We start from the raw sequence: 144,179 nt of genomic DNA on the forward strand, positions 1-144,179 counted from the left end.
CTCCTCTTTCACCCCTACTCTTCAGCCCCCCTCAACACAACTCCTCTTTCACCCCTACTCTCCAACCCCCTCACCCCAACTCCTCTTTCACCCTACTCTCCAACCCCCTCACCCCAACTCCTCGTTCACACCTACTCTCCAACCCCACTCAACCCAACTCCCCTTTCACCCCTACTCTCCAACCCCCTCACCCCTACTCTCCAACCCCCTCACCCCAACTCCTCTTTCACCCCTACTCTCCAAGCCCCTCACCCCAACGCCTGTTTCACCGCTACTTTCCAACCCCCCTCACCCCAACTCCTCTTTCACCCCTACTCTCCAAACCCCCTCACCCCATCTCCTCTTTCACCCCTACTCTCCAAACCCCCTCACCCCAACTCCTCTTTCACCCCTACTCTCCAATCCTCTGACCCCAACTCCTCTTTCACCCTACTCTCCAACCCCCCTCACCCCTACTCTCCAGCCCCCCTCAACACAACTCCTCTTTCACCCCTACTCTCCAACCCCCCTCACCCCAACTCCTCTTTCACCCTACTCTCCAACCCCCCTCACCTCAACTCCTCTTTCACCCTACTCTCCAACCCCCCTCACCTCAACTCCTCTTTCACCCTACTCTCCAACCCCCCTCACGCCAACTCCTCTTTCAACCCTACTCTCCAGCCCCCCTCAACACAACTCCTCTTTCACCCCTACTCTCCAACCCCCCTCACCCCAACTCCTCTTTCACCCCTACTCTCCAGCCCCCCTCAACACAACTCCTCTTTCACCCCTACTCTCCAACCCCCCTCACCCCAACTCCTCTTTCACCCCTACTCTCCAACCCCCTCACCCCAACTCCTCTTTCACCCCTACTCTCCAACCCTCACCCCAACTCCTCTTTCACCCCTACTCTCCAACCCCCCTTACCCCAACTCCTCTTTCACCCTTACTCTCCAACCCCCCTCACCCCAACTCCTCTTTCACCCCTACTCTCCAACCCCCCTCACCCCAACTCCTCTTTCACCCTTTCTCTCCAACCCCCCTCACCCCAACTCCTCTTTCACCCCTACTCTCCAACCCCCCTCACCCCAACTCCTCTTTCACCCCTTCTCTCCAACCCCCCCTCACCTCAACTCCTCTTTCACCCCTACTATCCAACCCCCTCACCCCAACTCCTCTTTCACCCCCACTCTCCAACCCCCCTCATCTCAACTCCTCTTTCACCCCTACTCTCTAAACCCCTCACCCCAACTCCTCTTTCACCCCTCCTCTCCAATCCCCCTCACCCCAGCTCCTCTTTCACGCCTGCTCTCCAACCCCCCTCACCCCAACTCCTCTTTCCCCCCTACTCTCCAATCCCCCTCACCCCAACTCCTCTTCCCCCCTACTCTCCAATCCCCCTCACCCCAACTCCTCTTTCACCCCTACACTCCAAACCCCCTCACCCCAACTCCTCTTTCACCCCTACTCTCCAACCCCCCTCACCCCAACTCCTCTTTCACCCCTACTCTCCAACCCCCCAACCCCCCTCACCCCAACTCCTCTTTCACCCCCTACTCTCCAACCCCCCTCACCCCAACTCCTCTTTCACCCCTACTCTCCAACCCCCCTCACCCCAACTCCTCTTTCACCCCTGCTCTCCAACCCCCTCACCCCAACTCCTCTTTCACCCTACTGTCCAACCCCCCTCACCCAAACTCCTCTTTCACCCCTACTCTCCAACTTCACCTCACACCAACTCCTTTTTCTCCCCTCACCCCAACTCCTCTTTCACCCCTACTATCAAACCCCCCTCATCCCAACTCCTCTTTCACCCCTACACTCCAACCCCCCTCACACCAACTCCTCTTTCACCCCTACTCTCCAACCCCCCTCCCTCCAACCCCCTCCCCCAACTCCTCTTTCACCCCTTTGCTCCAACCCCCTCACCCCAACTCCTGTTTCTCCCCTACTCTCCAACCCCTGATTGGAATGAAAATAAAACAAAAAAGGTGCCTCAACCGTGGCTAACAAGGGAAATTGGGGATAGCATAAGATCCAAGGAGAGGACATATAAACTGGCCAGAAAAAGCAGTAAACCTGAGGATTGGGAGCAGTTTAGGATTCAGCAAAGGAGGACAAAGGGATTAATTAAGAGGGGGAAAATAGAGTCTGAGAGTAAGCTTGCAGGGAACATAAAAACTGACTGTAAAAGCTTTTATAGATATGTGAAGAGAAAAAGATTGGTGAAGTCAAGCGTAGGTCCCTTACACTCAGAATCTGGGGAATTTATAATGGGAACAAAGAAATGTCAGGCCAATTGAATACATTCTTTTGGTTCTGTCTTCAGAAAGGAGGACACAAATAACCTCCCAGTGATGTCGGGGAACATAGGGTCTAATGAGAGGGAGGAACTGAATGATATCAGTATTTGGAGGGAAATGGTGTTAGGGAAATTGACGGGATTGAAGGCTGATAAATCCCTAGGGCCTGATAATCTACATCCCAGGGTACTTAAGGAAGTGGCCCTAGAAATAGTAGATGCATTGCTGGTCATCTTCCAAAATTCGATAGACTCTGGAACAGTTCCCATGGATTGGAGGGTAGCTAATGTTAGCCCACTGTTCAATAAAGGTGGTAGAGAGAAAACGGGGAATTATAGACCGGTAAGCCTGACATCGGTAGTGGGGAAAATGCGAGAGTCCATTCTAAAAGATGTAATAGCAGAGCACTTGGAAAACAGTGACAGGATTGGACAAAGTCAACATGGATTTACAAAAGGTAAATCATGCTTGACTAATCTACTGGAATTTTTTGAGGATGTAACTGGTAGAATAGATAAGGGAGAACCAGTAGATGTGGTGTATTTGGACTTTCAGAAGGCTTTCGATAAGGTCCCGCATAAGAGATTAGCATGTAAAGTTAAGGCACATGGGATTGGGGGCAAGGTACTGACTTGGATAGAGAACTGGTTGGCAGACAGGAAGCAAAGAGTAGGAATGAACGGGTCTTTTTCCGAGTGGCAGGCAGTGACTAGTGGGGTACCGCAGGGATCGGTCCAAGGACCCCAGCTATTCACAATATATATTAATGATCTAGACGAGGGAACTAGATGTAATATCTCCAAGTTTGCAGATGACACAAAGCTGGGTGGGCGTGTGTGCTGTGAGGAGGATGCTGAGAAACTCCAGTATGATTTGGACAGGTTGGGTGATTGGGCAGATGCATGGTAGATGCAGTATAATGTGGATAAATGCGAGGTTATCCACTTAGGTGGGAAAAACAGGAAGGCAGATTATTATCTGAACGGCAATAGATTGGGAGAAGGGGAAGTGCAACGAGACCTGGGTGACCTTGTGCACCAGTCACTGAAGGTAAGCATGCAGGTGCAGCAGGCGGTGAAGAAGGTAAATGGTATGTTGGCCTGTGTAGCGAGAGGGTTTGAGTACAGCAACAAGAATGGCTTGCTGCAGTTGTACAGGGCCTTGGTGAGACCACACCTTGAGTATTGTGTGCAGTTTTGGTCGCCTTATCTGAGGAAGGATGTTCTTGCCATAGAGGGAGTGCAGCGAAGATTCAACAGACTGATACCTGGGATGGGAGGAATGACGTATGAGGAGAGATTGGGTCGATTGGGCTTATACTCGCTGGAGTTTAGAAGAATGAGAGGGGATCCCATTGAAACTTATAAAATTCTAACAGGACTAGACAGGCTAAATGCAGGAAGGATGTTCCAGATGGCAGGGGAGTCCAGAACCAGGGGTCACAGTCTAAAGATAAGGGGTAAGCCATTTAGGACAGAGATGAGGAGGAATTTCTTCACCCAGAGAGTGGTGAACCTGTGGAATTCTCTACCACAGAAGGCAGTTGAGGCCAATTAATTAAATATATTCAAGAAGGAGTTAGATATATTCCTTAAGGCTGAAGGGATCAAGGGATATGGGGAGAAGGCAGGGACAGGGAATTGAGTTTGGATGATCAGCCATGATCTCATTGAATGGCGGAGCAGGCTTGAGGGGCCAAATGGCCTACTCCTGCTCCTATCTTCTATTTTTCACCCCAACTCCTCTTTCACCCCTACTCTCGAACCCCCCTCACCCAAACTCCTCTTTCACCCCTAATCTCCAACACTCCTCACCCCAACTCCTCTTTCACCCTACTCTCCAAGCCCCTCACCCCAACTCCTCTTTCACCCCTACTCTCCAACCCCCCTCACCCCAACTCCTCTTTCACCCCTACTCTCCAAGCCCCTCACCCCAACTCCTCTTTCACCCCTACTCTCCAACCCCCCTCACCCCAACTCCTCTTTCACTCCTACTCTCCAACCCCCCTCACTCCAACTCCTCTTTCACCCCTACTCTCCAACCCCTCTCACCTCAACTCCTCTTTCACCCCTACTCTCCAACCCCTCACTCCAACTCCTCTTTCACCCCTATCTCAAACTCCCCTCACCCCGACACCTCTTTCACCCCTACTCGCCAACCCCCCTCACCCCAACTCCTCTTTCAATTCAATTCAATTCGCTTTATTGGCATGACAAGGTACATCTTATGTTGCCAAAGCATCGAAAAACATTGATGGTTGAACAAACAAACGCAGGTCTATCCATACAGTGTATGAACAGTTATATCCCTGTGTGTATAAATATACATTCATATAATTTGTATATACTCTTTTCTTAGATTTAATGGTTGTCCCTCTGTTTATGGCAAGCTGTAACATAGTGTGCCGCTAAGGTTACACAATTTCTCTGATCCCCTAGTAGGTATGGGAGTTTTTGTCGTCATTCAAATTTCTGAATTCAGGGCATATTTGTGTGAATTTTGGGTAGAAATTCCCCCTTACGCCCTGATATTTTCCAGAAGTTGTGAGGAAGTGCATCTCTGTCTCCACCACTCCCTGACTGCAGTGAGAGCATATCCTGTCCTCTCTTGGTAGCCGGGTCTGCCTTTTTCGATGGCCAGGCTATGTTCACTAAGTCTGTACATTGTCAAGGTTTTTCTCAGTTTGCTATCCTTTACCATGATCAGGTAATCAGCCATGTTGTATTGTCTGTTTAGGGCCAAGTAGCAATTGAGTTTGTTTTGGGTTTTTGTTGTTTCTACCCAATATGACAGATATTTTTCCTTTTGCTTAGTGACAATTGTGTTGGGTCGAATTCTCTGCGTTACGATGTCACTGTCCTGGGGCTGGTTATTGTTAGTATTGTTAGTAGTTACTTCACTGAGTCCCAGGACTAGTTGACTGAGGGTATTCTTCTTTATGGTCCTCTCTTGGCATTTCAGGGCTTCGTAATGATAGCAGTGGGGGTTGCTCATTTTTCGGTGTTTCCCAAATTTGGTGGCTCTTTTTTGGATAGTAATTATTAATGGATATTGGCCTAGTTCCGCCCTGCATGCATTGTTTACGGTTTTCCTTTGAGTCCGGAGAATACTTTTACAGAATTCTGCATGTAGGATCTCAATTGGGTGTTTGTCCCATTTTGCAAATTCTTGTTGTGTTAGCGGTCCCCACACCTCACTGCAATAGAGTGCAATTGGTTCAATTACTGATTTAAAAATTTTGAGCCAAATGCTAATTGGGATTTCTATTTGGATTGATTTTTTAATGGCATAGAAACCCCTACTCTCCAACACCCCTCACCCCAACTCCTCTTTCACCCATACTCTCCAACACCCCTCACCCCAACTCCTCTTTCACCCCTACTCTCCAACCTCCCTCACCCCAACTCCTCTTTCACCCCTACTCTCCAACACCCCTCACCCCAACTCCTCTTTCACCCCTACTCTCCAACCTCCCTCACCCCAACTCCTCTTTCACCCCTGCTCCCCAACCCCACTCACCCCAACTCCTCTTTCACCCCTACTCTCGAACCCCCTCACCCCAACTCCTCTTTCACCCCTGCTCCCCAACCCCACTCACCCCAACTCCTCTTTCACCCCTACTCTCCAACCCCCCTCACCCTAACTCCTTTCACCCCTGCTCTCCAACCCCCCTCACCCCAACTCCTCTTTCACCCCTACTCTCCAAACCCCTCACCCCAACTCCTCTTTCACCCCTACTCCCCAACCCCCCTCACCCCAACTCCTCTTTCACCCCTACTCTCCAACCCCCCTCACCCCAACTCCTCTTTCACCCCTATTTCAAACTCCCCTCACCCCAACACTTCATTCACCCCTACACTCCAACCCCCCTCACCCCAACTCCTCTTTCACCCCTACTCTCCAACCCCCTCACCCCAACTCTCCAACCCCCTCACCCCAACTCCTCTCTCACCCCTTCTCTCCAACCCCCACCCCAACTCCTCTTTCACTCCTACTCTCCAACCCCCCCACCCCAACTCCTCTTTCACCCCTACTCTCCAACCCCCTCACCCCAACTCCTCTTTCACCCCTACTCTCCAACCCCCCTCACCCCAACTCCTCTTTCACCCCTATTTCAAACTCCCCTCACCCCAACACTTCATTCACCCCAACTCTCCAACCCCCTCACCCCAACTTCTCTTTCACCCCTACTCTCCAAACCCCTCACCCCAACTCCTCTTTCACCCCTACTCTCCAACCCCCTCACCCCAACTCCTCTTTCACCCCTACTCTCCAAACCCCTCACCCCAACTCCTCTTTCACCCATTATTCTGCCCTTGCAGCGCATTCCTATGCAGAGCTAGACAGGTAGCTAACAACTTGATATCTTCCCATAAAAATCACAAGGCTTGACTTTTCTTGTAAAACTTTACTGAACGATTCTTATTGTGAAACTGAAATACAATACAGAAATGGAAGCACACATTAGTATACAAGCACATAACTGATATGCATACACAAATTTAGGTACGCCTGAACAACACAGTACATTTGGCATGTAACTTACCAAACACGTGGAAACACAGCTTACTGTGAATATACATTTAGCAAACTGGAAGGCATTCTCTTTAAATTAGCCCTGTACATAGTGCATCAAAATACAGCTACAAGTTAACCAGCTAGACAGAGAGCGAGCACTTCACGGCTAGCTGTGTAAGTTTGCTTACAAAGAAAAGTTACAAACTAAACATTTTCTGCAAAATATAGTGTACACTAATCATCTATAACATTCTCAAGTACTTACAGACAAATAGTGGCCAAGGCCGAAGCGTGACAACAATATAACTTCCCAGACCATGTGTGGCTGTAGGTCTGTGATATACAGTAGTTTATTTTACTGCACTTACTGTGCTTTACTGCGCTTTGCTGCAGTTGCTAGGTACCAAATATCTACTAGGTGGCGGCACACAATGGGAATCAACCCAAATTACTCAAACCCCTGAATTAACTGGAAAACTAACATAAATTCCTAAAGAAAGGCAGCACACTCCCCGCTTGGTACAATTCCATTGTACCACTACAGATACAAAATAAACCTAAAGAAAACGTCCTTTGGCTGCAAACATACTCAGAATCCTTTCTCTAGGTTTCTTCAGAAAGGAGGACTACGATCTCTGAGACTGGCCTCAGAAACACTTTGACAGTACCCTCCTTGACAATCTTCACCTCCACCTTGCGGACCCTCTTGTCCCTGCTCGGCAGAGTTTTGACAACCAGCCCCACTGGCCATTCATTTGTGTGTGCTTGGCTGTCTTTCAGCAAGACAACATCTCTCGCTTGTCTTCTGTCCATTTCCTACGGCTGTGTCGGGTGGACAAATACTCTCCTCTCCATCTCTTCCAAAAAGTGTCTGCAAGACACTGGACTTGCTTCCACTGCTTCCTGTGCAGCTCAGCCATGTCGAAGTTTCCAGAGCGGGGCTGAAATAGCACTCATCTTTTGAGTCAGGAGCATCGCTCGGGTGAGGACTGCAGGCATGTCTGGGTCGGTGGACACCGGCACCAGGGGTCTTGCATTCATGATCGCCATGACTTCAGCCATGAGAGTGCTCAAGACGTCGTGTGTGAGATGAGTAGGTCCCGTCCGAAGCAGCATAGCATCCAGAATACGCCTGGCAACACCGATGAGCCTCTCCCATGAACCACCCATGTGGGATGAATGCGGGGGGTTAAACACCCACGTGCATCCTTTCTTTTGGAGGTAGCTTCCTACCGCTGCATCGTCCATGCGGATGTCCAACTCCTTACAGGCACCCACGAAGTTGGTCCCTCTGTCGGAGCGGAGAAGTTTGGCTGGACCACGGATCGAGAAAAACCTCCTCAGGGCATTGATAAAGTTGTCTGTTGACATGGATTCAATCAGCTCAATGTGCACAGCTCTGGTAGACATGCACGTAAAGAGCACCGCCCAGCGCTTGCTGCCTGCACTACCTCTTGTGCAACGCGTCATGATGGTCCATGGCCCAAAGACGTCAAGGCCCACACTGGTGAATGGAGGCTCTGGAGCGAGTCTGTCGGCGGGCAAGTCTGCCATCTTTTGGTCCTCTAACCTCCCTCGTAGCTTGCGGCAGGTAACACACTTGTGGATAACGGAAGAAACCAGACGCTTGCTCCCGATTATCCAGTATCCGGCTGCTCGGATAGCTCCTTCTGTTATGTGTCGTCCTTGGTGAGCCACTTGCTCATGATAGTATCTCACGAGTAGTGTGGCAATGTGATGGGTGCGCGGGATGATCAGAGGGTGCTTTTCTTCTCTTGACAAGTCTGCGGATGATATGCGCCCTCCGACCCGCAGCAAACCATCTTCATCTGTAACTGGGTTGAGCTTTTTAAGTGGGCTTTGCTTGGGGAATGTCTGTCCCTCTTCAAGACATTTGAATTCCTCCTTGAAGACATCATGCTGGACAGAGCGAATGATCACACCTTTGGCTTGTGAAAGCTCACTTGTGCTGGATACTTCTTTAGAACATTTCCATCCTTTGCATTCTACGTTGTCCGAATTCCCCTTGAAGGATGCTGCTACGTGAATGAGTCGGGCTGTGGTTCGACAGAGTGTTCTCCAGCTTGAGAATCGCTCGAAGCGTTGTGAGCCCAACTGAGATTCTGAGGCTTTGGTGACCAGGGTCGTAACTTCAGGCCGAATCTCAGTATCAGCTTCAGGCTCCACAAGGGTGAAGGGATTGGACTCAGGAGTCTCCTCTGTGTTGACATTAGACAGGAAAGAGGGGCCCGAGAACCAACTGCTTTGCTGCAGGTGTGCTGCTGGTATAGACCTGGTAGCATGGTCTGCAGGGTTCAGGTCTGTGGAGACATAGCACCACTGGTCAGGGTGAGTGGATCGTCTGATACGAGTCACCCGGTTGGAAACATACACATAAAACCTTCTTGTGGAGTTGTGGATGTAACCAAATACAATCTTGCTGTCTGTGAAGAACTTGACGGCGCCCACATCAATGTCAATCTCGTCTCTGATCAACTCGTACAGTTGAACAGCCAACACAGCTGCACAAAGCTCGAGACGTGGAATGGTGTGGGCAGGCCGAGGGGCCAACTTGGACTTCCCCATAACGAATCCCACATGGTATTTCCCGTCGGTGTCAGCTGCTCTCAAGTAGGCCACAGCTCCTATTGCTACTGTGGAAGCGTCTGAGAAGATGCACAGCTCTCTTCTCTGTGTTGAAGACAGCGAGACTGGAATGTAGCACCTCTCTATGTGCAGGTCTTCGAGAGCCTTCAAGGACTCCTTCCATAGGTTCCATTTTGCTTCTTTTTCTGGGAGGAGTGGAGCATCCCACTCACTCTGATCAGATGAGAGTTCCCGTACTAATGCTTTTCCTTGCATTGTTATGGGAGCTACGAACCCCAAAGGGTCGTACAAACTGTTGACTGTGGACAGGACACCTCTCTGTGTGAATGGCCTTTCTTCACGGGACACCAGGAATGTGAAGCTGTCTGTTTCCAGGTTCCAGGAGAGCCCCAGGCTCCGTTGAAGGGGGAGAGGATCCACTCCAAGGTGCAAATCCTTCAGATCCTTAGCACGGTCCTCTGCAGGGAAGGCTTCCATCATCTGTCCACTGTTCGATGCTACCTTGTGTAGTCTCAGGTTGGACTCTGCCAACATCGCTTTGGTTCTTGTCAGGAGATCTATTGCTTCTTCAGGTGTGGTAACCGAGGTAAGACCATCGTCAACATAGAACTGTCTCTCAACAAAATGCTTCGCATCGGAGCCATATTCTTGCTCACCTTTCTGAGCGGCTCGCCTCATGCAGTAGATGGCCACAGCAGATGAAGGGCTGTTTCCAAACACGTGGACCTTCATCCTGTACTCCACCACATTCTTGTTGATGTCGTTGTCCTCATGCCACAGGTAGCGGAGATAGTCCCTGTGGTCTTCTCGGATGACGAAGCAATAAAACATTTGCTGCACATCTGCTGTCAGGGCTACAGGTTCTTTCCTGAACAGCAGAAGAACTCCCAACAAGGTGTTGTTCAAGTCTGGGCCGCTGAGGAGTACATCGTTCAGAGACACTCCTTTACATTCAGCACTTGAATCGAACACAACTCGTAACTGGTCTGGCTTTTGTGGGTGATACACACCTAATGTTGGCAGGTACCAGTGTTCTTTACCTTCCTCCAGAGGTGGAGCAGGCTCGGCTTGGTCGTTGTCCAGCATCTTCTGCATGAACTCTATGTAATGGCCCTTCATTTCTAGCCTTTTCTCCAGTGTTCTCCTGAGTGAGCAGAGGCGCTTCATAGCTTGTTCCCTGTTACTCGGAAGATGGCATCTAGGAGTGTGAAATGGTAAGGGTGCCACCCAGCTGTGTCCATCGTCCTGGTAAACCTCCTCATCCATGATGGTTAGGAAAGCTTTGTCGTCCATGGATAGTGCTGGCTTGTCATCATCCTTGGACCTTTCAAACACGGAGCATCCTAGGCTGTCTGTGCTCACAGTGAGGCCTGCCTCTTCCTCACAGGCAGAGGAGGTTGACCTATGATGCTGCGTCATGCCATCGTAGTCTTCCTTTACCTGGATCCTGTTTGGGCATGGGCTGAGAAAGGATGTGCGCCCGTTGTGCAACACGTTTGCTTTATAGACGTTGACATCCACTGGTTTGTGGACTGTTCCCAGGCAAACTCCACCCACGAGGACCCATCCCAGGTCAAGCCGCTGCGCATAAGGAGCATTGTAGGGCCCGTTGATTTGCTCACGCACCTTGTGCACCCTTAAGATGTCTCTTCCCAAGAGCAGGAGGATTGGAGCGTCCGGGTCCACAGCTGGAATCTTGTTGGCAACTGGCTGTAGGTGAGGCTGATGGCGTGCGACCTCTGGGGAGGGAATTTCCGTCCTATCATCTGGCATCATGTCACACTCAATTAAGGTGGGGAGGGGAAGCTGTAGTTTCCCATCCATGGACTTGATCATGAAGTTGCCAACTCTCCGACCCGTAGTCTCTGTTGTCCCTGAACAGGTTTTTAGCGTGTATGGAGCTGCGCTGGCCTTGACTTCAAAAGAAATTGAAGAATTCTGTCTTCGCTAGAGACTTGTTACTTTGCTCATCAAGCACTGCGTACATCTTGATTGCCTTCTCCTTTCTCTCTGCAGGATATGCTTTAACCAAGCAGATTTTGGAGCATGAGTGTGGGCTGCTTGCATTTCTACAAACCTCTGTACACTTGGAGGTGACTGAAAAAGATGCGCTTTTGCTTTGCTCCCCGCTATCCTCTTTGTCAACCGCAGCACTCTCGGTGGTCGGAGGAGGAGGACCTGGATGCAGGGCTGCGATGTGTTTTTCACTGTTGCACTCGAAGCACTTGATTGTCGCCTTGCAGTCTTTTGCCATGTGCATAGTCGACCCACAACACCTGAAGCAGATGCGATTCTCTTTCAGGTATGATTTGCACTCATCAATAGGCTTGCCTCTAAAGCTTCAACACTTTTTGAGTGGGTGGGGCTTCTTGTGTATTGGACACTGACGATCTGGGTCATCCACTTTATTCCCAGCAGAACTGGATTGGTTGACTGAGGGTTCGGCTGGAACATCTGTTTTGTGCACGCTCACAGAGGCTTTGTTGCTGTACTTTGTGGGTTTCTCTGTTCTCGAAGGAGCGTAACTGCTGGAGGTGGAGAAAGTGAAACTTGGATCATTCCTCACCTTTGCCTGTTGTTGGACGAACCTGGAGAAGAGAGAGAAGGGGGGAAATGCCACTCCATTGTCCTCCTTGTACTTGGATCCCTTAGCTATCCATTTCTCTTGAAGGTTGTAGGGGAGCTTTTCCACGATTAGGTTTACCCCACGAGCTGTATCCAAATACGAGAGGCCGGTCAGGTAACCTTCTCCCTTAGCACACTCCAGTTCGAGGAGAATGTCACCCAGTTCTCGAAGCTCGACATTATCTTTGTTGGTTAGCTTCAGAAAGTCCTCAATGTTCTTGAGCAGTGCGTGTTCAATGACTTCTGGTGTCCCATAACAGTCTTCGAGACGTTGCCAAACCAGGTTGAGGCCTGCTGTAGGATTGCGGACGTGCGCTGAGCAAATTCTCTTTGCCTGTTCTGACGACTCAGCTCCGAGCCACTTTGTCATCAAATCTAGTTCTTCTCTGGCTGACAGATTCAAGTCCTTGGTGGTACTCAGGAAGGACGCTTTCCATGACCAATAATTTTCAGGACGGTCATCAAATTCTAGAAGACCTGAACTTAACAATTCTCGGCGGATGAGGTACCTAGCGAGGTCTTGTGCACCTTGTGGCTCGGGTGAGGACTGCTTGGCTGGATTGGCCGAGTGCTGTGGAGGTCTCTGCAGGTAAGTCTTACTTGTTTCTTCTCTTTTAAGCTCAGTGTCTCCGAAAACAGGCTGTTTGTTACTGTGGTGAGTAGCTGGTTCTGCGTCGAGATACCTGGATGTTTCCTTGAAGAACAATTTGGAGTGTTGTTGGACATACTCACTTGTACGTTGCACTGGACTGAGGGGCTGTTCTGGAACATATGGTTCATGGCTGTGCTCCCCGCCTTCATTCTCCTCACCTTCTTCATAAGCTGCAGCTTCAGCGGCAGCGGCAGCTCTCTGGCTTTGGAGAATGTGGAGACTGGCGTCGAGGTCAGCTCTCTGCTTCATCACACTAGTTTCTTTTTCAACGAAGGACAATTGAGCCTGGGCAGCTTTTGCCTTGGCATGTGCTTTGGCGGCTGTAGAAGCTGTCGATGACGACAGTCTGCTGGACCGCCGAGATGATCTAGCGGATGCTTTAGAGGACTGTGACTTGGCATCATTTGCTCGAAGAGGCTCATGCTTCTCGGTTGGCTGGTCGACGTCCTCTATGGTATATTGTCTTCCTGAGCGTAGACTCATGGTAGCTGAGTGGTATCTTCTTGTGCTTGAGCCCGCTGTGCTGTTGTCTTTTCACTATTCTGCCCTTGCAGCGCGTTCCTACGCAGAGCTAGACAGGTAGCTAACAACTTGATATCTTCCCATAAAAATCACAAGGCTTGACTTTTCTTGTAAAACTTTACTGAACGATTCTTATCGTGAAACTGAAATACAACACAGAAATGGAAGCACACATTAGTATACAAGCACATAACTGATATGCATACACAAATTTAGGTACGCCTGAGCAACACAGTACATTTGGCATGTAACTTACCAAACACATGGAAACACAGCTTACTGTGAATATACATTTAGCAAACTGGAAGGCATTCTCTTTAAATTAGCCCTGTACATAGTGCATCAAAATACAGCTACAAGTTAACCAGCTAGACAGAGAGCGAGCACTTCACGGCTAGCTGTGTAAGTTTGCTTACAAAGAAAAGTTACAAACTAAACATTTTCTGCAAAATATAGTGTACACTAATCATCTATAACATTCTCAAGTACTTACAGACAAATAGTGTCCAAGGCTGAAGCGTGACAACAATATAACTTCCCAGACCATGTGTGGCTGTAGGTCTGTGATATACAGTAGTTTACTTTACTGCACTTTCTGTGCTTTACTGCGCTTTGCTGCAGTTGCTAGGTACCAAATATCCACTAGGTGGCGGCACACAATGGGAATCGACCCAAATTACTCAAACCCCTGAATTAACTGGAAAACTAACATAAATTCCTAAAAGACAGCACACCCGTACTCCCCAACCCACCTCACCCCAACTCCTTTCACCCCTACTCTCCAACCCTCTCTCTTCAGCCATTGACTTCACTGGACGTACACTGAAAATTGATATCAGTCAAGATTTGAAAGGTATTTACAAATGATTCTAGAGGCTCTTTGAGTTGGGATCATTCTTTGTTCTGTCCACTCTAGGAATGTGATAACAGACTTTCTTCTGTGAATATAGAGCTGGTGTATTGGGCCGTGATGTGTTTACTTGTTCATCATGTTGACTCTAAAATTTGAGTCTTGTGGTTTCAGACACCGGATTATGAAAGTAAACTACTCCTGCTCCTACTTCTTATGTTCTTATAATCAAGCTCACAACAACAGATTGTCTTTTACTGACTTTATTAACAGCACTACAAAAATACAGACAGAGTATAGTTACCCCATCCGGAGAACAGAGATAATACAGCGGATTCAGAGCTCTCTTCTCCCCAGGTCTGTTCTAACAAGCTACGACTGCACTGGCGATATTTATATTTAACTTGTTTACCACATTATTGACCTGGCCCTGCCCAAACCATAACCACAAGGATATCTGTCATTGTTCTGACTGTGACCACAAGGCTGTGTCACTATCACACACACACACGGTTTCCTTCTTTCACATCTCCATACACAGACCATCTCTTTACACATCCCCTTTCTACACAATTGCAGCCGACATGAGCAAGGACATGAGGCTCATTAAAAGACACACTCATTTCATGACAGCAAAGGTTACACTGGGACAAATCTTCAGTTATTTTCCATACAGGCAAAATGCAGAGTGGTCCAGCAGCACATGGCACCTTAACAGTCTCATCGGCCTACAATATAGAGCTGGAGGATGGGCCGTGATCTGTTTACTTGTTCATCTCTTGTTCAATACATTTGCTGAGTGCATTTAAATTTAAAACCAGGTTCTGAGGCGTGATGTTCTATTCACACATCGAAGGTGAGAGAGGTGCTGTGGGTCACACACTAAGCCCAGTAGCTGAAAGTGATTAATAGACTGGGTTTTGTGTTTAGTGATCCCGGGCGTGTTACTGATACCTTCCCTGGATACCAAGGCTAGGAGAGGCACTCTGGAATGTATGGGGAGCTGGGACTTGTCCATGAGAGTAACTGGAGGTATGAGAACTGAAATAATCTAGAGTTAGAAAGGAGAAAAGGCCCAAAAATGGAGCAGTTGGTAACAGGACATCAATTAGTCTCCTCTTCTCTTGGAGAAATCAAATACTCAACACACTGTGTGTTTGAAACAAAGCTGATTTATTGGACAGGTATCAAAATATTAAAATCCAACCCAGTTATAGGGGTTATTGACATCAGCAGAAACAAACCCCAACTGTCAAAATGAATATGGTTCAGTCCTGGATGTGATTAACAGCAGCAATAACAGCAGAATCCAACCCCTGCAGTCACTTGTGAACTTGCTGGTGTGTCAGCAGGTTAGATGACTGAGTGAATCCCTTCCCACACACGGAGCAGGTGAACGGCCTCTCCCCAGTGTGAATATGTCGGTGTGTCAGAAGGTGGGATGAACGAGTGAATCCCTTCCCACATGTGGAGCAGGTGAACGGCCTCTCCCCAGTGTGAATATGTCGGTGTGTCAGAAGGTGGGATGAACGAGTGAATCCCTTCCCACACGTGGAGCAGGTGAACGGCCTCTCCCCAGTGTGAGTGCGTTGGTGTTGCATCAGATGCGTTCTGCTTTTAAAGCTCTTCTCACAGTCAGAACATTTAAACGATCTCTTATTAGAGTGAACAAGTTGGTGTGCAGTGAGGCTGGAGGAGTTAGTGAATCCCTTTCCACACATGGAGCAGGTGAACGGCCTCTCCCCAGTGTGACTGCGTCGATGAGTTTCCAGCTCAGACGGGTAATTGAATCCATTTCCACACACAGAGCAGGTGAACGGCCTCTCCCCAGTGTGACTGCTTCGATGAGTTTGCAGCTTCGATGGGTAATTGAATCCCTTCCCACAGTCCCCACATTTCCATAGTTTCTCCATGGTGTGGGTGTCCTTGTGTCTCTCCAGGTTGGACGATCAGTTGAAGCCTCGTCCACACACAGAACACGTGTACGGTTTCTCACCGCTGTGAATGGTGCGATGATTTTTCAGGCTGTGTAACTGGTTAAAGCTCTTTCCACAGTCAGTGCATGGAACACTCTCACTCAGGTGTCTCGGTGCTTTTCCAGTCACACTGATGTTTGAAATCTTTCCCCACAGACAGAACAGACAAACATTTCTCCTTCCACATTCAAAGGCCGATGATATTCAGGTCCTGATGAATTGAGTAACTCTGTCAAATCTTGACGGGGTTTGAGTTCCCCGTGTGCAAATCCTCCCCTTCTAATACCCTGTAAAAGGAGTTTACAAAAGTCATGACTAAGTACAGGATGGAAATAAAGAACAGACAATTCTAGTTTCTATGGAACATTCTTTCCTCTCTTGTTCCCCAAAAGCTATAAATCCCCATCCCACACACTCTCCCTCCTCCCTGTGCTGAAATCCACACCCATTGCATAATCTCCAACATTTTTTCCTCTGCACCCATTTTTCTTCCTCCCCTGAAGGTGCGGACTCTGGCTGGGTTCAGTTCGACACTCACTGGTTCCCCTCTCTCTCCTCCCCTGAAGGTGCTGACTCTGGCTGGGCTCAGTTCCACACTCACTGGTTCTCCTCCCTCTCCTCCCCTGAAGGTGCTGACTCTGGCTGGGTTCAGTTCTACACTCACTGGTTCCCCTCCCTCTCCTCCCCTGAAGGTGCTGACTCTGGCTGGGTTCAGTTCTACACTCACTGGTTCCCCTCCCTCTCCTCCCCTGAAGTTGCGGACTCTGGCTAGGTTCAGTTCTACACTCACTGGTCCCCCACATTATGAACTGCTTCGGGCACTTTGTTAAACACACACACAGCAGAAGCACATTAATCTAATGAGAGATCACTTACGCAGAAGCAGCCAGCTGTGTGGAGCCTCCTGAGAGTCCGCCTCCTTTCCAGCCAGTATTTACAGGAGCTGGGTCACGGAAAAGAGTCCAATTGAAATTAGTGATATATTTATTCACACAAACCAAGCCCCAAAATAACGAATAATTTCTCCTTTATTTACAGATGCTCCCTGACCAGTCACCATTTCTCCTTCATTTACAGACGCTCCCTGACCACTTTCCATTTCTCCTCCATTTACAGGTGCTGACCACTTTCCATTTTCCTTCATTTATAGACGCTCCCTGACCAGTCCACATTTCTCCTCCATTTACAGACGCTCCCTGACCACTCACCATTTCTCCTCCAATTACAGACGCTCCCTGACCAGTCCCCTTTTCTCCTCCATTTACAGATGCTCCCTGACCTGTCACCATTTCTCCTCCATTTACAGACGCTCCCTGACCAGTCCCCATTTCTCCTCCAGTTACAGATGCTCCCTGACCAGTCACCATTTCTCCTCCATTTACAGATGCTCCCTGACCTGTCACCATTTCTCCTCCATTTACAGACGCTCCCTGACCAGTCCCCATTTCTCCTCCAGTTACAGACGCTCCCTGACCAGTCACCATTTCTCCTCCATTTACAGACGTACCCTGACCAGTCACCATTTCTCCTCCATTTACAGACATTCCCTGACCAGTCACCATTTCTCCTCCATTTACAGACGTACCCTGACCAGTCACCATTTCTCCTCCATTTACAGACGTTCCCTGACCAGTCACCATTTCTCCTCCATTTACAGATGCTCCCTGACCAGTCACCATTTCTCCTCCATTTACAGATGCTCTCTGACCACTTTCCATTTTCCTTCATTTATAGACGCTCCCTGACCAGTCCCCATTTCTCCTCCATTTACAGACGCTCCCTGACCAGTCTCCATTTCTCCTCCATTTACAAATGCTCCCTGACCAGTTACCATTTCTCCTCCATTTACAGACGCTCCCTGGCCAGTCTCCATTTCTCCTCCATTTACAGACGCTCCCTGACTTCCTGTCTGTCCCGGAGTTTGGCGCGGGGCCCCTTTGCTGAGCAAATCGGGAGAAACCGGGAAGCGGCGGGCGGATAATGTTGAGTGTTTTAATAATGGGGCCTGGGGCCGCACTCGGGGTGTGAGCAGCCCGCATCCTCCCGGGGTTTATTTTATTTATTTTTTTTGCTTTATGTATTTATTTATGTTGTTCACATGTCTAGAGTCAACCATTACATTGTCATACAGGTGTAGAAGAATTACAAAAGGTAGAAGCACAAAACATTCTATACAAGTTTCACCTCTTGCACAAGTATTGCAAATCTAGCCCAATGCCAGTTAACCAAACTTCTGTGTTGCTTACGCACAAGGTGGACAGATGGTCAAGCAGAAATCTCATTGGATCAGAACAATGGATTTAGGTTTGCTCATCATTCCATTCCATACTCCACAGACCACGAGCAAAAGGCCAATAAGTCAACATCATACAAAGATAGTTTATATCTGCAGGCATTGACTATATTTTCAATAGCTCTCCATCACGCAATTCAATGACCCATATTGCAAGACTGCTGTCAATGAATCTTTCAAGGGTGGACAAGCATCCAGTGCAACAACCAATCATCTTCAGTAACGACACGAGGAGCCAGTTAGTTAACCCGCTCCCTGAGCTCGGGGTTTGGGCGGCCCGCGTCCCCCCGGGGTTCATGAACCCGCTCCCTGAGCTCGGGGTGTGAGCGGCCCGCGTCCCCCCGGGTTTCATGAACCCACTCCCTGAGCTCGGGGTGTGAGCGGCCCGCGTCCCCCCGGGTTTCATGAACCCACTCCCTGAGCGCGGGGTGTGAGCGGCCCGCGTCCCCCCGGGATTCATGAACCCGCTCCCTGAGCTCTCTCACCTGATGTGTCAGCGGCTGCTGCCAAGGCCCGCGCATGCTCAGCTCACACTGCCTGGGTGATTGACGGGAGCTCCGGACCAATAGGAAGAGCGGGGCGGGTCCTCCAAGCAATCGGAGTGCGCGAGGGGCGGGGCTTGACCTTTAAACCTGAACAACAGATGGTGAGCTGAGCATGCGCGGCTCTTGGCAGCAGCCGCTGACACATCAGGTGAGAGGTCAGGGAGCGGGTTCATGAACCCCGGGGGGACGCGGGCCGCTCGCACCCCGAGCTCAGGGAGCGGGTTCATGAACCCCGGGGGGACGCGGGCCGCTCGCACCCCGAGCTCAGGGAGCGGGTTCATGAACCCCGGGGGGACGCGGGCCGCTCGCACCCCGAGCTCAGGGAGCGGGTTCATGAACCCCGGGGGGACGCGGGCCGCTCGCACCCCGAGCTCAGGGAGCGGGTTCATGAACCCCGGGGGGACGCGGGCCGCTCGCACCCCGAGCTCAGGGAGCGGGTTCATGAACCCCGGGGGGACGCGGGACGCTCACACCCCGAGCTCAGGGAGCGGGTTCATGAACCCCGGGGGGACGCGGGCTGCTCACACCCTGAGTGCGGCCCCAGGCCCCATTATTAAAACACTCAACATTATCCGCTTCACAAACACCCAGGGTGGGCCTCGGGCCCCTAACAAGAGCCTCCGGGCCGAGTGTTTGCCCCGAGCGGGCGGCAGCTGCGGGGCTTTCTCCCGTTGACAGTCCCGGGGTAACGGCCGCCATCTTGAGAGGCTCGGGGCAGCAGGGCGCATGCACGGCCCCCTTGGCCAGGAACCAGGAGGAGAGAATCTTGTCCATTTCTATCCTGGACTCACAGTGATGGCTTTTGTAAACTCCTTTTACAGGCTGTGAGAAGGGCAGCATTTACACACCGCAAACTCACACCAAACATCACATCAAGATCTGACAGAGTCATTCCATTCATCAGGACCCGAATATCATTGGCCTTTGAATGTGGAAGGAGAAATGTTTGTCTCTTCTGTCTGTGGGAAAAGATTTCAAACGTCAGTGTGACTGGAAAAGCACCGAGACACACATAGTGTGTTCCAGTGCACTGACTGTGGAAAGAGCTTTAACCAGTTACACAGCCTGAAAAAGCATTGCATCGTTCACAGCGGGGAGAAACCGTACACGTGTCCTGTGTGTGGACGAGGCTTCAACTGATTGTCCAACCTGGAGAGACACAAGGACACCCACACTGCAGAGAAACCGTGGAAATGTGGGGACTGTGGGAAAAGATTCAATTACCCGTCTGAGCTGAAAAATCATCAGTGCAGTCACACTGGGGAGAGGCCATTCACCTGCTCCGCATGTGGGAAGGGATTCACTCACTCATCCATTCTCCAGACACATCAGCGAGTTCACACTGATGAGAGACTATTCAGCTGCACTCACTGGGAAGAGATTCAAGCAGTCATCCAACCTCATTCTACACCAACGAGTTCACACTGGGGAGAGGCCGTTCATCTGCACCATGTATGGGGAGGCATTCACTCGGTCATCCCACCTGCTGACACACCAGGAAGTTCACACCGGGGAGAGGCCGTTCTCCTGCTCTGTGTGTGGGAAGGGATTCACTTGTTTATCTGAGCTTCTAACACACCAGCGAATTCACACTGGGGAGAGGCCATTCACCTGCTGCGTGTGTGAGAAGGGATTCACTCGATCATCCAGCCTTCGGATACACCAGAGAGTTCACGCTGGGGAGAGGACGTTCACCTGCTCTGTGTGCGAGAACGGATTTAATCGATCATCGAACCTGCTGAGACACCAGCAAATTCACACTGAGGAGAGGACGTTCACCTGCTCCGTGTGTGAGAAGGGATTTAATCGTTCATCCAACCTGCTGACACACCAGCGATTTCACATGTGACTGCAGGGGCTGGATTCTGCTGTTAATCACATCCAGGACTGAACCATGTTACAAGTATGTAAAAAAAAAAGACTAGTGAAGACAAATATAGGTCCCTTACAGTCAGAAATGGGAGAATTTATAATGGGGAACAAGGAAATGGCAGAGCAATTAAACAAATACAGTACTTTGGTTCTGTCTTCACGGAAGAGGACACAAATATCTTCCCAGAACTGCTAGGGAACCAAGGGTCTAGTGAGAAGGAGGAATTAAAGGAAATTTAGTATTAGTAAAAAAATAGTGCTCGAGAAATTAATGGGACTGAAAGCCGATAAATCCCCAGAGCCTGATATTCTGCATCCCAGAGTACTAAAAGAGGTAGCCATGGAAATAGTGGATGCATTGGTTATCATCTTCCAAAATTCTATAGATTATGGAACAGTTCCTGCAGATTGGAGGGTGGCAAATGTAACCCCGCTATTTAAAAAAGGGAGAGAGAAAATGGGGAACTACAGACCAGTTAGCCTAACATCAGTAGTAGGGAAAATGCTAGACTCGATTATAAAGGATGTGATAACAGGACACTTAGAAAATATCAGTGGGATTAGACAGAGTCAACCTGGATTTATGAAAGGAAATCGTGTTTGACAAACCGACTGGAGTTTTTTGAGGATGTAACTGGTAGAATAGGTAAGGGAGAACCAGTGGATGTGGTGTATTTGGATTTTCAGAAGGCCTTTGATAAAGTCCCACATCAGAGGTTAGTATGCAAAATTAAAGCACATGGGATTGGGGGTAATATACTGGCATGGATTGAAAATTGGTTAACAGACAGGAAACAGAGAGTAGGAATAAATGGGTCTTTTTTGGGGTGGCAGGCGGTGACCAGTGGGATACCGCAGGGATCAGTGCTTGGGCCCCAGCTATTCACAATATATATATCAATGAGTTGGATGAGAGAACCAAATATAATATTTCCAAGTTTGCTGATGACACGAAACTAGGTGAGATTGTGAGTTGTAAGGAGGATGCAAAGAGGCTTCAAGGCGATTTAGACAAGTTGAGTGAGTGGGCAAATACAAGACAGATGCAGTATAATGTGGATAAATGTGAAGTTATCCACTTCGGTAGAAAAAACAGAAAGGCAGAGTATTATTTAAATGGTGATAGATTGGGAAATGTTGATGTACAAAGGGACCTGGGTGTACTTGTACACCAGTCACTGAAAGCAAACATGCAGGTGCAGCAAGCAGTTAGTAAGGCAAATGGCATGTTGGCCTTCATTGCAAGAGGATTTGAGTATAGGAGCAAGGATGTCTTACTACAGTTATACAGGGCCTTGGTGAGACCACACCTGGAGTACTGTGTGCAGTTTTGGTCTCCTTACCTAAGAAAGGATATACTTGCCATAGAGGGAGTGCAGCGAAGGTTCACCAGACTGATTCCTGGGATGGCAGGACTGTCGTATGAGGAGAGATTGGGTCGACTAGGTCTGTATTCACTAGAGTTTAGAAGAATGAGAGGGGATCTCATTGAAACGCATAAAAGTCTGACAGGGCTAAACAGACTGGATGCAGGGAGGATGTTTCCTCTGGCTGGGGGGTCTAGAACGAGGGGTCACAGTCTCAGGATACGGGGTAGGACATTGAGGACTGAGATGAGGAGAAATTTCTTCACTCAGAGGATGGTGAACCTGTGGAATTCTCTACCACAGAAGGCTGTGGAGGCCAAGTCACTGAATATATTTAAGAAGGAGATAGATAGATTTCTAGCCACAAAAGGCATCAAGAGGTATGGAGAGAGAGCAGGAATATGGTATTGAGATAGAGGATCAGCCATGATTATACTGAATGGCGGAGCAGGCTCGAAGGGCCAAATGGCCGACTCCTGCTCCTATTTTTCTATGTTTTTATGTTCATTCTGACAGTTGGGGTTTGTTTCTGCTGATACTAATAACCCCTATAACTGGGCTGGAGTTTAATATTCTGGATATATAGCTGATTGAGTTGTCGGGGCTGCAGTGTTCATTTAAGAACCGCTGTCTGATCTTTCCCCTTAATTTCTGATGAGTGTCCCTGAATTATTTTACAATAAAATTATGAACTTTTACTTCAATCCTAAATTGATCTTTGGTACAAAATCTACAATTCAGTGTCTGAAAGGTTCTGTTGATTAACATTTCCAATTAGAAAGTGCTGATTAATCCTCGCTGACAATTCTTACTGACTTGCACATTACACACAGTGGCACCTCCATTATCCACCAGAAAGAAGGGGAATGGGAATTGGTGGAGAATCGAGAGTCCCCAAATGTTGCCCCTCCCATCTGGTACAGCAATCCCTGCGACACGGGAATGGAGACAAGTCCAGTTATAGTGACGGGATGAGTTAAAGGTATTTACTCAGACGGGCGGAAGGTGGGAAGTGGTGTTCCACGGGGATCGGTGCTGGGACCACTGTTGTTCACCATTTACATGAATGATTTGGACTTGGGAATCAGAAGTACAATTTCAAAATTTGCTGATGACACTAAATTGGGGAGTGTAATTAATACTGAGGAAGACTGCGATAACATCCTTGTAGAATTATTCAGTTGTGTTCAGTAAATAGCACCATCTTTTAATTTGCTTTGACTGATCACATCACGATATAGTTACATGAAAAACAGAAATCATTAACAGCTCCCAATTTCAGAATCTAACATTTCAAAAATTGTAATAGATGTAAGTGAGATATTAGGACTAATACAATAGCAAAATACTGCGGATGCTGGAAATCTGAAATAACAACAGAAAATGCTGGAAACACTCAGCAGGTCAGGCAGCATCGAGGAGAGAGAAACAGAGTTAACGTTTCGAGTCGGAGACCCTTCGTCAGAACTGGAAAAGGTTGGAGAAGAGAGATTTTTAAGCAGGGGCGGGGAGGAAAGAACAAAGGGAAGGTCTGTGATAGGATGGAAGAACAAAGGGAAGGTCTGTGATAGGATGGAAGAACAAAGGGAAGGTCTGTGATAGGATGGAAGGCCGGAGAGATTGACTGACAAAAGGGAGGATGGTGCGAGGCGAAAGGAGGGGTAATGGGACAAGTTAAGAAACAAAAGATGGCTCTAGATGAGGTGTGAATGATGATGGCATCATCCTCAACAACTACCAGGTGAGAAAAGGAGAGAAAAAAATTATAAAGAAATACAGGAGCCAAGGTTCTAGTCTGTTGCTAAACCCGAAACACTACAGTGTAGTGTCTCCCACCCTTCCACCTCCTCTAACCTTTTAGGGGTTAGGGGAAGTTGAAAAGGTAGGTTCAATTTATTTTATTTCAGGAGCCTAACCTCGGTGGAAAAGGTTCCAGGACAGGAGGCGGCAGTGAAAATACAACACCAGAAAACAGGTAGGTGACTGGTTGGTGAGTACTTTCACAAACTTATTCTAAGTAGAATTCAATAATTAAGCTAAATCGTAGTAAATAAAAGGGTATTGTAAGGGTTAAGTCATGGAAGGGCAGCTCAGACCCGTGTCATGCTCCTCCTGTGCCATGTGGGAAATCAGGGACACTGTCTCTGACAACTATGTGTGCAGGAAGTGTGTCCAGCTGCAGCTCCTAGCGGACCGCATGGCGGCGCTGGAGCTGCGAATGGACTCACTCTGGAGCATACGCGATGCTGAGGATGTTGTGGATAGCACATTCAGTGAGTTGGTCACACCGCAGGTAAAGGCTAGCTCAGACAGTAAATGGGTGACCAAAAGGCAGGGTAAAGGCAGGAAGGTAGTGCAGGAGTCACCTGTGGTCATCTCCCTCCAAAACAGGTTTACCGTTTTGGGTACTGTTGGGGGAGATGACTTACCAGGGGAAGGCACCAGCAGCCAGGTTCAGGGCACCATGATTGGCTCTGCTGCACAGAAGGGAGGGAAAAAGAGGGATAGGGCTATAGTGATAGGGGATTCAATTGTAAGGGGGATAGATAGGAGTTTCTGTGGCCGAGACCGAGACTCCAAGATGGTATGTTGCCTCCCTGGTGCAAGGGTCAAGGATGTCTCGGAGCGGGTGCAGAGCATTCTGAAGGGGGAGGGGGATCAGCCAGTTGTCGTGGTACATGTAGGTACCAACGATGTAGGTAAAAAGAGGGAGGAGGTCCTACAAGCTGAATTTAGGGAGTTAGGAGCTAAATTGAAAAGTAGGACTTCAAAGGTAGTAATCTCTGGATTGCTACCAGTGCCACGAGCTAATAAGATTAGAGAGAGTAAGATAGATAAGCTAAATATGTGGCTTGAGCAGTGGTGCAAGGGAGAGGGATTTAAATTCTTGAGGCATTGGAACCAGTTCTTGGGGAGGAGTGACCTGTACCAAGGGGACAGGCTACACCTGAACTGTGAGGGAGCCGATGTCCTCGGGGTAATATTTTCTAGGACGGTTCGGGAGGATTTAAACTAATTTGGCAGGGGGATGGGAACCTAGGTAGTGGAAAAGAGGGAAGTCATATGAAGTCAGAAATAGATGGTAGAAAGGTGAGAAGCAATAAGCAAAGGAGAGAAACACAAAGGGCCAAACTAATTCATAATGAGAGTGTGAAAAAAGCAAACCTGAAGGCTTTGTATCTTAATGCTAGAAGCATTAGGAACAAGGTGGATGAATTAGTTGTGGAAATAGAGGTAAACAAGTATGATTTGATTGGGATTACAGAAACGTGGCTGCAGGGTGGGCAAGGCTGGGAACTTAACATCCAGGGATATACAATATTTAGGAAGGATCGGCAAAAAGGTAGGGGAGGTGGGGTAGCATTGCTGGTAAAGGAGGGGATTAATGCAATGGAAAGGAAGGATATTAACTCGGATGAAACGGAATCTGTATGGGTAGAAATGAGAAATAGCAAGGGGAGAAAAACGTTAGTGGGTGTGATATATAGGCCTCCAAATAGTAATATGGAGGTGAGGGAAGGCATAAAAAGGGAAATTAGAGAAGCGTGCGATAAGAGCACAGCTGTCATCATGGGTGACTTTAATTTACATATTGATTGGACTACCCAAATTAGTAAAAATTCTGAGGAGGAGGAATTCCTGGAATGTTTTCGGGACGGTTATCTGGACCAATATGTCGAGGAGCCGACTCGAGATCAGGCCATTTTAGACTGGGTATTGTGCAATGAGAAGGGACTTATCACCAATCTTCTTGTACGAGGCCCCTTGGGTCAGAGCGATCATAATATGATCGAGCTCTCAGTCGAGATGGAGAGTGAGGAAATTGAATCAGAGACTAAGGTCCAGAACTTAAATAAAGGGAATTACGAGGGTATGAGACGGGAATTGGGTAAGATTGATTGGGTGGTGTTTCTGGGGGGATTGACAGTGGATAGACAATGGCAAGCATTCAAAGATAGAATGGAAGAATTCCAGAACATGTTTATACCGGTTTGGCATAAAAATAAACCTAAAAAGGTGACTCAACCGTGGATAACGAGGGAAATTAGGGACAGCATAAAATCAAAAAAAAGGGCATATCAACTGGCAAAAAAAAGCACCAGACCGGAAGATTGGGGGCAGTACAGGATACAGCAGAAGAGGACAAAGGGATTAATCAGGAAGGGGAAAATAGAATACGAAAGTAAACTTGCAGCAAAAATAAAGACAGACTGCAAAAGCTTTTATCGGTATATCAGGAGGAAAAGACTGGTAAAATCCCAAGTCGGTCCCCTGCAGTCCGATTCGGGAGAATATATAATGGAGAATAAGGAAATGGCAGACCAATTAAACTCATACTTTGGTTCTGTATTCACAAAGGAGGACACAAATAACCTCCCAGGAATATCGGCAAACATAGGGACTAATGAGAGGGAGGAGCTGACAGAAATTAGTATCTCTAGGGATATGGTGTTGGGTAAGTTGAGGGGACTGAAGGCCGACAAATCCCCGGGGCCTGATAAACTACATCCTAGGGTACTTAAGGAGGTGGCCCTGGAGATAGCAGATGCTCTAAGGATCATCTTCCGGAACTCCATTGACTCGGGAACAGTACCCGTGGATTGGAGGGTAGCTAATGTTACCCCAATATTTAAAAAGGGGGGTAGAGAGAAAGCAGGGAATTATAGACCAGTAAGCCTTACATCGGTTGTGGGCAAAATGCTAGAGTCCATTATTAAGGATAAAATAGCGGAGCACTTGACAAATGGGGAAAGGATCGGACAGAGTCAACATGGATTTACAAAGGGTAAATCGTGTTTGACTAATCTGCTGGAATTTTTTGAGGAAGTAACTGGTAAAATAGATGGGGGAGAGCCAGTGGATGTGGTGTACCTTGACTTCCAGAAAGCCTTCGATAAGGTTCCACACAAAAGATTGTCATGCAAAATTAAGGCTCATGGGATTGGGGGCAAAGTATTAACGTGGATAGAGAACTGGCTGGCGGATAGAAAACAGAGAGTTGGAATAAACGGCTCGTTTTCAGAGTGGCAGGCAGTGACCAGCGGGGTGCCGCAAGGATCTGTCCTGGGACCCCAGCTGTTCACAATATATATAAATGATCTGGATCAGGGAATTGGATGCAATATTTCCAAATTCGCTGACGACACTAAACTAGGAGGAGGGGTGGGCTCTGATGAGGATGTCAGGAGGCTACAGTGCGATTTGGACAGGTTGGGGGAATGGGCGGATACGTGGCAGATGCACTATAATGTGGATAAATGCGAGGTTATCCACTTTGGGGGTAAAAACAGGAGGGTAGATTATTATCTAAATGGCAATAGATTGGGAGATGGGGAAGTGCAGAGGGACCTGGGTGTTCTTGTGCACCAGTCACTGAAGGAGAGCATGCAGGTGCAACAGGCGATTAAGAAGGCAAATGGTATGTTGGCCTTCATATCAAGGGGGTTCGAGTATAGGAATAGGGATACCTTACTACAGCTGTACAAGGTGCTGGTGAGACCGCATCTGGAGTATTGTGTACAGTTTTGGTCGCCCCATCAGCGGAAGGATGTTCTTGCCATGGAAAGAGTGCAACGGCGATTCACCAGGCTGATACCTGGAATGGCGGGAATGACCTACGAAGAGAGATTAAATAGTTTGGGCTTGTACTCACTGGAGTTTAGAAGATTGAGAGGGGATCTCATCGAAACATATAAAATTATGGCAGGCCTGGACAGGCTGAATTCAGAGAGAATGTTTCCAATGGCCAGGGAGCACAGAACCAGGGGCCACAGTCTAAAAATAGCGGGCAAATCATTTAAAACAGAGATGAGGAAGAATTTCTTCACTCAAAGAGTGGTGAGCCTGTGGAATTCCCTGCCACAGAGGGCTGTGAAGGCTAATTCAATAAATATTTTCAAGAGAGAATTGGATATATTTCTGAAGGCTAAGGGGATTAAGGGTTACGGAGAAAAGGCGGGGACGGGGTACTGAACTGGTAAGATCAGCTATGATCTCAGACGAGGATCAGCCATGATCTCATTGAATGGCGGAGCAGGCTCGAAGGGCCGAATGGCCTACTCCTGTTCCTATCTCTATGAAATTGTTGAACTCGATGTTGAGTCCGGAAGGCTGTAAAGTGTCTAATCAAAAGATGAGGTGCTGTTCCTCGAGCTTCCATTGAGCTTCGCTGGAACAGTGTAGGAGGCCGAGGACGGAGGGGTCAGAGTGGGAGTGACAGGAAGAATTAAAGTGACAGGCGACCGGAAGCTCGGGGTCACGCTTGCAGCCTGAATGGAGGTGTTCCGCAAAGCGGTCACCCAATCTGCGTTTGGTTTCTCCAATGTAGAGGAGACCGCATCGTGAGCAGTGAATACAGTATATTAAATTGTATCGCTGTTTCACCTGGAAGGGGTGTTTGAGGCCCCGGACGGTGGGAAGCGAGGAGGTAAAAGGGCAGGTGTTGCATCTCCTGTGCTTGCACGGGAAGGTGCTGGGCAAAGGGGTGTTGGTGATTGAAGAGTGGACCAGGGTGTTGTGGAGGGAGCGGTCCCTTCAGAATGCTGAAAGGGGGTGGAGAGGAAGATGTGTTTGGTGGTGGGATCACGCTGGAGGTGGCGGAAATAGCGGAGGATGATCCATTGAATGTGGAGGCTGGTGGGGTGGAAGGTGAGGACAAGGGGAACCCTATCGTGGTTCTGGGAGGGAGGGGAAGGGGTGAGAGCAGAAGTGCAGGAAATGGAACAGACACAGTCGAGGGCCGTGTCAACCACGGTAGAGGGGAATCCTCGGTTGAGGAAAAAGGAAGACATACCGGAAGCACTGGTGTGGAAGGTGGCATCATCGGAGCAGATGCAGCGGAGACGGAGAAACTGGGAGAATGGAATAGAGTCCATACAGGAAGCGGGGTGGGAGGAAGTGTAGTCCAGGTAGCTGTGAGAGTCAGTGGACTTATAGTGGATGTTGGTCGATTCCTCCCACTCCCTGGTTATTGACCTCTCTGCTAAGGGGAATAGGCCCTTCCTATCCACTCTATCTAGGCCCTTCATACAGGAAACTTTGTGCTATCCGGCACCGACGGGACCGAGCTGTTGCCGTCCCATCTAAACTGCCGGACAAACCAGCGCTAATGTTGAAACATACGGAAATTTTGAGCTCCGTACCTGGCAACAAACCCTGTTGCTTAGCAACAGCTTCTAAACAGTCGGCCGTACCTTGCAAGCATCTCTGTAGCTTAGCAACAGCTTCAGCGAGACCGTGCAGAGCCTGACTGGTGGAAAAAAAAGCAACGAAAAGAAAAAAACCTAACAAAACGGCTCCTGGTTTTTGCCGGTGGCTCGAGCATTCCGGACAGTTAACCTCCGGATAAACCAGGGTTTCCTGTAATTTTATACACTTCAATTAAGTCTCCCTTCAGCCTCCTCTGTTCCAAAGAAAACAACCCCAGCCTATCCAATCATTCCTCATAGCTGAAATTCTCCAGTCCTGGCAACATCCTTGTGAATCTCCTCTGTACCCTCTCTCGTGCAATCACATCTTCGTGTAATGTGGTGACCAGAACTGTACTCAGTACTCTAGCTGTGTTCTAACTAGTGTTGTATACAGTTTTAGCAGAACCTCGCTGCTCTTTTGGGACATACAATGACAGGAAGGGACCCCTCCTCCACAAAGCAATACAGATAATTTAATCATTGCTGCTGCACCATATTTTGTGGATAAAGTCACACTTGCTTTTTTTAATGGGAACAGGTGCATAAAAGAGTTCAATGATCATGTTAACACCAAAAGTTAACAACACCAAATACAGCCCTTCATGTTCGCTGACACAACATAAGCAGCCTTGTAAAGTGGCTGGAAACTAAACCCGAGGTTATGAGGATTTCAAATAGCAAGCTGTGAGAGTGACCGGCAATGATGTGACAACATGGGAATTTTGGCTACAGATATCGTGGCCCTGTGGGAGACTAATAACCAAATGTAATGTTGCTCGAAGGAGGAGTGAACACCCACAGGACCACTGACTACTGGCGACCAAACAAGGCAAACTCTATTTTACTACATGGGATTCTGGGAATGTTACCAGAGTTTTGGAGGCTGAATTCTGCAATTCATTCATTTCTTTCTGTGAAAACCATAAAATCGTTTGCTATAATGTTCTTATATTTAGACAGATGGTTCACATTGGCTATTAGCAGCTTTAAGAAGATGCCTGACTTATTGGCATCTAAAGCAAACAGTAGTTTATCTTTTACAATTCATGGTGGAATAGTCTAGATTTTGTTTGTACAAGATCACAGGATAGGTTTGGATGAAGATGGCCCTTCAGCCCATTTAATCTCCTTCTAGAATACCAACCTTACCATCTTTCCATTACAGCATCTGTTTCTTAATTACTCCAGTGTCCTGGCATAAACCACCCTGCTGGCAACCCATTTCAGCTGTTGATCACCCTCTGAGTAAAGAACGATTTCCTGCCATCTATCCTAAATTTGCTCTTCACACCCATGAACCCTGTGCCCTCATGTCCTGCTGCCCACATGTATCTGAAAGTATTGTTCCAGATTTACTTTCTCTATCCAGGTAAGTATTTATATTCCTCTATTAATGTTGCTTCAAAGACCTGCCTTCTTGAGGTTGAAGAAGAGGACTTGCTGATCAAGTTGTACATCATAACTCTTCCCCCTAACACCATGGATCAGGGCTTGTTGCTTTCTTCTGGATTGCCAGTAAGACCTGGATGGCTCCCATAATATCACGGTGACCAGGACTATATGCAGCATACCAAGTGCAGTGTGACCAGGGCAGCTTCGGCATTAGCTCTAGGTATTTGAACTGAACTGATTGGACAATATGATCCAGCATGCTATTTCCTTTGTTTATTAATGGGCCACACCTTTTAGGAATGATGAGTGGTGACTCAACTAACACCCTAAGGTTTGTCTCAACTTCCCACTTGACAAGTTCTATCCCACCCATTTCTATTTTTCCCTAATAAACAGTATCTTGCCTTTTTCTATCTTGAGTTTCATCTGCCAATGGTCATTCTTTGAAAGCTCCCTTTGTAAGATCCTAGTTGTCCTATCTGAATTCACATTTTTCCTAGCTTGGTGTCATCTCCAAATGTAACTGTTTTATATTATGATTATGATTCCAGGTCACGTTTGTAGACCAAGACCAGGAGGGATTCCCAGCATGGACCCCTGGGGTAACCCACTCAGTATCCTCCCTTTGCAAACTAGCTTCACCTCGACAGTAATTAATCAATATGCATGTTTCACCTTGAAACCTACGGACCTTAGTTTGTAAAGAAGTCCCTCATGCAATACTTTGTCAAAGGCCTTTTGGATGTCCAGGTACACTACACCATTTAATTCGGGATACGCCCCATTTAATTCGGGACGTCACCTCTTTCAAAAGGAGTTGGTTAGGCAAGATCTATCTATTAACGCTGATTCTCGCTCCACAGATGCTGCCTGACATGCTGAGTATTTCCTGTTTTTATTTATAATAGAGAAGGGTGAAGCTGTGTCTGTGCCTTTAATGGCAGCTGCCCAGATACAGGGGGCTGTCCCTTTAAGAATGAGTGACGGGGACAATCCAGATTCCTCTTTCAGGTTTTCTTGGGAGGATGTCAGGACCCCAGCGCGCAGGTGCAGGACAGGTTCTGCACGGTCACCGGGCAGAGCTGCAGGTCGGCGGGAGCGGGGTCGGGAGATTAATAAACTGCGGGTAGGCCATGCTGCAGGGTTTATAAAGGTAGAGAATGGCCTCAGGCTGGAATGAGATCCAGCGGCCTGGTCTGTGTTCCACCGGACGGCAGCGGTGAGGCTTTTTCTCAGTGACAGGCCCGGGTTATGCGCCGCCATCTTGGTGGAGGAAAGCCAGGCCGGTTCCACCTGCAGCAGGGTGCCTGCGTGGCCATCTTTGTACGGAACAGAGCGTGGGCGGGGCTTCAGGGTCCCAGTGACCAGGAGAGACAATCATTGACTCATTGATTTTATTCTCACTCTGCACACAGCGGGTGTAGAAAACCCAACCACAGTAGAGGGAGGGGGAAAACTGGGAGTGGAGGAAAGAAATGTTGGAGATGGTGCGATGGGTTTGGATTTCAGCACAGGGAGGAGGGAGAGTGTGTGGGACGGGGATTTCCAGCTTTGGGGGAGCGAGAGAGGAAAGAATGTTCCATAGAAACTAGAATTGTCTGTTCTGAATTTTAATCCTGTACTTACAGTGATGACTTTTCTAAACTCCTTTTACAGGGTATTAGAAGGGGAGGATTTGCAGACGGGAAACTTAAACCAAACATCACATCAACATCTGACACAGTCACTCCATTCATCAGGACCCAAATATCATCGGCCTTTGAATGTGGAAGGAGAAATATTTGTCTGTTCTGTCTGTGGGAAAAGATTTCAAACATCAGTGTGACTGGAAAAGCACCGAGACACACACAGCCAAGTGAGAGTGTTCCAGTGCACTGACTGTGGAAAGAGCCTTAACCAGTTACACAGCCTGAAAAAACATCGCACCGTTCACAGCGGGGAGAAACCGTACACGTGTTCTGTGTGTGGACGAGGCTTCAACTGATCACCCAACCTGGAGAGACACAAGGACACGCTCACCATGGAGAAACCGTGGAAATGTGAGGATTGTGGGAAGGGATTCAATTACCCATCCCAGCTGGAAACTCATCGGCGCAGTCACACTGGGGAGAGACTGTTCACCTGCTCCGTGTGTGGGAAGGGTTTCACTCACTCATCTGCCCTCCGATCACACCAGCGAGTTCACAGTGATGAGAGACCTTTTAAATGCGCTGATTGTGGGAACTGCTTTAAAAGTTCTGAGGGACTAATTCAACATCAACGAGTTCACACTGATGAGAGACCGTTCAGTTGCTCTCACTGTGGGAAGAGGTTCAGGCATTCATGCAACCTCATTGTACACCAGCGAGTTCACACTGGGGAGAGGCCGTTCACCTGCTCCGTGTGTGGGAAGGGATTCATTTGTTCTTCCCAACATCTGAGACACCAGCGAGTTCACACTGGGGAGAGGTCGTTCACCTGCTCCGTGTGTGGGAAGGGATTCACTCAGTCATCCCACCTCACTGTACACCAGCGAGTTCACACTGGGGAGAGGCAATTCACCTGCTCTGTGTGTGGGAAGGGATTTATTAAATCATTTCACCAGCTGAGACACCAGCGAGTTCACACTGGGGAGAGGCAGTTCACCTGCTCCGTATGTGGGAAGGGATTCACTCAGTCATCCAACCTGCAGACACACCAGCGAGTTCACGACCGACTGCAGGGGTTGGATTCTGCTGTTATTGCTGCTGTTAATCACATCCAGGACTGAACCATGTTCATTCTGACAGTCCGGGTTTGTTTTTGCTGATGTTAATAACCCTATAACTGGGCTGGAGTTTAATATTTTGATATGTCAAATAAATTAGCTTTGTATCAGACGCATAGTGGTGTCGAGTATTTGATTTCTCCAAGATAAGAGGAGACTAATTGATGTCCTGTTACCGACTGCTCCATTTTTGGGCCTTTTCTCCTTTCTAACTCTAGATTATTTCAGTTCTCATACCTTCGGTTACTCTCATGGACAAGTCCCAGCTCCCCATACATTCCAGAGTGCCTCTCCTAGCCCTGGTATCCAGGGAAGGTATCGGTAACACGCCCGGGATTACTAAACACAAACCCAGTCTGTTAATCACTTTCAGCTACTGGACTAAGCGTGTGACCCACAGCATCTCTCTCACCTTCGATGTGTGAATGGAGCATCACACCTCAGAACCTGATTTTAAATTTAATTCCACTCAGAAAATATATTTCACAAATAAACATATCACGTAAAATAATGGACAAAAAGCCAGAGAGGAGATGAGCCATTTTTCGCTCAGTGAGTTGTTGTGATCTGGAATGCACTGTCTGAAAGGGGGTGGACGCAGATTCAATAGTAACTTTCAAAAGGGAATTGGATCTGCTTAAAGGAAAAGTTTGTGGGGCTGTGGGGAAAGGGCAAGGGAGTGGGATTAATTGGCAGCTCTTTCAAAGATGATCAGGGCCCTTTCAGGCAGCTCTATATCCACAGGAGAAAGGCTGATATCTAACTCCCCGAGAGTAGAGTAAGATCCCAACTCTCTGAAAACTCCTTGAAATCTTTCTAAAAGTCTTTCACATGCTGACAGATTCCTTCCTTCTTTTGAAATTCCACTGCCGTGCGCCGGGGGTGCAGGCAATGCTGGGCACAGAAAGAGCAGCAAACCGGGTTCAGAGAGGGCATGCTGGGTTTGCCCTTGACCTGGGCTTTACGTTGAGCATGTGCTGGGGCTCAGTGGGATTTCACTGCTCTGGGTCATTTCTGAGTGTGTCACAGGAACATTACGAACAGGAGGAGGCCATTCAGCCCCTCGAGCCTGCTCCACCATTCAATTAGATCAGGGCTGATCTGTATCTTAACTCCATTTACCCGCCTTTATTCCACATTCCTTGGAACAATTACCTCACAAAAATCTATCAACTCAGTCTTGAAAGCTCCAATCAACCCCCAGCATCCACAGCCTTTTGGGGGAGAGAGTTCCACGTTTCTACTACCCTGTGTGGGAAAAAGTGCGGCCTGATGTCACCCCTGAATGGCCGAGCTCTAATTTTAAGATTCTGGCCTCTTGTTCTTGATTCCAGCACCAGAGGAATCCTCCATGGCCTCCCCTCTCCTTATCTCTGTAAACTCCTCCAGCCCCACAACCTCTGAGATCTCTGCCCTCCTCCAATTCTGGCCTATTGCACATCCCCGATTTTAATCGCTCCACCATTGGCGGCCGTGCCTTCAGCTGTCGAGGCCCCAAGCTCTGGAATTCCCTCCCTAAACCTCTCCGCCTCTCTACCTCTCGTTCCTCCTTTAAGACATTCCTTAAAACCTTCCTCTTTGAACAAGCTTTTGGTTATTTGCCCGAATATCTCCTCATTTGGCTCAGAGTCAAATTTAGTTTGATAACGTTACAGTGAAGCACCTTGGGATGTTTTACTACGTTAAAGGCACTATCTAAATGCAAGTTGTTGTTGTTACTCTCCAACCCCCCTCACCCCAACTCCTCTTTCACCCCTACTCTCCAACACCCCTCACCCCAACTCCTCTTTCACCCCTACTCTCCAACCCCCCTCACCCCAACTCCTCTTTCACCCCTACTCTCCAACCCCCCTCACCACAACTCCTCTTTCACCCCTACTCTCCAACCCCTCACCCCAACTCCTCTTTCACCCCTACTCTCCAACCCCCCTCACCACAACTCCTCTTTCACCCCTACTCTCCAACCCCCTCACCCCAACTCCTCTTTCACCCCTACTCTCCAACCCCCTCACCCCAACTTCTCTTTCACCCCTACTCTCCAACCCCCATCACCCCAACTCCTCTTTCACCCCTACTCTCCAACACCCTCACCCCAACTCCTCTTTCACCCCTACTCTCCAACCCCCCTCACCACAACTCCTCTTTCACCCCTATTCTCCAACCCCCTCACCCCAACTCCTCTTTCACCCCTACTCTCCAACCCCTCACCCCAACTCCTCTTTCACCCCTACTCTCCAACCCCCCTCACCACAACTCCTCTTTCACCCCTACTCTCCAACCCCCTCACCCCAACTCCTCTTTCACCCCTACTCTCCAACCCCCTCACCCCAACTTCTCTTTCACCCCTACTCTCCAACCCCCCTCACCCCAACTCCTCTTTCACCCCTACTCTCCAACCCCCTCACCCCAACTCCTCTTTCACCCCTACTCTCCAACACCCCTCACCACAGTTCCTCTTTTACCCCTACTCTTCAACCCCCTCACCACAACTCCACTTTCAGCCCTACTCTCCAACCCCCCTCACACCAACATCTTTCACCCCCACACTCCAAACCCCTCACTCCAACTCCTCTTTCACCCCTACTCTCCAACCCGCTCAACCCAAATCCTTTCACCCCTACTCTCCAACCACCCTCACCCCTACACCTTTTACCCCAACTCTCCAACACCCCTCACCCCAGCTCCTTTCAACCCTGTTCTCCAACCCCCCTGACCCCAACTCCTCTTTCACCCCAACTCTCCAATACCCCTCACCCCAACTCCTCTTTCACCCCTACTCTCCAACCCCCCTCACCCCAAATCCTCTTTCACCCCTACTCTCCAAACCCCCTCACCTCAACTCCTCTTTCACCCCTACTCTCCAACCCCCTCACCCCAACTCCTCTTTCACCCCTACTCTCCAACCCTCCTCACCCCAAATCCTCTTTCACCCCTACTCTCCAACCCACTTCACCCCAACTCCTCTTTCACCCCTACTCTCCAACCCCCTCACCCCAACTCCTCTTTCACCCCTACTCTCCAACCCACTTCACCCCAACTCCTCCTTCACCCCAACTCCCCAAACCCCCTCAACCCAACTCCTCTTTCACTCCTACTCTCCAAACCCCCTCACCCAACTCCTCTTTCACCCCAACTCTCCAAACCCCCTCACCACAACTCCTCTTTCACCCCTACTATCTAACCCCTCACCACAACTCACCTTTCACCCCTAATCTCCAGCTCCGTCAGCCCTACTCCTCTTTCACCCCTACTCTCCAACCTACTCACCCCAACTCCTCTTTCACCCCTTCACTCCAAACCCCATCACCCCAATTCCTCTTTCACCCCTACTCTCCAACCCCTCACCCCAACTCCTCCTTCACCCCTACTCTCAAACCCCCTCACCCCAACTCCTCTTTCACCCCTACTCTCCAACCCCCCTCACCCCAACTCCTCTTTCACCCCTACTCTCCAACCCCCTCACCCAAACTCCTCTTTCACCCCTACTCTCCAACCCCCTCACCCAACTACTCTTCACCCCTACACTCCACCCCCTTCACCCCAACTCCACTTTTACCCCAACTCTCCAACACCCCTCACCCCAACTTCTCTTTCACCCCAACTCTCCAACACCCTCACCCCAACTCCTCTTTCACCCCTGCTCTCCAACATACTCACCCCAACTCCTCTTTCACCCCTGCTCTCCAACCCCTCTCCCCCAATCCTCTTTCACCCCTAACCTCCAACCCCCCTCACCCCAACTCCTCTTTCACCCCTACTCTCCAACCCCCCTCACCCCAACTCCTCTTTCACCCCTACTCTCCAACCCCCTCACCCCAACTCCTCTTTCATCCCTACTCTCCAACCCCCCTCACCCCAACTCCTCTTTCAACCCTATTCTCCAACCCCCTCACCCCAACTCCTCTTTCACCCCTACTCTCCAACCCCCCTCACCCCAACTTCTCTTTCACCCCAACTCTCCAACACCCTTCACCCCAACTCTCCAACCCCCTCACCCCAACTCCTCTTTCACCCCTACTCTCCAACACCCCTCACCACAGTTCCTCTTTTACCCCTACTCTTCAACCCCCTCACGACAACTCCTCTTTCAGCCCTACTCTCCAACCCCCCTCACACCAACTCCTTTCACCCCAGCACTCCAACCCCCTTCTCCCCTCTCCTTTCACCCCTACACTCCAAACCCCTCACTCCAACTCCTCTTTCACCCCTACTCTCCAACCCACTCAACCCAAATCCTTTCACCCCTACTCTCCAACCACCCTCACCCCTACGCCTTTTACCCCAAATCTCCAACAACCTTCACCCCAGCTCCTCTTTTACCCCTAATATGCAACCCGTCATCCCAACTCCTCTTTCACTCCTAATCTCCAACCACCTCACCCCAACTCCTTTCAACCCTGTTCTCCAACCCCCCTGACCCCAACTCCTCTTTCACCCCAACTCTCCAATGCCCCTCACCCCAACTCCTCTTTCACCCCTACTCTCCAACGCCCCTCAGCCCAACTCCTCTTTCACCCATACTCTCCAACCCTCCTCACCCCAACTCATCTTTCACCCCTACTCTCCAACCCCCCTCACCCGAACTCCTCTTTCACCCCTACTCTCCAACCCCACTCACCCCAAATCCTCTTTCACCCCTACTCTCCAACCCCCCTCAGCCCAACTTCTCTTTCACCCCTACTCTCCAAATCTCCTCACCCCAACTCCTCTTTCACCCCGACTCTCCAACCCCTCGCTCCAACTCCTCTTTCACCATTACTCTCCAACACCCCTCAACCCAACTCCACTTTCACCCCTACTCTCCAACCCGCTCAACCCAACTCCTCTTTCACTCCTACTCTACGATCCCCTTACCCCATCTCCACTTTCACCCCTACTCTCCAAACCCCCTCACCCCAACTTTTCTTTCACCCCTACTCTCCAACCCCCCTCACCCCAACTCCTCTTTCACCCCTACTCTCCAACACCCTCACCCCAACTCCTCTTTCACCCCTACTCTCCAACCCCCCTCACCACAACTCCTCTTTCACCCCTACTCTCCAACCCCCTCACCCCAACTCCTCTTTCACCCCTACTCTCCAACCCCTCACCCCAACTTCTCTTTCACCCCTACTCTCCAACCCCCCTCACCCCAACTCCTCTTTCACCCCTACTCTCCAACCCCCTCACCCCAACTCCTCTTTCACCCCTACTCTCCAACACCCCTCACCACAGTTCCTCTTTTACCCCTACTCTTCAACCCCCTCACCACAACTCCACTTTCAGCCCTACTCTCCAACCCCCCTCACACCAACACCTTTCACCCCCACACTCCAAACCCCTCACTCCAACTCCTCTTTCACCCCTACTCTCCAACCCGCTCAACCCAAATCCTTTCACCCCTACTCTCCAACCACCCTCACCCCTACACCTTTTACCCCAACTCTCCAACACCCCTCACCCCAGCTCCTTTCAACCCTGTTCTCCAACCCCCCTGACCCCAACTCCTCTTTCACCCCAACTCTCCAATACCCCTCACCCCAACTCCTCTTTCACCCCTACTCTCCAACCCCCCTCACCCCAAATCCTCTTTCACCCCGACTCTCCAAACCCCCCTCACCCCAAATCCTCTTTCACCCCTACTCTCCAACCCTCCTCACCCCAAATCCTCTTTCACCCCTACTCTCCAAACCCCCTCACCTCAACTCCTCTTTCACCCCTACTCTCCAACCCCCTCACCCCAACTCCTCTTTCACCCCTACTCTCCAACCCTCCTCACCCCAAATCCTCTTTCACCCCTACTCTCCAACCCACTTCACCCCAACTCCTTTCACCCCTACTCTCCAACCCCCTCACCCCAACTCCTCTTTCACCCCTACTCTCCAACCCACTTCACCCCAACTCCTCCTTCACCCCAACTCCCCAAACCCCCTCAACCCAACTCCTCTTTCACTCCTACTCTCCAAACCCCCTCACCCAACTCCTCTTTCACCCCAACTCTCCAAACCCCCTCACCACAACTCCTCTTTCACCCCTACTATCTAACCCCTCACCACAACTCACCTTTCACCCCTAATCTCCAGCTCCGTCAGCCCTACTCCTCTTTCACCCCTACTCTCCAACCTACTCACCCCAACTCCTCTTTCACCCCTTCACTCCAAACCCCATCACCCCAATTCCTTTTTCACCCCTACTCTCCAACCCCTCACCCCAACTCCTCCTTCACCCCTACTCTCAAACCCCCTCACCCAACTACTCTTCACCCCTACACTCCACCCCCTTCACCCCAACTCCACTTTTACCCCAACTCTCCAACACCCCTCACCCCAACTTCTCTTTCACCCCTACTCTCCAACCCCCTCACCCCAACTCCTCTTTCATACCTACTCTCCAACCCCCCTCACCCCAACTCCTCTTTCAACCCTATTCTCCAACCCCCTCACCCCAACTCCTCTTTCACCCCTACTCTCCAACCCCCCTCACCCCAACTTCTCTTTCACCCCAACTCTCCAACACCCTTCACCCCAACTCTCCAACCCCCTCACCCCAACTCCTCTTTCACCCCTACTCTCCAACACCCCTCACCACAGTTCCTCTTTTACCCCTACTCTTCAACCCCCTCACGACAACTCCTCTTTCAGCCCTACTCTCCAACCCCCCTCACACCAACTCCTTTCACCCCAGCACTCCAACCCCCTTCTCCCCTCTCCTTTCACCCCTACACTCCAAACCCCTCACTCCAACTCCTCTTTCACCCCTACTCTCCAACCCACTCAACCCAAATCCTTTCACCCCTACTCTCCAACCACCCTCACCCCTACGCCTTTTACCCCAAATCTCCAACAACCTTCACCCCAGCTCCTCTTTTACCCCTAATATGCAACCCGTCATCCCAACTCCTCTTTCACTCCTAATCTCCAACCACCTCACCCCAACTCCTTTCAACCCTGTTCTCCAACCCCCCTGACCCCAACTCCTCTTTCACCCCAACTCTCCAATGCCCCTCACCCCAACTCCTCTTTCACCCCTACTCTCCAACGCCCCTCAGCCCAACTCCTCTTTCACCCATACTCTCCAACCCTCCTCACCCCAACTCATCTTTCACCCCTACTCTCCAACCCCACTCACCCCAAATCCTCTTTCACCCCTACTCTCCAACCCCCCTCAGCCCAACTTCTCTTTCACCCCTACTCTCCAAATCTCCTCACCCCAACTCCTCTTTCACCCCGACTCTCCAACCCCTCGCTCCAACTCCTCTTTCACCACTACTCTCCAACACCCCTCAACCCAACTCCACTTTCACCCCTACTCTCCAACCCGCTCAACCCAACTCCTCTTTCACTCCTACTCTACGATCCCCTTACCCCATCTCCACTTTCACCCCTACTCTCCAAACCCCCTCACCCCAACTTTTCTTTCACCCCTACTCTCCAACCCCCTCACCCCAACTCCTCTTTCACCCCTACTCTCCAACCCCGCTCACCCCAAATCCTCTTTCACCCCTACTCTCCAACCCCCCTCACCCCAAATCCTCTTTCACCCCTACTCTCCAAACCCGCTCACCTCAACTCCTCTATCACCCCTACTCTCCAACCCTCACCCCAATCCTCTTTCACCCCTACTCTCCAACCCCCTCACCCCTCACTGCAACTCCTCTTTCACCCCTGCTCTCCAAAACCCCTCACCTCATCTCCTCTATCACTCCTACTCTCCAACTCCCCTCACCTCAACTCCCCTTTCACCCCTACTCTCCAACCCCTCTCCCCAAAATCCTCTTTCACCCCTACTCTCCAACCCCCCTCACCCCAACTACTCTTTCACCCCTACTCTCCACCCCCCTCACCCCAACTCCCCTTTCACCCCAACTCCTCTTACACCCCTACTCTCCAACCCCCCTCACCCCAACTCCTTTCACCCCTACTCTCCAACCCCCTCACCCCAACTCCTCTTTCAGCCCTATTCTCCAAACCCCTCACCCCAACTCCTCTTTCACCCCTAATCTCCAACCCCCTCTCCCCAACTCCTCTTTCACCCCTACTCTCCAACCCCCTCACCCCAACTCATCTTTTACCCCTACTCTCCTACCCCCCTCACCCCAACTCCTCTTTCACCCCTACTCTCCAACCCCCTCACCCGAACTCCTCTTTCAGCCCTATTCTCCAACCCCCTCACCCCAACTCATCTTTTACCCCTACTCTCCTACCCCCCTCACCCCAACTCCTCTTTCACCCCAACTCCTCTTTCAGCCCTATTCTCCAAACCCCTCACCCCAACTCCTCATTCACCCCTACTCTCCAATCCCCTCCCCCCAACTCCTCTTTCACCCCTAATCTCCAAACCCCCTCGCCCCAACTCCCCTTTCACCCCTACTCTCCTACCCCCCTCACCCCAACTCCTCTTTCACCCCTACTCTCCAACCCCCTCACCCGAACTCCTCTTTCACCACTACTCTCCAACCCGCTCACCCCAACTCCTCTGTCACCCGTACTCTCCAAACTCCCTCACCCCAACTCCTCTTTCACCCCTAATCTCCAACCCCCCACACCCCAACTCCTCTTTCACACATACTCTCCAAACCCCCTCATCCCAACTCCTCTTTCACCTCTACTCTCCAATCCCCTCAACCTAACTCCTCTTTCACCCCTACTCTCCAACCCCCCTCACCCCAACTCCTCTTTCACCCCTACTCTCCAACCCCCCTCACCCCAACTCCTCTTTCACCCCTACTCTCCAATCCCCTCACCCTAACTCCTCATTCACCCCTACTCACCAACCCCCTCACCCCAATTCTTCTTTCACCCCTACTCTCCAATCCCCTCACCCTAACTCCTCTTTCACCCCCACTCTCCAATCCTCCTCACCACAAATCCTTTTTCACCCCTACTCTCCAACCCCCCTCACCCCAACTCCTCTTTCACCCCTACTCTCCAAACCCCCTCACCTCAAATCCTCTTTCACCCCTACTCTCCAAACCCCCTCACCTCAAATCCTCTTTCACCCCTACTCTCCAACCCCCTCACCGCAACTCCACTTTCACCCCTACTCTCCAACCCCCCTCACCCCATCTCCTCTTTCACCCCTACTCTCCAACCCTCCTCACCCCAACTCCTCTTTCACCCCTACTCTCCAACCCCCTCACCCCATCTCCTCTTTCACCCCTACTCTCCAACCCTCCTCACCCCAACTCCTTTTTCACCTCTACTCTCCAACCCCCCTCACCCCAACTTCTCTTTCACCGTTCTCACTAACCCCAAGTCCACTTTCACCCCTACTCCCCAACCCCCCTCCCCAACTCCGCTTTCACCCCTACTCTCCAACCCTCCTCACCCCAACTCCTCTTTCACCCCTACTCTCCAAATCCCCTCACCTCAACTCCTCTTCCACCCCTACTCTCCAACCCCCTCACCCCAATTCCTCTTTCACCCCACTCTCCAATCGCCTCACCCCAACTCCTCTTTCACCCCTACTCTCCAACCCCCCTCACCCCAACTCCTCTTTCACCCCTACTCTCCAACCCCCCTCACCCCAACTCCTTTTTCACCCCTACTCTCCAACCCCCTCACCCCAACTCCTCTTTCACCCCTCCTCTCCAACCCCCTCACCCCAACTCCTCTTTCACCCCTGCTCTCCAAACCCTCTCACCCCAACTCCTCTTTCACCAATACTCTCCAAACCCCCTGACCCCAACTACTCTTTCACTCCAACTCTCCAATACCCCTCACCCCAACTCCTCTTTCACCCATACTCTCCAACCCCCTCACCCCAACTCCTCTTTCACCCCTACTCTCCGACCCCCCTCACCCCAACTCCTCTTTCACCCCTACTCTCCAATCCCCCTGACCCCAACTCCTCTTTCACCCCTACTCTCCAACCCCCTCACCCCAACTCCTCTTTCAATCCTACTCTCCAACCCCCTCACCCCAACTCCTCTTTCACCCCTACTCTCCAACACCCCTCACCCCAACTCCTCTTTCACCCCTACTCTCCAACCCCCCCTACCCAACTCCTCTTTCACCCCTACTCTCCAACCCCCCTCACCCCAACTCCTCTTTCACCCCTACTCACCAACCCCCCTCACCCAAACTCCTCTTTGACCCCTACTCTGCAACCCCCTCACCTCAACTCCTCTTTCACCCCTACTCTCCAACCCCCTCACCCCAAATCCTCTTTCACCCCTACTCTCCAAACCCCTCACCCCAACTCCTCTTTCACCCCTACTCTCCAACACCCCCTCACCCCAACTCCTCTTTCACCCCTACTCTCTAACGTACTCACACCAACTGCTCTTTCATCCCTACTCTCCAACCCCCATCACCCCAACTCCACTTTCACCCCTACTCTCAAACCCCCTCACCCCAACTCATCTTTCACCCCTACTCTCCAACCCCCTCACCCCAACTCCTTTCACCCCTACTCTCCAACCCCCTCACCACAACTCCTCTTTCACCCCTACTCTGCAACCCCCCTCACCCCAACTCCTCTTTCACCCCTACTCTCCAACCCCCTCACCCAAACTCCTCTTGCACCCCTACTCTCCAACCCCCCTCACCCCAACTCCTCTTTCACCCCTACTCTCCAACCCCCTCACCCCAACTCCTCTTGCACCCCTACTCTCCAACCCCCCTCACCCCAACTCCTCTTTCACGTCTACTCTCCAACCCCCCTCACCCCAACTCCTCTTTCACCCCTACTCTCCAACCCCCCTCTACCCAACTGCTCTTTCACCCCTCCTCTCCAAACCCCATGACCCCAACTCCTCTTTCACCCCTACTCTCCAACCCCCTCACCCCAACTCCTCTTTCACCCCTACTCTCCAACACCCCTCACAACAACTCCTCTTTCACCCCTACTCTCCAACCTACTCACACCAACTGCTCTTTCATCCCTACTCTCCAACCCCCATCACCCCAACTCCTCATTCACCCCTACTCTCCAATCCCCTCACCCCAACTCCTCTTTCACCCCTACTCTCCAAACCCCCTCGCCCCAACTTCTCTTTCACATCTACTCTCCTACCCCCCTCACCCCAACTCCTCTTTCACCCCTACTCTCCAACCCCCTCACCCCAACTCCTCTTTCACCACTACTCTCCAACCCGCTCACCCCAACTCCTCTTTCACCACTACTCTCCAACCCGCCTCACCCCAACTCCTCTGTCACCCCTAATCTCCAACCCCCCACACCCCAACTCCTCTTTCACTCTGCTCTCCATCCCCCCTCACCCCAACTCCTCTTTCACACCTACTCTCCAAACCCCCTCACCTCAACTCCTCTTTCACCACTACTCTCCAAACCCCCTCACCTCAATTCCTCTTTCACCCCTGCTCTCCAACCCCCTCACCCCAATGCCTCTTTCACCCCTACTCTCCAATCCCCTCACCCGAACTCCACTTTCACCCCTACTCTCCAACCCCCCTCACCCCAACTCCTCTTTCACCCCTACTCTCCAACACTCCTCACCCCAACTCCTCTTTCACCCCTACTCTCCAACCCCCTCACTCCAACTGCACTTTCACCCCTACTCTCCAACCCCCTCACCCCAACTCCTTTTTCACCTCTACTCTCCAACCCCCTCACCCCAAGTCCACTTTCACCCCTACTCCCCAACCCCCCTCCCCAACTCCGCTTTCACCCCTACTCTCCAAACCCCCTCACCTCAACTGCTCTTCCACCCCTACTCTCCAACCCCCTCACCCCAACTCCTCTTTCACCCCACTCTCCAATCGCCTCACCCTAACTCCTCTTTCACCCGTACTCTCCAACCCCCCTCACCCCAACTCCTCTTTCACACCTGCACTCCAACCCCCCTCACCCCAACTCCTCTTTCACCCCTACACTCCAACCCCCCTCACCCCAACTCCTCCTTCACCCCTACTCTCCAACCCCCCTCACCCCAACTCCTCTTTCACCCCACTCTCCAATCGCCTCACCCTAACTCCTCTTTCACCCGTACTCTCCAACCCCCCTCACCCCAACTCCTTTTTCACCCCTACTCTCCAATCCCCTCACCCCAACTCCTCTTTCACCCCTACTCTCCAACCCCCCTCACCCCAACCCCTCTTTCACCGCTAATCTCCAATCCCCCTCACCCCAACTCCTCCTTCACCCCTACTCTCCAACCCCCCTCACCCCAACTCCTCTTTCACTCCTACTCTCCAACCCCCCCCTCACCCCAACTCCTCTTTCACCCCTACTCTCCAACCCCCCTCACCCCAACTCCTCTTTCACCCCTACTCTCCAATCCCCTCACCCCAACTCCTCTTTCGCCCCTACTCTCCAACCCCCTTCACCCCAACTCCTCTTTCACGCCTACTCTCCAACCCCCCTCACCCCAACCCCTCTTTCACCACTAATCTCCAATCCCCCTCACCCCAACTCCTCCTTCACCCCTACTCTCCAACCCCCCTCACCCCAACTCCTCTTTCACTCCTACTCTCCAACCCCCCCTCACCCCAACTCCTCTTTCACCCCTACTCTCCAACCCCCTTCACCCCAACTCCTCTTTCACTCCTACTCTCCAACCCCCCCTCACCCCAACTCCTCTTTCACCCCTACTCTCCAACCCCCCTCAGCCCAACTCCTCTTTCACCCCTACTCTCCATACCCCTCACCCCAACTCCTCTTTGAGCCCTACTCTCCAAACCCCGCACCCCAACTCCTCTTTCACCCCTACTCTCCAACCCCCTCACCCCAACTCCTCTTTCACCCCTACTCTCCAACCCCCTCACCCCAACTCCTCTTTCACCCCCTACTCTCCAACCCCCTCACCCCAACTCCTCTCCAACCCCCTCACCCCAACTCCTCTCCAACCCCCTCACCCCAACTCCTCTCCAACCCCCTCACCCCAACTCCTCTTTCACCCCTACTCACCAAACCCCTCACCCCAACTCCTCTTTCACCCCTACTCACCAAACCCCTCACCCCAACTCCTCTTTCACCCCTACTCACCAAACCCCTCACCCCAACTCAACTTTCACCCCTATTCTCCAACCCCTCACCCCAACTCCTCTTACACCCCTACTCTCCAACCCCCCTCACCCCAACTCCTCTTTCACCCCTACTCTCCAACCCCCCTCCACCCAACTCTTTTTTCACCCCCACTCTCTAACCCCTCCTCATCCCAACTCCTCTTTCATCCCTACCCTCCAACCCCCTCACCCCAACTCCTTTCATCCTACTCTCCATCCCCCCCTCTCCCCAACTCCTCTTTCACTCCTACTCTCCATCCCTCTCTCATCTTCCATGGAACATGATATCAGTCAGAATTTGAAAGATATTTACAAATGATTCTAGAGGCTGTTTGAGTTGGGATCCTCCTTTATTCTGTCCACTCGAGGATTGTGGTAACAGACTTTCTCCTGTTAATATTGACCTGGAGTACGGAGCACTGAGTGTGTCCAGCTGCAGCTACTGGCAGACCACATTGCGGTGCTGGAGCTGCGATTGGATACATACTGGAGGGTTTGTGATTCTGAGGACGTCGTGGATATCACGTTTCAGCAGTTCTTCACGCCGCCGGCAAAGGTTGGACAGGCAGAAAGGAAAGGGGTGACCACCAGGCAGAGTACTAGGCGCAGGCAGATAGTGCAGGAGTCCCTTCTGGACATCCCCCTCTCTAACAGATACACCACTTTGAATACTGTTGAGGGGGATGGCTTATCAGGGGAAGGCAGCAGCAGCCAACTTCCTGGCACCAGGGGTGGTTCTGCTGCACAGGACGGGAGGAAAAAAAGGGGTAGAGCTATAGTAATAGGGGATTCTATTGTAAGGGGAATAGATAGGCATTTCTGCGGCCACAAATGAGACTCCAGGATGGTGTGTTGCCTCCCTGGTGCAAGGGTCAAGGATGTCTCAGAGCGGCTGCAGAACATTTTGGAAGGGGAGGGTGAACAGCCAGTTGTCGTGGTGCATATAGGTACCAATGATATAAGTAAAAAACGGGATGAGGTCCTAAAAGCTGAATATAGGGAGTTAGGAGGTAAATTTAAAAAGGACCTCAAAGGTAGTAATCTCAGGATTGCTACCAGTGCCACGTGCTAGTCAGAGTAGAAATAGAAGGATATTTCAGCTGAATACGTGGTGAGAGGAATGGTGCAAGGGGGAGGGATTCAAATTCCTGGGACATTGGAACCGGTTCTGGGGGAGGTGGGACCAGAATAAACCGGACGGTTTGCACCTGGGCAGGGCCGGGGCCGATGTTCTAGGGGGAGTGTTTGCTAGTGCGGTGGGGAGGGTTTAAACTAAAATGGCAGGGGGTTGGGAACCTGAGCAGGGAGACAGAGGAAAGGGAAACGAGGATGAAAGCAAAAGATAGTGAGGAGAAAAACAAAAGTGGCAGTCAGAGAAATCAAGGGTTTAAATCAAAATGGCCACAGTAAATAATAATTCTAATAGGTCTAAGAGCGTTAAAAAATAAAAGCTTGAAGGCTTTGTGTCTTAATGCGAGGAGCATTCATAATAAGGTGGATGAATTAGCTGCGCAAATAGAGGTAAACGAATATGATTTGATTGGGATTACGGAAACATGGCTCCAGGGTGGCCAAGGCTGGGAACTCAACATCCAGGGGTATTCAATATTCAGGAAAGATAGGCAAAAAGGAAAGGGAGGTGGGGTAGCATTGCTGGTTAAAGACGGGATTAACACAATTGTAAGGAAGGATATTAGCTCTGATAATGTGGAATCTGTATGGGTAGAACTGAGAAATACCAAGGGGCAGAAAACATTAGTGAGAGTGGTAAATTGACCTCCAAACAGTAATGCAGAGGTTGGGGATGGCATTAAAAGGGAAATTAGAGAAGCGTGCAATAAGGGCACAGCAGTCATCATGGGTGACTTTAATCTACATATAGATTGGGCTAACCAAATTAGTAACAATATTGTGGAGAAGGAATTCCTGGAGTGTTTACGGGATGGTTTCCTGGACCAATATGTCGAGGAAACAACCAGAGATCAGGCCATCTTAGACTGGGTATTATGTAATGAGAAAGGATTAATTAGCAATCTTGTTGTGCGAGGCCCCTTGGGTCAGAGCGATCATAATATGATACAATTCTTCATTAAGATGGAGAATGAAGTAGTTGACTCAGAGACTAGTGTCCTGAATTTAAATAAAGGAAACTATGATGGTGTGAGGTGCGAGTTGGGTAGGATTGATTGGGGAATGTCACTCAAAAGGGTTGACGGTGGATAGGCAATGGCAAACATTCAAAGACCGCATGGATGAACTACAGAATTTGTTCATCCCAGTTTGGCATAAAAATAAAATGAAAAAGGTGACTCAACCGTGGCTAACAAGGGAAATTAGGGATAGCATAAGATCCAAGGAGAGGACATATAAATGGGCCAGAAAAAGCAGTAAACCTGAGGATTGGGAGCAGTTTAGGATTGAACAAAGGAGGACAAAGGGATTAATTAAGAAGGGGAAAATAGAATATGAGAGTAAGCTTGCAGGGAACATAAAAACTGACTAAGAGCTTTTATAGATATGTGAAGAGAAAAAGATTGGTGAAGTCAAGCATAGGTCCCTTGCAGTCAGAATCAGGGGAATTTATAATGGGGAACAAGAAATGGCCGACCAACTAAATACATATTTTGGTTCTGTCTTCAGAAAGGAGGACACAAATAACCTCCCAGAGATGTCGGGGAACATAGGGTCTGATGAAAGGGAGGAAGTGAAAGAAATCAGTATTTGTAGGGAAATGGTGTTAGGGAAATTGACGGGATTGAAGGCCGATAAATCCCCAGGGCCTGATAATCCACATCCTAGAGTATTTAAGGAAGTGGCCCTAGAAATAGTAGATGCATTGCTGATCATCTTCCAACATTCGATGGAATCTGGAACAGTACCCATGGATTGGAGGGTAGTTAATGTTACCCCACTATTCAAAAAAGGTGGTAGAGAGAAAACGGGGAATTACAGACCGGTAAGCCTGACATCGGTAGTGGGGAAAATGCTAGAGTCCATTACAAAAGATGTAATAGCAGAGCACTTGGAAAACAGTGACAGGATCGGACAAAGTCAACATGGATTTACAAAAGGTAAATCATGCTTGACTAATCCACTGGAATTTTTTGAGGATGTAACTGGTAGAATAGATAAGGGAGAACCAGTGGATGTGGTGTATTGGACTTTCAGAAGGTTTTCGATAAGGTCCCGCATAAGAGATTAGCGTGTAAAGTTAAGGCATATGGGATTGGGGGCAAGTTATTGACTTGAATAGAGAACTGGTTGGCAGACAGAAAGCAAAGAGTTGGAATAAAAGGGTCTTTTTCTGAGTGGCAGGCAGTGACTAGTGGGGTACCGCAGGGATCGGTCCTAGGACCCCAGCTATTCACAATATATATTAATGATCTGGACAAGGGAACTAGATGTAATATCTCCAAGTTTGCAGATGACACAAAGCTGGGTGGGCATGTATGCTGTGAGGAGGATGCCAAGAAACTCTAGGATGATTTGGACAGGTTGGGTGATTGGGCAGAAGCATGGCAGATGCAATATAACGTGGATAAATGCGAGGTTATCCACTTTGGTGTCAAAAACAGGAAGGCAGATTATTACCTGAATGGCAATAGATTGTGGGAAGGGGAAGTGCAACGAGACCTGGGTGTCCTTGTGCACCAGTCGCTGAAGGTAAGCATGCAGGTGCAGCAGGTGGTTAAGAAGGCAAATGGTATGTTGGCCTTCGTAGCGAGAGGATTCGCGTATAGGAGCAAGGATGTCTTGCTGCAGTTGTACAGGGCCTTGGTGAGACCACATCTTGAGTATTGTGTGCAGTTTTGTTCACCTTATCTGAGGAAGGATGTTCTTGCCATGGAAGGAGTTCAGCGAAGATTCACCAGGCTGATACCTGGGATGGCAGGAATGATGTATGAGGAGAGATTGGGCCGATTGGGCTTATACTCGCTGGAGATGAGAAGAATGAGAGGGGATCTCATTGAAACTTAGAAAACTCGGACAGGAGTGGACAGACTAGATGCAGGAAGGATGTTCCCGATGGTCGGGGAGTCCAGAACCAGGGGTCACAGTCTAAGAATAAGGGGTAAGCCATTTAGGACAGAAATGAGGAGGAATTTCTTCACCCAGAGAGTGGTGAACCTGTGGAATTCTCTACCACAGAAGGCAGTAGAGGCCAATTCATTAAATATATTCAAGAAGGAGTTGGATATATTTCTTAAGGCTAAAGGTATCAAGGGGTATGGAGAGAAACATAGAAGATAGGAGCAGGAGTAGACCATTCGGCGCTTCGAGCCTGCTCCGCCATTCAATGCGATCATGGCTCATCATCCAATTTCAGTACCGGTCCCTGCTTTCTGCCAATGGAAAAGAGTTTTGAAGACATAGTAAGGATACTAAAGGAACATTTAAACCCCACACCGCTGCTGATAGCAGAAAGATTCAAGTTTCACAAACGGAACCAGCATAAGGATGAAAGCAATGCTGATTATTTAACAGAACTGCGAAAACTATCGACACACTGCCAGTTTGGAGTGGGACTGGTAGATACCTTAAGGGACAAGTTTGTGTGTGGGCTTCAAAGTGAAGGAACCCAGAAACGGCTTTTATCTGAAAAGGACCTTACGCTGGAAAAGGCTTTCAGCATTGCGGTATCATATGAAGCAGCAGCACGGGGCGCTGCAGAGATACAACAGAGACCGCAAGAATATGGCACAAACGAAATGTCATATGGAACAGAGAAGTGCTATCGCTGCGGCAGAACACACGACCAGAATGATTGCTGGTTCAAAGACAAAGTGTGCAGACAGTGTGGAAAAGTAGGACACATAGCACGAGTCTGCAGGTCGGGAAAGAAAACCAGCAATAAGAAACCTACCAAAGGAAAGTACAAGAAGGTACATAAGATGATGGAGAATAGTTCAGATGAACAAAAGAGTGATATTGACTCCGAAAGCAGGGAACTGAGTTGTCTGAAACTACATAATGTGATCACAATGGAGGATCACCGAACCATTTGGGTCACTCTCAAGTTAGCAGGAGTCCAGGTAAATATGGAATTGGACACAGGATCAACCCTAACAGTCATAAACCGACGGGACTACGAGCGGCTATTCTCACACATACCCTTGAGAGACACAAAAATTATTCTGAAGACGTACATGAGGCAAAAAGTCTACCCCAAAGGAAAAATAAGGGTGACCGTTATATATAACGGTAAGGAAACACTAAAACTAGACCTGTATGTATTGCAAGATGGAGGGCCACCATTACTGGGACGTGAATGGATCCGGAAAATACAACTGGATTGGCATTCCATACAGGCACTGACTGTGGCTGACAAAAAGGATGACGACGTCACACCTGGGCGACTGTCAAAGATCCTAACTGACGCAAAAGAAGTGTTCCAGCAAGGACTCGGAACACTACAAGGCATGACAGCGATGATTAAAATTGAAGAAAACGCAAGCCCAAAATTTTTTAAGGCCAGACCGTTACCTTATGCGATCCGCCCAGCCGTCGAAGCAGAGCTGGAGAGTCTGGAACGTTCAGGTGTACTGTCCAAGGTAGACTGGAGCGAGTGGGCTACACCCATCGTCCCTGTGATGAAAAAGTCGTTGAGCAGCACACCTGGGGAACCAAGGAAGGTTCGCATCTGTGGGGACTTTAAGGTAACAGTGAACCCGTTCCTTCACACCGTACAATATCCACTTCCGCGGATTGAAGATATTTTCACCTCGCTATCTGGAGGGAAACGCTTCACTAAGATTGATCTGGCCCAGGCGTATCTGCAAATGGAGGTAGAAGAAGCATCAAAAAAATACCTCACAATCAACACCCTTAAAGGTCTCTACCAATACAACCGGCTGGTATTCGTGGTAGCATCAGCTCCGGCTATTTGGCAGAGGGCAATGGAACAAATCCTGCAAGGGATCCCAGGGACCCAGTGTTATTTGGACGACATCCTGGTCACGGGCGAAAATGACAATGATCACCTTGCCAACCTGGAGCAGGTGCTCACTAGATTGCAGGAATATCGCTCCGAGCTAACCGCCCCAAATGCGAGTTTTTTAGAAAACAGATCTCGTATTGTGGCCACGTTATCGATAAAGAGGGGTTACATAAGAGAAGATTGAGGCAGTAGTCAAGGCTCCAGCACCGGAAAATGTGTCACAACTGAGGTCGTTCCTCGGGCTGGTAAACTACTACCATAAGTTCTTGCCAAATTTGTCTACAATACTACACCCACTGAGCACCCTACTGCAAACTGGGGTGCCATGGAAGTGGAGTGACGAATGTAGACAAGCTTTCCAGAAGAGCAAAACACTAATCACATCAAAAGAGGTATTGGCCCATTACAACCCGGTATTACCAATTCAGTTGGCATGTGATGTGTCACCCTACGGCATTGGAGTGGTGCTGTCGCACAAATTCTCGGACGGCTCAGAGAGGCCAATAGCCTTTGCGTCACGATCACTAACCTCAGCCGAGCGTAACTACCCCCAGATTGACAGGAGGCCCTCAGCCTAGTGTGGGGAGTGAAAAAATTCAATCACTATCTGCACGGGCAGAAATTCACCTTGCTGACTGATCACCAGCCTCTTGTCTCCATTTTTAATCCGAAGAAGGGCGTTCCAGTGATGACTGCACAACGACTACAAAGATGGTCACTTTTTCTAGGGGCGCACCACTATGAGATTGAATATAAGGGCACGAAACAGCATGGAAATGCTGATGGGCTATCCCGCCTGCCACTGCCTACTGCAGAGGAAGCACCAGCAGTGAATCCTGTCAAAATATTCCATTCAACTATAGTTGAATACCTACCGGTAACTAACGCTTGTATCGAAAAGGAAACCCGAAATGACCCGACACTGTCTCGGGTATATGATTTGACGGTGAAGGGATGGCCAGCACATGGCGACTCACTGTTGCCAGCATTCTCGACAAGGAGAGAACAGCTGTCAGTGTGCTGGGGGACCTTTGATGTGTGGATCCCAAGTGGTAATTCCACCCACGTTAAGAGATAGAGTGCTCAATGAGCTTCATGAGGGTTATCTGGGAGGGGTAAAAATGAAAAGCCTAGCCAGGGCTTATGTGTGGTGGCCGGGAATCAATAAACAAATCGAGGACTTGACCAAGAGCTGCTCAGGATGCCAGAAAGTCCAAAATGCACCACCACAGGCCCCTCTACACCCATGGGAGTGGCCCTCATCTCCATGGCAATGGGTGCATATTGATTTTGCTGGTCCATTCATGGACTCAATGTTTTTAATAGCCGTGGATGCGCACTCATAATGGCCTGAGGTCATCAAAATGTCCTCCACCACCACGGAGAAAACTATTGCAGTCCTACGGACCATTTTTGCCAGGAATGGCTTGCCAGAACAGATTTGCTCTGACAACGGACCACAGTTTGTGTCTGAAGAGTTCCGGAGGTTCTTGAAAAACAATGGGGTAAGGCATTACACATCAGCCCCGTATCATCCAGCCACAAATGGATTGGCTGAGAGGTTCGTACAAACCTTTAAGAAGGCAATAAAGGCTATGTACAATGACAACATTCCGCTGCAGCACAAGGTGGACAATTTCCTTTTTGCCTACCGGAATGCGACACATGCAGTCACCAACTAGGCCCCAGCAATGATCTTCTTTAACCGAAGGTTAAGATCTCGCCTGGATTTGCTCAGACCAAACGTACGAAGAGATGCTGAGAGTAAGCAATTCCAGCACATCCATGAGAAGCCAACAAGGAGCTTCAATGTAGGGCAACCAGTCTTGGCCCGCGACTACCGAACAGAAAAATGGCAGCCAGGAACGATATGCACATGGCAGGGCCCACTAATGTACACAGTGGACATTGGGGAGAGCATCGCGAGATGCCATGCTGACCAGATCCTAGAGTCACAGGAACAAGTCAACCCCATGCCTCGCCCATACGTACCTGGTGATGAACCCGACGTACAGGTCGCATCTACCCCAAAAACAGTAGCATCGGAAGCTGATGAACCAACCGACGACAGGGGGCCAGAATCGCCTCCGCACCAAGAGCAAGACACTCGGGAAAGGCGCTATCCAGAAAGGATCAGGAAGCCTCCCCAAAGACTGAATATATAAATAGACTATTTTCAGCTAATGTTGCATGTTAAAAGTGTTAATTGTAATTAGTTTGATATTTAATTGTTAAATGAGTGTTATGGTACTGTTAATCTAAAAGGGGAGGAATTGTAATGTATATACCTTTAAGTGGGGAACTATCTTTTACAGCTCATGTATACTGCAGTAACGGCAGTGACCACACCTGTATATAGCACTGAGTAGTAATCTGTACAGATCAGTTGCAGTGTGAGCCACTTTGAGCCAAACCTGTTGTACTGTTCTCTGCAGTCTGTGTCTTATTATATACGGACACAACACCTAGGATGTAGATTATCAGGCCTTGGGGATTTATCCGCCTTTAATCCCATCAATTTCCCTAACACCATTTCCCTACTAATACTGATTTCTTTCAGATCCTCCCTTTCATCAGACCCTATGTTCCCCGACATCTCTGGGAGGTTATTTGTGTCCTCCTTTGTAAAGACAGAAAGCAGGGACAAGGTACTGAATTTGGATGATCAGCCATGATCGCATTGAATGGCGGAGCAGGCTCAAGGGGCCGAATGGCCTACTCCTGCCCCAATCTTCTATGTTTCTATGTGATGTGTTTACGTGTTCATCTTGTTGACTAAAAATTGAGTCTTGTGGTTTCAGACACCAGATAATCAAGCTCACAACAACAGATTGTCTGTTACTGACTTTATTAACAGCACTGCAAAAATACAGACAGAGTATAGTTACCTGATCCGGAGAACAGGGATAATACAGTGGATTGAGAGCTCTCTTCTCCCCAGGTCTGTTCTAACAAGCTGTGACTACACTGGCGATATTTATATTTAACTTGTTTACTACATTATTGACCTGGCCCTGCCCAAACCATAACCACAAGGATATCTGTCATTGTTCTGACTGTGACCACAAGGCTGTGTCACTATCACACACACACACCGTTTCCTTCTTTCACATCTCCATACACAGACCATCTCTTTACACATCCCCTTCCATCCTCAATCAACGTCATTGAAAAATAGATTATCTGGTCAATACCACATTGCTGTTTGTGGGAGCTTGCTGTGGAGAAATTTCCTACATTAGAAGTGACTACACTTCAAAAGTACTTCCTTGTCTGTAAAGCGCGTTGGGACGTCCTGAGGTTGTGAAAGGTGCGATAGAAATACAAACCTTTTTCCTTAGATAACAGCAATAGTTACACTGGGATAAATCTTCAGTCATTTTCTATTACAGGCTCTCTGGAAGGTGTGGGGAGCTGGGACTTGAGAGTAACTGAAGGTGTTAGAACTGAGATAATCTAGAGTTAGAAAGGAGAAAAGGCCCAAAAATTGAACAGTCGGTAACAGGACATCAATTAGTCTCCTCTAATCTTGGAGGAAACAAATACTCGACACACTGCGTATTTGACATTTATCCAGAATATTAATAACCCCTATAACTGGGCTGGAGTTTAACATCAGAAACAAACTCCAACTGTCAGAATTAACATGGTTCAGTCCTGGATGTGATTAACAGCAGCAATACCAGCAGAATCCAACCCCTGCAGTCACTTGTGAACTAGCTGGTGTCTCAGCAGGTTGGATGACTGAGGGAATCCCTTCCCACACACCGAGCAGGTGAACGGCCTCTCCCCAGTGTGAACTCGCTGGTGTGTCAGCAGTTGGGATGACTGAGGGAATCCCTTCCCACACACTGAGCAGGTGAACGGCCTCTCCCCAGTGTGAGTTTGTTGGTGTTTCAGCAGATATCTTGTGCTTTTAAAGCTCTTCTCACACTTAGAACATTTGAAAGGTCTGTTTTCAGTGTGAACAAGCTGGTGTATAATGAGGTTGGCTAATCGAGCAAATACATTCCCACACGTGGAGCAGGTGAACGTCTCCTCTCCAGTGTGAAGGCGCTGGTGTCTCAGCAGAGTGGGTGAATCAATGAATCCCTTCCCACACACGGAGCAGGTGAACGCCCTCTCCCTAGTGTGAACTAGCTGGTGTCTCAGCAGGTGGGATGAATCAATGAATCCCTTCCCACACACAGAGCAGGTGAATGGCCTCTCCCCAGTGTGAACTCGCTGGTGTGTCAGCAGTTGGGATGACTGAGGGAATCCCTTCCCACACACTGAGCAGGTGAACGGCCTTTCCCCAGTGTGAGTTTGTTGGTGTTTCAGCAGATATCTTGTGCTTTTAAAGCACTTCTCACACTCAGAACATTTGAAAGGTCTCTTTTCAGTGTGAACAAGTTGGTGTATAGTGAGGTTGGCTAATCGAGCAAATCCCTTCCCACACGTGGAGCAGGTGAACGGCCTCTCCCCAGTGTGACTGCGTCGATGACTTTCTAGCTGGGATCGGTAATTGAATCCCTTCCCACAGTCCCCACATTTCCACAGTTTCTCCGTGGTGCGGGTTGTTTTGTGTCTCTCCAGGTTGGATGATCAGTTGAAGCCTCGTCCACACACAGAACACGTGTACGGTTTCTCCCCGCTGTGAATGGTGCGATGTTTTTTCAGGCTGTGTAACTGGTTAAAGCTCTTTCCACAGTCAGTGCACTGGAACACTCCCACTTGGGTGTGGGTGTCTCAGTGCTTTTCCAGTCACACTGATGTTTGAAATCTTTCCTCACAGACAGAACAAGCAAACATTTCTCCTTCCACATTCAAAGGCCGATGATATTCAGTTCCTGATGAATGGAGTGACTCTGTCAGATCTTGACGTGATGTTTGGTTTGAGTTTCCCATTTGTAAATCCTCCCCTTCTAACACCCTGTAAAAGAAGTTTACAAAAGTCATCAATGTAAGTACAGGATAGGAATTCAGAACAGACAATTCTAGTTTCCTTGCAACATTCTTTCCTCTCTTGTTCCCCAAATCATGTGGTCCAATCAAACTGGAAGAAGCTAAAATAAGCAACAAAGTCCCAACAAAAGCAAAGGGAACCTTCCCAACTAAACCAGAATGTTGTTGCCAGTGTCTGAGAGACACTCTGTACCCTGAGGTGCCCACCGGTCGAGGAAGGTATCAAGTGAACCGGTGGACACCGCCTGCTCCCTCTCCAGGGCCACCCGGGCAGGGACAAGACCACGGGAGAGATGCAGGCAGCCAGAGTGACCCCCCACCCCCATGGGCCCCGCCCATCCTGGACCTACAAATTGCTGTTTTCACCAGGCCCAAGAGAAGATCCTCCGACTTACCCACCCCCCCCCCCGCACTGGGCGGGCAAAGATTAGGAGCGTGGGGCTAAAGTGTAACCAAGAGTTGAGGAGCAGCCCCTTCAGGTAACTATACAGGGGCTGCAACCTCTCACACTGAATATATACACGGCCCGTGGACTCCTCTAGGCCGCAAACATCACATGCGGCCTGGGAGTAGGTGAAGGTGATTAAAAACCTGCTGCCCGGGATGCTCCATCTCCCGGGCACTGGGACCCGGTTGGGAACAGAGACTACATATATCTACATATGAGGACGGCCTCAACCGGGATCTTGGGTTCATGTCACGCTACATGTAACCCCACCTGACGTAGAGTCATCCAGACTCGAGTTGTCGTTGGCTTGTTCTCTCTACACAGATGCGGCTGGACCTGCTGTGATTTCCAGCAAAAAAATAGTTTTCTGTTTGTTTTTTGTTTTTCATACAGACCCCAGCATCTGCAACATTTGACCCCTTGTAACCCCACCTCATTGTTCTTTGATGTAATGTTTTCCTGACTGCCCTGTTTGGACACCATTCACACCTTTGATTGCTGTGATTATCTCTTTGCCGAGGTGTGATCAAGGGCAGTTAGAAAGATTACCTGTAATCATCTGGCATTATTCTCTGACTATATATGCTGTGCCTATATGCAACTCTTCACTTCACCTGACGAAGGAGCAGCGCTCCAAAAGCTTGTGATTTCAAATAAAGCTGTTGGACTATAACCTGGTGTTGTGTGGCTTCTTACATTTATCTACATATAGATTGGGCTAACCAAATTAGTAACAGCACTGTGGAGGAGGAATTCCTAGAGTGTATACGGGATGGTTTCCTGGACCAATGTGTCAAGGAACCAACTAGAGATCAACCTATCTTAGACTGGGTATTATGTAATGAGAAAGGATTAATTAGCAATCTTGTTTTGCGAGGACCCTTGGGGAGGAGCGATCATAATATGATAGAATTCTTCATTAAAATGGAGAGTGAAGTAGTTGACTCAGAGACTAGGGTCCTGAATTTAAATAAAGGAAACTATGAAGGTATGAGGCACAAGTTGGCTAGGATAGATTGGGGAACATTACTTAAAGGGTTGACGGTGGACAGGCAATGGCAAACATTTAAAGATCGCATGAATGAACTACAGAAATTGTTCATCCCTGTTTGGCATAAAAATAAAACAAAAAAGGTGACTCAACCGTGGCTAACAAGGGAAATTAGGGATAGCATAAGATCCCAGGAGAGGACATATAAATTGGCCAGAAAAAGCAGCAAACCTGAGGATTGGGAGCAGTTTAGGATTTAGCAGAGGACAAAAGGATTAATTAAGAGGGGGAAAATAGAGTATGAGAGTAAGCTTTCAGGGAACATAAAAACTGACTGTAAAAGCTTCTATAGATACGTGAAGAGAAAAAGATTGGTGAAGTCAAGCATAGGTCCCTTGCAGTCAGAATCAGGGGAATTTATAATGGGGAACAAAGAAATGGCAGACCAATTAAATACATACTTTGGTTCTGTCTTCACAAAGGAGGACACAAATAACCTCCCAGAGATGTCGGGGAACATAGGGTCTAATGAGAGGGAGGAATTGAATGGAATCAGTATTTGTAGGGAAATGGTGTTAGGGAAACTGACGGAATTGAAGGCCGATAAATGCCCAGGATGCCGGTAAGCCTGGCATCGGTAGTGGGGAAAATGCTAGAGTCCATTATAAAAGATGTAATAACAGAGCACTTGGAAAACAGTGACAGGATCGGACAAAGTCAACATGGATTTACAAAAGGTAAATCATGCTTGACTAATCTACTGGAATTTTTTGAGGATGTAACTGGTAGAATAGATAAGGAAGAACCAGTGGATGTGGTGTATTTGGACTTTCAGAAGGCTTTCGATAAGGTCCCGCATAAGAGATTAGCGTGTAAAGTTAAAGCACAAGGGAATGGGGGCAAGGTACTGACTTGGATAGAGAACTTGGCAGACAGGAAGCAAAGAGTTGGAATAAACTGGTCTTTTTCCGAGTGGCAGGCAGTGACTAGCGGGGTACTGCAGGGATCGGTGCTAGGACCCCAGCTATTGACAATATATATAAATGATCAAGACGAGGGAACTACTCTATTGGAATTTTTTGAGGGAGTAACTGGTAGAATAGATGGGGGAGAGCCAGTAGATGTGGTGTACCTGGACTTCCAAAAGGCCTTCGATAAGGTCCCACATAAAAGATTAGCATGGAAAATTGAGGCTCATGGGATAAAGGGGAAAGTTTTGGCGTGGATAGGGAACTGGCTGTCAGATAGAAAACAGAGAGTTGGAATAAACGGCTCATTTTCTGAATGGCAGGCAGTAACAAGTGGGGTACCACAGGGATCTGTCCTGGGCCCCCAGCTGTTCACAATTTACATTAATGACCTGGATCAGGGAGTCGGATGCAGCATTTCCAAATTTGCAGACGACACTAAACTAGGAGGTGGGGTGGGCTCAGAGGAAGAGACCAGGAAGCTCCAGAGCGATTTGGACAGACTGGGCGATTGGGCGGATAAATGGCAGATGCACTATAATGTGGACAAGTGCGAAGTTATCCACCTTGGGTGCAGGAACGGGAGGGCAAATTATTATTTAAATGGCAATAGATTGGGAGAGGGGGAAGTACAGAGAGACCTGGGTGTTCTTGTACACCAGTCACTGAAGGCGAGCATGCAGGTGCAACAGGCGGTCAAGAAGGCAAACGGTATGCTGGCCTTCATAGCAAAAGGGTTAGAATACAGGAACAGGGATACCTTGCTGCAGCTGTACAGGGCACTGGTGAGACCACACCTCGAGTACTGTGTACAGTTTTGGTCGCCTCATCTGAGGAAGGATGTTCTTGCCATGGAGGGGGTGCAGCGGCGATTCACCAGGCTGATACCAGGAATGGCGGGAATGACCTATGAGGAGAGACTATGTAGTTTAGGGATGTACACACTGGAGTTTAGAAGATTGAGAGGGGACCTCATAGAAGTGTATAAAATTCTGACAGGTCTAGACAGACTGGATGCAGAAGGAATGTTTCCCTTGGCGGGTGAGAACAGAACTAGAGGACATAATTTAAGGATAAGGGCTAAACCATTTAGGACAGAGATGAGGGGGAATTTCTTCACTCAGAGAGTGGTGAACCTGTGGAACTCATTGCCACAGAGGGCAGTGTACGCCAGCTCATTAAATATATTTAAGAGGGAATTAGATATATTTCTACGGGCAAAAGGGGTTAAGGGTTACGGAGAGAAGGCGGGGACGGGATACTGAATTAAAGGATCAGCCATGATCTCATCGAATGGCGGAGCAGGCACGAAGGGCCGAATGGCCTACTCCTGCTCCTATCTTCTATGTATCTATGTATCTATGTAATATCTCCAAGTTTGCAGACGGCACAAAGCTGGGTGGGCGTATGTGCTGTGAGGAGGATGCAGAGAAACTCCAGTATGATTTGGACAGGTTGGGTGATTGGGCAGATGCATGGCAAATGCAGTATAATGTGGATAAATGCGAGGTTATCCATTTCGGTGGCAAAAACAGGAAGGCAGATTATTATCTGAACGGCAATAGATTGGGAAAAGGGGAAGTGCAACGAGACCCGAGTGTCCTTGTGCACCAGTCGCTGAAGGTAAGCATGCAGGTGCAGCAGGCGGTTAAGAAGGCAAATGGTATGTTGGCCTTCATAGCGAGAGGATTCGAGTACAGGAGCAAGGATGTCTTGCTGCAGTTGTACAGGGCCTTGGTGAGACCACACCTTGAGAAAGGATGTTCTTGCCATGGAGAGAGTGCAGCGAAGATTCACCAGATTGATACCTGGGATGGCAGGAATGACGTATGAGGAGAGATTGGATCGATTAGGCTTATATTCGCTAGAGTTTAGAAAAATGAGAGGGGATCTCATTGAAACTTATAAAATTCTAACAGGACTGGACAGACTAGATGCAGGAAGGGTGTTCCCGATTGTTGGGGAGTCCAGAACCAGGGGTCACAGTCTAAGGATAAGGGGTAAGCCATTTAGGACAGAGATGAAGAGGAATTTCTTCACCCAGAGAGTGGTGAACCTGTGGAATTCTCTACCACAGAAGACAGTTGAGGCCAATTCATTACATATATTCAAGAAAGAGATAGGTATTTTTCTTAAAGCTAAAGGGATCAAGGGATATGGGGAGAAGGCAGGGACAGGGTACTGAATTTGGATGATCAGCCATGATCTCATTAAATGGCCAACTCCTGCTCCTGTTTTCTATGTTTCTATGAGACCCTGAAGTCCCGCCCAGTCTCTGTTCCTGGCCAAGATAGCCGCGCATGCGCCGTGATCCCGCCCTGTCCAAGATGGCTGCCAGCGACCCTGCTGACTCGGGCGGCCGGGCCTGTCACCGCGGGGCAAACACGAGGCCTGTGGGCTCTTATTCGGGGCCTGGGGCCTACACCGGGTGTTTATGAAGTTTCCCAGCCGACCCGCGGCTCCAATTCCTCCCCGAGCCCACAATCTCCTACCGCCTCCCGGAACCGTCTCTTCCACTTCAGACCACCGCCAGCACTGGCACTGCGCCTGCTCAGAGCACCGCCCGGTCCCGCGCCTGCGCACTGGGCTCCTGTGGTCATTCTGCCGCGCGGGGGATTTTTACTCTTGTTCAGCCCAGTGGTACTGAGGTCAATTATAGACCCTGAGCTGTCTTGGCTGAGATCAACCAACAACACAGATCAAGGATCCCAGTCAGTTGTGCAGAGTGTTTTAAAACTTGGGGGAGGGTTATGACAGAATATTTTGAAAGGAATGTTACTCCACCTTTAAAGGAAACCTTCATTAAACTGCAAAATTCTGAAGTCTTTCAAAATTGAACAAGCAAAAAGTAGTGAGACATTTTAGAAAGGCTCAAGTCATTAAAATAGACAGGTTTACAATCACTGCACGAGTACAGAAGGGAGCGACTGTTAACAGGAGCTCTGTCAGTGAAGTGCTCCAACACTCCAAGATAAACCAGACTGTCCCTTTAACTATAAATGTACAAAGTAAAGGGGTCACGGCCCATTTAAATATCTGCCCCATTCCCCCAGGCAGTGGGAGTAGGAACAGCGCGCGGTCTCTATATAACCTGACCCAGCAGGCCACATGAGGAAACCCACTATGTGGGGCAGGGCCTTGAGAACCAGCTCTATGGGGGGGATCACCTACACAGAGACACCAAATCCAGGGACCACTTACACTGAGACACCAAATCCAGGGACCACTTACACTGAGACACCAAATCCAGGGACCACTTACACTGAGACACCAAATCCAGGGACCACTTACACTGAGACACCAAATGAAAAAGGACACATCCAGGGACATTGGCATCATCAATAATTGTTTCTATCCCTAATCCTAACCCGTAAACATAACCACTAACCTCTAATCCTAACTACTAACCCCTATTCCTGACCCTAACCACTAACCCGTAACCACAACCAGTAACCCCTAAGTGTAACACCTGCCCCGAACCCCAAGACCCCAACCACTAACCCTAAGTTGTTCAGTGTCATTAGTCATTGTGATGTCACCAGTGATGCAGGTTGGCCGTGTTGTCATTAGTCATTGTGATGTCACCGGTGATGCAGGTTGGCCGTGTTGTCAATAGTCATTGTGATGTCACCAGTGATGCAGGTTGGCTGTGTTGTCAATAGTCATTGTGATGTCACTGGTGATGCAGGTTGGCCGTGTTGTCAATAGTCATTGTGATGTCACCAGTGATGCAGGTTGGCCGTGTTGTCAATAGTCATTGTGATGTCACCGGTGATGCAGGTCGGATTAGTTGGTCTTTAGAATACTTGCTTTACTATCTTATAATCATCAGTATCTTATAATCATCAGGAATGGATTTATAATCGTGTGTAGGAATTAAATATAAAAGTCTGTAATCATCAACTGTATGCAATGGTAACCTGAATTATGTATAACATGTAACCCTTTTTATGCTTAAAAGTCTGTGAGTAAGCTGTAACCAGACAACCTGGGGTGAGGAAGAGATTGCCGTGGTCGATCAGACTGCGGTTAGCCTGGGAACCAAGGTGAGCTGCAGTTACCACTGTGTGGAATGTTATAACATCCGCAGGGAATTAAACACAAAGGCCAAGTTCAAGGGTCGTATCACAAGCAATGAGACATGTTCCTTTCGTATTGCCATAACTACCCCAGATATGAGTCTTGGTGTCAAAAACACATGATGTAAAAGTGTCAGCAGACTAAAGCCCGTGTAAACCAGGGTGCTGCGAATGTGGCATCTTTATGATTGGATTTTGGGTCTGGGTGTCAGCCAGTGATTGGTTCAGGAGGACTCCATAGGTTTTGAATGAGAGTAAGAGTGTAGGAAGGGGTCTTAACAGGCACAAATTGTAGAAGATTTCAGGAGTAGAGGATTTCAGGAATAATCAAGGAGACACCCGGGAGATGAAGAGAGACAAGAGACACAGGGTGCAGCCTGCTCACAATTGCGCTTCTACCCAGAGTATATGTGGTAATATAAGTCTCAATTATTCTCTGTAAACTGCTGCTCGAATACTGTAATATATTAAGTCTAGCTTGTGCTGAATAAAGTTAAATCACTGTCCCCAATACGGGTCAACCTCGAATCATTTGGAACCAGGATCCCTCTGGGATCTTATAAACTGGTGAGCCTAGCCAGGAGGTTGATTGACAGTTGATTCTTTTATAAATTATTCGGTACAAGTAAGATCCTAGGACTGGCGTGGTTAGTGCGACCGAGTCATTTAAGGAAGGAAAGCCTTCGGGAGGGTGTGGGACACTGCAACCTACCAGTAGTCATAGCAACAGTTAGTAGAAATGGCGGGCTTGACAGAAGTTGAGCATGTCACAGATAAAGAGTTCAGATAATTAAGTGTAACTGAATTAGTATAATTTCTGACGAATCCAGAAGCAGACTCATATCAGAAGGGGATAGAGAGGGTCCAGAGCCAAGTGTTTCTGGGAAAGGTTGAATTAGACAAAGGGAAACACTCGTCAGGCTATGCAGCACATTTCTGTGCACAGCGCGGTGAAGTAAGAGAAGGGGAACATTTAGAAGCACAAAGAATAAGAGAATGGGAACATTTAGAAGCACAGAGAATAAGAGAAGGGGAACATTTAGAAATGCGGAAAATAATAGAGAAAGAACTCCAGCAGCTAGAAACCAGGAATCTGAGAACTCAGCAAATGAAGGGAAAAAACCGGGAGAGCCAGGACAAGCTGCTGAGACGACAGTTTAAAAGGGTGAAAACAGAAAGGTAAAGTTGAAACCGTCACTGAAGCTGTCAGCTTCTGTACCAAGAAAAATAAAACACAAGATTACTGAGTCAAAGGAACCTTAAAGGAAGCTGGAATTTCAGTTTGTGTTAAAGTGGGTGTTAAAGTGAGGAAGTTTTCCTGACTGTGAATCTTTAAGAAGTTACAGTATTTCTTTTGTCTGAAAGTCTGTCTTTAAAAAAGTCTCTTTTTTTAGCTCCACCCACTTTCCTGTGCACAGAACTAAAAGCCGTTTAACCTTTTGTAATCTTGTCTTGGATGTTGGAAGCATTTGGTACTCTTGGAGTTCATAACCCATTACAGGGATCAACATTTCTAAGTTGCGTAAATGTGTGAAAATGTTGAGCATGTTCATTTCAATTTAAGATTGTGCACCCAGAATTGGGGAAAAGAGAACTTTGAAATACAATTTCAGTTAAAAACTCTGGTGTGAAAAGGATGAGAACAGCAAAAACAAAAAAGTTTGTTTAACAAAAGATAAGTTTCAGTCTAAGATTTAACCTTGGAGTAGCAGTTGCCATGGTGCCTGGTACTTAATTGGAATTTCCAAAGCACTTTGATTTGATTTCTTTCAATGTGAAAACTATTTTTTCCAGTTAGATTCTGTATTTTTACAGTCATTTGGAAAGGTGCCTGAAGAACAAAGAGAAAGATGACATCATTTACTTTTTTTTTTGTAAGCAAAATAATCAAAAAAGGCAGCTGTCAGCTTATTTTAAAAGAAAGTTTAAGGTACAAAGACTTGGGAAAAAGTTTCGATCGGGAAAGCTTTTAAAACATTTTTTGCGTGAAGTGACGTAATTGCGTGTGTCTGACAATGTTTCACTCTGCCTTCTTATAAACCTGGAAAGGAGTTAACCCTGTCTGCTGACAGCTGCCTTTTTTGATTATTTTGTCTGTTCTGTATCATGTTTATTTTTTTGAAATATTGGTCTGAATTAAATTGGAATTACTGAGGTTAATTATTAAATTGTGAAAAACCACCTTTCATTGCGGCCTCAATGAAATTCTGGTTATTATTTTTAATTATGTGAGGGTTTCTAGTTCCGGATGGGAGACTTTCACATTGGCAGTTTTGAATTTCTTAAATGTTTAATGCTTTGAATTGGAATTTTGTGATATTTGAGGTGATTCTGCTTGTTAAACATTTTGGTTGTACTGGAAAATCCTGGGGTTGGAAACCTCTGAAACAAAACGCTAAAAAGTTTAAAAAGAATTGGAGCTTAATCTAAAAGGCTGTCTTCCCTGATGAGAATCTTTTATTTAGAGTTAATAATATGTTACTAATGATTTCTGCAGTTTTAATGGATTTTTAATACTGAAGAAAGTTTTGAAGGTACAAAGACTTGGAAAAAAGTTTCGATCGGGAAAACTTTTAAAACATTTTTTGCGTGAAGTGATGCAATTGCATGTGTCTGGCAGTGTTTCACTCCGCCTTCTTATAAACCTGCAGAGTTAACCCTGTCTGCTGACAGCTGTCTTTTTTAATTCACCAAGCATCAACTTTTGTATTGCTGAATGAAATTTAAAGATATTGGACATTATTAATTTGAAGTGAATATTTCCCCACGGTGCGGAAGGAAAATTCTGATTTCACAAATGAGCCCCATGGGTGTTTAAACGGAGCCACAATGGATTCTCTGTTTTTGTTTCTTTTAAACAGGTGACCATGGTTTTCCAGACCGCATGAGTCATAGATTCATAACGGCACAGAAGGAGGCCATTCGGCCCATCGAGTCCGTTCCGGCTCTCTGTCAAGCAATCCAGTCAGTCCCATTCCCCCGCTCTATCCCCATAGCCCTGCAAGTTTATTTCCCTCAAGTGCCTATCCAGTCTCCCCTTGAAAACATTCAGTGTCTCCGCTTCCACCACTTCCGTTGGCAGCGAATTCCAGGTCATCACCACTCGCTGCATAAAAATGTTTTTCCTCACGTCCCCCCTGTATCTCTTGCCCAAAACCTTAAATCTGTGTCCCCTAGTCCTTGTACCATCAACTAGTGGGAACGGCCTTTCCCCGTCTAGCCTAGGCAAACCCGTCATAATCTTGTACACCTCTATCAAATCACCCCTCAACCTCCTTTGCTCTAATGAAAACAGATCCAGCTTCTCCAACCTGTCCTTGGAGCTAAGATCCCCCATCCCTGGAACCATTCTGGTAAATCTCCTCTGCACCCTCTCAAGGGCCTTCACATTCTTCCTAAAGTGTGGTGACCAGAACTGGATGCAATACTCCAGTTGTGGCCTAACCAGCGCTTTATAAAGGTTCAGCATAACTTCTCTACTTTTGTACTCAATACCTCTATTTATGAAACCCAAGATCCCATATGCTTTTTAACCACTCTCTCAATATGTCCCGCCACCTTCAGGGACCTGTGCACATTAACTCCCAGGTCCCTCTGTCCCTGCACACTGTTTAAAACTGTGCCATTAAGTGTATATTGCCTCTCCCTGTTCCTTCTGCCAAAATGCATCACCTCACACTTCTCTGTATTAAATTCCATCTGCCACTTGTCTGCCCATTCTGTTAGCCTTTCTATGTCCTGTTGCAGTCAATTGGTATCATCCTCACTGTTTGCCACACCCCCAAGTTTGGTGTCAACGGCAAATTCAGAAGTTCTACTCTGTATTCTAATATCCAGGTCATTTATATATATCAAAATGAATATTGATGCCTTAACAAGAGATCCAGCAGTTTAAAGAATTTAAGAACCTATCTGCAGACATCGCCAGACATTTAAAATAAATCCCAGCATGGTGATGATTTGGACTAAAGGCTTTGCCTGTCAAAGACTCGGACTTAACCCATTCAGGGTCAGGTGTTATTTCCCGAGACAGCGTGCTCGAGAAGGGAAGATATGGAAGTTAGCTCCAAACTAATTCCAAGCACTTGTGTCTCTAATATGAAACCAGCAAGCCCGGGCATCACTTGTTTCTGAAATGGGAATTGATGAGATGAATTGATCAAAATAAAATTGATATAAGTTGCTGTTTCAAGCACTCAAGAAGGAAAAATTTACCTGAAGTTTAAGATAGTCAAATTTTCATTAAAAGAAACTGGTGGAAAGCAGTCTAAGGTGGTCCTGTCAATTGCTGTGTGTCAGGGAAGAAAGTTTTTGGGAAATAAAATTGAACATTGACAAAACCTGTCAGTCCAACAATACTGCAGTGATAAAATGGACTCGGACACAATACATCGGATTATTTTGGGAAATAAAAAGGTCCTCTAAAATAAAGAATTAAAAAACCCAAAATGCGTTAATAACTGGGACCAAGTGGGAAGGTTTGATCTGTTTCCTATCTTTAATAGTGTATTGGACAGGAAAGTTCCTCCAGGGCTCATGAATGAGATAGAATGGTAATTAATGGGATGTGTAAAATGGAATGAGAGGAAGTGATTGAGGATGTCAGATAGAAACAGGAAATGTTTCATTCACCACCAAATGGGAATCATTTCCTCAGTTGAATTGGAATAAATTACTTGTGTACGATTCACTGAAAGGTCTCAATCTGGGATTAATGAACAGTCTCGGGAAAGGCAGGAAAGTGCAGTTGAAAAGAGTCAATTGATAGTTTTCTCTTGGAGAGGTTTGTGTCCTTGCCTGTGAACTTTGTAAGAAAACTTCATTTGATAGACTGGCCACTACCCGAGACATCGGGACCATACAGTGGGAGGTGAGCAAAGATCTCCAGACACCTCACCATCTTTTGATGAGATCACCTGAAAGCCCATGAATGGTTCGTATCGGATGGCACGTGTGGCAGGATATTGTGTGTGGACAGATGTGATTTGTTACATAGGAAGCAATTAGCATGTGGAAATGTGTGGTGAATTTACACTGAAGAACGGGTCTCGGACATATTCAGTTATTGACAGCAGCACGACATGAAATGGTTAATGTGGCTCAGGAGAGTGAGACAACTTTTAAAGCACTGACACATACTCCATCGAGAAACTATCTAATTCATGAAACAATCAGGATAGAGTTAAAGACCCTGGTACCTGTCAGAGGGATTGAAACTGAAGTTGAAGCAGAGAGTGACATAGAATTCGGATTGGGACAATTGAGGGCTAGAGAGAGATCATACTTAGTAAGAATTATCCACAAGATGGATACCCAAGGCATATTACACTAGTTTAAAAGCATGATTATTCAAGAATCGGCGTGCATTGACTAACAGTTCCATAATACACACTTAAACCTACAACTAATAATGCTTATTTCATTTCATCCATGTTAGCTACTGGGAATCTGAAATGGAGATTTCTCAGGATTCTTACACCCGAGAGACGGAGAGAGAGAGAGACAGGGTGCAGCCTGCTCACAGCTGCGCTTCTACCCAGAGTATAAGTGGTAATATAAGTCTCAATTATTCTCAGTAAACTGCTGCTCGAATACTGTAATGTATTAAGTCTTGCTTGTGCTGAATAAAGTTAAATCACTGTCCCCAATACGGGTCAACCTCGAATCATTAGGGACCGGGGTCCCTCTGGGATCTTACACCATGCACGTGCTTCCCTGGTCCTTCTAGGTGGTGGAGGTCGTGGGTTTGGCAGGTTGTCAAAGAAGCCTCATCAAGTTGCAGATGTTTAAAGTCCCTCTCCATCGCCCCTCCCACCTCTCTCTCTCCTCCCATAGAGGCCAGAATCTTGTGTAGGCCCAGGCCAGGTGCCGGATTCCCTTCCCTGAAGGACATCAGTGAACCAGTTGGGTTTTACGACAATCCAGCAGCTGTCACTTGTTTCTGCTGCTGGCCCCACAAATGACCAGATTCATTGAGCTCAATTTCACAACCTGCCTTTGTTTTATTGCGGCTTCTCTCTCACGCTCCCTTTTTCCTGTTTTAAATTCATTTTGCAGGGTATTGGAAGGGGCAGATTTGCAGACAGGAAGATTAAACCAAACATCACATCAAGATCTGACAGAGTCACTCGATTCATCAGGAACTGAATTTCATCAGCCTTTGAACATGGAAGCAAAAAGCACCATTCACAGTGGGGAGAAACCGTACACGTGTTGTGTGTGTGGACGAGGATTCAGCCAATCACTTGGCCTGTCAAGACACAAGCGCAGTCACACCGCGGACAAACCGTGTAAATGTGGGGATTGTGGGAAAGGATTCAATTACCCGTCCCAGCTGGAAACTCATCGGCGCAGTCACACTGGGGAGAGGCCGTTCACCTGCTCCCTGTGTGGGAAGGGATTCACTCAATCATCCAACCTGCTGACACACCAGCGAGTTCACAAGTGACTGTGGGGGTTGGATTCTGTTGTTTTTGCTGCTGTTAATCACATCCAGGACTGAACCATGTTCATTCTGACAGTTGGGGTTTGTTTCTGCTGATGTTAATAACCCCTATAACTGGGCTGGAATTTAATATCCTCGATATATGTTAAATAAATCAGTTTTGTTTTAAACACATTGTTGTAGATTTTCTTCTTTCCCACCTGAGTGTTTAGCATCACCTGGCTGGAGCTCAGAAAGGACAATCTGGGGGAGGATCGTACGGCGGGAACAGAACTTCAGCCTGGACACAGTCCTTCAGGGCCACACCGAGAGGGGCAAACGGCACTTTGGTCTTTCTCGTCTCTCTTCACTGACAGCAAAGTCTCTGTCCAGGTTAATCTTGAGGTGTGTAAGAAATGTGTCCCAACCGCTCTCTTCCGTGGTTCAGAGCTCCTAGGCACAGAACAGAAGGCTCCTTTCCAACTGTATTTAGGTTTTTTAAAAATTCGTTCGTGGGATGTGGGCGTCGCTGGATGGCCCAGCATTTATTGCCCATCCCTAATTGCCCTTGAGAAGTGGGTGGTGAGCCACCTTCTTGAACCGCTGCAGTCCGTGTGGTGAAGGTACTCCCTCAGTGCTGTTAGGGAGGGAGTTCCAGGATTTTGACCCAGCGCCGATGAAGGAACGGCAATATATTTCTAAGTCAAGATGGTGTGTGACTTGGAGGGGAACTTGGAGTGGTGGTGTTCCCGTGCGGCTGCAGCCCTTGTCCTAGGTGGTGGGGGTCGCGGGTTTGGGAGGTGCTGTCGCAGGTTCAGGAAGAACAACGGTGAATGCTGGAAACGTGCTGTTGAATCAGAGATTGGTGTAAAACCGCAATCTGTTCCTTACTGAAAGTGAAAGAGGTTTAAGTTTTCAGTCTAAAAATGACTGGTAATTATTCTACGAAAGCTTTAACGTGTTTGTGCGACAGTTCTGAGTCTAACATCTAAAGGCAGACATTAATTCATTTAACATAAACCCATTTAAAATAAATAGGTTAAAGTCTGCATTAAAATAGCAGACAGAGGAGTTCACAGGAGCCTGTTAACTGCTGGTACAATTATACAACAGACATTGGATTTCCAGATAAAGAAGGACCGATGAGTTTCCAGCTCAGATGGGTAATTGAATCCCTTCCCACAGTCCCCACATTTCCACGGTTTCTCCGTGGTGTGGGTGTCCTTGTGTCTCTCTAGGTTGGGTGATCAGTTGAAGCTTCGTCTACACACAGAACACATGTACGGTTTCTCCCCGCTGTGAAGTTTTTTCAGGCTGTGTAACTGGTTAAAGCTCTTTCCACAGTCAGTGCACTGGAACACTCTCACTCGGGTGTGTGCGTCTCGGTGCTTTTCCAGTCACACTGAAGATTGAAATCTTTTCCCACAGGCAGAACAGACATACATTTCCCCTTCCACATTCAAAGGCCGATGATATTCGGGTCCTGATGAATGTAGTGACTCTGTCAGATCTTGACGTGATCACAGAAACCCCACAGTGCAGATAGAGGCCATTTCGGCCCATCGAGCCTGCACCGACACATATCCCACCCGATCCCCGTAACCCCTACACCGACACATATCCCACCCGATCCCCGTAACCCCTACACCAACACATATCCCACTCTATCCCCGTAACCCCACGTATTTAATCCCCCTAACACTAAGGGTCAATTTATCATAGCCAATCAACCTAACCCGCACATCTTTGGACTGTGGGAGGAAACTGGAGCACCCGGAGAAAACCCATGCAAACACGGGGAGAATGTGCAAACTCCACACAGTCACCCGAGGCCAGATTCGAACCCGGGTCCCTGGCGCTGTGAGGCAACAGTGCTAACCACTATGCGGTCTGTAAATGCTGCCCTTCTCACAGCCTGTAAAAGGAGTTTACAAAAGACATCACCGTGAGTCCAGGATAGAAATTGACAACAACAGAAAATGCTGGAAAAACTCAGCAGGCCAGGCAACATCCGTGGAGAGAAAATAGAGTCAACGTTTCAGGTCGAAATCCTTTGTCAAGACTGAAAAAACACAGGAAATGAAACAGATTAAAAGGCCAGTTTGGGGGCTGGGAGAGAACAAAAGAGAAGTGAAGAGACATTAAGAGGTATTCAAACCGAGACAAGATGGTGATCGGACTAGTGGAGACAAAAGACAGCTCAAGGTTAGGTGTGAAATGCGCTGGCAGAATGGGAGACAGCTGCCATGTGGGAGAGAAAAAAAAAGGGATTGGGGGGGGGGGGGGGGGGGGCGTGGAGGGGAGAAGGGCCAAAACAAAGGTGTGGATAAAAAATATAAGTAAAAATGTAATAGGGGCCGAAGTTATGATCTGAAATTGTTGAACTTGATATCGAGTCTGGAAGGCTGTAAAGTGCCTAATCGGAAGATGAGGTGCTGTTCCTCGAGCTTCCATGGAACAATGCAAGAGCCCAAGTACAGTGAGGTCCGAGTGGGAGTGGAGCGGTGAATTAAAATGACAGGCGACTGGAAGCTCGGGGTCATCCTTACGGACTGAACGGAGGTGTTCCGCAAAGCAGTCACCCAATCTGCGTTTGGTCTCCCCAATGTAGAGGAGACCACATCGTGAGCAGCGAATACAGTATACTAAATTGCAAGAAGTACAAGTAAATCGCTGTTTCACCTGGAAGGGGTGTTTGGGGCCCTGGACAGTGGGAAGGGGGGAGGTATAAGGGCAGGTGTTGCATCTCCTGCGCTTGCACGGGAAGGTGCCAGACGAAGGGGTGCTGGGGGTGACAGAGGAGTGGACTAGGGTGTCTTGGAGGGAGCGGTCCCTATGGAATGCTGAAAGGGGAGGGGAGGGGAAGATGAGTTTGGTGGTGGGATCACGTTGGACGTGGCGGAAATGGCGGAGGATGATCCATTGAATGTGGACACTGGTGGGGTGAAAGGTGAGGACAAGGGAAACCCTATCGTGGTTCCGGGAGGGAGGGGCAGGGGTGAGGGCAGGAGTGCGAGAGATAGAACGGACACGGTCGAGGGCCGTGTCGACCATGGTAGAGGGGAATCCTCGGTTGAGGAAAAAGGAAGACATGTCGGAAGCACTGGTGTGGAAGGTGGCATCGTCAGAGCAGATGCGGCGGATACAGAGTAACTGGGAGAATGGAATAGAGTCCTTAAAGGAGGCGGGGTGGGAGGAAGTGTAGTCCAGGTAGCTGTGGGAGACTTGTACTGAATGTTGGTCAATAACCTACCCACAGAGATGGAGACGGAGAAGTCGAGGAAGGGAAGGGAAGAGTCGGAGATGCACCATGTGAAGCTGAGGGAAGAGTGGAAATTGGAGGCAAAGTGAATAAAATTGACAAGGTTCTCTCCTTCTGGTTCCTGGCCAAGGGGGCCGCGCATGCGCCCTGCTGCCCCCTGAGCCTCTCAAGATGGCGGCCGTTGCCCCGGGCCTGTCACCGGGAGAAAGCCCTGCAGCTGCCGCCCTGCTCGGGGCAAACGCCCAGGCCGGAGGCTCTTGTTCGGGGCCTGAGGCCCACCCCGGGTGTTTGTGAAGCGGATAATGTTGAGTGTTTTAACAATGGGGCCTGGGGCCGCACTCGGGGTGTGAACAGCCTGCGTCCCCCCGGGGTTCACGAATCCGCTCCCTGAGCTCGGGGTGTGAGCGGCCCGCGTCCCCCCGGGGTTCACGAACCCGCTCCCTGAGCTCGGGGTGTGAGCGGCCCGCGTCCCCCCGGGGTCCATGATCCCGCTCCCTGAGCTCGGGGTGTGAGCGGCCCGCGTCCCCCCGGGGTTCATGAACCCGCTCCCTGAGCTCGGGGTGTGAGCGGCCCGCGTCCCCCCGGGGTTCATGAACCCGCTCCCTGAGCTCGGGGTGTGAGCGTCCCGCGTCCCCCCGGGGTTCATGAACCCGCTCTCTGAGCTCGGGGTGTGAGCGGCCCGCGTCCCCCCCGGGGTTGATGAACCCGCTCCCCGAGCTCGGGGGGTGAGCGGCCCGCGTCCCCCCGGGGTTCATGAACCCGCTCCCGAAGCTCGGGGTGTGAGCAGCCCGCGTCCCCCCGGGGTTCATGAACCCGCTCCCGAAGCTCGGGGTGTGAGCGGCCCGCGTCCCCCCGGGGTTCATGAACCCGCTCCCTGAGCTCGGGGTGTGAGCGTCCCGCGTCCCCCCGGGGTTCATGAACCCGCTCGGGGTGTGAGCGGCCCGCGTCCCCCCGGGGTTCATGAACCCGCTCCCTGAGCTCGGGGTGTGAGCGGCCCGCGTCCCCCCGGGGTTCATGAACCCGCTCCCCGAGCTCGGGGTGTGAGCGGCCCGCGTCCCCCCGGGGTTGATGAACCCGCTCCCCGAGCTCGGGGTGTGAGCGGCCCGCGTCCCCCCGGGGTTGATGAACCCGCTCCCCGAGCTCGGGGTGTGAGCGGCCCGCGTCCCCCCGGGGTTCAGAAACCCGCTCCCTGAGCTCTCTCACCTGAAGTGTCAGCGGCTGCTGTTAAGGTCCGCGCATGCTCAGCTCACCATCTGTTGTTCAGGCTTAAAGGTCAAGCCCCGCCCTACTCTTCCTATTGGTCCGGAGCTTCCGTCAAACTCCCGGGCAGTGTGAGCTGAGCATGCGCGGGCCTTGGCAGCAGCTGCTGACACATCAGGTGAGAGAGCTCAGGGAGCGGGTTCATGAACTCCGGAGGGACGCGGGCTGCTCACACCCCGCGCTCAGGGAGCGGGTTCATGAACTCCGGAGGGACGCGGGCCGCTCGCACCCCGCGCTCAGGGAGCGGGTTCATGAATCCCGGGGGGACGCGGGCCGCTCACACCCCGAGCTCAGGGAGCGGGTTCATGAACCCCGGGGGGACGCGGGCCGCTCACACCCCGAGCTCAGGGAGCGGGTTCATGAACCCCGGGGGGACGCGGGCCGCTCACACCCCGAGCTCGGGGAGCGGGTTAACTAACTGGCTTCTCGTGTCGTTACTGAAGATGATTGGTTGTTGCACTGGATGCTTGTCCACCCTTGAAAGATTCATTGACAGCAGTCTTGCAATATGGGTCATTGAATTGCGTGATGGAGAGCGATTGAAAATATTGTCAATGCCTGCAGATATAAACTATCTTTGTATGATGTTGACTTATTGGCCTTTTGCTCGTGGTCTGTGGAGTATGGAATGGAATGATGAGCAAACCTAAATCCACTGTTCTGATCCAATGAGATTTCTGCTTGACCATCTGTCCGCCTTGTGCGTAAGCAACACAGAAGTTTGGTTAACTGGCATTGGGCTAGATTTGCAATACTTGTGCAAGAGGTGAAACTTGTATAGAATGTTTTGTGCTGCTACCTTTTGTAATTCTTCTACACCTGTATGACAATGTAATGGTTGACTGTAGACTTGTGAACAACATAAATAAATACATAAAGCAAAAACCAAATAAAATAAACCCGAGTGCGGCCCCAGGCCCCATTATTAAAACACTCAACATTATCCGCCCGCCGCTTCCCGGTTTCTCCCGATTCGCTCAGCAAAGGGGCCCCGCGCCAAACTCCGGGACAGACAGGAAGTGAGGGAGCGTCTGTAAATGGAGGAGAAATGGTCAGGGCGCGTCTGTAAATGGAGGAAAAATGGAGACCGGTCAGGGAGCGTCTGTAAATGGAAGAGAAATGGTGACTGGTCAGGGAGCGTCTGTAAATGGAGGAGAAATGGCGACTGGTCAGGGAGCATCTGTAAATGGAGGAGAAATGGCGACTGGTCAGGGAGCATCTGTAAATGGAGGAGAAATGCTGACTGGTCAGGGAGCGTCTGTAAATAAAGGAGAAATTATTCCTTATTTTGGGGCTTGGTTTGTGTGAATAAATGTATCACTAATTTCAATTAGACTCTTTTCCATGACCCAGCTTCTTTAAATACTGGGTGGAAAGGGGCCGGACTCTCAGGAGGCTCCACACCTCTGGCTGCTCCTGCGTAAGTGATCTGCCTTTAGATTAATGTGTATCTGTTGTGTGTGTGTTTAACAAAGTGCCCGAAGCAGTTCATAAGGTGGGGAACCAGTGAGTGTAGAACTGAACCCAGCCAGAGTCGGCACCTTCAGGGGAGGATAGGGAGGGGAACCAGTGAGTGTAGAACTGAACCCATTCAGATTCAGCAGCTTCAGGGGAGGAGAGAGAGGGGAACCAGGGAGTGCAGAACTGAACCCAGCCAGAATCAGCACCTTCAGGGGAGGAGAGGGAGAGGAACCAGTGAGTGTAGAACTGAACCCAGCCAGAGTCAGCACCTTCAGGGGAGGAGAGGGAGAGGAACAAGTGAGTGTAGAACTGAACCCAGCCAGAGTCAGCACCTTCAGAGGAGGAAGAAAAATGGGTGCAGAGGAAAAAATGTTGGAGATTATGCAATGGGTTTGGATTTCAGCACAGTGAGGAGGGAGAGTGTGTGGGACAGGGATTTACAGCTTTAGGGGAACAAGAGAGGAAAGAATGTTCCATAGAAACTAGAACTGACTTCTTTATTTCTATCCTGTACTTAGTGATGACTTTTGTAAACTCCTTTTACAGGGTATTAGAAGGGGAGGATTTGCACACGGGGAACTCAAACCCCGTCAAGATTTGACAGAGTCACTCAATTCATCAGGACCTGAATATCATCCTGGCTTTTGTAAACTCCTTTTACAGGCTGTGAGAAAGGCAGCATTTACAGACCGCAAACTCGAACCAAACATCGCATCAAGATCTGACAGAGTCACTCCATTCATCAGGACCTGAATATCATCGGCCTTTGAATGTGGAAGGAGAAATGTTTGTCTGTTCTGTCTGTTGGGAAAGATTTCAAACATCAGTGTGACTGGAAAAGCACCGAGACACACACACCCGAGTGAGAGTGTTCCAGTGCACTGACTGTGGAAAGAGCTTTAACCAGTTACACAACCTGAAAAAACATCGCACCATTCACAGCGGGGAGAAACCGTACACGTGTTCTGTGTGTGGACGAGGCTTCAACTGATCATCCAACCTGGAGAGACACAAGGACACCCGCACCGTGGAGAAACCGTGGAAATTTGGGGACTGTGGGAAGGGATTCAATTACCCATCTGAACTGGAAAAACATCGGCGCAGTCACACTGGGGAGAGGCCGTTCACCTGCTCCGTGTGTGGGAAGGGATTCACTCTGTCATCCACCCTCGCTGCACATCACCTTGTTCACACTGATAAGAGACCATTTAATTGTGCTGACTGTGAGCAGAGCTTTAAAAGCAGAAGGGATCTGCTGAAACACCAACGCACTCACACTGGGGAGAGACCGTTCACCTGCTCCACATGTGGGAAGGGATTCACTCGTTCATCCCACCTTCTGACACACTGACATATTAACACCGGGGAGAGGCCATTTCCCTGCTGTGTGTGTGGGAAGGGATTCACTCAGTCATCTAACCTGCTGAAACACCAGCGAGTTCACAAGTGACTGCAGGGGTTGGATTCTGCTGTTATTGCTGCTGTTAATCACATCCAGGACTGAACCATGTTTATTCGGACAGTTGGAGTTTGTTTCTGCTGATAATAACCCCTATAACTAGGTTGGATTTTAATATTTTGATACTTGTCAAATAAATCAGCTTTGTTTCAAACACACAGTGTGTCGAGTCCTTGATTTCTCCAAGATAAGAGGAGACTAATTGATGTCCTGTTACCGACTGCTCCATTTTTGGGCCTTTTCTGCTTTCTAACTCTAGATTATTTCAGTTCTCATACCTTCGGTTACTCTCATGGACAAGTCCCAGCTCCCCAAACCTTCCAGAGTGCCTCTCCTAGCCTTGGTATCCAGGGAAGGTATCGGTAACACGCCTGGGATCACTAAGCACAAAACCAAGTCTGTGAATCACTTTCAGCTACTGGGCTTAGTGTGTGACCCACAGCATCTCTCTCCCCTTCGATGTGTGAATAGAGCATCACGCCTCAGAACCTGGTTTTAAATTTAAATGCACTCAGCAAATGTATTGAACAAGAGATGAACAAGTAAACAGATCACGGCCCAATCCTCCAGCTCTATATTGTAGGCCGATGAGACTCTGTTAAGGTGCCATGTGCTGCTGGACCGCTCTGCATTGAGCCTGTAATGAAAATAACTGAAGATTTGTCCCAGTGTAACCTTTGCTGTCAGGAATTGAGTGTGTCTTTTAATGAGCCTCACGTCCTTGCTCATGTCGGCTGCAATTGTGTAGAAAGGGGATGTGTAAAGAGATGGTCTGTGTATGGAGATGTGAAAGAAGGAAACGGTGTGTGTGTGTGATAGTGACACAGCCTTGTGGTCACAGTCAGAACAATGCACAGATATCCTTGTGGTTATGGTTTGGGCAGGGCCAGGTCAATAATGTAGTAAACAAGTTAAATATAAATATCGCCAGTGTAGTCGCAGCTTGTTAGAACAGACCTGGGGAGAAGAGAGCTCTGAATCCACTGTATTATCCCTGTTCTCCGGATGGGGTAACTATACTCTCTGTATTTTTGCAGTGCTGTTAATAAAGTCAGTGAAAGACAATCTGTTGTTGTGAGCTTGATTATCTGATGTCTGAAATCACAAGACTCAAATTTTAGAGTCAACAAGATGAACAAGTAAACACATCATGACCCAATACTCCAGCTCTATATTCACAGGAGAAAGTCTGTTATCACACTCCTCGAGTGGACAGAATCAAGAAAGATCCCAACTCAAAGAGCCTCTAGAATCATTTGTAAATATCTTTCAAATCCTGACATATCAATTATCAGTGTACATTCCATTGAAGTCAATGGAAGGTGAGAGAGGGGCTGGAGAGCAGGGTTAAAGGAGGAGTTGGGGTGAGGGGGTTAGAGAGTAGGGGTGAAAGAGGAGTTGGGGTGAGGGGGGTTGGAGAGTAGGGATGAAAGAGGAGTTAGGGTGAGTGGTGAGGGGTGTTGGAGAATTGGGGTGAAAGGAGTTGGGGTGAGGGGGGCTGGAGAGTAGGGGTGAAAGAAACATAGAAGATAGGAGCAGGAGTAGGCCATTCGGCCCCTCGAGCCTGCTCCGCCATTCAATGAGATCACGGTTGATCATCCAAATTCAGTATCCTGTTCCCACCTTCACCCCATATCCCTTGATCCCTTTAGCCTTAAGAAATATATCCAACTCCTTCTTGAATATATTTAATGAATTGGCCTCCACTGCCTTCTGTTGTAGAGAATTCCACAGGTTCACCACTCTCTGGCTGAAGAAATTCCTCCTCATCTCCGTCCTAAATGGCCTACCCCTTATCCTTAGACTATGACCCCTAGTTCTGGACTCCCCCGCCATTGGGAACATCCTTCCTGCATCTAGTCTGTCCAGGCCTGACAGAATTTTATAGGTTTCGATGAGATCCCCTCTCAATCTTCTAAACTCCAGTGAGTACAAGACCAATTGACCCAATCTCTCCCCATATGTCATTCCTGCCATCCCAGCTATTAGCCTGGTGAATCTTCGCTGCACTCCTTCCATGGCAAGAACGTCCTTCCTCAGATAATGCGAACAAAACTGCACACAATACTCAAGGTGCGGTCTCACCAAGGCCCTGTACAACTGCAGCAAGACATCTTTGTTTCTGTACTTGAACCCTCTTGCTACGAAGGCCAACATACCATTTGACTTCTTCAAATCAAATCAAATCAAATCAAATCAAATCAACTTTTATTGTCATTGTTAGTGCACAAGTGCAGTGCAACGAAATGTAGGCTTGCGGTTCCCAAGAGTGTACAATTTGGATTAGGACACTTAAACATTTCAACATACATTTGTACATATATATTAGCATAAATATGACCATAATAAAGTGCATCGGCAGAAGTGCAGGCTTTAGTGTTTATTTGTGGAGTTCAGTAGGATGACAGCCCTGGGAAAGAAGCTGTTCCTAAATCTGGTCGTACGGGTGCGAATGCATCTGTAGCATCTTCCAGATGGTAGGAGGGCGAACAGACTGTGGCTGGGGTGGGTAGGGTCTTTGATGATGGACCGTGCCCTCCGTAGGCAGCGTTTCTGATATATATGTTCTATGGTCGGTAGCCGGGTGCCGGTAATGCGTTGGGCAGTTTTGACTGGTGCACAAGAACACCCAGGTGTCTTTGCACTTCCCCTTCTCCCAATCTATTGCCATTCAAATAATAATCTGCCTTCCTGTTTTTGCCACCAAAGTGGATAACCTCACATTTATCCACATTATAGTGCATTTGCCATGTTTCTGCCCATGTTTCTGCCCAATCACCCAACCTGTCCAAATCGTACTGGAATTTAAACAACATCCTCCTCACAGCATACCCTCCCACCCAGCTTTGTGTCGTCTGCAAATTTGGAGATACTACATCCAATTCCCTCGTCCAGATCATTAATATATATTGTGAACAGCTGGGGTCCTAGGACCAATCCTTGCGGTACCCCATTAGTCACTGCCTGCCACTCGGAAAACGACCCGTTTATTCCAACTCTTTGCTTTCTATCTGCCAACCAGTTCTCTATCCAAGTCAATACCTTGCCCCCAATCCCATGTGCCTTAATTTTGCACGCTAATCTCTTATGCGGGACCTTATGGAAAGCTTTCTGAAAGTCCAAATACACCACATCCACTGGTTCTCCCTTATCTATTTTACCAGTTACATCCTCAAAAAATTCCAATAGATTAGTCAAGCACGATTTACCTTTTGTAAATCCATGTTGACTTTGTCCGATCCTGTCATTGCTTTCCAAGTGCTCTGCTATTACATCTTTTATAATGGACTCTCGCATTTTCCCCACTATTGATGTCAGGCTTACCAGTCTATAATTCCCCACTTTTTCTCTGCCACCTTTTTTGAATAGTGGGGTAACATTAGCTACCCTCCAATCCATGGGTACTGTTCCAGAGTCTATCGAGTTCTGGAAGATGACCAGCAATGCATCTACTATCTCCAGGGCCACTTCCTTAAGTACCCTAGGATGTAGATTATCAGGCCCTGGGGATTTATCGGCCTTCAATCCCGTCAACTTCCCCAACACCATTTCCCTACCAATACTTATTTCTTTCAGTTCCTCCCCCTCAGTAGTCCCTATGTTCCTGGACATCGCTGGGAGGTTATTTGTGTCCTCCTTTGTGAAGACAGAACCAAAATACGTATTTAATTGGTCTGCCATTTCTTTGTTCCCCATTATAAATTCCCCTGATTCTGACTGCAAGGGACCTATGCTTGACTTCACCAATCTTTTTCTCTTCACATATCTATAAAAGCTTTTACAGTCAGTTTTTATGTTCCCTGCAAGCTTACTTTCATAATCTATTTTCCCCCTCTTAATTAATCCCTTTGTCCTCCTTTGCTGAATCCTAAACTGCTCCCAGTCCTCAGGTTTGCTGCTTTTTTTGGCCAATTTATATGCCCTCTCTTTGGATCTTATGTTATCCCTAATTTCCCTTGTTAGCCATGGTTGAGTCACCTTTTTTGATTTATTTTTATGCCAAACTGGGATAAACAAATTCTGTAGTTCATCCATGTGATCATTGAATGTTTGCCATTGCCTATCCACCGTCGACCCTTTGTGAGACATTACCCAATCAATCCTACCCAACTCGCGTCTCATACCATCATAGTTCCCTTTATTTAAATTCAGGACCTTAGTCTCTGAGTCAATTACTTCCCTCTCCATCTTAATGAAGAATTCGATCATATTATGATCGCGCTGACCCAAGGGGCTTCGCACAACAAGATTGCTAATTAATCCTTTCTCATTGCATAATACCCAGTCTAAGATGGCCTGATCCCTAGTTGGTTCCTCAACATATTGGTCTAGGAAAACATCCCGTATACACTCCAGGAATTCCTCCTCCACAGTATTGTTACTAATTTGGTTAGCCCAATCTATATGTAGGTTAAAGTCACCCATGATGACTGCTGTGCCCTTATTGCACGCTTCTCTAATTTCCCTTTTAATGCCATCCCCAACCTCTGCATTACTGTTTGGGGGTCTATACACCACTCCCACTAATGTTTTCTGCCCTTTGGTATTTCTCAGTTCTACCCATACAGATTCCACATCATCAGAGCTAATATCTTTCCTTACAATAGTGTTAATCCCCTCATTAACCAGCAATGCTACCCCACCTCCTTTTTCCTTTTTGCCTATCTTTCCTGAATATTGAATACCCCTGGATGCTGAGTTCCCAGCCTTGGTCTCCCTGGAGCCATGTTTCCATAATTCCAATCATATCATATTCATTTACCTCTATTTGTGCTGCTAATTCATCCACCTTATTACAAATACAATAAGGTGAATGAGAGAAGAGTTGGGGTGAAGGAGGAGTTGGGGTGAGGGGTTGGAGATTAGGGGTGAAAGAGGAGTTGGGGTGAGGGGGTTGGGGTGAAAGAGGAGTTGGGGTGAGGGGGTTGGGGTGAAAGAGGAGTTGGGGTGAGGGGGTTGGGGTGAAAGAGGAGTTTGGGTGAGGGGTTGGCGAGTAGGGGTGAAGGAGGAGTTGGGGTGAGGGGGGTGTTGGAGATTAGGGGTGAAAGAGGAGTTGGGGTGAGGGGTTGGAGAGTAGGGGTGAAGGAGGAGTTAGGGTGAGGGGTGCTGGAGAGTGGGGTGAGGGGGGGTTGGAGAGTAGGGGTGAAAGAGGAGTTGGGGTGAAAGAGGGGTTGGGGTGAGGGGGGTTGGAGAGTAGGGGTGAAAGAGGAGTTGGGGTGAGGGGTTAGAGAGTAGGGGGGTGAGGGGGGTTGGAGAGTGGGGTGAAAGAGGAGTTGGGGTGAGGGGGGTTGGAGAGTAGGGGTGAAAGAGGAGTTGGGGTGAGGGGGTTAGAGAGTAGGGGTGAAAGAGGAGTTGGGGTGAGGGGGTCGGAGAGTAGGGGTGAAAGAGGAGTTGGGTTGAGGGGGGTTGGAGAGTAGGGGTGAAAGAGGAGTTGGGTGAGGGGGGTCGGAGAGTAGGGGTGAAAGAGGAGTTGGCGTGTGGGGGGTTGGAGAGTTGGGGTGAAAGAGGAGTTGGGGTGAGGGGGTTGGAGTGTAGGGGTGAAAGGAGTTGGGGTGAGGGGAGTTGGAGAGTAGGGGTGAAAGAGGAGTTGGGGTGAGGGGGTTGGAGAGTAGGGGTGAAAGAGGAGTTGGGGTGAGGGGGGTTGGAGAGTAGGGGTGAAAGAGGAGTTGGGGTGAGGGGGTTGGAGACTAGGGGTGAAAGAGGAGTTGGTGTGAGGGGGGTTGGAGAGTAGGGGTGAAAGAGGAGTTTGGATGAGGGGGGTTGGAGTGTAGGGGTGAAAGGAGTTGGGGTGAGGGGAGTTGGAGAGTAGGGGTGAAAGAGGAGTTGGGGTGAGGGGGTTGGAGAGTAGGGGTGAAAGAGGAGTTCGGGTGAGGGGGGTTGGAGAGTAGGGGTGAAAGAGGAGTTGGGGTGAGGGGGGTTGGAGAGTAGGGGTGAAAGTGGAGTTGGGGTGAGGGGGTTGTAGAGTAGGGGTGAAAGAGGAGTTGGGGTGAGGGGGTTGGAGAGTAGGGGTGAAAGAGGAGTTGGGGTGAGGGGGTTGGAGAGTGGGGGTGAAAGAGGAGTTGGGGTGAGGGAGGTTGGAGAGTTACAACAACAACCTGCATTTAGATAGCACCTTTAACATATTAAAACATCCCAAGGTGCTTCACTGTAAAGTTATCAAACTAAATTTGACTCTGAGCCACATGAGGAGATATTCGGGCCGATGACCAAAAGCTTGTTTAAGGAGGAAGGTTTTAAGGAATGTCTTAAAGGAGGAACGAGAGGTGGAGAGGTGGAGAGGTTTAGGGAGGGAATTCCAGAGCTTGGGGCCTCGACAGCTGAAGGTACGGCCGCCAATGGTGGAGCGATTAAAATCGGGGATGTGCAAGAGGCCAGAATTGGAGGAGGGCAGAGATCTCAGAGGTTGTAGGGCTGGAGGAGTTTACAGAGATAAGGAGAGGGGAGGCCATGGAGGATTCCTCTGGTGCTGGAATCAAGAACAAGAGGCCGGAATCTTAAAATTAGAGCTTGGCCATTCAGGGGTGAAATCAGGCAGCACGTTCTCACACACAGGGTAGTAGAAATGTGGAACTCTCTCCCCCAAAAGGCTGTGGATGCTGGGGGTCGATTGGAGCTTTCAAGACTGAGATGGTCGATTTTTGTGAGGTAATTGTTCCAAGGAATGTGGAATAAAGGCGGGTAAATGGAGTTAAGATACAGATCAGCCCTGATCTAATTGAATGGTGGAGCAGGCTCGAGGGGCTGAATGGCCTCCTCCTGTTCCTAATGTTCCTGTGACACACTCAGAAATGCCCCGGAGCACTGAAATCCCACTGGGCCCCAGCACATGCTCAACGGAAAGCCCAGGTCGAGGGCAAAGCCAGCGTGCCCTCTTTGAACCCGGTTTGCTGCTCCCTCTGTGCCCAGCATTGCCTGCACCCCCGGCGCATGGCAGTGGAATTTCAAAAGAAGGAAGGAATCTGTCAGCATGTGAAAGACTTTTAGAAAGAATTCAAGGAGTTTTCAGAGAGTTGGGATCTTACTCTACTCTCGGGGAGTTAGATATCAGCCTTTCTCCTGTGAATATAGAGCTGTCTTATAGGGCCGTGATCATCTTTGAAAAAGCTGCCAATTAATCTCACTCCCCGGGCCTGTCCACACAGCCCCACAAACTTTTCCTTTAAGTAGATCCAATTCCCTTTTGAAAGTTACTATTGAACCTGCATCCACCCCCTTTCAGACAGTGCATTCCAGAACACAACAATTTACGGAGTGAAAAATGGCTCATCTCCTCTATGGCTTTTTGTCCATTATTTGACGTGATGTGTTTATTTGTGAAATATATTTTCTGAGTGGAATTAAATTTAAAACCAGGTTCTGAGGCGTGATGCTCTATTCACACATTGAAGGTGAGAGAGATGCTGTGGGTCACACGCTAAGTCCAGTAGCTGAAAGTGATTAACAGACTGGGTTTGTGTCTAGTAATCCCGGGCGTGTTACCGATACCTTCCCTGGATACCAAGGCTGGGAGAGGCACTCTGGAAGGTATGGGGAGCTGGGACTTGTCCATGAGAGAAACCGAAGGTATGAGAACTGAAATAATCTAGAGTTAGAAAGGAGAAAAGGCCCAAAAATGGAGCAGTCGGTAACAGGACATCAATTAGTCTCCTCTTATCTTGGAGAAATGAAGGACGTGTCACACTGTGTGTTTGAAACAAAGCTGATTTATTTGACATATCAAAATATTAAACTCCAGCCCAGTTATAGGGTTACTAACATCAGCAGAAACAAACCCAGACTGCCAGAATGAACATGGTTCAGTCCTGGATGTGATTAACAGCAGAATCCAACCCCTGCAGTCGGTCGTGAACTCGCTGGTGTGTCTGCAGGTTGGATGACTGAGTGAATCCCTTCCCACACACGGAGCAGGTGAACAGTCTCTCCCCAGTGTGAACTCGCTGGTGTCTCAGCTGGTGAAATGATTTAATAAATCCCTTCCTATTGTGTATGTACCTTTAAGAGAAGAACTGATTCTATACTGCATTACCGGCAGTGACCACCCCTGTATATAAAGCCATAGCAGGCTTCTGTACGTCAGTCTTAAGTTACCCTCTATTCAGTAAATACCTGTTATTATTGTTCTCCTGCAGTCCGTGTATTATTTATACTCGGACACTACATTGGCGACGAACAGGTTCGAATTCACCTGCAGTACTGCATCACCTCACAGGGATCTTTCCCTGAGAAGAAGCTTTTGGAGGTCGAAGTCAGAACAACAGGCGTCAACCGTGGGCAACCGCCCAAGGATCCATCGGAGTTCGGAGAGTTGCAGGAGAGGCTGTGAAGAGCTGGGCTTGGCTCCCCAGTCAAGGTGTTCGAGCAAATCGTGCTGGTAGCAGGTAGTACGCTGACCCTTCCGGACTGCGGCGGGCTCGAGCTCGATTGAGCGGCTCTGCAAAGGGGCCGTGCAGCGTCGTCGGGAGGAAAATAGAGAGAGAGAGGGTGGAGCGCACAGGGCGCGGTCGGTGCTCAAGAACCGGGCAGCGTAGGGAAAATAAAACAAGGGAAAGGAAAAGTGAGACGCGCCGAAGCCGCGGGTCACCGCCATTACCCTGCAGAACGCTAGGAGCAGCGTGGCAGCAAGGGGAAGAAGGAAAAGCATGGGAGGCACCATTTTATTCCATTGGGGAAGAAGGAAAAGCGCGGGAGGCGCCATTTTAAATCACACAAGATGTCAAAAAGTGGCAGTATCACTGCTTTCGACAACGAGGTAGAAGACTGGACCACGTATGTGGAAAGAATTGAAGTGTACTGCAAGGCAAATGAGGTGGCCAATGGAAAGAAGGCGTCGGTATTATTAAATTTGATGGGCGCGAGAATGTACGGCCTATTGCGGAATTTAATTACCCCAGCTAAACCAATGGAGAAAAGTTTTGAAGAAATTGTTAATACCTTACAGGAACACCTAAACCCTACACCGCTGCTAATAGCAGAAAGATTCAAGTTCCATAAAAGAAACCAGCACAAAGATGAGAGCAATGCTGACTATCTTATGGAAATACGCAAGTTATCGAAGCACTGCCAGTTCGGAGCAGGACTGGCAGACACCTTATGGGATAAGTTTGTCTGCGGGCTCCAGAGTGAAGGAACCCAGAAACGACTACTTTCGGAAAAGGACCTGACGCTAGAACAGGCTTTCAGCGTGGCAGTATCCTACGAAGCAGCAGCACGGGGAGCTGCAGAAATACAACAGAAACCACAAGAATACAGTGCTAACGAAATGGCGTATGGAGCAGAAAAGTGCTATCGCTGTGGCAGAACAACCCATGATCAGAAGGACTGCTGGTTTAAGGACAAAGTATGCAGGCAATGTGGGAAAATGGGACACATAGCAAGAGTCTGCAGGTCGGGAAAGAAAACCAACACTACAAGAACTACTAAGGAAAAGTACAAGAAAGTAAAGAAATTGACAGACAGTAGTTCGGAAGATCAGGAGAGTGATAAGGACTCCGGGAGCAGGAGACTAAGTTGTCTAAAGTTACACAACGTCATTGCAAAGGAGGATCACCAAACCATTTGGGTCACCCTCATGATAGCAGGGTCCCCAGTAAAGATGGAATTGGACACAGGATCAGCCCTAACTGTCATGAATCGACGAGACTATGAGCGGCTATTCCCACACATACCCTTGAAGGACACGTCCATTGTATTGAAGACATACACGGGGCAAAAAGTCTACCCCAGAGGAAAAATAAGGGTGCCAGTTGAATACAACGGCAAGGAAACACAGAAACTGTATCTATTTATACTATCAGATGGAGGACCACCATTATTGGGACGTGAATGGATCTGAAAAATACAATTGGATTGGCATTCCATTCAGGCGCTAACTGTGACTGATAAAAAGGATGATGACGTCACACCTGGCCAACTGTCAAAGATTCTAACTGATGTGAAAGAGGTGTTCCAACAAGGACTTGGGACTCTAAAAGGAGTAACAGCAATGATAAAAATCAAAGATAACGCAAACCCAAAATGTTTTAAGGCCAGATCGGTACCTTACGTGATCCGCCCAGCCGTTGAAGCAGAGCTGGAGAGTCTGGAGCATTCGGGTGTGCTGTCCAAGGTGGACTGGAGCGAGTGGGCCACACCCATCGTTCCTGTAATGAAGAAATCATTGAGCAGCACGCCTGGGGAACCGAAGAAGGTTCGCATCTGTGGGGACTTCAAGGTGACTGTGAACCCAGTCCTGCACACAGTACAATATCCACTTCCACGGATAGAAGATATTTTCGCCGCACTATCTGGAGGGAAACGCTTTACAAAGATTGATCTGGCCCAAGCGTATCTACAAATGGAGGTGGAAGAAGCATCTAGGAAATACCTCATGATAAACACTCACAAAGGTCTTTACCAGTACAATCGACTGGTATTTGGGGTAGCATCGGCCCCGGCTATGTGGCAGAGGGCAATGGAACCAGTCCTGCAAGGGATCCCGGGGACCCAGTGTTATTTGGACAACATCCTGGTTACGGGCAAAAATGACACTGAACACCTTGCCAACCTGGAGCAGGTGCTCACAAGATTACAGGAATATGGGCTACGAGCCAACCGCCCCAAATGCGAGTTCTTCAGGAGACAAATCTCGTATTGTGGCCACATGATTGATGAGGAAGGGATGCATAAGTCGCCAGACAAGATTGAGGCTGTAGTCAAGGCTCCAGCACTGGAAAATGTGTCGCAACTGAGGTCGTTCCTCAGGTTGGTGAACTACTACCATAAGTTCTTGCTGAATTTATCTACAATTCTGCACCCACTGAACGCCCTACTGCAAACTGGAGTAACATGGAAATGGAGTGATGAGTGTAAGCGTGCCTTTCAGAAATGTAAATGCCTAATCACTTCAAAAGAAGTATTGGCCCACTACAATCCAACACTACTGATTCGGTTAGCATGTGATGCGTCTCCCTATGGCATCAGAGCGGTGCTGTCACACAAATTCCTTGACGGTTCAGAGAGGCCAATAGCCTTTGCGTCGCGCTCGTTAACCTCAGCCGAGCGTAACTATGCCCAGATTGACAGGGAGGCCCTCAGCCTGGTGTGGGGGGTGAAGAAGTTCAATCACTATCTGCACGGGCAGAAATTCACCCTACTGACTGATCATCAGCCCCTGGTCACCATTTTTAACCCAAAGAAGGGCGTTCCGGTGATGACGGCGCAACGGCTGCAAAGATGTCACTTTTTCTAGGGGCACATCAGTACGACATAGAGTACAAGGGTACGAAACAGCATGGAAACGCTGATGGGCTGTCGCGCCTACCGTTGCCTAAAGTAGAGGAAGCACCTGCAGTGGACCCTGTTGAGATATTCCATGCGACCATAGTCGAATGTCTACCTGTTACAAACTCAAGTATAGAGAAGGAAACCTGAAATGACCCGACACTCTCTCGGGTCTATGATTTGACGGTGAAGGGATGGCCAGCACATGGCGACTCACTGTTGCCAGCATTCTCGCCAAGGAGAGAAAAGCTGTCAGTGTGCCGGGGGACCTTGATGTGTGGATCCCGAGTGGTAATTCCACCCAAGTTGAGAGATAGAGTGCTCAATGACCTTCATGAGGGTCATCTGGGAGGGGTAAAAATGAAGAGACTAGCCAGGGCGTTTGCGTGGTGGCCGGGAATCGATAAAGAAATTGAGGATATGACCAAGAGATGCACAGGATGCCAGAAGGTCCAAAACGCTCCACCACAGGCCCCGCTACATCCATGGGAGTGGCCCTTGATGCACTATCAACAACACCAAAGACTACGAGTTGAACTTATACGAAGTAGGCTTTTGTTGACTAAGAACTGGAGCATGCCTCTGCTAGTGGATCCATCCTAAGAGCTCTCGGGGGAAGGGTGGTGAGTCACCTTTATACCTGGGCTTAGGGGTGGAGCCAGGGGCGGAGACATGCCCGGACTTTTACAGAGTTAACAGTGGTTTACCACACAGACATGTACAGGGTTAACAGTGGTTTACCACATTCACCCCTCGTTTAAAAAAGAGTCCGGCGGGGTGAAGTGTTTCAAAAGTTCGTATATGAAAGTCTCTCCGGGGGTCTTGTCTGCCGTAATGATCTTTGTGGTGCCGGTTGCGGCGGTTCTTTGCCCGCGGCCGCTTCTCACGTGGGGCGGAGCACTGGCGTGTCGTCCTCTCGGGGTAGGGATGGCACCTGCATGTCGTCAGTTCGTGGTAGGCACCCCGGTGGTGCGTCATGGGTAGTGGTGGTGGGTGGAGGTAGTGGATGGTGATCGATGGTGTTTCGGGTGGTACCTGAGGGTGCGAGGTCTCGAATTGAGACTGTGTCCTCCCGCCCGTCAGGATACGCCACGTAGGCGTACTGTGGGTTGGCGTGGAGGCGGTGAACCTTTTCGACCAGGGGGTCCGTCTTATGGCTCCTCACGTGTTTCCTGAGCAGGACGGGTCCGGAGACGTCAGCCATGGTGGTAGTGATGTCCCCGAGGTGGATTTCCTGGGGAAGACGAACATCTTCTCATGAGGGGTGGCGTTTGTGGCAGTACAGAGCAGTGATCGTATGGAGTGGAGCGCATCGGGGAGGACATCTTGCCAGCGGGAGATATGGGAGGCCCTTGGATTTTAGGGCAAGCATGGCGGTCTTCCACACCATTGCGTTCTCCCTCTCTACCTGTCCGTTACCCCGGGGGTTGTAACTGGTAGTCCTGCTCGTGGCTATGCCTTTCTCGAGCAGATACTGGCGCAGCTCGTCGCTCATGAACGACGAGCCCCTGTCGCTGTGGATGTAATTGGGGAAGCCAAATATGTCGAACAGGTCGTAGAGGCACCTGATGACTGTGGCGCTGGTCATGTCCGGGCAGGGGATGGCGAAGGGGAAACGGGAGTACTCGTCAATAATATTGAGGAAGTACGTGTTGCGGTCAGAGGAGGGAAGGGGCCCCTTGAAATCGACGCTGAGACGTTCGAAGGGGCGGGTGGCTTTAATCAGGTGTGCCCTGTCTGGCCTATAAAAATGCGGTTTGCATTCGGCGCAGACCTGGCAGTTCCTGGTCATGGTCCTGACCTCCTCGATAGAGTAAGGCAGGTTGCGAGCTTTAATAAAATGGAAGAACCTGGTGACCCCCGGGTGGCAGAGATCATTGTGGAGGGTCCGTAGCCTATCGACTTGTGCATTGGCACATGTCCCACGGGATAGGGCGTCTGGGGGCTCATTAAGTTTCCCGGGCCGGTATAAGATATCGTAGTTGTAGGTGGATAACTCGATCCTCCACTGCAATATCTTATCATTTTTGATTTTCCCCCTTTGTCTGTTGTTAAACATAAATGCTACTGACCGTTGGTCAGTGAGCAGGGTGAAACGTTTACCGGCCAGGTAATGCCTCCAGTGCCGTACAGCCTCCACTATCGCCTGGGCCTCCTTCTCGACTGAGGAGTGTCAAATTTCGGGGCCCTGTAGGGTCCGTGAAAAGAAGGCCACGGGTCTCCCCGCCTGGTTAAGGGTTGCGGCTAGGGCGAAGTCGGATGCATCGCTCTCCACTTGGAAAGGGATGGACTCATCCACTGCGTGCATTGTGGCCTTCGCAATGTCCTCTTTTATGAGGGTGAAGGCCGCACGGGCCTCTGCCGTCAGGGGGAAGGAGGTTGACTTGATGGGGGGCCGGGCTTTGTCCGCATAGTTGGGCACCCACTGGGTGCAGTAAGAGAAGAACCCTAGGCATCTCTTCAGGGCTTTTAGGCAGTGGGGGAGGGGTAGTTCCAGGAGGGGGCGCATTCGGTCGGGGTCGGGGCCGATGACTCTGTTTTCCACCACGCAGCCAAGAATAGCGAGGTGCATGGTGCGGAACATACATTTTTCTCTGTTGTATGTCAGATTCAGCCGTTGGCCCGTACGGAGGAATTTTTCTAGGTTGGCGTCGTGGTCCTGCCGGTCATGGCCGCAGATGGTGATGTTGTCTAGATAGGGGAAGGTGGCCTGCAGCGCGTTCTGGTCAACCATCCGGTCCATCTCCCTTTGGAAGACCGAGACCCCGTTGGTGACGCCGAAGGGGACTCGGAGGAAGTGGTAGAGGCGACCGTCAGCCTCGAAGGCTGTGTACTGGCGGTCCTCAGGCCTGATGGGGAGCTGGTGGTATGCCAACTTCAGATCAATCGTCGAGAATACCCGGTATTGTGCTACCTGGTTGACCATGTCAGATATGCGGGGAAGTGGGTATGCGTCTAATTGCGTGTATCGATTGATCGTCTGGCTGTAGTCAATAACCAGGCGCTGTTTTTCGCCGGTCTTCACTACCACCACTTGGGCTCGCCATGGGCTGGTGCTGCCCTCGATAATCCCTTCCCTCAGGAGTCTTTCTACTTCTGATTTAATAAAGCTCCTATCCCCGGCACTGTACCGCCTGCTTTTAGTAGCAATTGGCTTGCAGTCTTTGGCGAGGTTAGCGAACAACGGGGGGGGGTTTGACCTTCAGGGTGGACAGGCTGCATACTTTGCGCGGCACCGTGTTTAAATTCTGCCGGCTGCGACTGTAAGTGGGGGCAGGGGCCCGCCATATGCCATCGTGACGCTGTCCAGATGGCACTGGAAGTCTAATCCTAGCAGTACGGGAGCGCAGAGCTGTGGCAGGACGAGGAATTTAAAATCTCTGTACTCCACGCCGTTCACTGTCAGAGTCGCTACACAGTAGCCGCTGACGTCCGCCGTATGGGACTTTGAGGCCATAAAGACCTGGTGGTGTGTGTGCATAACCGATAGGGAGTAGCGTTGCACCATGTCGGGGTGGATGAAGCTCTCCGTGCTTCCGCAGTTGAAAAGGCAATTTGTGGCATGGCCATTTACCTTTACTTTCATCATGGACCTGGCTAGTTGATGGGGCCTAGATTGGTCCAGGGTGATGGAGGCCATCGTCGAGGTCGGTGGGTCACTGTAGTATTCGCCCTCGCCGGGGGCCTGGTCCCGAAATGGTGTCCAAGATGGCAGCTCCCCCGTGGCTGGTGGTGCCCAAAATGGCGGCCCGCACGGCTCACACATGGTTGGTGGGGTCCAAAATGGCGGCCTGCACGGTTCACACGCGGCGCTGCTGGAATTGGGGGTCGATTTCGCCCTGCACACACTCGCGTAGTGGCCTTTCTTGCCGCATTTGGAGCAGGTCGCGTCTTTTGCTGGGCATTGCTGTCTGGAGTGCTTGGCCTGGCCGCAGAAGTAGTATTTCTGGCCTCTGGTCATTGCAGCTGTAGTTGGGCTGCTGGCGGCTTGTGGCCTTACCGGGTCCCAAGATGGCTGCTCCTGTGACATCAACGTGGCCATCCGGTCAGGGGGGTAGGCGTCCATGTTCTGGAGGGCCACGTCTAACGAGTTAGCGAGGGCCTCCGTCTTCTACAGGTCGAGCCCCTTCTGTTCCAGCAGCCTCTGCCGAGTATAGTTGGGCCTGATGCTGGCTACGTAGGCGTCTCGGATCAGTTCTTCCGTACATTCCTTGGCCGTCACCGCTTTGCAATTACAGGCCCGGCCGAGGACTCTCAGTGCCAGTAAATATTCGGCGCCCGATTTCCCCGGGGCGCTGTTTTCGGGTAGCCAGGAGGTGTCTGGCGTAGACCTCGTTAACAGGCCTCACGTATTGTTCCTTTAGCGTCGCGATGGCGGCCGCGTAAGTTGTGGCGTCTCGGATGATCGAGTAGACTCGGTGGCTCACCCGTGAGTTCAAGACAAGCCGTTTCGCGTCGTCTGTAGTGACGGTAGTGCTGGAGGCCTCCAGGAAGGCTTCGAAACAGCTCAGCCAGTGTTCAAAGTTATTGGCTGCATCTGCTGCTTGAGGATCCAGGTCTAAACGTTCTGGCTTCAAGATTTGCTCCATGTCGAAAAATTAGTCAATAAAATTGATGCACTATCAACAACACCAAAGACTACGAGTTGAACTTATACGAAGTAGGCTTTTATTGACTAAGAACTGGAGCATGCCTCTGCTAGTGGATCCATCCTAAGAGTTCTCGGGGGAAGGGTGGTGAGTCACCTTTAGACCTGGGCTTAGGGGTGGAGCCAGGGGCGGAGACATGCCCGGACTTGTACAGAGTTAACAGTGGTTTACCACACAAACATGTACAGGGTTAACAGTGGTTTACCACAGCCCTCATCTCCATGGCAACGGGTACACATTGATTTTGCTGGTCCATTTATGGACTCAATATTCCTAATCGCTGTGGATGCCCATTCGAAATGGCCAGAGGTCATCAAAATGTCCTCCACCACCACGGAGAAAACTATTGCAGTCCTACGGACCATCTTCGCCAGGAATGGCTTGCCAGAACAGATTTGCTCCGACAATGGGACACAGTTTGTGTCCGAGGATTTCTGGAGGTTTCTGAGGAATAATGGGGTGAAACATTACACATCTGCCCCATATCATCCAGCTACAAATGGATTGGCTGAGAGGTTTGTTCAGACCTTTAAAAAGGCAATAAAGGCAATGAATAATGACGACATACCACTACAACACAAGGTGGATAATTTCTTGTTTGCTTACCGGAATGCGATACATGCAGTCACCAACCAAGCTCCAGCCATAATGTTCTTCAACCGAAGGCTAAGATGTCGCCTGGATTTGCTCAAACCAAACATAAGACGAGATGTTGAGGATAAGCAATTCCAGCACATAAATGAGAAGCCAACCAGGAGCTTCAAGATAGGGCAACCAGTCTTGGCCCGCGACTACCGAACAGAAAAATGGCAGCCAGGAACGATATGCACACAGCAGGGACCACTAATGTACACAGTGGACGTTGGAGAGGGCATCGTGAGATGCCATGCTGACCAGATTCTAGAGTTACAGGAACAAGCCAAACCCATACCACGAGCAGGTGCACCTGGTAATCAACCTGAAGTACAGATTGCGTCTATCTCAGAAGCAGTGGTATTGGAAGCTGACGAACCAACCAATGACAATGAACCAGAATCAACTCCGCCGCAAGAACAGGATACTCGAGAAAGGCGCTATCCAGTCAGGATCAGGAAGCCTCCTCAAAGACTGAACTTATAAATGATTATTTCAGTTGATGTATATAGTACAGAGAAAATTGTAATTGTAATTAGTTATTATTTAGTTGTTAAATGAATGTTATGTACTGTTTATCTAAAAGGGGAGGAATTGTTGTGTATGTAACTTTAAGAGAAGAACTGATTCTATACTGCAGTACCGGCAGTGACCACCCCTGTATATAAAGCCATAGCAGGCTTCTGTACGTCAGTCTTAAGTTACCCTCTGTTCCAGCATTTCTGGCTGTGCAGCTGCCTCAGTCAGCAGGAGGAGAAGGAGCAGCCAAACCAGGAGACTGGAAAGTGGTAGTCTCCTGACCAGGAAGAGGAGGATATCGATAGACCACCACCACCTCCACCTCCACCATCATCAACAGCAACTGAGGTGCCTGGAGAGAGAGGACAGAGGAGGAGAAGGGAGGCCAGCAACAACACCAACCAGGGGAGAGGCCTTTCCATTACTGCCTCCCCAAATTGGCCTCCACTTCAGGAGAGGGAGAGTGGGGAGAGAAACAACCAACAACCACCAACTGTTTGGAAGGAGGGAAGAACAACATCATCTTTCAGGTGGGTGTTATTTGGTGCACTCTCCCAAAGACTTTGTATTTTAGGTGGGGGGAGAAAAGAAGAAACAAGGCCGGATCATCAAGGGGTGTCTCTGTGTGTGTGTGTGTGGCTCTTGTTAAAAGCTAGGCCACACACACACCACTAATAAGCACCCCTTCTGTTGCCTGACCTGGGACAGCTGGAGCTGCCTAGGTGAAGTCCAATTACATCGTTAAGACCTGGTGCAGGACTGAGCCTGGGCATCTCCAGCTTTCCCAGGTGAAGACATCTTCTCCCCCTACCAGAAGACCAACACCATCAAAGACTTTAAATTCCCATCGGAGAGTGCACCCCTGCCAACACCCACCCACCTACCATCCTGAGTGGCAACCCTGCCTTTGCGGCCACACTCCTTCCCATCCCCCCCTTTCTCTCTCTCTTTGTCTCTCTCTGCCTGTTTCTCTAAGGCACCTCAATTTCATCTCTTTTTACTAATTGCCTATTGAGCAGAGGGGAGAAGGCCCCTCTCCCAATTTCAATCAATAACGGGAGAGGTGTGTCTTCATCTTAAACAGCTCCCTCTGCTCAATAGAGGACCAAAAAATACCTGAGGCCATTAACACCTTCAGGCCTGTGACTAGGGGTGAGTGTAGCCCTTATAAAAACACCCCATAATGGCGACTGCATCTTCGCCGGTGGCGGGGCCAGCCAGGACTTATGTGGGAGTGGCAGCCACAGCCACAGCTGCTCCCGCTGCTTCTGCTGCCCCGTCACCATTCAGATTGATGACAAAAAAGCTTGGGGTGAAGAGCTACACTCACCCCACTATGACCATTGAGGCCTGCGTTAAAGACATGGCTGGGGTTGTCGGCCCCTCAGCCATCGTCGCGGCCTGAAAAATGTATGGGAAGGCTGTGTTCATCCTGGGGTCGGAGCGGGCGGTGTCCCTGGCCATCGCCAAGGGGCTCACCATGGGCGGGACCTTCCTGCCGGTGGATCCTCTCGAGGCCACCGCGCAGAGGATCGTCATTTACAACGTCCCGCCCTATGTTCCTGGTGAGCTCCTCCTCCCCCATTTACGCCAACTTGGGGAGGTGAGATCGGGGATCCCGCCCATCCCGCTCGGCTTCCGGGAGGCCAGCCTTCGCCACATCTTCTCCTTCCGGCGCCAGCTGTTTATCCAGCTGGCGCAGGAGGAGGACACCGACGGGGCTTTCGTCGTCCTCCACGAGGGGACCACCTATCGCGTCTTTTGGACGTCGGACGGTGTGCGGTGCTACACCTGCAAGGAGGTGGGGCACATCAGGAAAAACTGCCCCGCCTCCAAGGCCGCCGGATCATCTTGTGCAGCCGAGGCTGGCGCCGCCGCCGCTCCTCCCCCCGGATCTCACCGCGCGTCGAGAACATCTGATGCGCGGTTGACGTCGGGGGCCGATGCCACCAAGGCCTCCGGCGGGGGGCAGGGAGCACGTCCAGCTGGAAAGAAGGCGTGGATAAAATCAAAACACCTTAGGGCGGCTCCCCCCATGGAGGGCCAGCCCTTGCCCCTTGAGCCCCTTACACCCGCGCTCCTCGCGGAGTTGATCGGGGCGGACGTGAGTGGGAGGGGCCTCATGCCCGAGCCTGTGGCTGAAACCGCCGTTGCGGAAACGTCGATACCTGCGGCCGGGCTCGGGCCCGAGGAACCCGACAAACCTGTTCCGCCGGAGGGAGCTGAGGAGGAGGCCTCTGCAGACATGGAGGTCTCCCTCGCTCCCTCCATGCTATAAAGAAGGCGCGACCCCCTGGAAGAGGAGGAGGACCGGGAGAAGGAAGGTCCCTCCGAGCAGGGGGAGTCATCGCCCGCCGCGGGTACTGCGCCCCCCCCCCGTTGTCGTCATCACCAGCGATCGGCAGGGGTCGCCTGTCCCTCGGGAGGCTGAGGCACATGTGTCTGTCCGGCGCGTGCCTCCCGGGGATGGGGACGAGACCCTGCCTGTGGGGAGGGTCGCGGACTAACCCGCGGCGGAAATTGACATTCTATCGGTGCCGTTACTCCTCGCCGGTTCGGGTGGCCTGGGGTCTGAGTCGGGCGAGCTCAAGGATAATGAGCTCATCCAATGCGACCCGGACATCTCCCAGGGGCTGTTCGACCTGGTAGAGGTTTTAATTCAGAACACCCCATCTGCTGGGTCGGAGGTTGGTGGCGGGGAGGAGGATGGCCCCCTGGCTGCGTCTCTGGTGCTGGACGTACTGGAGGAGCTGGGAATTGCTCTCTCCCCGGTTTCTCCGGTTGTTCCGGCATCTGGGGCGGAGGGGAGCTCTGAAATGCCACCGTCTTCTTGCCCAGCACCCCTAGAGGAGCCCAGGGAGGAATCCTCTGCCGCCGATCCTGGGGGTGGGATCCGGGCGGAGGTGGGGCTGGCTGGTGCGGCCGAGCCGTTTGCTGCGCACTGCGCGGCGGACGGGTCGGCCGCTGGTGACGACCCCCTGGAGGAGGATGGGGACTCGGTGATGGGCACGGAGGACGATTCGGACTCCAGCGCCGACGAGGCAATGGATGACCTCGTGCCCCTTGCCGAGTCTCCCCTCATTCCCGTAAGGGAACTCCGGGATTTTATGGCCACATGCCTGGGTCGGCGCAGTAAGGTCCGGCTGGCCCTCGACAGGTGGTCGGAGCTGGCGCTGCTCATCGTATCCGTCCGCGCCGCTGTGAAGATCATGGGCGCGGACAAGGGTGTGAACCCGCTTGAGCTGCGTCAGCTCAGAACGTTTCTCACTGGGCTGCTGAGGAAGTGGCGGCTGACCAGCGGCTGCGCTTCCTCCCCCCGTTAGGTGTAGGTAGAGATTGCACTATACTTCTGACATGAAGATAACCATAGCCAGCCTCAACATCAACGGCAGCAGGGAGGCGCGCCGCAGAATCAATAACTTCTCGGTCCTTTGGGACGGGGATTATGCGGTGTGCCTCCTGCAAGAAACCCACACTGTTCCGGGAGATGAAGCCACATGGCTCCTGGAGTGGCAAGGAGGGGTCAGCATGAGTCACCTCTCCAACAATTCCAGCGGGGTGGCTATCTTGCTGGCCCCGCATTTTCAGCCGGAGATCTTGGGGGTCAAGGAGCACGTGCCGGGCCGCTTGCTCCGGGTCACTGTTCGCCTGGGGGGCGTGCCGCTCCACCTAGTGAACGTGTATGCCCCTCAGACCGGTGCGCAGCAAGTGCGCTTCTTCGAAGAAGTGTCCGCTCTTTTGGGCTCCGTCGACGTGGGCGAGTGCGTCAACCTCGGGGGGGGATTTTAACTGCACCCTCGAGGCGAGGGACCGTTTGGGTCCCCCGCGAGGCCGGCGGTGATGGAGAAGTTGAGGGACCTGGTTGGGTCCTTCGACTTGGTGGACGTCTGGCGAAATCTCCACCCCGACTCCAGCGCCTTCACTAGCGTGAGGTCTGGGGGAGGAAGGTCCAGGATCGACCGCCTTTACATTTCCCGGGCGTACGTCTCCTGCATTCCGGCGGCTTCCATGCGGCCGGTGCCGTGCACGGACCACCACCTGGTGTGGGCGGAGCTCGATCCGCTGCACGCACGGGGGGGTCCGCATACTGGCATTTTAACAACCTGCTGCTGGAGGACGCGCGGTTCCGGGAGTCGTTTCGTTGGTTCTGGGCCGACTGGAGAAGGAAGCGGGGGGGTTTCCCCTCCTTGAGGCTATGGTGGGATGTGGGCAAGGCTCACATCCGTCTCTTCTGTCAGGAGTATGCGAAGGGGTCGACCAAGAGGCGGGAGGCCCGGGTCGGGCGGTTGGAGAAGGAGGTGCTCGACCTGGAGTCCCGTCTCTGTCAGGTCATCGAGGACCCGGCCCTGCGGAAGGTGTACGAAGAGAAGAAGGGCGCGCTGAAGGACCTGCAGCTCGTCGGGTCCCGAGGCGCGTACGTGAGGTCGCGGATCCAGCTCCTGCGGGACCTGGACCGCGGCTCCCCCTTCTTCTACTCACTGGAAAAAAGACGGGGGGTCCGTAAGCAGCTCTTGGGGCTGCTGGCCGACGACGGATCTCTGGTCTCGGATCCGGAGGGAATCAGCGCGGAGACCCGCGCCTACTACGGGGCTCTGTTCCCTCCGGATCCATCCAGCGAGGATGCGCGCAGAGTTTTGTGGGAGGACCTGCCGAAGGTCAGCCGAGAGGGCGCTGAAAAATTGGACGCTCCGCTAAGCCTGGCGGAGCTGACCGGCGCCCTCCGCCAGCTCTCTAGGGGAAAGTCCCCGGGGCTGGACGGGCTGACCGTGGAGTTCCACAGGGCATTCTGGGACGTCTTGGGGGGTGACTATGCGCGGGTCCTGGGGGAAAGTTTGGCGACTGGGGAGATGCCCCTCTCTTGGCGCAGGGTGGTCATTGTCCTGCTGCCTAAGAAGGGCGATCTCCGCCTCCTTAAGAACTGGCGCCCGGTCTCCCTCCTCAGCACGGATTATAAAATCTTTGCCAGGGCCATGTCTGCTCGCCTTGGCACCGTGCTGGCCCACATGATCCACCCCAACCAGTCCTACACGGGCCCGGGCCAGACCATCCACAATAACATCCATCTGGTCCGGGACCTGGTCCACCACTCCCAGAGGGCTGGTCTGTCGGTCGCCTTCCTTTCCCTGGATCAGGAGAAGGCGTTCTACAGGGTGGATCACGAGTATCTCTTCGGGACTCTGCGCGCATTCGGGTTCGGGACGCATTTCGTCGCCCGGATCCGACTTCTTTACGCCACCGTGGAGTGTCTGATTAAAGTTAACGGGTCCTTGACGGTGCCCCTTCGCTTCGGGAGGGGGGGGCATCAGGGATGCCCCATGTCCGGTCAGTTGTACGCCGTTTGCGTGGAGTCATTCCTGCGCCTCTTGCGGAAGAGGTTGACGGGACTGGCTCTGCAAGGGCCGGGCGTGGAGGTGGTCCTCTTGGCTTAAGCCGATGACATGCTCCTCACGGTCATGGATCCCGCTGACTTGCGGAGGATGCGGGAATGCCAGCAGATTTACTCGGTCGCATCCTCCGCCAAGATCAACTGGGAGAAATGTTCCGGACTCCTGGTGGGTCAGTGGCAGGTGGACTCCCTGCCGGAGGTGTTCAGGCCTTTCGCCTGGAGCACCACGCACCTCTTCTATTTGGGAGTCTACCTTAGCCCTGCCGAGGACACCTGGCCGGCGAACTGGCAAGAGCTGGAGGCCAAAGTCACCGCTCGCCTAGGACGCTGGACAGGACTGCTCTGAGTGTTGTCCTACAGGGGTTGAGCGCTGGTCATAAACCAGCTGGTGGCCGCCATGTTGTGGTACCGGTTGGTCACTTTGATCCCTCCCCCTGCGTTTGTCGCCAAGATGCAGAAGAAGCTCATCGACTTCTTCTGGGACAAATGGAAGCACTGGGTCTCTGCCGCGGTTCTGTGTCTCCTGCTTAGGGAGGGCGGTCAGGCACTGGTGTGCCTTCGCACCCAGGCTGCGACTTTCCGTCTTCAGACGCTGCGGTGATACCTGTACGTCGAGAATCCTCCTCGATGGTGTGCGCTGGCGACGTTTTTCTTCCGCCAGCTGCACGGCCTCAATTACGACACGCAGCTCCTGTTCGCGAAAGTGGGCGGCAGGCGTGCCGGCCTGTGGGAGCTGCCTGTCTTCTACCAGGAACTACTATGGGTTTGGAACTACGTCGCTTCCAGGTGGAGCTCTCCCCCATCAGGAGCGGCGGCTCTCCTTCGGGAGCCGTTGCTCAGGAATCCGCACCTCCACGAACGCGGGTTCGGGCGGCTGGCGGAGGGCAGGGCTGTGCCTGGCAAGGTGACCAGAGTCGGGGACCTGCTCGATGGCGGAGGAGCGGGCTGGATGGCGCCGGAGGAGCTGGCGCGGCGCCTGTCCTGGGCCAACGTCCGGCTCGCGGTCGAAGCCATCGAATCGGTGAAAGCGGCACTGGGCCCCGACTCCACTAGGTGTATCAAGGCGGCTCAAGCACGTGGGGCGATCCCTTCCGAGCTTACCCCCATTCGGACAGAATTCCTCATCGGCGCCCGGCCCCGAAACTCCCCTCGGGAACCGGCGCCTCACAACTTGATCCGTCTCGAGGAAAGACCCTCCGTGCCTTTTCATTCGCGCGGAGAGGTTTCCTGTACGGGCTGCTCCTGCACACTCTCCACTTTGCCATCTTCGTCTACCGTCTGGACACGCCTTGGCGTGGCGTCTTGCTGACTGGCGGTCGCGGAGGTCCCCAATCGAGGGCTCTCTACACGGGAGTCCTCCCTTGTTCCATCGGGGACTTGGCCTGGAGGGTGTTGCACAGAGCGGTCCCGTGCAATAGGGTTTTAAGTAGGTTCACGGACTCCCAGGCCGCCTGCATTTTTTGCGGCCTGGAGAAGTCCGTTTTTCACGTTTATATGGAGTGTGAGAGGTTGCAGCCCCTCTTTCACTACTTGAAGGGGCTGCTCCTCGATTTTTGGTTGCACTTCAGTCCCACGCTCTTGGTCTACGGTCACCCGGTGCGAGGGGAGCGGACAGGCTGGAAGACCTCCTTGTGGGCCTGCTCCTGGGCCTGGCTAAAAGAGCCATCAATTGGTCCAGGCAGCGGGCCGTCGAGGGGGTCGTCCAGCCAGATTGCCTGCCTCTCTTCCGCGGCCATGTTCGCACCCGGGTGGCCCTGGAGATGGAGCACGCGGTGTCCGCCGGTGCGCTTGAGTATTTCCGTGACCGGTGGGCGCCGTGGGGACTGGAGTGCATCATCAACCCGGAAAACCAAATTTTAATTTGATTTGTTAAGTTTTAGTTGAACTTTTGTTTACAGTCCAATTTGTTTTTTTTTTATTGGTACAAACAATAAGAGTACCCTCTGTTCCAGCATTTCTGGCTGTGCAGCTGCCTCAGTCAGTAGGAGGAGAAGGAGCAGCCAAACCAGGATAGTGGAAAGTGGTGGTCTCCTGACCAGGAAGAGGAGGATATCGATAGACCACCACCACCTCCACCTCCACCATCATCACAGCAACTGAGGTGCCTGGAGAGAGAGGACAGAGGAGGAGAAGGGAGGCCAGCAACAACACCAACCAGGGGAGAGGCCTTTCCATTACTGCCTCCCCAAATTGGCCTCCACTTCAGGAGAGGGAGAGAGGGGAGAGAAACAACCAACAACCACCAACTGTTTGGAAGGAGGGAAGAACAACATCATCTTTCAGTTGGGTGTTATTTGGTGCACTCTCCCAAAGACTTTGTATTTTAGGTGGGGGGAGAAAAGAAGAAACAAGGCCGGATCATCAAGGGGTGTCTGTGTGTGTGTGTGTGTGTGTGGCTCTTGTTAAAAACTAGGCCACACACACCACTAATAAGCACCCCTTCAATTGCCTGACCTGGGACAGCTGGAGCTGCCTAGGTGAAGTCCAATTACATCGTTAAGACCTGGTGTGGGACTGAGCCTGGGGCATCTCCAGCTTTCCCAGGTGAAGACATCTTCTCCCCCTGCCAGAAGACCACCTTCAAAGACTTTAAATTCCCATCGGAAAGTGCACCCTTGCCAACACCCCCCACCCACCATTCTGAGTGGCAACCCTGCCTTTGCGGCCTCCCTCCTTCCCACCCCCCCTCTCTCTCTCTCTTTGTCTCTCTCTGCCTATTTCTCTGAGGCACCTCAATTTCATCTTTTTTTATTAATTGCCTATTGAGCAGAGGGGAGAAGGCCCCTCTCCCAATTTCAATCAATAAGGGGAGAGGTGTGTCTTCATTTTAAACAGCTCCCTCTGCTCAGTAGAGGACCAAAAAATACCTGAGGCCATTAACACCTTCAGGCCTGTGACTAGGGGTGAGTGTAGCCCTTATAAAAACACCCCATAATGGCGACTGCATCTTCGCCGGTGGCGGGGCCAGCCAGGACTTATGCGGGAGTGGCAGCCACAGCCACAGCTGCTCCCGCTGCTTCTGCTGCCCCGTCACCATTCAGATTGATGACAAAAAAGCTTGGGGTGAAGAGCTACACTCACCCCACTATGACCATTGAGGCCTGCGTTAAAGCCATGGCTGGGGTTGTCGGCCCCTCAGCCATCGTCGCGGCCTCAAAAATGTACGGGAAGGCTGTGTTCTTCCTGGGGTCGGAGCGGGCGGTGTCCCTGGCCATCGCCAAGGGGCTCACCGTGGGTGGGACCTTCCTGCCGGTGGATCCTCTCGAGGCCACCACGCAGAGGATCGTCATCGCGAAATTCTCGCCCTATGTTCCTGGTGAGCTCCTCCTCCCCCCTTTATGCCAACTTGGGGAGGTGAGGTCGGGGATTACGCCCATCCTGCTCGGCTTCCGGGAAGCCGCCTTCGCCACGTCTTCTCCTTCCGGCGCCAGCTGTTTATCCAGCTGGCGCGGGAGGAGGACACCGACGGGGCTTTCGTCGTCCACCATGAGGGGACCGCCTATCGCGTCTTCTGCACGTCGGACGATGTGCGGTGCCATGCCTGCAAGGAGGTGGGGCACATCCGGAAAAACTGCCCCGCCTCCAAGGCCACCGGATCATCTCATGCGGCCGAGGCTGGCGCCGCCGCCGCTCCTCCCCCCGGATCTGCCCGCGCGTCGGGAACGTATGCTGCGCGGTCGACGTCGGGGGCCGATGCCACCAAGGCCTCCGGCGGGGGGGAGGGAGCGCGTCCGGCCGGAAAGAAGGCACGGCGGAAAAATAAACACCTTAGGGCGGGTCCCCCCGTGGATGGCCATCCCTTGCCCCTTGCGCCCCTTACACCCGCGCTCCTCGCGGAGTTAATCGGGGCAGACGCGAGTGGGAGGGGCCTCATGCCCGAGCCTGTGGCCGCAACCGCCACAGCGGTAACGCCAATACCTGCAGCCGGGCTCGGGCCCGAGGAACCCGACAAACCTGCTCCGCCGGAGGGAGCAGAGGAGGAGGCCTCTGCAGACATGGAGGTCTCCCTCGCTCCCTCCGTGCTAAAAAGAAGGCGCGACCCCTGGAAGAGGAGGAGGACCGGGAGGAGGAAGGTCCCTCCGAGCAGGGGGAGTCGTCGCCCGCCGCGGGTACTGCGCCCCCCCCCCCCCCCGCTGTCATCATCACCAGCGATCGGCAGGGTTCGCCTGTCCCTCGGGAGTCTGAGGCAGATGTATCTGTCCGGCACGTGACTCCCAGGGATGGGGACGAGACCCTGCCCGTGGGGGGGTGTCGCGGAACAACCCACGGCTATTGACATTTTATCGGTGCCGTTACCCCTCGCTGGGTCGGGCGGCCTGGGGTCTGGGTCGGGCGAGCTCGATGAAAATGAGCTCGCCCAATGCGACCCGGACATCTCCCAGGGGCTGCTCGTCCCAGTGGAGGTTTTAATTGAAAACACCCCATCAGCTGGGCCGGAGGCTGGTAGCGGGGAGGAGGATGGCCCCCTGGCTGCATCTCTGGTGCCGGACGTACTGGAGGAGCTGGGAATTGTTCTCTCCCCGGTTTCTCCGGTCGTTCTGGCGTCTGAGGCGGGGGGGGACTCCGAACCGCCGCCGTCTTCTGGCCCGGCGCCCCTAGAGGAGCCCAGGGAGGAATCGTCTGCCACCGATCCTGGGGGTGGGATCCGGGCGGAGGCGGGGCCGGCTTGTGCTGCCGAGCCGTTCACTGCGCACTGCGCGACGGACGGGTCGGCCGCTGGTGACGACCCCCTGGAGGAGGATGGGGACTCGGTGATGGGCACGGAGGACGATTTGGACTCCACCGTCCACGAGGCGCTGGATGACCTCGTGCCCCTCGCCGAGTCTCTCCTCATTCCCGTAAGGGAACTCCGGGACTTTATGGCCACGTGCCGGGGTCGGCAAAATAAGATCCGGCTGGCCCTCGAAAGGTGGTCGGAGCTGGCGCTGCTCATCGTGTCCGTCCGCGCAGCCATTAAAATCATGGGCGCGGACGAGGGCGTGGACCCGCTCGAGCTGCGTCGGCTCAGAACGTTTCTCACTGGGCTGCTGAGGAAGTGGCGGCTGACGAGCGGCTGCGCTCCCTCTCCCCATTAGTTGTAGGTAGAGGTTGCACTATGCTTCTGACATGAAGATAACTATAGCCAGCCTCAACATCAACGGCAGCAGGGAGGCGCGCCGCAGATTCAACAACTTCTCGGTCCTTCGGGATGGGAAGTATGCGGTGTGTTTCCTGCAAGAAACCCACACCGTTCCGGGAGACGAAGCCACGTGGCTCCTGGAGTGGCAAGGAGGGGTCAGCATGAGTCACCTCTCCAACAATTCTAGCGAGGTGGCTATCTTGCTGGCCCCGCATTTTCAGCCGGAGATCTTGGGGGTCAAGGAGCACGTGCCAGGCCGCTTGCTCCAGGTCACTGTTCGCCTGGGGGGCATGCCGCTCCATCTAGTGAACGTGTACGCCCCTCAGACCGGTGCGCAGCAAGTGCGCTTCTTCGAAGAAGTGTCCGCTCTTTTGGGCACCGCCGACGCGGGCGAGTGCGTAATCCTCGGGTGGTATTTTAACTGCACCCTCGAGGCGAGGGACCGTTTGGGTCCCCCGCAAAGCCCGGCAGCGATGGAGAAGTTGAGGGACCTGGTCGGGTCCTTCGACTTGGTGGACGTCTGGCGAAATCTCCACCCCGACTCCAGCGCCTTCACTAGCATGAGGTCTGGGGCAGGAAGGTCCAGAATCAACCGCCTCTACATTTCCCGGGCGTACGTCTCCTGCGTTCCGGCGGCTTCCATGTGGCCGGTGCCGTGCACGGACCACCACCTGGTGTGGGCGGAGCTCACTCCGCTGCGCGCGCGGGGGGTGTCCACGTACTGGCATTTTAACAACCTGCTGCTGGAGGACACGCGGTGCCGGGATTCGTTTCGTCGGTTCTGGGCCGACTGGAGAAGGAAGCGGGGGGCTTCCCCTCCTTGAGGCTATGGTGGGATGTGGGCAAGGCTCACATCCATCTCTTCTGTCAGGAGTACGCGAAGGGGTCGACCAAGAGGCGGGAGGCCCGGGTCGGGCGGTTGGAGAAGGAGGTGCTCGACCTGGAGTCCCATCTCTGTCAGGTCGTCGAGGACCCGGCCCTGCAGAAGGTGTACGAAGAGAAGAAGGGCGCGCTGAAGGACCTGCAGCTCGTCGGGTCCCAAGGCGCGTACGTGAGGTCGCGGATCCAGCTCCTGCGAGACCTGGACCACGGCTCCCCCTTCTTCTACTCGCTGCAAAAAAGACGGGGTGTCCGTAAGCAGCTCTTGGGGCTGCTGGCCGACGACGGATCACTGGTCTCGGATCCGGAGGGAATCAGCGCGGAGACCCGCGCCTATTACGGGGCTCTGTTCTCTCCGCATCTGTCCAGCGAGGATGCGCGCAGAGATTTGTGGGAGGACCTGCCGAAGGTCAGCCCGGAGGGCGCCGAAAAATTGGACACTCCGCTAAGCCTGGCGGAGCTGACCGGCGCCCTCCGCCAGCTCTCTAGGGGAAAGTCCCCGGGGCTGGACGGGCTGACCGTGGAGTTCCACAGGGCATTCTGGGATGTCTTGGGGGGCGACTACGCACGGGTCCTGGGGGAAAGTTTGGCGACCGGGGAGATGCCCCTCTCTTGGCGCAGGGCGGTCATTGTCTTGCTGCCTAAGAAGGGCGATCTCCGCCTCCTTAAGAACTGGCGCCCGGTCTCCCTCCTCAGCACGGACTATAAAATCTTTGCCAGGGCCATGTCTGCTCGCCTTGGCACCGTGCTGGCCCACATGATCCACCCCGACCAGTCCTACATGGTCCCGGGCCGGACCATCCATGATAACATCCATCTGGTCCGGGACCTGGTCCACCACTCCCAGAGGGCTGGCCTGTCGGTCGCCTTCCTTTCCCTGGATCAGGAGAAGGCGTTCGACAGGGTGGATCACGAGTATCTCTTCGGGACTCTGCGCGCATTCAGGTTTGGGACGCATTTCGTCGCCCGGATCCGACTTATGTACGCCGCCGCAGAGTGTCTGATTTAAGTTAATGGGTCCTTGACAGCGCCCCTTCGCTTCGGGAGGGGGGTGCGTCAGGGATGCCCCATGTCCAGTCAGTTATATGCCATTTGCGTGGAGCCTTTTCTGTGCCTCTTGCGGAAGAGGTTGACGGGACTGGCTCTGCAAGGGCCGGACGTGGAGGTGGTCCTCTCGGCTTACGCCGATGATGTGCTCCTCACGGTCACGGATCCCGCTGACTTGCGGAGGATGCGGGAATGCCAGCAGATTTACTCGGACGCATCCTCCGCCAAGATCAACTGGGAGAAATGTTCTGGACTCCTGGTGGGTCAGTGGCGGGTGGACTCCCTGCCGGAGGAGTTCAGGCCTTTCACCTGGAGCACCACGCACCTCCTCTATTTGGGAGTCTACCTTAGCCCTGCCGAGGACGCCTGGCCGGCGAACTGGCAAGAGCTGGAGGCCAAAGTCACCGCTCGCCTAGGACGCTGGACAGTACTGCTCCGAGTGTTGTCCTACAGGGGTCGAGCGCTGGTCATAAACCAGCTGGTGGCTGCCATGTTGTGGTACCGGTTGGTCACTTTGATCCCTCCCCCTGCGTTTGTCGCCAAGATGCAGAAGAAGCTCATCGACTTCTTCTGGGACAAAAGGAAGCACTGGGTCTCTGCCGTGGTTCTGTGTCTCCCGCTTAGGGAGGGCGGTCAGGCACTGGTGTGCCTTCGCACCCAGGCTGCGACTTTCCATCTTCAGACGCTGCAGAGATACCTGTACATCGAGAATCCTCCGAGATGGTGTGCGCTGGCGACGTTTTTCTTCCGCCAGCTGCACGGCCTCAATTACGACACGCAGCTCCTGTTCGCGAAAGTGGGCGGCAGGCGTGCCGGCCTGCAGGAGCTGCCTGTCTTCTGCCAGGAACTGCTATGGGTTTGGAACTACGTCGCTTCCAGGCGGAGCTCGCCCCCGTCAGGAGTGGCGGCTCTCCTTCGGGAGCCGCTGCTCAGGAATCCGCACCTCCACGAACGCGGGTTCGGGCGGCTGGCGGAGGGCAGGGCTGTGCTTGGCAAGGTGACCAGAGTCGGGGACCTGCTCGATGGTGGCGGAGCGGGCTGGATGGCGCCGGAGGAGCTGGCGCGGCGCCTGTCCTGGGCCAACGTCCGGCTCGCGGTCGAAGCCATCGAATCGGTGAAAGCGGCACTGGTCCCCGACTCCACTAGGTGTATTGAGGCGGCTCAAGCACGTGGGACGATCCCGTCCGAGCTTACCCCCGTTCGGACGGAATTCCTCATCGGCGCCCGGCCCCGAAATTCTCCTCGGGAACCGGCGCCTCACAACTTGATCCGTCTCGAGGAAATACCCTCTGTGCCTTTTCATTCCGCGCGGAGGGGTTTCCTGTACGGGCTGCTCCTGCATACTCTCCACTTTGCCATCTTCGTCTACCGTCCGGACACGCCTTGGCGTGGCGTCTTGCCGACTGGCGATGGCGGAGGTCCCCAGTGGAGGGCTCTCTATGCGGGAGTCCTCCCTTGTTCCATCGGGGACTTGGCCTGGAGGGTGTTGCACAGCGCGGTCCCGTGCAATAAGGTTTTAAGTAGGTTCACGGACTCCCAGGCCGCCTGCATTTTTTGCGGCCTGGAGGAGCCTATGTTTCACATTTATATGGAGTGTGAGAGGTTGCAGCCCCTCTTTCACTACTTGAAGGGGCTGCTCCTCGATTTTTGGTTGCACTTCAGTCCCACGCACTTGATCTACGGTCACCCGGTGCGAGGGGAGCGGACAGGTTGGAGGACCTCCTTGTGGGCCTGCTCCTGGGCCTGGCTAAAAGAGCCATCAATTGGTCCAGGCAGCGGGCGGTCGAGGGGTCGTCCAGCCGGATTGCCTGCCTCTCTTCCGCGGCCATGTTCGCGCCCGGGTGGCCCTGGAGATGGAGCACGCGGTGTCCGCCGGCGCACTTGAGTATTTCCGCGACCGGTGGGCACCGCGGGGACTGGAGTGCATTATCAACCCGGAAAACCAAATTTTAATTTGATTTGTTAAGTTTTAGTTGAACATTTGCTTATTTACAGTCCAATTGGGGGTTTTTTGGGTCCAAATAAAAGAGTACTCTCTGTTCAGTAAATACCTGTTATTATTGTTCTCCTGCAGTCCGTGTATTATTTATACTCGGACACTATACTTCCCACACACAGAGCAGGTGAATGGCCTCTCCCCAGTGTGAACTCGCTGGTGTACAGTGAGGTGGAATGACTGAGTGAATCCCTTCCCACACACAGAGCAGGTGAATGCCCTCTCTGCCCAGTGTGAACTCGCTGGTGTCTCAGATGTTGGGAAGAACAAATGAATCCCTTCCCACACACGGAGCAGGTGAACGGCCTCTCCCCAGTGTGAACTCGCGGGTGTACAATGAGGTTGCATGAATGCCTGAACCTCTTCCCACAGTGAGAGCAACTGAACAGTCTCTCATCAGTGTGAACTCGCTGATGTTGAATTAGTCCCTCGGAACTTTTAAAGCAGTTCCCACAATCAGCGCATTTAAAAGGTCTCTCATCACTGTGAACTCGCTGGTGTGATCGGAGGGCAGATGAGTGAGTGAAACCCTTCCCACACACGGAGCAGGTGAACGGCCTCTCCCCAGTGTGACAGCATTGATGAGTTTCTAGCTGGGATGGGTAATTAAATCTCTTCCCACAGTCCCCACATTTCCATGGTTTCTCCATGGTGCGGGTGTCCTTGTGTCTCTCCAGGTTGGACGATCAGTTGAAGCCTCGTCCACACACAGAACACGTGTACGGTTTCTCCCCGCTGTGAACAGTGCGATGTTTTTTCAGGCTGTGTAACTGGTTAAAGCTCTTTCCACAGTCAGTGCACTGGAACACTCTCACTCGGCTGTGTGTGTCTCGGTGCTTTTCCCGTCACACTGATGTTTGAAATCTTTTCCCACAGACAGAACAGACAAATATTTTTCCTTTCACATTCAAAGGCTGATGATATTCGGGTCCTGATGAATGGAGTGACTGTCAGATCTTGACGTGATGTTTGGTTTGAGTTTCCCGTCTGTAAACCCTCCCCTTCTAATACCCTGTAAAAGGAGTTTACAAAAGCCATCACTGTAAGTACAGGATTAAAATTCAGAACAGACAATTCTAGTTTCTATGGAACATTTTTTCCTCTCTTGTTCCCCCAGAGCTGTAAATCCCCATCCCACACACTCTCCCTCCTCCCTGTGCTGAAATCCAAACCTATTGCACCATCTCCAACATTTCTGTCCCCCACTGCCAATTCTCCCCCTCTCTCTACTCTGGTTGGGTTCAGTTCTACACCCGCTGTGTGCAGAGTGAGAATAAAATCAATGAGTCAATGATTGTCTCTCCTGGTCACTGGGACCCTGAAGCCCCGCCCACTCTCTGTTCCTGTGCAGCCATGCTGCAGGTGGAACTGGCCTGTCTTTCCTCCACCAAGATGGCAGAGCGTAACCCGGGCCTGTCACCGAGAAAAAGCCTCACCGCTGCCGTCCGGTGGAACACAGACCGGGCTGCAGGATCTCATTCAGGGCTGAGGCCGTTCTCCAACTTTATAAACCCTGCAGCATGGCCTACCCGCAGTTTATTAATCTCCCGACCCCGCTCCCGCCGACCTGCAGCTCCGCCCAGCGACCGCGCAGAGCCTGTCCTGCGCCTGCGCGCTGGGCCCCTGACCTCCTCCCCAGAAAACCTGACAGAGGAATCTGGATTGTCCCCGTCACTCATTCTTAAAGGGACAGCACCCTGTGTCTGGGCAGCTGCCGTTAAAGGCACAGACACAGCTTCACCCTTCTCTATTATAAATAAAAACAGGAAATACTCAGCATGTCAGGCAGCATCTGTGGAGCGAGAATCAGCGTTAATAGATAGATCTTGCCTAACCAACTTCTTTTGAAAGAGGTGATGTCCCGAATTAAATGGGGTGTATCCCAAATTAAATGGTGTAGTGTACCTGGACATCAAAAAGGCCTTTGACAAAGTATTGCATGAGGGACTTCTTTACAAACTAAGGTCCGTAGGTTTCAAGGTGAAACATGCATATTGATTGATTACTGTCGAGGTGAAGCTGGGTTGCAAAGGGAGGATACTGAGTGGGTTACCCCAGGGGTCCATGCTGGGAATCTCTCCTGGTCTTGGTCTACAAAGGTGACCTGGAATCATAATCATAATATAAAACAGTTACATTTGGAGATGACACCAAGCTAGGAAAGAATGTGAATTCAGATGAGGCAAGTAGGATCTTATAAAGGGAGCTTTCAAAGAATGACCATTGGCAGATGAAACTCAAGATAGAAAAAGGCAAGATACTGTTTATATGGGAAAAATAGAAATGGGTGGGATAGAACTTGTCAAGTGGGAAGTTGAGACAAACCTTAGGGTGTTAGATGAGTCACCACTCATCATTCCTAAAAGGTGTGGCTCATCAATAAACAAAGGAAATCGCATGCTGGATCATATTGTCCAATCAGTTCAGTTCAAATACCTAGAGCTAATGCCGAAGCTGTCCTGGTCACATTGCACTTGGTATGCTGCATATAGTCCTGGTCACCGTGATATTATGGGAGCCATCCAGGTCTTACTGGCAATCCAGAAGAAAGCAACAAACCCTGATCCATGGTGTTAGAGGGAAGAGTTATGATGTACAACTTGATCAGCAAGTCCTCTTCTTCAACCTCAAGAAGACAGGTCTTAGAAGCAACGTTAATAGAGGAATATAAATACTTACCTGGATAGAGAAAGTAAATCTGGAACAATACTTTCAGATACATCTGGGCAGCAGGACATGAGGGCACAGGGTTCATGGGTGTGAAGAGCAAATTTAGGATAGACGGCAGGAAATCTTTCTTTACTCAGAGGGTGATCAACAGCTGAAATGGGTTGCCAGCAGGGTGGTTTATGCCAGGACACTGGAGTAATTAAGAAACAGATGCTGTAATGGAAAGATGGTAAGGTTGGTATTCTAGAAGGAGATTAAATGGGCTGAAGGGCCATCTTCATCCAAACCTATCCTGTGATCTTGTACAAACAAAATCTAGGACATTCCACCATGAATTGTAAAACATAAACTACTGTTTGCTTTAGATGCCAATAAGTCAGGCATCTTCTTAAAGCTGCTAATAGCTAATGTGAACCATCTGTCTAAATATAAGAACATTATAGCAAACGATTTTATGGTTTTCACAGGAAAAAATGGATGAATTGCAGAATTCAGCCTCCAAAACTCTGGTAACATTCCCAGAATCCCATGTAGCAAAAATAGAATTTGCCTTGTTCGGTCGCCAGTAGTCAGTGGTCCTGTGGGTGTTCCCTCCTCCTTCGAGCAACATTACATTTGGTTATTAGTCTCCCACAGGGCCACTATATCTGTAGCCAAAATTCCCATGTCATCACATCATTGCCAGTCACTCTCACAGCTTGCTGTTTGAAATCATCATAACCTCGGGTTTAGTTTCCAGCCACTTTACAAGGCTGTTTATGTTGTGTCAGCGAACATGAAGGGTTGTATTTGGTTTATTTTTAACTTTTGGTGTTAACATAATCATTGAACTGCTTTATGCACCTGTTCCCATTAAAAAATAAGCAAGTGTGACTTTATCCACAAAATATGGTGCAGCATCACTGATTAAATTATCTGCATTGCTTTGTGGAGGAAGGTTTCCTTCCTGTCATTGTATGTCCCAAAAGAGCAGCGAGGTTATGCTAAAACTGTATACAACACTAGTTAGGACACAGCTAGAGTACTGAGTACAGTTCTGGTCACATTACAGGAAAGATGTGATTGCACTAGAGAGGATACAGAGGAGATTCACGAGGATGTTGCCAGGACTGGAGAATTTTAGCTATGAGGAAAGATTGGATAGGCTGGGGTTGTTTTCTTTGGAACAGAGGAGGCTGAAGGGAGAATTAATTGAAGTGTTTAAAATTATGAGGGGCCTAGATAGAGTGGATAGGAAGGGCCTATTCCCCTTAGCAGAGAGGTCAAAACCAGGGAGTGGGAGGAATCAACCAACATCTACTACAAGCCCACTGACTCCCACAGCTACCTGGACTACACTTCCTCCCACCCCGCTTCCTGTAAGGACTCTATTCCATTCTCCCAGTTTCTTTGTCTCTGCCGCAACTGTTCTGATGATGCCACCTTCCATACCAGTGCTTCCGGTATGTCTTCCTTTTTCCTCAACCGAGGATTCCCCTCTACTGTGGTTGACACGGCCCTCGACCATGTCCATTCCATTTCCCGCACTTCTGCTCTCAACTCTTCCCCTCCCTCCCAGAACCATGATAGGGTTCCCCTTGTCCTCACCTTCCACCCCACCAGCCTTCACATTCAACGGATCACCCTCCACCATTTCTGCCACCTCCAGTGTGATCCCACCACCAAACACATCTTCCCCTCACCTCCCCTTTCAGCATTCCAAAGGGACCACTCCCTCCACGACACCCTGGTCCACTCTTCTATCGCCCACAACACCCCTTTGCCCGGCACCTTCCCATGCAAGCGCAGGAGATGCAACACCAGCCCTTTTACCTGCTCCCTTCCCACTGTCCAGGGCCCCAAACACTCCTTCCAGGTAAAACAGTGAATTACTTGTACTTCTTACAATCTAGTATACTGTATTCGCTGCTCACGATGTGGTCTCTTGAATCCGTGATTCCTAGAGTATGATGTTTTCCAATAACTACACGGAGGCTGTAACTTAACAATCAACAGGTGTTTACTGGAGTAGGGTAGTCTCAAGACTGGCAGTACAGAGGCATGCTCAAGGCTTATATACAGGTGTGGTCACTGCCGGTACTACAGTATACAGGAGCTGTAAAAGTAGTTCTCTCTTAAAGGTACATACACTACAATTCCTCCCCTTTTAGATTAGTAGTACCCATAATGTTCAAATAACAATTAACACTTTAACATGCACATTAAACAGAAATAGTCCATTTATAGATTCAGTCTTTGGGGCAGCTTCCTGATCCTTTCTGGATAGCGCCTTTCCTGAGGTTCTTGTTCTTGGTGCGGAGGCGATTCTGGCCCCCTTTCGTCGGTTAGTTCGTCAGTTTCCCCTGCTACTGTTTCTGAGGTAGATGCTACCGGTATGTCGGGTTCATCCTCAAGTACGCAAGAAATGGGTTTGACTCGTTCCTGTGACGCTAAGATCTGGTCGACGTGGCGTCTCACAGTGTTCTCCCCAACATCCACTGTGTACATTAATTGCCCCTGCCGTGTGCATATCGTTCCGGGTTGCCATTTCTCTGTTCGGTAGTCACGGGCCAAGACTGGTTGTCCTACATTGAAGCTCCTTGTCGGCTTCTCATTGATGTGCTGGAATTGTTTATCCTCAACATTTCTTCGCACATTTGGTCTGAGCAAATCTAGACGAGATCTCAACCTTTGGTTAAAGAACATCATGGCCGGGGTCTGGTTGGTAACTGCATGTGTCGCATTTCTGTAGGCTAACAGGAAATTGTCCACCTTATGCTGTAGTGGAATTTCATCATCGCACATGGCCTTTATCGCCTTTTTAAAGATTTGTACGAACCTCTCAGCCAATCCATTTGTGGCTGGATGATACGGGGCGGATGTGTAATGCCTTACCCCATTCTTTCTCATAAATTTCCGAAAATCTTCGGACACAAACTGTGGTCCATTATCAGAGCAAATCTGCTCTGGCAAGCCGTTCCTGGCAAATATGGTCCGTAGGACTGCAATCGTTTTCTCTGTAGTGGTTGAGGACATTTTTATCACCTCAGGCCATTTCGAGTGAGCATCCACTGCTATTAAGAACATTGAGTCCATGAATGGACCAGCAAAATCAATATGCACCCGTTGCCATGGAGAGGAGGGCCACTCCCATGGGTGTAGAGGGGCATGTGGTGGTGCATTTTGGACCTTCTGGCATCCTGAGCAGCTCTTGGTTAGGTCCTCGATTTGTTGATCGATCCCCGGCCACCACACATAAGCCCTAGCAAGGCTTTTCATTTTCACCCCTCCCAGATGACCTTCGTGAAGCTCATTTAGCACTCTCTCCCTTAACTTGGGTGGAGTTACCACTCGGGATCCACACATCACTGTCCCCTGGCATACTGACAGCTGTTCTCTTCTGGATGAGAATGCTGGCAACAGTGAGTCGCCATGTGTTGGCCATCCCCTCACCGTCAAATCATATACACGAGACAGTGTCGGATCATTGCGGGTCTCCTTCTCTATATCCACGTTAGTTACTGGCAATCGTTCAATTATTGACGAATAAAATATTTCGACAGGGTCCACTGCTGGTTCTTCCTCCACAGTAGGCAGTGGCAGGCGTGATAGCCCATCAGCGTTTCCATGCTGTTTCGTGCCTTTATAATCAATTTCATATTGGTTCACCCCTAGAAAAAGTGACCATCTTTGTAACCTTTGTGCAGTCATCACCGGAACGCCCTTCTTTGGATTAAAGATGGAGACAAGTGGTTGGTGGTCAGTCAGCAAGGTGAACTTCTGCCCATGCAGATAGTGGTTGAATTTTTTTACTCCCCATACTAGGCTGAGGGCCTCCCTGTCAACCTGGGCGTAGTTGCGCTCGGCTGAGGTTAGTGACCGAGACGCAAAGGCTACTGGCCTCTCCAACCCATCTGGGAATTTGTGCAACAGCACCGCTCCAATACCATAGGGTGATGCATCACATGCCAACCGAATTGGTAGTGCTGGGTTGAAATGGGCCAACACCTCTTTTGATGTGATCAATTCTTTGCACTTCTGGAAAGCTCGTTTACATTCGTCATTCCACTTCCATGGTACCCCCGTTTGCAGTAGGGTGTTCAGTGGGTGTAATACTGTAGACAAATTTGGTAAGAACTTATGGTAGTAGTTCACCAGCCCGAGGAACGACCTCAGTTGTGACACATTTTCCGGTGCTGGAGCCTTGACTACTGCCTCAATCTTTTCAGGGGACTTATGTAACCCCTCTTCATCAATAACGTGGCCACAATACGAGATCTGCTTCTGGAAAAACTCGCACTTGTGGCGATTAGCTCGTAGCCCATATTCCTTTAATCTAGTGAGCACCTTCTTCAGGTTGGCGAGGTTGATCACTGTCATTTTCGCCCGTGACCAGGATGTCGTCCAAATAACACTGGGTCCCTGGAATCCCTTGCAGGACTTGATCCATCGCCCTTTGCCAAATAGCCGGAGCCGATGCTACCCCGAACACCAGCCGGTTGTATTGGTAGAGACCTTTATGAGTGTTGATCGTGAGGTATTGTTTTGAGGCTTCTTCTACCTCCATTTGCAAGTACGCCTGGGCTAGATCAATTTTGGTGAAGCGTTTACCTCCAGATAGCGAGGCGAAAATATCCTCAATCCGTGGAAGCGGATATTGTACCATGTGAAGGACTGGGTTCACTGTCACCTTAAAATCCCCACAGATGCGGACCTTCTTTGGTTCCCCAGGCGTATTACTCAATGACCTCTTCATTACAGGAACGATGGGTATAGCCCACTCACTCCAGTCTACTTTGGACAGTACTCCTGAACGTTCCAACCCTTCCAGCTCTGCTTCGACGGCTGGTCGGATCGCATAAGGCACTGGTCTGGCCTTAAGAAACTTTGGGCTTGCATTTTCCTCTATTTTAATCATTGCTGTTATGCCTTTTAGTGTTCCGAGTCCCTCCTGGAACACTTCTTGTGCATCAGTTAGCATTTTTGACAGTCGTCCAGGTGTGATGTCGTCATCCTTTTTGGCCTCAACCTTCAGTGCCTGTATGGAATGCCAATCTAATTGTATCTTCTGGATCCATTCACGTCCTAGTAGTGGTAGTCCTCCATCTGGCAATACATATAGGTCCATTTTAGGTATTTCCTGGCCTTTGTATATCACTTTCACCCTTATTTTTCCTTTGGGGTAGACTTTTTGCCCCGTGTACGTCTTCAAGACAATCTCTGTAGCTTTCAAGGGTATATGTGAAAATAGCCGCTTGTAGTACCTTTGGTTTATGACTGTTAGGGCTGATCCTGTGTCCAATTCCATTTTCACTTGGACTCCGTCTACCTTGAGTGTGACCCAGATAGTCTGGTGATCCTCCATTTTGGTTACCTTATGTAGTTTCAGACAACCCAGCTCCTTGCTTCCGGAGTCTGTATCACTTTTCTGTTCGTCTGAACTACTGTCCATCACCTTATGTACCTTTTTGTACTTCTTCTGTGGAGATTTCTTGCTGTTGGTTTTCTTCCCTGACCTGCAGACTCTTGCTATGTGTCCTGCTTTTCCACACTGTCTGCACACTTGGTCCTTGAAAAAACAATCCTTCTGGTCGTGTGTTGTTCTGCCGCAGCGATAACACTTCCCTGCTCCATATGACATTTCATTGGTGCCATATTCTTGCGGTCTCCGTTGTATCTCTGCAGCGCCCCTTGCAGCTGCTTCATGTGATACTGCCATGCTGAAAGCCTTGTCCAGCGTAAGATCCTTTTCTGATAGAAGCCGTTTCTGGGTTCCTTCACTTTGAAGCCCACACACAAACTTGTCCCTTAACGTATCTGCTAGTCCCACTCCAAACTGGCAGTGTTTTGATAGCTTGCGCAGTTCCGTTAAGTACTCAGCATTACTTTCGTCTTTATGCTGGTTCCTTTTGTGGAACTTAAATCTTTCTGCTATCAGCAGCGGTGTGGGGTTTAAGTGGTCCTGTAGGATTTCCACTTTGCTTTCGAAATTCTTATCCACGGGCTTCTCTGGGGTTATTAGGTTTCGCAGTAAGCCATAGGTTTTTGCACCCATGGAATTTAACAAAACCAGTGCTTTCCTAGCATCTGGCACTTCATTCACCCTCCAGTACACCTCAATGCGTTCCACATATGTCGCCCAATCTTCGACTTCATTGTCGAACGCAAAGATACTGCCACTCTTCGGCATCCCTGGGTGTGATTTAACTGTCAAAAATGGCGTCTCCCACGCTCTCCCTTCTTCTCCGCTGGCACAAAATGGCGTCTCCCGCGCTTTCCTTTCTTCCCGCGCTCGCCCTTCTTCTCCGCTGCGGCTTCTAAAAATGGCGTCTCCCGTGCTCTCCCTTCTTCTCCGCGGTTCAATGGCATCTCCCGCGCTCTCCCTTCTTCTCCCCATGGATGCTGTTCAGCCCTTGAGCCCTGACTGTGCTCTGCATGTTCTCCTGTGTGCCTTTCCCGTCTCCGCCGCTCGGTCCTGAACCCGGCTGCTGCTTTACCCTCTCTCTCTCTCTGTTTTGTTTTTTTCCTCGACGCCGCTCGGTTTTCAACCCCCGGCTGCGCCCTGTGCGCTTCACCCTCTCTCTTACCCCGTCGACGCTGCTCGGCTTTTTCTCTGCCGTCGGTCAGCTCCAGCCGCCGCTGTCCGGGAAGGGTCTGCGCTGTACCTGTTGCCAGTCTGTTGCTGGATCGTCGTGGCTGGGGAACCAAGCCCAGCTCTCAACAGCCTCCCCTGCGATGTTCACTCTCTGCCAGACGACTGGGCGGTTGCTCGTGGTCGACGCCCGTGCTTCTTGCCTCGACTTTCTTCCACCGCCCTCCCAGAGCGAATCCTTGAAGGGAAATGCAGAGTTGCAGGTAGATTTGAATCGATCTCGTCGCCACTGTTGAATCCATGATTCTTAGAGTATGATGTTTTCCAATAACTACACGGAGGCTGTAACTTAACAATCAACAGGTGTTTACTGGAGTAGGGTAGTCTCAAGACTGGCAGTACAGAGGCATGCTCAAGGCTTATATACAGGTGTGGTCACTGCCGGTACTACAGTATACAGGAGCTGTAAAAGTAGTTCTCTCTTAAAGGTACATACACTACAGTCTCCTCTACATTGGGGAGACCAAATGCAGATTGGGTGACCGCTTTGCGGAACATCTCCGTTCAGTCGATAAGGGGGACCCCAAGCTTCCGGTCGCCTGTCACTTTAATTCTTCCCTCCACTCCCACTCTGACCTCTCCTCGGCCTCTTACACTGTTCCAATGAAGCTCAACGGAAGCTCGAGGAACAGCACCTCATCTTTCTATTAGGCACTTTACAGCCTTCTGGACTCAACATCGAGTTCAACAATTTCAGACTAGAACCTCGACCCCTGTATTTCTTTGTATTTTTTAAATGTTTTTCTCATTTTCTCACCTGGTAGCTGTTAAGGATGATGCCATCATCATTCACACCTCATCTAGAGCCATCTTTTGTTTCTTAACTTGTCCCATTACCCCTCCTTTTGCCTCGCACCATCCTCCCTTTTGTCAGTCAATCTCGCCGGCCTTCCATCCTATCACAGACCTTCCCTTTGTTCTTTCCTCCCTACCCCTGCTTAAAAATCTGTCTTTTCTAACCTTTTCCAGGTCTGACGAAGGGTCTCTGACTCAAAACGTTCACTCTGTTTCTCTCTCCTCGATGCATTTTCTGTTGTTATTTCAGATTTCCAGCATCTGCAATATTTTGCTATTGTGTTAGTCCTAATATCTCACCTACATCCATTACATTTTTGAAGTGTTAGATTGTACTTGGAAGGAGTTGAGTTTGAATCTGACAAGAAAAAGATTAGTGAAGACAAATGTAGGTCCCTTACAGTCAGAAATGGGAGAATTGATAATGGGGAACGAGGAAATGGCAGATCAATTAAACAAATACCTTGGTTCTGTCTTCATGGAAGAGGACACAAATAACTTCCCAGAAATGCTGGGGAACCAAGGGTCTAACGAGAAGGAGGAATTAAAGGAAATTAGTATTAGTAAAAAAATAGTGCTGGAGAAATTAATGGGACTAAAAGCCGATAAATCCCCAGGGCCTGATAATCTGCATCCCAAAGTACTAAAAGAGGTAGCCATGGAAATAGTGGATGCATTGGTTGTCATCTTCCAAAATTCTATAGATTATGGAACAGTTCCTGTAGGTTGGAGGGTGGCAAATGTAAACCCGCTATTTAAACAGCCGCCTAACCTCAAACAGACCATCGTTCGCAGCAAATTACCCAGCTTTCAGGAGAACAGCGACCACGACACCACACAACCCTGCCACAGCAACCTCTGCAAGACATGCCAGATCATCAACACAGATACCATCATCACACGTGAGGACACCACCCACCAGGTACATGGTACATACTCATGTGACTCGGCCAACGTTGTCTACCTCATACGTTGCAGGAAAGGATGCCCCGGAGCATGGTACATCGGCGAGACCATGCAGACACTGCGACAACGGATGAATGGACACCGCGCAACAATCACCAGGCAGGAGTGTTCCCTCCCAGTCGGGGAACACTTCAGCAGTCAAGGACATTCAGCCTCCAATCTTCGGGTAAGCATTCTCCAAGGTGGCCTTCGAGACACACGACAACGCAAAATCGTCGAGCAGAAACTGATAGCCAAGTTCCGCACCCATGAGGACGGCCTTAACTGAGATCTTGGGTTCATGTCACGCTACATGTAACCCCACCTGATGCAGGGTCATCCAGACTCGAGTTGACATTGGCTTGTTCTCTCTACACAGATGCGGCCGGACCTGCTGTGATTTCCAGCCAAAAAAAATGTTTTTTGTCTTTTTTTGTTTTTCATACAGACCCCAGCATCTGCAATATTTGGCCCCTTGTGACCCCACCTCATTGTTCTTTGATGTAATGTTTCCCTGACTGACCTGTTTGGACACCATTCACACCTTTGACTGCTGTGATTATCTCTCTGCCGAGGTGTGATAAATGGCAGTTGGAAAGGTTACCTGTAAACATCTGACATGATTCTCTGACTATATAAGCTGTGTCTTTATGCATTTCTCCACTTCACCTGAAGAAGGAGCAGCGCTCCGAAAGCTTGTGATTTCAAATAAAGCTGTTGGACTATAACCTGGTGTCGTGTGACTTCTTACATTTTTGTCCACCCCAGTCCAACTCCGGCATCTCCACACCATGGCTACTATCGACACCACAAACTGCCGGCTCAAAGTGGAGAGGATCTCCAAGAAGATCGCGCATATCGACACAGACATCAAGTTTCTACAGAGATGCAAGAAAGCAGACAAGATCCCGAAAGGACGACAGATCACTAACCCACTCAAGTCGACCTACAACACAGACTACACTGAGAGCCTCTGCCGTCGTACCTCTCGCACACTCCTCAACCATCTCGTACACAAGCTCTACAGCAGATGCCGCAACCTCGAAACCGAGATGGAGTCCATGTTCTCAGCCTGTGCTCAGGACGCAGCAGACCAGCTACGAGACACCGCCAAACAAACAAGGCAACGGAACTACGCTACCTACATGCACACCAAGAACAGGAAGCTTGAGAAACTTGGCATCACCAGCAGCAGCAACCAAGCCTCCCCCGGTACCACGGTTGAAACCACAGGGAAATCCATCGTCAACCTGTCCGACCACACCCTTCAACCAGACGAAATTGAAGTTCTCAGCCGAGGGCTCAATTTCTGCCCCACCACCAAAATGGACCCCATCGGTCTCGCAGCAGACACAGAGGAATTCATCAGGAGAATGAGGCTCCGGGAATTCTTCAATCCTACAATCCCAAGATGTCAGCAGCGAACCCAATGAGACAATCAATGATCCGGAACAGCAGACAGAGGGATCCGCAGTGCAGCAACCGAAGAAGAAAGAGTCAAATTGGACCCCTCCGGAGGGTCGCTGCCCTAAGCTTGACATGTATGCTCAAGCTGTCAGGAGATGCATCAACGCCAGATTCATCAGCCGCACTCACAAGACAGTCCAGAATGTCACCCGAGCACAACACAATGCCATCCACGCTCTCAAGACCAACCGCAACATCGTCATCAAACCAGCAGACAAAGGAGGTGCCATCGTCATACAGAACAGAACGGACTATTGCAAAGAAGTATACCGACAACTGGACAACCAGGAACACTACAGACAGTTACCCGCAGATCCGACCAAAGAACACACCCGCCAACTCAACAGACTGATCAAAACCTTCGATCCAGACCTTCAAAGCATCCTACATGCTCTCATCCCACGTACTCCCCGCGTGGGAGACTTCTACTGCCTCCCAAAGATACACAAAGCCAACACACCTGGACGTCCTATCGCATCAGGCAACGGAACCCTGTGTGAGAACCTCTCTGGATATGTCGAGGGCATCCTGAAACCCATCATACAGGGAACCCCCAGCTTCTGTCGCGACACTACAGACTTCTTACAGAAGCTCAGCACCCACGGACCAGTTGAACCAGGAACACTCCTCGCCACGATGGACGTCTCGGCACTCTACACCAGTATCCCCCACGATGACGGCATCGCTGCGACAGCCTCAGTACTCAACACCAACAACAGCCAATCTCCAGACGCCATCCTACAACTCATCCGCTTCATCCTTGACCACAATGTCTTCACCTTCGACAACCAGTTCTTTACCCAAACACACGGAACAGCCATGGGGACCAAATTCGCACCCCAATACGCAAACATTTTCATGCACAAGTTCGAGCAAGACTTCTTCGCTGCACAGGATCTCCAACCAATGCTATACACCAGATACATCGACGACATTTTCTTCCTATGGACCCACGGCGAAGAATCACTGAAAAGACTACACGATAACATCAACAAGTTCCATCCCATCATCAAACTCACCATGGACTACTCCTCAGAATCAGTCTCATTCCTGGACACACGAATCTCCATCAAAGACAGACACCTCAGCACTTCACTCTACCGCAAGCCCACGGACAACCTCACGATGCTTCACTTCTCCAGCTTCCACCCTAACCACGTTAAAGAAGCCATCCCCTATGGACAAGCCCTGCGAATACACAGGATCTGCTCAGACGAGGAGGAACGCGATGGACACCTACAGACACTGAAAGACGCCCTTGTAAGAACGGGATATGACGCTCGACTCGTCGATCAACAGTTCCGACGGGCCACAGCGAAAAATCGCACAGACCTCCTCAGAAGACAAACACGGGACACAACCAACAGAGTACCCTTCGTCGTCCAGTACTTCCCCGGAGCGGAGAAACTACGCCATGTTCTTCGCAGCCTTCAACATGTCATCGATGGTGACGAACACCTCGCTAAGGCCATCCCCACGCCTCCACTATTCGCTTTCAAACAGCCGCCTAACCTCAAACAGACCATCGTTCGCAGCAAATTACCCAGCTTTCAGGAGAACAGCGACCACGACACCACACAACCCTGCCACAGCAACCTCTGCAAGACATGCCAGATCATCAACACAGATACCATCATCACACGTGAGGACACCACCCACCAGGTACATGGTACATACTCATGTGACTCGGCCAACGTTGTCTACCTCATACGTTGCAGGAAAGGATGCCCCGGAGCATGGTACATCGGCGAGACCATGCAAACACTGCGACAACGGATGAATGGACACCGCGCAACAATCACCAGGCAGGAGTGTTCCCTCCCAGTCGGGGAACACTTCAGCAGTCAAGGACATTCAGCCTCCGATCTTCGGGTAAGCATTCTCCAAGGTGGCCTTCGAGACACACGACAACGCAAAATCGTCGAGCAGAAACTGATAGCCAAGTTCCGCACCCATGAGGACGGCCTTAACCGAGATCTTGGGTTCATGTCACGCTACATGTAACCCCACCTGATGCAGGGTCATCCAGACTCGAGTCGACATTGGCTTGTTCTCTCTACACAGATGCGGCCGGACCTGCTGTGATTTCCAGCCAAAAAAAATGTTTTTTGTCTGCTTTTTTGTTTTTCATACAGACCCCAGCATCTGCAATATTTGACCCCTTGTGACCCCACCTCATTGTTCTTTGATGTAATGTTTCCCTGACTGACCTGTTTGGACACCATTCACACCTTTGACTGCTGTGATTATCTCTCTGCCGAGGTGTGATAAATGGCAGTTGGAAAGGTTACCTGTAAACATCTGACATGCTTCTCTGACTATATAAGCTGTGTCTTTATGCATTTCTCCACTTCACCTGAAGAAGGAGCAGCGCTCCGAAAGCTTGTGATTTCAAATAAAGCTGTTGGACTATAACCTGGTGTCGTGTGACTTCTTACATTTAAAAAAGGAGGGAGAGAGAAAACAGGGAACTGCAGACCGGTTAGCCTAACATCAGTAGTAGGGAAAATGCTAGTCTATTAAAAGGATGTGATAACAGGACACTTAGAAAATATTAACAGGATTATACAGAGTCAACATGGATTTATGAAAGGGAAATCGTGTTTGACAAACTCGAAGGGCTGAATGGCCTACTCCTGCTCCTATTTTTCTATGTATCTAATTCTGAAATTGGGAGCTGTTAATGATTTTTGTTTTTCACATAACTATATAGTGATGTGATCAGTCAAAGCAAATTAAAAGATGCTGCTATTTACTGAACACAACTGAATAATTCCACAAGGATGCTATTGCAGTCTTCCTCAGTATTAACTACATCCCCCAATTTCGTGGCATCTGCAAATTTTGAAATTATACTTCTGATTCCCAAGTCCAAATCGTTCATGTAAATGTTCATGGACCAGTTAGCCTAACATCTGTCGTTGGAAAAATGCTGGAGTCCTTCATTAGGAAGCAGTAGCAGGGCATTTGAAAAATCATAATGCAGTCAAGCAGAGTCAGCATGGTTTTATGAAAGGGAAATCATGTTTAACAAATTTGCTGGAGTTCTTTGAGGATGTAACGAGCAGGGTGGATAAGGGTGAGCCAGTGGATGTGGTGTATTTGGATTTCCAGAAGGCATTCGATAAGGTGCCACATAAAAGGTTATTGCATAAGATAAGAGCTCACAGAGTTGGGGGTAATATATTAGCATGGGTAGAGAATTGGCTAACTAACAGAAAGCAGAGAGTTGGGATAAATGGGTCATTTTCCAGTTGGCAAACGGTAACTAGGGGGTGCCACAGGGATCGGTGCTGGGGCCTCAACTATTTACAATCTATATTAATGACTTGGATGAAGGGACCGAATGTAATGTAGCCAAGTTTGCAGATGATACAAAGATGGGTGGGAAAGCAAGTTGTGCAGAGGACTCAAAGAATCTGCAAAGGGATAGAGACAGGCTAAGTGAGTGGGCAAACATTTTGGCAGATGGAGTATAATGTGGGAAAGTGTGAGGTTATCCACTTTGGCAGGAAAAATAAAAAAGCAAATTATTATTTAAATGAGAGAGATTACAAAATGCTACAATTCAGAGGGACCTGAGGGTCCTTGTGCATGAAACACAAAAAGTTAGCATGCAGGTACAGCAAGTAATCAAAAAGGCAAATGGAACGTTGGCCTTTATTGCAAGGGGGCTGGAGTATAAAAGCAGGGAAATCCTGCTACAACTGTACAGGGTATTGGTGAGACCACACCTGGAGTACTGCGTACAGTTTTGGTCTCCTTATTTAAGGAAGGATATACTTGCATTGGAGGCAGTTCAGAGATGATTCACTAGGTTAATTCCTGAGATGAGGGGGTTGACTTATGAAGAAAGGTTGAGCAGGTTGGGCCTATACTCATTGGAATTCAGAAGAATGAGAGGTGATCTTATTGAAACATATAAGATACTGAGGGGGCTCGACAGGGTAGATGCAGAGAAGATGTTTCCTTTCGTGGGGAAATCTAGAACTTGGGGGCATAGTTTCAGAATAATGGGTCGCCCTTTTAGAACTGAGATGAGGAGGAATTTCTTCTCTCAGAGGGACATAAATCTGTGGAATTCTCTGCCCCAGGAGCTGTGGAGGCTGGGTCATTAAATACATTTAAGGTGGACATAGACAGATGTTTGCAAGATAAGGGAGTGGAGGATTATGGGGAGAAGGCTGGGAAATGGCTTTGAGCCCAAGATCAGCCATGATCTTATTGAATGGCGGAGCAGGCTCAAGGGGCCATGGCCTATTCCTGCTCCTATTTCTTATGTTCTTATGTTGTGGGGATAACAACAACAACTTGTATTTATATAGCGCCTTTAATGTAGTAAAACATCCCAAGGCGCTTCACAGGAGTATAAGACAAAAAATTTGACACCGAGCCACATAAGGAGAAATGAGGGTAGGTGACCAAAAGCTTGGTCAAAGTTTTAAAGAGGGTTTTAAAGGAGGAAAGAGAGGTAGTGAGGCAGAGAGGTTTAGGCAGGGAATTCCAGAGTTTAGGGCCCAGGCAACAGAAGGCACGGCCACCAATGTTTGAGCGATTATAATCAGGGATGCTCAAGAGGGCAGAATTAGAGGAGACATCTCGGGGGGTTGTGGGGTTGAAGGAGATTACAAAGATAGGGAGGGGCGAGGCCATGGAGGGATTTGAAAACAAGGATGAGAATTTTGAAATCGAGGCGTTGCTTAACTGGGAGCCAGTGTAGGTCAGCGAGCACGGGGTGATGGGTGAACGGGACTTAGTGCGAGTTAGGACACGGACAGCCGAGTTTTGGATGACCTCAAGTTTACATAGGGTGGAATGTGGGAGGCCAGCCAGGAGTGAGTTGGAATAGTCAAGTCTAGAGTTAACAAAGGTTTGGATGAGGGTTTCAGCAGTGGATGAGCTGAGGCAAGGGCGGAGACGGGCGATGTTACGGAAGTGGAAAGAGCCAGTCTTAGTTATGCCGTGGATATGTGGTCGGAAGCTCATTTCAGGGTCAAATATGACACCAAGGTTGCGAACAGTGTGGTTCAGCCTCAGACAGATGTTAGGGATAGGGATGGAGTCAGTGGCTAGTGAACGGAGTTTGAGTTGGGGACCGAAAACAATGGCTTCGGTCTTCCTAATATTTAATTGGAGAAAATTTCTGCTCATCCAGAACTGGATGTCGGACAAGCAGTCTGACAATTTAGAGACCGTGGGGTCAAGAGAAGTGGTGGTGAGGTCGAGCTGGGTGTCGTCAGCGTACATGTGGAAACTGACGCTGTGTTTTTGGATGATGTCGCCAAGGGGAAGCATGTAGATGAGGAATAGGAGGGGGCCAAGCATAGATCCTTGGGGGACACCAGAGGTAACAGTGCGGGAGCGGGAAGAGAATCCATTGCAGGTGATCTTTTGGCTACGATTATGGAACCAGGTGAGTGCAGTCCCACCCAGCTGGAGAAGGATGGCGTGGTCAACTGTGTCGAAGGCTGCAGACAAGCCAAGAAGGAGAGTTTACCTTTTTAAGTGACAAAGAATGTCATTTGTGACTTCGATGAGCGCCGTTTCAGTACTTTGGCAGGGGTGGAAACCTGATTGGAGGGGTTAAAACATGGAATTGCGGGATTTGGGAAGCGACAACACGTTCAAGGATTTTGGAGAGGAAAGGGAGGTTGGAGATGGGGCGGTAGTTTGCAAGGATGGTTTTTTTTTTAGGGAGAGGGGTGATGATGGCAGATTTGAGTGAGAGGGGGACAGTACCTGAGGAGAGAGAACTGTTAACAATGTCAGCTAACGTGGAGCCAGAAAAGGAAATTGTGTGGTCAGCAGTTTGGTGGGAATAGAGTCGAGGGAGCAGGAAGTGGGTCTCATGGACAAGATGAGTGCGGAGAGGTCATGAGGGGAGATCAGAGAGAAACTGGAGAAAGATGCGAGTTCAGGGCTAGGGCAGGGGGGATCCTTAGAGGAAGTTTGGCCCAGTGGGCTAGGGGAAGGAAGGGAAGTGGCAGAGGCAGCTGGATGGATAGTCTCAATAAACTGGGGTGTGGGACTAAATTGGACAGCTCTTTCAAAGAGCCGGCACAGACACGATGGGCCAAATCACCTCCTTCTGTGCTGTTAGATTCTATGATCAGTGTGAAGACGTTGGTGTCCCTTAAGACTCTTAGAGCTTTTAAAGCTCTTCCCACAGTCAGAACATTTAAATGGTCTCTCGTCAGTGTGAACAAGCTGGTGTGACAGGAGGTTGGATGACTCAGTGAATCCCTTCCCACACACGGAGCAGGTGAACGGTCTCTCCCCAGTGTGAACTCGCTGGTGTCTCTTCAACTGCCCAGAGCTTTTAAAGCTCTTCCCACAGTCAGAACATTTAAACAATGTCTCCCCAGTGTGAAGAAGCTGATGTGTCAGCAGGTTGAATGACTGTGAGCATCCCTCCCCACACATGGAGCAAGGGGATCTTCTCTCTCCAGTGTGAGCTGGCTGGTGTTGCTTCAGCTCCTGGGATCTGTTAAAGCTCTTCCCACAGTCAGAACATTTAAACAGTCTCTCATCGGTGTGAACAAGCTGGTGTGTCTGCAGATGGGGTGCCTGAGTGAATCCCTTCCCACACACAGTGCAGATGAACGGCCTCTCCCCAGTGTGAACCCGCTCGTGTGCCAAAAGGTTGGGTGACCAAGAAAATCCCTTCCCACACACGGAGCAGGTGAATGGTCTCTCTCCAGTGTGAACTCGCTGGTGTTGCTTCAGCTCATTGAAGCCTTTAAAGCTCTTCCCACAGTCAGAACATTTAAAGGCTCTCTCATCAGTGTGAACAAGCTGGTGTGTCAGCAGGGTGGATGACAGAGTGAATCCCTTCCCACACACGTAGCAGGTAAACGGCCTCTCCCCGGTGTGAGCTCGCTTGTGTGTGGTCAGAAACCCGGAGCTTTTAAAGCTCTTACCACAGTCAGAACATGTAAATGGCCTCTCATCAGTGTGAGCAAGCTGGTGTTGCTTCAGATCCCAGAGCATTTAAATCTCTTTCCACAGTCAGAACAGGTAAACGGCCTCTCATCAGTGTGAACAAGCTGGTGTTGCTTCAGATCTCTGGAGCATTTAAAGCACTTCCCACAGTCAGAACAGTTAAACAGCCTCTCCCCAGTGTGAACAAGCTGGTGTCTCAGCAGGTGGGATGGATAAACAAATCCCTTTCCACACACGGAGCAGGTGAACGGACTGTCCCTGGTGTGACTGCGCCGTTGAACTTCCAACGCAGACGGGGAACTGAATCCATTCCCACCGTCCCCACCTTTACCCAGTTTCTCCCCGGTGTGATGGTGCCTGTGTCTCGCCAGGTCAGGCGATCGGCTGAATCCGCGTCCACACACCGAACACGTGTGCGGTTTGTCATCGCTGCGATCGCTGCTTTCTCCTTCCATGTGCAAAGGCCGATGATATTTAGGTCCTGATGAATCGAGCAACTCTGTCAGATTTTGACGTGATGTTTGGTCTGAGCTTCCCGCCTGTAACTGCTCCACTTCTATAACCCTGTAAAATGAGTTTAGAAAGGAGTAAGAGGGAGAATGTTGTCTCATATTCCCCTTACCCAGCCCAGGGGCAGTGAAGCTGATTTTCAGGCCACAGCTGCTGCACAGGTTGGTTGAAAGGATCAGCAGTAATGGCGGCTGTAATACCCACAAGCCCCAGCACTCCAGAAAGCGCTCTGTTGACTCTGAGTCCCGCGCATGTGCTCATGGCCCTCGCGCTCTCCCTCCTGCTCCACAATCGCCCATCCCGATCGGTCCACAATGCGCATGCTCAGCGCACAAAACCCCGCGGTTGGAACACTGGGCACGCATGCGGAGCCGCAACATCTGGTACATGTGCGCGGCTCAGGTGGGGGCGAGTCGGTGTTTCACCTCAGCCGCCAGGGAGGTGTGCATGCGCAGGACGACCCAACATTCTTCCTCTCAGCAGTCACTCCCTCGTTTCTTTAATAAAAACAGAAAATGCTGGAAATACTCAGCAGGTCAGGCAGCATTTGTGGAGAGAGAAACAGAGTTAATGTTTCAGGTCGATGACCTGTCGTCAGAACTACTTGTTCTTTAGTGTCAGCCAGTGACTCAGTTGGTAGCACTCTCGCCTCTGAGTCAGAAAATTGTGGGTTCACGTCCCACTCCAGAGACTTGAGCACAAAAATCTAGGCTGACACTTCAGTGCAGTGCTGAGGGAGTGCGGCACTGTCGGAGGTGCCGATTTTTGGAGCAGACATTAAACCGAGGCCCTGTCTGCTCTCTCAGGTGGATGTAAAAGATCCTGTGGCACTATTTCGAAGAAGAAAAGCAAAGACAGGGCATGAAAAAATATTGACAAGGAAAACCCAAAGATGTTTTATAAATACATTAAGAGCAAGAGGATAACTAAAGTAAGAGTGGAGCCTATTAGGGACTATAAAGGTAACCTGTGTGTGGAAGTGGAAGACATGAGTATGGATCTTAATGAATACTTTGCGTCTGTTTTCACAAAAGAGAGGGACGATGCAGACATCGCAATCAGGGAGGACGAGTGTGAAATATTAGATGAAATAAACATAGTGAAAGAGGAAGTATTAAGGGGTTTAACATCTTTGAAAGTGGATATATCCCCTGGCCCAGATGAAATGTATCACAGACTGTTAAGAGAAGTAAGAGAGGAAATAGCAGAGGCTCTGACCATAATTTTCCAATCCTCTCTGGCTGCAGGTGTGGTGCCAGAGGACTGGAGGACTGCTAACGTGGGACCGTTGTGTAAAAAGGGAGAAAGGGATAGACTGAGTAATTACAGGCCAGTCAGCCTAACCTCGGTGGTGGGAAAATTATTGGAAAAGTTTCTGAGGGACATTTAGAAAGACACGGATTAATCAGGGACAGTCAGCATGGATTTGTTAAGGGAAGGTCGTGTCTGACTAACTTGATTGAATTTTATGAGGAGGTAACAAGGAGGGTCGATGAGGGGAGTGCGTTTGATGTAGTCTATATTGATTTTAGCAAAGCTTTTGACACTGGTCACAAAAGTAAAAGCCCATGGGATCCAAGGCAAAGTGGCAAGTTGGATCCAAAATTGGCTCAGAGGCAGGAAACAAAGGGTAAAGGTCGCAGGGTGTTTTTGTGACTGGAAACTGTTTCCAATGGGGTTCCGCAGGGCTCAGTACTGGGTCCTTTGCTTTTTGTGGCATATATCAATGATTTGGACTTGAATGTAGGAAGTATGATTAAGAAGTTTGCAGATGATACTGTGGGAGACTACAGTCTCCCGCGTAAAGAAATAGGCAACACAGCGAGCTACAAGAAATAGGTCTTTACTCCAACTCTCACAATACAGTACTGAATTCGTACAGCCCGCGAACCTGTGATGACTCACGGATTGGTCACCTGCTGGAACCTGATTGGTTTTCCTTCTCTCAGCAGCAGGCAAGTCTGAACATGCCTTATTCCTCTCAGCTTGCAACTGTCTTGCGGGGGGAGGGGAATACAGCAGTTAAAAGGGGATTATACAGGTTTATCTACATACACACAGTGTTTCCCCAATGTGGCAACGCCACATACGCCCCCCCAGAATCCTCGTTAACTGTAAAAGTCAGTCTCTGCGGAGGTTTAACCAAACGGCCGTAGCGGCTGTAGTAGCCATCTGGCGTGTGAGGAGGGCTGTCTGGGAGGTCGGCCGGTTGGTTCGTCGGCTGGTCTGGTGGCTGGTCTGCCAGTGGGCTGGCTGGACGGGCTGCCGGTGAAGGTGGGGCGGCGGCCGGGAAGTAAGGTTCTTGTAGTGTATGTACCCGTCTACCTTTAAGAGAACTATTGTATGTAACCATTCACCTTTAAGAGAACTATTTTAGGTGTGGCACTACTTTGTTTGGCTTCTGTATACGGTAATACCGACGGTGACCACACCAGTATATAAGTGTTGTGCCAGGAGTTATTGGGCAGATTCGCCCTGACCTTCGAATAGTAAAGTCCTGTTTTAAGTTACTCTTGGAGTCTGTGTATTAATTAACTAAACAACCCACAGACTTTACAGTGGCGACGAGTCCGATCGTACCCTGCGGCAACAATAATTCCGAAGCAGTTAACGAGCGTCGAGAAGAGGCAACCGCCCTCGTCATTCTGCTGGGAGAAAACTCGAGTCTGCAGAGCTGGAAAGGAGGAAGAATTCAGAGACAAAGACTTCCATCAGCAACAGGCACTGACTGTCCCTTCTGCCATGGTGAGGAGTGAGCCGATCAGCACGAGAAGCAAGGCGGCCACGGTGACTGTGAGTAAGGGAAAAGTAAAAAGAATAACCGGAGGATAAGGGCGGTGCACTCGACCACGGTCAAGGGGGAAAGGAGCCGGACAGAAGTCGAGCCCAGAGGCGCTGAGACTGGGGCAGCGTGGAGCAAGGAAGCTGCGGTACAGACAGGCTGGGGACGCAACGGCGTCGTGAGACAGCTAGACCGCGACCGGCGAAAAAGGCTGGGCAGCGACCGAAGCCACGAAGCGCTGCGACCGGGAGCGTAGGCGCGGGAAGATATAAAAACTCAGCCGCAGCCGGGGAGGGAAGCACCGGACTGCGAGAGGGCTGGGAGGCGCGATTGGGAGCCGAGCGAGCGGGAGAGGCAGAGCCGACCAAGGGAGACTGAGCGAGAGCCAGTCCAGCGGCTGAAACTATTCGCCGTCAACGGGGTGTACCCAGCGCCGGTAGAGCCGAGTGAGCGGGAGAGAGACAGAGCCCGAGCAAGGGGAACTGAGCGAGAGCCAGCCCAGCGGCTGAAACTGTTCGCCGTCAACGGGGTGTACCCAGCGCCGGTTGCCCTGCCGAGAAAAGGGAAAGCACTGAAGCCGACGCGCAGGCTGTGAACCTGAAAGCCAGCGGCCGTCGCCCGTGGGGAAAGTGTACCCCTCCCACCAGGGGAAGAAATGCGGGAAGCCGCCATTAGGCGGAGAAGAAGACAGAAGCGGGGAACCGCCATTGAAGTGGGCGGGGAGAGAAGATAAGCGCGGGAAACCGCCATTTTCGCGGGAACCGCCATCTTGGAAAAAAAAAAAATGTAAAGAAATAATTCGTGGTGTTATCAGGAAGAGAGGAAGATGCCTAAGCGGGGTAACATCAATGATTTTAATTCCGAGGTATAAGACTGGGCCACGTATGTGGAACGCATTGAGATCTATTGTGAGGCCAATAAAATAGAAGAAGATGACAAAGCTATAACCTTGCTAAACTCGATGGGCGCGAAGACATACGAGCTCTTGAAGCATCTACTAGCACCAGCTAAACCGGCGGATCAGACTTTCGATGAGATTGTGGCTGTTCTGAAGGATCACTTGAACCCCACACCGTTGATGTTGGCGGAACGATTCAAATTCTATGCGAGAACGCAACGGAAAGACGAAAGCAACGCAGAATACTTGGTCGAACTGCGTAGACTAGCGAAATACTGCCAGTTTGGAGGGAATCTGACAGAGGCATTGCGAGACAAGTTCGTGTGCGGGTTGGCAAAGGAAGGAACGCAAAAGCGACTACTCGAAGAGAACAACCTTACACTTGACAGGGCTGTCCTTAATGCAGCATCGCATGAAGCCGCAGCGAAGGGAACTGCGGAAATGCAGCTAAAGACAGCAGCACTAAGTGTGGATCAAATTACCTCGACAACAACAAAATGCTATCGTTGTGGGAAGACAACACACGACCAGAACCAATGCTGGTTTAAGAACCAGGAATGTAGGAAATGTGGCAAACTGGGTCACATAGCTAAGGTATGCCGGTCAGGGAAGAAGACCAACAACCAAAGGACCAACAACCAAAGGAAGCCATCACAGGAAAAGTACAACAAGGTACACAAGGTGGCTGAGAAGAGTTCAGACGAACAGAATTCAGACTCAGACCCAAACGGCCAGGAGCTGGGTAGTCTGAGAATTCACAATGTGAGTAAGGAAGCTGACCTACAAACTATCTGGTCATGCTAAAAGTAGCTGGAATCCAAGTGAAAATGGAGTTGGACACTGGATCAGCTCTATCAGTCATAAATTGAAGGGATTACCACCGGCTATTCTCACATATACCCTTAAGAGATACCAAGTTCGTATTGCAGACATACACGGGGCATAAAGTATACCCCATGGGAAAGATAAGAGTCAAAGTGAGAGATAGGGGTAAAGAACACCCAAGAATGAACTTATACGTACTACATGAGGGAGGACCACCACTTCTAGGGCGGGAGTGGATCAAGAAAATAGACATGGAATGGCACTATCTAAAAGCCATAACGAGTGAGGACTCGGGGCAGACAATCAGCTCAGATTCTGAAACGGATGACGATAAGACCAACCCAAATATGAAAGACAAGGCTGAAATGGACTTGCCGATGAAGGTTGGAAAAATGAAGGCATGCATAAAGGCTTATGCTCCAGAGAAGAATAAAGTTTCAGAACAGAACTCCACCGAACAACGACAACCTAGTTTGACAGAAAATTCTGAGCCTGTTCAAGTTACGGACATATCCATGACGGAAGAACACCGAGCTCAGACTCAAACTTATTTCAACTTACGACAACAATTAGAACAATTGAGTTACCGTCTCGTACAAGAGATGAAAACAATGAAAAAGTTCTATGACACCGAATGGGAGAATCTGGAAAGACAACAGAAGCAGCTAGCTCAAGCAGAGAGCGACCATAGAGCCATCGTGACCAATTACCGATCACATCTCCCTTATGCTGTTCGGGAGTTAGAATATTTGCAGGAAGAAGCAAATGAAGAGGAATCTTCAGGAAACCAGGATTTTATTCCAGTTCTTCTCTACGACTCCTTACAAGCAGAGTGTGAGAAGTTGAAAGAACAGTATGAACAGGCCCAGGCTACAATTCTGGAAGGGGTTAACTCGGCAACCTCCGAAAAGCTAGTTTCAGTGGAAGCATATGAGCAACTGAAGGTTGAACATGAGCAAGAAGTCCAAAGGCTGCAGGAAATTCTTGATGAGCTCAAGGCCAAGGCAGACTCATCGGTAGAAGTTCCATCCATAGATGAGAAATTAGAGGTGAAAGACATGGCAGAACGTGAAAGACAAGATGTACAAGAACTCATAAAAATATTAAAGGAAACCCAAGGCAAATATGGGGCGGCAATGACCGAGATTCAACAACTTGAAGAACAGATTCAACTGGGAATCCGTTCAGTGGAAGAAAAGGGAACTGTAAGAAACACAGAGACTGTAAGAATGGCCTCTGAACATGAGCTAGAGAGCATCAAGGCGCAACTTCTCCGAGCGCTGGAAGCCAAAGTACAAGAGGAAAAGAAGGTGAAAGCATTGGAGGAAAAGGTGGATGAAGTGGTGAAGACTCTGACCCACAGTGTTCCCGTGGAAGAGTTAACGGTCAGCCAACTCCTTCATATGCTGAAGGACAAGACTCTACAATGGGAACAATCTGAACACGAGCTTCAATCTTCAAAGGGAAGGAGTTCGGAGCTCTCAAAAGTTATGGAAATAGCTGAGGTTGCAACACAGATTTTACAGGGATGCCAAAAGTATGCTGAATCATGTCAATGTGAACAGCAGAATGTTGAAACAGCTGCTCCAGTAGAAGGATTGAATAGCCTGATCAATCAATCACCGAGGGAAAGGGAAGTATTGAAATCACAAACGAGGTCATTAGTGAAGGATTTGCAGGAAACCCAGGAAGAGCGGGATGAATATGAACGCATGAAGAAGTCTCTTCAGGAAAGATGTCTAGGGAGGGAACAACAGTCGGCTAATGTCCAGTTGGGTACGGAAGAAGTAGCAGGCCCTCTCGCTAGACTAGCTCAGGACGACACCGAATATTATCATGACCTGTTGAGTGACACGGAATATTACGATGACTTGGTCTGCCCAGCTTGTGATGAAAACTCCCAAAGTGCAGAAATCAGGATGAAGCACTTAAAGTCGCAGGAACATAGGGAGATGGTGGCGCTACAGCTGGCAGCGGATAAGGGAGCCCCGAGAGTCTCCAAGAAGCAGAAAAGAAAAAGACAAAGCAGAAGACGATAACCATCTAAATCATTATCACTTCTATCAGATCATGCACGTGGGCCCCACGAAGGGGGGCCAAATCAGTTGGAAAGTAGGAAAAATTACCAAGGCAGTCCAGCTGTTTGTAAAAGTCAGCACTACTGGTTCAGCAGGACGGAAGTTCAAGCTGTTAAGCCAAGGGAAAGACTATTGGATGAGTCACACTAGAAATGTGAACCAGCTACACCACAGAGATGTTGTTCGGACTGAGTCAAGACCAGAGACTGAATCTGTGAACTGTTCCTGCAGAGACTGAATCTGTGAACTATTTCCCACAGAGACTATATCTGTGAATTGTTTTACATGAAGTTGATTATATGTTATGTTTAATGGGGAATAAGTATGTTGTAAGCTAAAAAGGGAGGATTGTAGTGTATGTACCCATCTACCTTTAAGAGAACTATTGTATGTAACCGTTCACCTTTAAGAGAACTATTTTAGGTGTGGCACTACTTTGTTTGGCTTCTGCATACGGTAATACCGACGGTGACCACACCAGTATATAAGTGTTGTGCCAGGAGTTATTGGGCAGATTCGCCCTGACCTTCGAATAGTAAAGTCCTGTTTTAAGTTACTCTTGGAGTCTGTGTATTAATTAACTAAACAACCCACAGACTTTACAGTTCTGGCGTGTCTTTGTCCTCTTGTGGGGCCGCCGCCAACATGGGAGGTCTGCCCCGCTGTGGGGGGAGAGCCGGATGAAACGGGAAGCTGAGGTCCAGGTGGGCCGGTTTGAGGCGGTCTACTGAAATAAGGTCCGGCTTCCCGCCGACGTCGATAAGAAAAGCTTTGTCCCCCGTCTCCAATACTGAGAAGGGGCCAGTGTATGGTGCCTGCAGCGGGCCTCTGTGCGCGTCCCAGTGCACGAAGGCAAACTCCGCATGTCGTAAGTCCCGAGGCACATAGGATGGCTGCGGGCCGTGTTGCGAAGTGGGCACTGGACGGAATTGCTGGGCCACGTCCTGGTGCAGGGAAAGCTGTCTGGCAGCCGGCCACGGCTCCGTTGTCAGGGGCAGGAAGTCGCCTGGTACTCTGAGCGGTTGGCCGTAGACCATCTCGGCCACGGAGGCGCGGAGGTCCTCTTTGGGCGTGGTGCGCAATCCCAGGAGGACCCAGGGTAGTTTGTCGATCCAGCTGGTGTCGGCCAGGCTGGCGTGGAGGGAGGCTTTCAAGGAACGATGAAAGCGCTCGCAGAGCCCGTTGGCCTGCAGGTGGTAGGCTGTTGTCCTGTGCAACTTGGTGCCGAGGCCGGCGGTGATGGCATTCCACAAGTGGGAGGTGAACTGGGGGCCTCTGTCCGAGGATATGTCGGTCGGTGCGCCGAACCGGGCCACCCATGTCGAGACGAATGCTCGCGTGACGTCGGTCGTGGTGGTGGAGGCGAGGGGAACTGCCTCGGGCCATCTGGTGGTGCGGTCGACGATCGTGAGCAGGTGTGTGAAACCGTGCGACGGCGGCAAGGGGCCTACCAGATCGACGTGGACGTGGTTGAAATGCCTCTCAGGCACCAGGAAACACTCCAGTGGCGCCTTGGTGTGCTGCTGGGCCTTAGCGCGCTGACACGCCACGAATGTGTTGGTCCAGTCTCTCTCATCCTTGTGGAGTCCAGGCCAGACGAACTTGGCGGACATGAGTTTCTGAGACGCACGCATCCCTGGATGTGAGAGGCTGTGGATGATGTCGAAAACTCGCTTGCGCCAGGCGGATGGGACGACCGGCCTAGGCGAGGGGACTGAGACGTCGCACAGGAGGGTTATGCCGGCTGCGTGGAAGTGGATGTCGGCCAGAGTGAGGCTGGTGGTTGACGTCCTGAGGGCCTGGATCTCCGCGTCAGCGGCCTGGTCTCTCGCCATGCTGGCGTAGTCGATGCCCAGGTGCACTGTGTGGAGCGAGGGTCTTGAGAGGCAGTCGGCCACCAAATTGTCCTTGCCGGTGACATGGCGGATGTCCGTGGTGAACTCCGAGATGAAGTTGAGTTGGCGCTGTTGGCGCGCGGACCAGGGTTCGGTTACTTTGGCCATGGCGAAAGTGAGCGGCTTGTGGTCCACGAATGCGGTGAACGGCCAGCCTTCCAGGAGGAAACGGAAGTGCCGGATTGCCAGGAACAGGGCCAGGAGCTCTCTGTCAAACGTGCTGTAGGCCTGCTCGTTCTTGCGCAGCTGTCGGCTGAAAAATGCCAGTGGCTGCCACGCGCCTTCGACCCACTGTTGCTGGACAGCGCCGACGGCGTAATCCGAGGCGTCCGTGGTGAGGGCGGTCTTGGCGCCCGGGATGGGGTGGGCCAGTAGTGTGGCGTTGGCCAAGGCGCTTTTGGTCTGGTGGAAGGCTGTCGCCATCTCGCTGGACCAGGTGAGTTGCTCTTTGCCTGTTTTGCCCCTGGTGGCTTCATAGAGGGGGCGCATGAGTGAGGCGGCCTTGGGCATGAAACGGTGATAGAAATTGACCATCCCCAAAAATTCCTGCAGCGCCTTGACCGAGGTGGGCTGGGGAAAGTCCGCCACCGCCTGCACCTTGGAAGGTAGGGGAATGGCTCCCCTTGGCGAGATTCTGTGGCCGAGAAAGTCAATTTGGGCTGCTCCGAACTGGCATTTGGCCGGGTTGACGATTAGCCCGTGTTGGCTGAGGCGCTGGAAAAGAGAGCGCAAATGCGCGATGTGCTCGGCCTTGCTGGTGCTGGCCATGAGGATATCATCCAGATAGATGAACAGCAAGCTCGGGTCCCGTAGGACGGAATCCATGAGCCGTTGGAAGGCCTGTGCGGCATTCTTGAGCCCGAAGGGCATGCGCAGGAACTCAAACAGTCCGAAGGGGGTGATGACCGCCGTCTTCTGGACGTCTGCGTGGTGGACGGGGACCTGATGGTAGCCGCGAATCAGGTCGACCTTGGAAAAGACGGACTTTCCTGCTAGGTGCGCCGAGAAGTCTTGGATGTGCGGAATGGGGTATCTATCGGGCATGGTGGCATCGTTGAGCCATCTGTAGTCACCGCAGGGGCGCCAGCCACCACCCAGCTTAGGCACAATGTGGAGGGGGGACAACCAGGGGCTGTTTGAGCAGCGGATGATGCCCAGTTTCTCCATCATGGCGAATTCTTCCTTGGCCACCGCCATCTTGGCTGGGTCCAGGCGTCTGGCTCGGGCGAACACTGGTGGTCCCGTAGTGGCAATGTGGTGCTCGACACCATGCTTGGCTGCCGCGGCTGAGAAGGTCGGTTGTGTGAGCCTCGGGAAATCTGCGAGTAGGCGGGCATAGTCGTCATCCGCCGGGGCAGAGCAGGACCCGACGAGGGCCGGGCTGTTGCTCTGCTGGCAGGCCAGTGAAGCGAAAGTTGCTGCGTCGATCAGGCGCCTGTCGCAGACGTCGACCAGGAGTCCGTGGGCGCAAAGAAAATCGGCGCCCAGCAAGGGATGTGCCACCGAGGCCATCACGAAATCCCACGTAAATCGCTGGCCGTTGAAACAAACCTCGGCCCGTCGCTTTCCAAAAGTAGCAATGGCTGCGCCATTTGCCACCACGAGGGGTGGGCCGCTGCAGCCTGCCTGGATGTCGAGCTGGGAGACAGGAATTATGCTGCATTGGGCTCCAGTGTCGCAAAGGAATCTGCGCCCTGAAAGGGAGTCGGTTATGTACAGCAGTTTACCTGCGGTGCCGATGGCCATCGTGGCGGCGGGGGTGCGGTTGAGCGGGCCTAGACGGCGGCGCGGGGCTGGCGCGTTGGGCCGGGTGGCCATCTTGGTTTGATCGAAAGAGCAGGGTGCTCTGCAGCGTTGGGCCTTGTGGTCGAAACGCGCGTGGTAGTAGCATAGTTCTGTGGCCTGGCGTGGCGGCGCGCGCTCGGTGGTGTCGGGGAGCCTCGCGGCTGCACAGCCGAGGTTGGCGACAGCGAAGACTTTGTCCGCGGCGGCTGCCAGTTGTACGCAGTCCGTGATCGGGGACCCCGCGAGGGCAGTCTGTACCTGCTGAGGAAGCAGGCTGAGGAAAAGGGCCCGAAACAAGAAGCACTGCGGTTCAGAGCCCAGGAGCGCAAGCACCCGGCTCATCAACTGGGTCGGGGTAGAGTCGCCGATGCCTGGTAGTGAAAGAAGCCTGTGGGCCCTCTCCTCCCCAGACAGGCCATAAGCCTGCAGCAAGCGGCCCTTAATGGTTGAGTACTTGTTAAAGTTTACTCTTGTGGTCTGTGTAGTAATTCTCAATATAATACACAGACTTAACAGTGGCGACGAGTAGGATCTTACCCTGCGGCAGAGATACATCCAAGGCAGTTTAATGGGCGTCGAGAGGAGGCATCCGCCCTCATCATTCTGCTGAGAAAAGACTCGGGTCTGCAGAGCAAAGGAAGAATTCTGATATGAAGCCTTCCATCAGCAACAGGCAGTGATCATCCCTTCTATCACGGTGTTGGGTAAGCCGATCAGCGACGAGAAGCAAGTCGGCCACGTTGGCTGTGAAGTAGGGGAGGGAAAAACGGAGGATATAAGGGCGGAGAACTCGACCACGGCCGGGGAAAAGAGCCGGACAGAAGTCGGGGCCAGAGGCGCTGAGACTGGGGCAGCGTAGGCACGGGAGCCGCGGTGAAAAGTCGGAGCCAGAGGCGTTGAGACGCACGGGAGCCGCAGTGAATGCAAACGCAGCCGGTGTAAAAGACCAGGCTGCAAGCGGGCTGGGAGACGCAACAGCGTCGAGAGAGAGCTCGACCACGACCGGTGAGAAAGGCCGGGCAGCTACCGAGGCCGCGAGGCGCAGCGACCGGGTCAGCGTAAGGCGCGGGAGAAAATTAAAAAAAAAACCGCGGAGAACTCAGCCGCAGCCGGGGGAAAGGACCGGACTGCAAGAGGGGCTGGGAGGCACGATTTGAAAACCGCTGGGGAGGGCGAATGCAGCAATACGGCAATCGCCATTACAGCCAGCGGGGGAGAAAGGCAAACGCGGGAAGCCGCCATTTTCATAGGCGGGGGAAGAAGACAAGCGCGGGAAACCGCCATTTCGGAAAAAAAAAGAAAAGAAAAATTTCTTTTTGTTGCTCAAGAAGGTTGCGAGGATGCCTAAGCGTGGTAACATCAACGATTTCGATCCCGATGTTGAAGATTGGGCCACGTATGTAGAACGCATAGAGATATATTGTAAGGCAAATAAAATATCAGATGAAGATAAAGCACTAACCTTACTAAACTCAATGGGTGCGAAGGCATACGGGCTATTGAAGCATCTTATATCACCAGCTAAACCGGCGGATCAGACTTTCGCTAAAATTGTTGCTGTCCTGAAGAATCATTTGAACCCCACACCGCTGATGTTAGCGGAACGATTTAAATTTTATGCGAGAACGCAACTGAAAGAGGAAAGCAACGCGGAGTATTTAATTGAACTGCGTAAGTTAGCGAAATACTGTCAGTTTGGGGAAAGCCTGACAGAGGCACTGAGAGACAAATTCATGTGTGGGTTGTCGAAAGAAGGAACACAAAAGCGGCTACTTGAAGAGAATGATCTTACACTTGATAAGGCTGTCACTATTGCAGCATCGCACGAAGCCGCAGCGAGAGGCACTGCGGAAATGCAGCTGAAGGCAGCGGTACTCAGCGTAGATCAAATGGCTTTGGGTACAACGAAATGTTATCGTTGTGGAAAGACAACACACGATCAGAGCCAATGCTGGTTTAAAAACCAGGAATGTAGAAAATGTGGCAAGCTTGGTCACATAGCTAAAGTATGCCGGTCAGGAAAGAAGACCAGCAACAAAAAGTCACCACAGGAAAAGTGCAGAAAGGTACATAAGGTGGCTGAGAAGAGTTCGGATGAACAGAATTCGGATTCAGACTCCAACAGCAAGGAACTGGGTAGTCTGAGAATTCACAACGTGAGTAAGGAAGCTGACCGACAAACTATCTGGGTCACACTGCAGATAGCAGGAGTCCAAGTGAAGATGGAATTGGACACCGGATCGGCGTTGACGGTCATGAATAAGCAAGATTACAAAAAGTTATTCAAACATATTCCCCTACGGGATACGGAGATAGTATTGCAGACATACACGGGGCAAAAAGTATACCCCATCGGAAAGATAAAAGTCAAGGTGATACACAAGGGCAAAGAACACCAAGGAATGGACTTATATGTACTACCTGAGGGAGGTCCACCACTTCTGGGACGGGAGTGGATCAGGAAAATAAATATGGACTGGCACTCCCTAAACGCAATAACAGTAGATTCCGGAAAAAAAGATGTCAAACCTGAACGATTGTCCAGAATATTGGATGAGGCTAAAGAGGTGTTCCAACAGGGACTGGGAACACTGAGAGGAATTAAGGCAAAAATCAAGATTGCAGAACATGCAAACCCAAAATTTTTCAAAGCCAGACCGGTACCTTATGCGATACGACCTGCTGTGGAAGCTGAGCTGGAAGGGCTGGAACGTTCAGGAGTACTGTCTAAGGTGGACTGGAGTGAGTGGGCCACGCCCATTGTTCCCGTCATGAAGCGTTCATCGAGTAACAAGCCAGGGGAACCGGGGAAGGTCCGCATCTGTGGAGACTTCAAGATCACAGTTAATCCGGTGCTTCACACGGTGCAATATCCGCTTCCGCGGATTGAGGATATCTTTGCTTCATTGTCTGGCGGGAAACGCTTCACCAAGATAGACCTGGCGCAAGCGTACTTACAGATGGAAGTTGAGGAAGAGTCGTGCCAGTATCTCACAATCAACACGCACAGAGGCTTGTATCGATATAATAGACTGGTTTTTGGAGTGGCTTCGGCTTCAGCAATTTGGCAGAGGGCCATGGAGCAGGTATTACAGGGAATTCCAAGCACTCAATGTTACTTGGACGATATCCTGATTACAGGAGATGACAATGAGGAACACCTTGCAAATTTGAAACTGGTGCTCACCAGGGTGAAGGAATATGGCCTTCAAGTTAATTGCCAGAAATGTGAGTTCTTTCAGAAACGGATCTCGTACTGTGGTCATGTCATTGACCAGGAGGGGCTGCACAAGTCACCTGACAAGATCGAAGCTGTTGTGAAGGCTCCCGCTCCGGAAAATGTATCCCAGTTGAGATCGTTCCTAGGGTTGATTAACTATTACCATAAGTTTCTGCCAAATCTATCCACGGTGCTGCACCCGCTGAATGCTCTTTTGCAGAAAGAAGTACCGTGGAAGTGGAGCGAGGACTGTAAGAAGGCCTTTCGCAAAAGCAAGACATTGATCACCTCAGAGGAAGTGTTGGCTCACTTCAACCCAACGCTACCTATTCGTTTAGCTTGTGATGCTTCTCCTTATGGTATTGGAGCAGTACTCTCACACAAGTTGCCAAATGGCTCGGAAAGGCCAGTCGCATTTGCATCCAGATCATTGACCTCCGCTGAGCGCAACTATGCTCAGATAGATAGGGAGGCTCTCAGCCTGGTGTGGGGAGTAAAGAAGTTTAATCATTACCTGCAGGGCCAGAAGTTTACACTGCTGACAGACCACCAGCCATTGGTATCCATATTCAACCCTAAAAAGGGCATTTCCATTATGACAGCGCAAAGGCTACGGAGGTGGTCCCTTTTCCTAGGGGCACACCAATATGACATAGAATACAAAGGATCAAAACAGCATGGGAATGCTGACGGGTTATCGCGCCTACCGTTGCCAATGGTAGAAGAGGCGCCTACAGTGGACCCAGTGGAGATGTTCCACTCAACCATAGTGGAATGTCTACCAGTAACAAATTCTACGATCGAAAAGGAAACAAGAAATGACCCGACTCTCTCACGAGTCTACGATTTAACGGTGAAGGGATGGCCAGCACATGGCGAACCACTGTTGCCAGCATTTTCGCAAAGAAGAGAACAGTTGTCAGTGTGCCGAGGAACTTTGATGTGTGGATCCAGAGTGGTGATTCCACCCAAACTCCAGCATAAAGTGCTAAAGGAGCTTCATGAGGGGCATCTGGGTGGAGTGAAAATGAAGAACCTAGCCAGAGCGTTTGTGTGGTGGCCAGGTATCGATGGAGACATCGAAGAAATGACCAAGAGCTGTCTAGGATGTCAGAAGGTCCAAAACGCCCCACCACAAGCTCCTCTGCATCTATGGGAGTGGCCCTCATCTCCATGGCAAAGGGTACATATCGACTTTGCTGGTCCATTTATGGACTCAATGTTCTTAATCGCGGTGGATGCACACTCCAAGTGGCCGGAGGTAATAAAGATGTCCTCCACCACCACGGAAAAAACCATCACAGTATTAAGGACCATATTTGCCAGGAATGGGCTGCCGGAACAGATCTGTTCTGATAATGGACCGCAATTTGTGTCCGAAGAATTCAGGAAGTTCTTAAAAAACAATGGGGTTAAGCACTACACGTCCGCCCCATACCATCCCGCCACCAATGGATTAGCTGAAAGGTTTGTCCAGACCTTCAAGAAGGCCATAAAGGCCATGGGTAATGAAGACATAAATCTACAACATAAGGTAGATAACTTCTTCTTGGCGTACAGGAATGCAACACATGCGGTCACAAACCAAACTCCCGCCATGATGTTTTTCAATAGAAGACTAAGATGCCGGC

General features: G+C 50.3%; 2 protein-coding genes and 2 pseudogenes across 4 annotated transcripts; 1 reads left to right on the forward strand and 3 right to left on the reverse strand.

Moving 5' to 3' along the window:
* Positions 1–14,303: 14,303 nt before the first annotated feature.
* Positions 14,304–18,876, reverse strand: LOC147119281 (uncharacterized). Of its 3 annotated transcripts, XM_085984960.1 has the most exons (3): positions 18,811–18,876; positions 16,909–16,975; positions 14,304–16,319 (listed from the first exon to the last, which is right to left on the reverse strand). In XM_085984960.1, the coding sequence occupies exon 3, from the start codon at positions 15,967–15,969 to the stop codon at positions 15,379–15,381; it is 591 nt and encodes a 196-aa protein (XP_085841086.1). In that variant the 5' UTR covers positions 15,970–16,319; positions 16,909–16,975; positions 18,811–18,876; the 3' UTR covers positions 14,304–15,378. The 3 variants fall into 3 exon arrangements, with proteins under 3 accessions (XP_085841086.1, XP_085841087.1, XP_085841085.1); XM_085984961.1 differs by lacking the exons at positions 16,909–16,975; positions 18,811–18,876 and adding an exon at positions 18,279–18,749; XM_085984959.1 differs by lacking the exon at positions 18,811–18,876 and having other exon boundaries at positions 16,909–18,272.
* Positions 18,877–28,792: 9,916 nt separating this feature from the next.
* On the forward strand, positions 28,793–77,776 carry LOC147119282 (uncharacterized; annotated as a pseudogene).
* On the reverse strand, positions 55,154–62,273 carry LOC147119283 (uncharacterized; annotated as a pseudogene).
* Positions 77,777–127,709: 49,933 nt separating the features above from the next.
* On the reverse strand, positions 127,710–129,010 carry LOC147119284 (uncharacterized). The gene is made up of 2 exons (XM_085984946.1): positions 128,724–129,010; positions 127,710–128,556 (listed from the first exon to the last, which is right to left on the reverse strand). The coding sequence occupies exons 1-2, from the start codon at positions 129,008–129,010 to the stop codon at positions 127,710–127,712; spliced, it is 1,134 nt and encodes a 377-aa protein (XP_085841072.1).
* Positions 129,011–144,179: the final 15,169 nt, after the last annotated feature.

Source organism: Somniosus microcephalus, chromosome 4, assembly GCF_052327205.1.
Source record: "Somniosus microcephalus isolate GS21.2 chromosome 4, FLI_Smic_1.0, whole genome shotgun sequence".
NCBI lineage: Eukaryota > Metazoa > Chordata > Chondrichthyes > Squaliformes > Somniosidae > Somniosus > Somniosus microcephalus.

Coding starts and splice junctions, on each gene's coding strand:
- LOC147119284 (XM_085984946.1), bottom strand. CDS start 129,010: ATGGAAGGAGAAAGCAGCGATCGCAGCGATGACAAACCGCACACGTGT. Junction 128,557..128,723: donor CTTGTTCACACTGGGGAGAG/GCTGTTTAACTG, acceptor CACTGATGAGAG/GCCATTTACATGTTCTGACT.
- LOC147119281 (XM_085984960.1), bottom strand. CDS start 15,969: ATGGAGAAACTATGGAAATGTGGGGACTGTGGGAAGGGATTCAATTAC.